We start from the raw sequence: 144,054 nt of genomic DNA, 5'->3' as shown, positions 1-144,054 counted from the left end.
AAATGACAGATGCTGTCATTTTCTGGAGACAGAAAAGTCAAAGCAGGATGTTTCAAGCCAAGACAACAAATGATAAATGCTGCTTTTCTTTGCCGTTGTTTTTCTTGTAAGGTCGGACTGTTTATTGATCCGTTACTCACACTGACGGTGTCAACAAAGGCTCCTTAGCTGCTAAACAGTCATTTAAATTAAATGTTAAAACAAATATATATATAACAATATATTTGTCTATTTTTCCAGTTTATGAGTTTACTGAGAACTAGAGCTGAGCGGATTAGTCAAATAATCAATTAGTCGATCAGAATAATAATAATAATTTTTATGTAGTAGCTGTTTTCTCCGAACTTTCCTGGTAAAAATCCACACACAGGACTGGATGTGTGACTTGTTGAAGTGATTAATGGTCTTATAGCTTGATATTGTTTCCTCATTTGTCTGCAGTTCACCACTCGCTCCTGAACCAGGTGGGAGTCAGATGTCTTGCATTTTATGTTGCATATAATTACTATCCTGCCTGTTATGGCCTTTTTACGAGCTTCTGGCAAAAGTCCTGAGGATAATTTTGGCAAAATTAGGCAGTCAGAGTTTTTTAGTGCCTCTGCTGCTTCACTCGGGTGTTGAGCTTCAGATGATTGTAGAGAAAAAAAAGAAAAAAGAACCCCTCCATACAACTGTTCTTGCAAGTGTTCTCCATTTGTATTCATTAGCCTGGTTTTCAGATTGCAAACAGGTGACTACAGGTTGAATATTCATTTTTTTTCCACCGTCAAACAAAAGTTAGAATTTCTAATAAAATGAAAAGTGACGGCTCTGTGAGACGAGACGGAGAATCAAACACAAACAGACCTGCTGCTTCAAGAAACCACAGCAGCCATCTGACTGGTCGACTCCAAGAAGCGTTTCCATGGCGATCCCTCTGCCTCCTTCTGTCATGACTAAGCACCACAAGAGACATGTGTATGTGTGTGTGTGTATGTGTGTGTGTGTATGTGTGTGTGTGTGTGTGAATGCAGAGAAAACAGCACTAGCCACTTTTATAAGACGTATCGTTTTGTTTTGACTTACACACACACACACACACACACACAATTGAATGTGCTAAGCATTTCAAGGTGCGACTGCAATCCCAGGCATCGTAACTTCATCTAACACACACACACACACACACACACACACACACACACAAAGAGAGAGAGAGAGAAACTACACATTCTGCCGCCTCACGTAGATGTGATAATAGCTCAATTTATCACTGTTTAGGAAAATTCCCTCTGTGTGTGTGTGTGTGTGTGTGTGTGTGTGTGTGTGTGTGTGTGTGTGTACATCTCACTCCCTTAATGCCAGGTCCAACGATGCAGATCAGGGCACTGATTAGAGAAACTCACACACACAACACGCACGTACGAACACACACTTACCGATACTGGTGCAGTAGTCTTTTAACCTCACATCTGCATGCAGAGCCACATAAACCTACACACACACACACACACACACACACACACACACACACAGAATCATGGAGACCAGGCCAATTAAGAAGACTGATGTAGCGCAACAAATTCAATTATAGCTCATCGTATAATTACGTATGACTAAATTAAAGGCAGGAAGGACAGAGGAAAGGAAAAAAGGTAAGAAGGAAAAGTGTACTTGGTGGCACAATGAGTCTCTTTTGTATACTGTGAGTTTGTTGTTCTGTCCTCTTAGTGGTTTTTAGTGGTGTTACTCTGTGGTACAAACAGCATCTGCTGAATGTCTGTCTTCAGGGTGAGGGGTGATGGAACATGGATCCTTATTCTGCTGCCTTTCTCTGGTTTCTCTCGTTAATTTTCTTGTAAATTTTCTTGGCTTTTTCAGGAGTTTCCATGGTTTTATTAGATGCAGGGCCCATATTAACCTTTTATACAACCACAATTTCATGTCGGGACGTCATGTAAGTTTCAATTATCGGATTATTGATTATAAAATTAACTTTTTTAAAATAAATGATTTATCAGTCACACTAATTGTTGAAGTTTTGAAAGTGTCTCAATGTCTCTAGTCAAAAAACTTCAGGTGCTCAACAGTTCGGGGTCTCTGTTGCTGTATTTTGTGCCTCAGGTCTGGACTGCAGGCGGGTCAGTCTAGTTCCTGAACTCTTTTACTACAAAGCCACGCTGTTGTGACATGTGCAGATTGTCTCTTGGCGTTGTCGTGCTGAAAAAGACATCTGGATCGCAGTCTATTTCGCCCCAAAACCTGGACCTGCCTTTCAGCATAAATGGAGCCCTCACAGAAGTGACAGTTACCCATGATGCTCTGGGCACTAACACACCCCCATACCATCACAGCTGCTTGATTTGAAGTTAGCACTGGTAACAATCTGGATCTCTTTAGCCCGGAGGACATGACATGATTTCCAAAAACGATCTGAAAAATGGACTCGTCAGTCCACAGCACACATCTCGTCTTTGCGTCAGTCCATCTCAGATGACCTCCAGCTTCAGACTTTCGCTTTACATGATAAAGTCTAGTGTTTTGGCGCGTAATAAAATATCTATACGTGCAAAAACATGCAATACATACATGCAGAGATTCCTGCTAGTGGCTCTTTTTGTGTTGTTGAGCAGTGTTGTTATCTATCTTCACTGTTTTGATTGCATGAAAAAGTTTTTTAAACTTTTTAAACTCTGAATTGATGCATATGTTTTCTTTAAATAAGATTTAAAAATAGAAATATATCACTTTGCTCATGATATCTTGTCAGTGTACGGCCCTGCTAGTGTTGTCAAGAAACATATCGATTCATATCAGTGCTGAATATTTAAAAAGCTTTCACTACTCGTTTTCCGGAGTATCGATACTCCGGTACCAGCTGTGCTTTCTTGATCTCTCTTCTCTCTGACAGCTAGTTGACACACATCTCTGCGGTGCCCACATAGTCCCGCCTCCTCTCACTCACTCACGGTGCTGTCCTCTTCTCGTCACTCATCTCATTTACTCCAGCTGAACATCCATTGTCTTTCTCTAAATTCTTTCTTTTAATAAAAATCAGTGCCCTCTGTGTTTTGTCAGGAGTCTTAGATAGACGGAGATTCAGTTGCAGGAGACGGACAAAACGGAGAACTTGACACGTTATCACTGTACTGTCCTGCTACTGTTTTGTCATTGCACATGCTGGAAGATGATTGGTTGGTTTAAGTTAAACTTATCTTGTAAAGACGTCCAGGGACAAAAACATAAACTCTAATTAAATATAACTGGACATCCTGGACAGAGCTTACGTTAGATTTTTCTTTTAAGTATCAGCTACATCCTGATTCTTTCCTTCTGTCTTTTTCTACTCGCGGCAGCTTTAAAAGTGACTCATCTAGAGCTCCACCACCAGCATCCAAAATTAACTTTTTGTCTTTCGTGCCAACTGAAAAAGGATCAACTGCCAAGATTTTTTTTTTTTTTTTGTACTTTCCCAGCCAAAATAATCGAAATATGTCACATCAGGAACTGGCTGAACTGGCACTGAGTAAACAGATGAGTAGTTAGAGTTTAATTAGAACTTACTCACTCGGTACGACGGACAACGTTTCTCCAGCGGAAAGATTTTATTGTTCGTTGTTCAGTCTGAGGTGTTTATTAAAGGGAGACCTCTGGGTAAATGCATAAAGAAGGTGAGACGAGGAGAGAGAAGAATAGAGATGGAGGAAGAGGAATGTTAATTAAATCAAACACAGGATGAAAGGAGGAGAGGACAGAGGATGAGTGGATGAATAGAAAAGATCAGGCAGAAAGGGTTGGAGAGGATGAGTTAAGGATTTTGGGGATAAATCATAAAACGGGAAAGACGGAGGAATGAAGGATTTATGAAGGAGGAAGAGGAAGAGAGGTGGATAAATGTCAGAAGGAGGGATGAGGGGATGAAGAGGGGATGGCAGGATGGGTGAGGATGAGGGATGGAGGGAGGGGATGACAGTGGAGATAAATGAGAAGACGGAGAGGTGGAGGAGAAGAGGTGAGGGATATAACAGATGGCGGGACGGATGAAGAGGGGAGAGAGGTGAAGGATGACAGGAGACGAACGGGAGAGGACGAATAAAAGTCTGGTAAAGATGAGAAGAAGAAAGGTTGGGGTTGAAGGAAGAGGAAGGCTGGATGGAGTGAGGGATTATGGGATGTGCGGAAAAGCCGGCAGGAAGGATGGATGATTTGGAAGAGAGGTGGAGAGCTTCTGAAGCACCGGAGAAAAGAGAGAGTACAAAAAAAATGGCGTCAGGGAGGGAAAGGAGAAGAAGAATTAACGAAAAAGCAGAAGTGGGATTAGAAGAGAAAGGGATGAATGAAGGAGAAGTGAAGGAGGGTGAAATTAGTCACGGTGAAATGAAACCAAAAGAGGGATGGATGAAGGAGTAAAGAGGGGGGGATAGAGGGATTAGAGGCGGAGGGAGACACATGCAGAGGCTCCCCCAGGATTGTAGGTAGCGCCGGGGTTGAGATATTTTCAGTTCAGCCGGCGGTCTCCTCGTCTCCCCGAATGCCGAATGCCTTTTGGTTCTATATTTAGAGCGTTACACAACAAAGGGTTGCATCATCTGCCAACATAGTTTTATTTGCCAGAATTCTCTCTGTCGTCTCATTTTCTTCTTCCGCGGCTCCTTCTGCCGAGGTTGTAAATAAAAAAATAAAAAAAAAAGTTTGTTTGTAATTAGCTTGCCCTGTTAAACGAAGGTTAAATGAGGAGAAAAGCTGTTTGCATGTTCTGTGAACGACTTCTCGAGGAGTCCTTGTTCTGTTTTCTCTTCCGCCATGTTGTTTCTGTGTGTCTTTTGTGCATAAACATGTACCTAACCTTAGAGTTTTCACAGTGTTTCTGACTTCTGTTTTCTTTTGGACTTTAGATTTTCTGCCTGCAGCTTTTGGATCAGTTCGGCTAGGACTGTTTTGACCCGCTACTTAAAGCCTTTGTACATTTTTTAAGTTTTTGTGTTAAATCACTTTGACCTGCACCAGTCTGCCTCCTGTCCACATACTGGGTCCGTCCTCTTGACTTTGCTACCCCTGTTTGACACATTATCAGGCAAACTGGCAACAGGAGGGAAACACACAGACTAAATACACAAGGAACTAATCAGGGGCAAGTGAAACTAATCCATAATCAAAAAAGTGGAAAAAAAACACAAAGACAGGAAATATCTAAATCATAACACTAAAATCTTGCAGACATGCAATAGATGTTGCACATGATGCACAGAGAAGACAGATGTAGTAAACAGTGTTATTACTGCGTGTTCTGAACTCAGATGATTCATAATCATGAACAAGTTTGTTGATTTCTGTCTTTTCCCCCAGAAACAATAAACCAACTGACGGTCCTCGCATGGATCTTCCCAATTTCCATTTTAAGGTCTGCGGATGTCACACAGATTGTTGGTTGCTTAAATTAGAAACAGACAGCGTTCTTTGCTGTAACTCACCATTATGAAGTAATTTTTGATTGCAGTGTAATGGCAATAAAATGATGACACCATCCGCATCTAGATTGGTTTTCTATGAGCCTCGCTTTCACTATGCAAATCGGTCTGCCACTGAACGTGATGTTTCCCTGGAAATGATGCCTCCATCATGGTCTACATGAATTCCCCCCAGATGCATGTCTCGGAGCAGTCATGTCCATTTGGTTCGCATAAAATGTTACTTAAGACTTTTTTTTAAAGTAAAAGATCTCGTCTTAACATGCCTGCACTGTAAGAAAACGGGACCCTTGGTATCTCGTCCTGCAAATCACCAAATCCGTGCTTACAAACTGTGAACTGAAGAGGAACATAATGTCAGGATAGAAGCTCATATTCAGCTTTTTCTTCCGACATTGTTAACTGGAAGAGTAAACTGAGTAAATTAAAAGTGCAGACAAGCTACATTTATTTGCAGGGTTACTTAAATTCAGTCTGGATTTCTTGTAAGTATCAAAAGTAAAACTGAAAGAAAGTCTACCTTTTGAGTAAGAGGTTAGATTTCACCCTGACTCTACTGCAATTCACCATGAATAAGAACCTAAAAAAAAGACTAAATGGGAAAATAAGTTCCATTCTTTCTCATCACAGAGAGCACAAACTTTTTGTGTCTTCTGGCCCTGAAGGACGCTCCACTAATCATCTGATCTCACTCAGCCTGTTCGGCGTTAACGGCCTGATTTCCTGTTTGCGTGTTGAATCCCACCCCTGCGCCTGCCAAAACGTCCCTGCTGGCACCGCCCGACGCCTTTTAAACCCCTCCATCGGCCAGAGGAAAACCCTACAGGCTGCGCTCAGAATCCCCCTTCCATCCGTCCTCCGTCCTCCTTCATCCTCCGACGGAGCTGCAGATTCAGGCTCCTCGGGTCAGAATTTCAGGGTTGAACTTGTTTAGGGACTAATTAAGATTCCAATTAAGATCCCCCTCACCCTGCCTTTCACCCCTTTTGCCCTTTTTCATCAAAGCGGCGCCACATAAAGTCCTCGAACGCAACACAACAGAGCAGTTTTTTTTTTTCTTCTGTCTTGGTTATCTCTCCTGAACATGAAGTGAGGACACTCATTAAGATTCACCTCTTCCTCTTCTTCCTCCTCTGTTACTCCTCCTTCTTCGCCTTATCCCAGCTCTATCTCTGCTCCATTTAACCCCACGTTTTATCCTATTGCTCCCCTTTTTTCTTCTGTTTTACATCACGTTTCCTGTATGAAAACTTTCTTCTGCTCCTCTATTTATCCACCAGTCTTCACATTTTATTCTTTATACGAGGGACGCATGATATTAGAAGTTTGCCAGTATTTTCCACCTTATTTTGGCTGTTTGTGAATGTCGATAAAATATATGCATGTAGTTTTTCCACCTAATTGCAAAGTCTATCTTGTAGTGGAATTAATTTATTATTATACCTACTATTATCATGATCATTTCATCATGTCATAGACATAAATAACAGTGTTTTTCAAAATAAAACTCTGTTTTTCAAGATAAAATACGTTTATCATAATCAAAAAAAATTTTTTTTTCAAATAAATATACAACATTTATTATCCTGTCATATCTGTTTCAAAATAAAACAGTGCTTTTCAAAAAAAATATGATGGTTTTCAAATTAAAATACAAATCCAAAATACAATTCTGTCATATTGGCAGAAATATTATGCCAAATTTTATTATAATGGCCCAATAACATAAATTTATCAAAACAAAATGCAATATTTTTCAAAATAAAATACAAAATACAATACTATTTGGCCTGGTGTATCTTCAGAAATGTTTATTTTGGGCCGATACAGATATTTCACTTTAAACAATACAGATGACGTGCCAATATTATTGTGCATTTTTACTATTATACCCTTTTAAATTCTCTTTTTCAGAGCAGAAGCAAACAAGAATAAATGTTTCGGCTGAGTCTGACCACAGAAAATGAATGAAAAAATTGTAAAAACAAAAACTGAACTGAAAGTCATGGGTGACTTCTTCCCATCTTCTTTATTACCTCCCTTTTATCCTCCTCTTCTCTCCTTGTCATCCTGATGATGATCTACGATGCTCCCTTTTTTAAATCCCCTTCTTCTTCCAATTGCTCCCATTAGAGAGGAGAATCCATTCTACCTCTGCCCTGTAGCTGTATCCCTCATTTCATTTCATTACGTCTTATATTAATAGCCTACAGTCGGAGGATGGGTGATGCCCTTGCTGCTGAAGTGGGAAAGACTGTTTGTGACTGACTGTTTCTGCAGGAGGATCAATAACGGGGGGCTTTGCACTGACATCAGGACTGCACAGTTACGTGGGTGTGTAGCTACAGGTGAGGAAGATGAAGCACAAACCAGCAGGACGACTTAAAATGCCAAAAGGTGCTTTGTGTCCTTCTTCTTGAGTGAGTCAGGACTCTGAAAAGTTTTTCACAGCAGCAACATAATATTTTCTCTTTCAGTGTTTGTGAGATAAGTTGTAAATTATGCAACAAGTTATTCAACAAGTATGTAGAACCCAAGAAAGCCCACGTGTTGGAGGCAGCTGTGTTCTACCATCATCAGTCAACACTGTCTGTCGAAATTACTTTGTATATTGCTAATTGTTTTCATAATTACATTGTGGGTACAATCCTGCCTGGAGTATGTTAACAGATAAAGTTTCTTTGAAACAATGGATGTATAAAAGGGTGGTTGACGGCCGTTAAAGTGTAGGACTAATGTAGTGTAGTGTGGATTGCCTGTTGCCACCCTTCCAACAACTATCAGCTCTGGTTTGGTCGAATTAAATCCTTCATTCACCTCTCAGTCCTCACCCAGCTCAGTGCGCTCATGGTCCGGCTGAGCACAGTACCCCGTGGCGTGGAGCAGCCGCCGTCACTCTGCAGACTATTACGTTAGCAAAATAAAATTATCATCGAAATAGTTGGCAGTTGATTTTATTTTATTTTAATCATAGAATCTACTGATCTTTTTGGCTCTAAAAAATTAAAAATAAAACTTTACTATAGCACTCAGAGCACTCTGGGTTATGAGTTAAGGCCACTAAATTTCACCTGCTTGAACAGAAGATACCAAACAGTAAAGCAATTATGAAGGCAGAATAAAACAAAATAGAAAAATACACTTTTCCGCGTTCTGTTCCTTCCTGTTATATATTAAATATAACTCTGCCCATCATGCAAAACATATCGGACTGAGACTGTTAACTCCTGGGTGTTGTTAGCTGCAGAGTGATACCACAGTAGAAGGTGTGTTTGGTTCTCAGTCTGAAAAAAGCATTGTTTGTATTTCCAAAAGAGGATGTTAAGGTCTAATTTATTCATGTTTCACACGTCCTCCTCCTGATTTAACAACGCGTTAATCGAGGTCTGGGTGGAAGCCAGCAGCCCTCCACAGCTCTGCATTGTACCGAATTCGCCGAGCCGCAATCTGAACTGCACCCCATCTAAATATTCTGTTTCATATGGAAATATGTCACATGACTGAAGCCAAAGATGCTCTAACTGCTGTTTCACTGTGGCTTTATATCCTCCAAGGTGGCTTGTTGCAGCAGTTTACAGTTTACTGCTTTGCAACATGCAGAAACTGACCTGAAAATTAATTTTGAGTCCAAAATTTAGCAATAAAGGAGAATAACTCAGTGAGGTTTTGTGATACTTAGTAGAGGATGTGTTGCTTTACAGAAAATCAGCAGGACTTTGATGCAGGATGTACACTCAGAAGCGGTGTGTTGCTTTTTTTTTTTGCTGTGGCTTTGTGACAGGATCCCTCGCTGTGTTGACCCTGTGGTCTGACTCGAATGAATGAGCCGCTGTGTTTTGCTGCAGGCCTTCTGCTGGCGTGAAAAACCCCCTCATTCACAAAATCTGTAATTTGATGTTTTTGCATTCCTGTGGCTGTCACGCAGCGGGGTCTGAAGTCTCAGGTAATGTTCACCTGATTGCAGTCTGGGCGCTCTGTCATTAACATTAACTAATTTTCTTCCTTTTACTCTGATTATGTTTGTGTTTGGGCAGTCTGTCCCGCAGCCACACAGATTACAGTTTTGTTCCAGATTTGGCTCACTTTGTGTCCACGTATTTAATTGTAATTTATTCTGGGAGCTTTTATCGGATGTTATTTTTTTCCAGAGAGCACCTTAGGACAGTTGACAGGACAGTCTTTTTACCAGTAAGCCAAGATTCATCAGCATTATGAACTTAAATTTAACTGTATCGAAATAATAAGTATAAAATATGAATCTTTGAATATTTGACTAAGACTTGCCAACTAGTCTAACAGTAAGAAAACACTCAGAAAGCAGTTAAAATTGAGTACAATTTATTAATTGATAATGTTAAACACTGTCTGAAGCTGAACAGCTGCTCTGTTTGCAGGTTAACATCCGTGTCTGTGGTGAATGTGGTCACATGATGCTCCAGTTGAATGATTATACAACAGTTTATTCTGTCCCTGTCTACATTCAAATTTATATCCATTCTCTAGATTAAAACACGGCCAAACCGTGCTGTTTTTTCGGGCTGATAAGTACCTCATACAACCACACTTCAAATTATCCAAATGATCCCCTTAAACACGTAATTTTAACAATGCATCATAGTATATTTTGTTGTGGGTGTGTTTGCTTTCTTTCTGTCTTTTATGCAAACACATCTCTTTATAGACAAGAGGAAAAGGGCAAGATGGAGGGAGGGGAGGGAGGAAGACAGGAGGTCCTCTGGGACTGGAGAAAGAGAGGAAGAGGCTGTGAGATGAATGCAAGATCAGACAGTCTATGGAGTAACAAGAGGAGAGAAACATGGAGATAAATAGGAACATAAATGACAAGAGGAGCCACAAAAGTTTTAAAGTGAAATGGAGAAATTTATAGAAAAAATAGATTAGAATAAAAGGAGACAATGGATAAGCAAACTATAACCTGATAACAAAGTAGACTCCAGCAAGGCAGCGAGCGATTCCGAGGGAGAGAAAGTGGGAATAAAAGATGGAGGGAGAAGAGTGTGATGAAGTAGAGGAAAGATGGGGGGAGACAGTTGGAGAGAGAAACTACCAGAGGGCACCAGGAGTGATGGAGTGGAGTTATAGAGGGCGAGATAAATGGCTAAAGTAATGGGGGAATATTGCAGGGGTGAATGAAGAGATAGTGAAAGTGTGGTGGAGGAAGAGGAGATCGAAGACGAGAGGAGAGAGGAATGGAGGTGAAAACAGGAGTAAGGATTAGAAAACGATGAAGTGGCTGATAGTTGAAATTTGGGGTGACAAGAGAGACAAAGATAAAGGTGAAATGAATGGAGTGAGGGGTGTCAGACAAGATGTAGAGGGATGAATGAGGGATGACTGAAGAAGAAAAAAAGACAAGAGCCATGCCACATATAACAGGATTTATAGGCGAAGATAGTCTGAAACATCTGTCGCTGTATATGTTTAAATTGAAAGGAAAATGTTACAGATCAATTTCATGGAGACTTTCCATTTAACTCTTAATGTCACAATTAGATTTAGAATTGAGTCTTGATTCAGTAAATAGAAAAAACAACACTTTTCAGGCTCTTATCTGGACTGTGGCTGCACAGAGCAGACAGGCGTTGGCAATCCGAGCAGAGGGATTTTAGCAAGTTTAGCAGTGAAGTTGTCTTGTGGCAGTAAATGTACAGTTTGCCCATGAAACCGCAAGAGAAAAAGTTCAAGAAATTCATGTTTCTTGCTTCCCAGCTGCTGGGTGAAGTGAAGGAAAAGTCTGTGGGATTACAGACCACAGCAGAGTGAGCTGCTCTCAGGCTCTGGAGCACTGTGTTAGGTTAAAACTGTGGGTAAAATATGTTTTATAGACGTATTTTAGATATTTTACATCAACTCATAAAAAATGAGAGGGAAAACAAAAGTGTTGCATTTCTATTTTTGCTGTACAATATGTGTGCTGCACTGTTATAAGTGATATTTAATTGTACTTTTATCTACTTTGCACTGCGTCTGCTGCACAACAATTTCCCACATGCACCCTTACTGAGCACAAGAGGTTTCACCATGTCATTGGCACTTGAGGAGCCTCATTATTTATACATTTATGGATACGTTAAAATTCAGTTCCTGCAGAAGCAGTTGCACAATGTTGATGTGAAATCAGAGAGGTGGAAGTACATGGAGGAAGTGAACGGAGAGAGAGAGAGAGAAGGGTCTGAGTGGTCAGAGATGGAGGGAAAAGAGTTGTGAAGAAAGAGGGAAGGAGTGACAGAGTGTGGAGGAGACGTGTGAAGGAGGAGAGAGTGTTTAGACTGGAGGGAAACATTAGAGAGAAGCAGAGAGGTTGCCCACAGAAGAAGAGAGAGAGATGGGAGGAAGAATGAAAGGGAGAGAGCCACCCACATGTAATAAAAGCAGTAAACGCTTGGCTCTTAAGTTCTGCTCGCAGCACTTTCTCTCATTAGACCTCCAGCTTTATTGCTGAGTGGCTGAAGACGACGGGACACTTTCTGCTTATTCCACTGTTTTCTGCTGCTGTTTGGCCCTCTGACGTGCACTATATCTACCATCTACTGCTGCTGATACATGTGTTTAATTAAAGAGGTGATGGGATTAAAGTTTACCTCTTTTAAGGTGCATATGTGATCCAAAGTGTAGTATCACAGTCTGTAAAGGCTGTAAGTAGTCTGGTTTAGGCAATAAAATGTTAGAAATGAGAGAAAAATGAAAAATATACGGAGTCAAAAGCAACACATCTGAACACAAATCAGAAAAGGAATGAAAAACAAAAGAGCAGTATGCAAGAAAATGATAAAATACATAAAGAAGATTGAGGCTAACAAGCGTCGTCTTGAGGTTGTGTTTTCTGCCGCTGACAGATCTGAAGCGAAGCTCCTTGTTGGAAGTTAGTCCTGGATTGTTTGGGCTTAAAGAGTCGGAGGATCTGAGGGGAGTTTGGCAGGAAGTCAGAGCAGCAGGCAGGTCATTAATTTACTCAGAGCCAAGTCTTTAACAGCTACTACAAGTATCATAAGAATCTCTTCCATGATTAACCGTCAATCAATACAAACACTTTAAACAGGAGCCGTGTTTCTCTACCTACAGCTGCTTCAGGAATCGTTTGGATTACCAAACTGATCAGGATTCAGAATCATCAATCAGTTTGATTGATTAGTTTTTAATCATTATAAAGAATATTATTCACATCTTGAACTATATGTGAATTCAATATAATGACATTTGAAGTTTAGGGGATGTTCAAACATCCCAGACAGTGTCAGCAGATGATTTAAGGTCAACAAGCATTTTACATAAATGTTGTTCCACTGAGACCTGAGGAGTTGGGTTTAGGTCTCATTGGAGGTGAAAACAAGATATTACACATTTATTATACAGTATACTCAGAATCTATATCTGTGTATGTTTGCTTCCTTCCCACCTATGGGCTTACAGGCTTGCAAGAGAGGATAATCTGTTGATTGTTTGGTCCTTAAAATCATGAATATTACGAAAAATACTGATAATTGTTTCGCTAAGCGCAAGTTGACGCCCTTAATGTTTTGTTTTGACCCAAAGATATTCAGTTTACTGTCACAGTGGAGCGAAGAAAACAGAAAATATCCACATTTGAGAAGCTGAAATCAAACAATTTGGACATATTCTTCTTAAAAAAAAAATCAAAATGATTAATTGATTATCAAAATAGTTGGCTGTTAATTTGATAGTTGACTAATTGATGAATCCACAAATAGTTGCAGCTGTAATTGAGATGCTCAGCTCTGATTTGATTGTTATTTTCCTCCATTGGTGCACAACAAACTAGTTCATTTCCAAACCGACATGTTTTGGCACATTGTTTCAGATCCCAGTACCTTGTAAACATGATATCATATTGAATGCACTGATTGTCTTTTCTCATGTAGTTGAGTTTAAACTAATAGCTTGTCACAGCTGTGCTTCCACATGATTGGTCGTCTGTGTGTTGTTGCTCCCATGTGCCACAGGAAATTTGTACAAAGTTGACCCTTTCTCAACTTCTCAGGCGTGCCGCTGGGAGGCTTTAATCACTATTCGGGGGTTTATTTCACAGTGAACGGCAGCCTGTCGTGCCATTATTGTTCGAGTCTGTTTGTGGGACACGCTGCTGGCAGTGAGCAGCATTACTGCAGATTGATGCTGCATCAGTTTACATCCCTGTCCTACTTACTCCAACAATCCAGAAAGGCAGCAGCAATTGTCGTACTATTATCAGCCAATCTGTACCCTGACTTCTTCTTCATCTTTGTGTTTGGTTAAGCAGGATTTGATATTTGCAAGAAGATCCTAATGAGGATTTGTGCAAAAAGGGGACAACTCAGCATAACGATGTGTTTTTGATACTCTAAACGGACTGCAAACAACCACCACAGTTTAAAAAATGCAGGAGGAGAAGAGAGTGGCACAGATGTGGAGAGTCGGTGAGAATTGTTTCTACTGCAGCCGAGGGAGGAAACAAGACAGGGAACAGCAAGAGAAAGCAATGAGACAGAAAGAGAGGAAGGATGAGAATTATAAGGAGAACAGAGTTCAAGATGGAGCGTTTCTTTTTGTCCCAGGGATGGAGACAAGAGACGGAAAATAGAGCAGAAAATTTGAAGAGTGAGAGATGAGGATGTTCAGGCTGGAGAGAGATTTCTGAAGGAGAAGGAGAAAAAGAAAAGAGGAAGTTACAAATAGCTCCGTGCACAAAATGCAGGTGTAAAAGCAGACAGGAGGGAGCAGGTGAGGGTAGATGGGGTAAGTTAAAAAGGGACACAATGTTCAGGCTGGAGGGAAATGAAAGAGGGAGCTGCAAAGGAATGACGGGATAGACAGGAAATTACTGATGGATGTGGGAAAAAAGAAAAGAATGTGAAATTTCTGTGGGTAATGAGTTCTGTCTGGTGAAAAACTTGTGGAAAGAGGAAAGAGGAGGAGGAAGAGGGAGCGATGGAGCGAGATAGGAGCCGAGCAGGGAGTTTATCTGCATTGCCGTACCACAGTCACTGGAGCATTGTAAAGCCGTCAGCATAAATTCCCCCTCGCTATGCAGATCTTAAACGCATCTGCATTCCAGCAACTGCACACAGCCGACCGCTGCCACTGCAGGATTAATCTCATCCACATAATTTAATCTCGTCCACGTAATTTAGGCGTCGACAGACCCTCCGCGGTGTAACCTGCAGGCGTGAGCAGATCTGTATCACTTCCACTCTGCAGAGTCCCCCACACAGTGTGTTGATTTTAATTTTACACACAATTTAAAACTGCTCTGCCCATAAAACTTTTCATTTTAATACCCTTCAGCTTTTTCAATAAGGAAACTGAATATAATGAAATGATGCAAGATGATTAAAAAAAACAGCTCCTTGGTGCACAGGTGAAATAGGGTTCCCAAAACTTTACCCTCAAATAAATAAGTGTGAGGTGATATCATTCGGATCATTTTGACGATGGGAAATGTGGTCATGTGGTCTGATGAGTCCAGATTTACCCTGTTCCAGAGTGATGGGGGCATCAGGGTAAGAAGAGAGGCAGTTGAAGTGATGTTCCCATCATGCCTAGCGCCTACAGTACAAGCCTGTGGGGGCAGTGTTATGATCTGGGGTTGCTTCAGTTGCTCAGGTTGAGGTTCAGCAGCGTTATGAGCCCATGTGCTGGAGAAGACTTTACGCAGCGGTCCGACTCTCCCATCATCAATACAAGATCTTGGTGAAAAATTAATGCAGCTCTGAACAGAAATAAATGTTGTGACGTTGCATGAGCTTATTGAAACGATGCTATGATGAATGCATGCCATAATCAAAGATGAAGGCGGTCCAATGAAATATTAGAGTGTGACTTTTTTTTCTTTTTTTTTTGACCAGGCAGTGTATCTTTCCTGCCCTAAAAGGCTGTTGGACGGCAAGATAAAGCAGTGAAAATATTCTAAATGTAGTATACATTTAAACTGATACTGTTTTCTTTGTGATAGTCTTGTTTCACAGCAGTGTTTCATCCCCTTGCAAACCAGTCTTTAAAAATATATATATATCTATATGAATATATTCATGACCAAATAGTTTTTCCAAATAGGTCTGGGAAGGAGCACAGTTGCTGTCTCAGCAAAGTAAGTAAGATGCAATGCGCATTTTCTATAAATCAACACATTCTCACACCCACCCACAGCAGCTTGATCTGTAGCGTTATGCTTCAAACTATGTGTCAAGAATCTGAGAGGACTCACAGAAACATGAGGCAGAGGCAGAAGTAAGTCACAACCGTAGATTTTACTGAAGTCATCAGGCAGAGCAAAGTGCAGTCTGATCCAGGGGTCGAAACCAAGAATCAGGGCAGTCAGGCAGAGGTTCAGACCAGGTACGCAGGTGCAGGTCAAACAGTCAGGAGGAGCACAAACTGCTATCTGAGAAACTGACCGGTATAAATACTGAAGAGTATGTAAGCAGACAAGCAACAGGTGTGTGGTAGACTGAGCAGGCTGGCCACTGATAGGCTGACAGTCAATATAAGGGGAGTGCCAGTGGGCGTGGACGGTGTGCTGGCGGGAAAACCGGCAAGTGCTGCTCTAGTGTTGGTTTTGGAGTTTCGTCAGTGCAGAGCTCTGTTAGTAGGTTAGCATTAATACATTTGCTGTGATGGGCAGACTTTCAAATAAAGGCACAAAATGCCTCAAAGCATGGGGAACTGCTGCTGTGTCTCTAGGGTTAAAATGGGCTGTTTAAGTATATATGAATTAAAGTCATGAGCTAAAAAGGACAATTATTTGTCTTGGATGACAATGACAGGAATTTTCCATGACACATTACATCTAAAACATTTCATTGTTTCTTTCTTCGTTTGATTTTTTTCAGTTTTTCATTTAAAATTTTCCACAGGACGTACTTGAAATTATCCTCAAACAATTTGCACCACAGCAGCCTTGTCTTTGTCCTCACTTGTCCTCCAGCTTATTACTGGAACTCACTTGGCAGCTCCCAGTTTGATTAAATAATTCAGTTAGCAGCAGGTCAAGTAATTCCCAGTTTGTTACCAGTCCGGTCTCATCTCGTCCGGTTCAGTTAAACCAGATCGTTTCACTTCGCTCCAGTCCAGTCCTGCTCTGGTCACTGAAGGTCACCCTGGATGTGAATTAATTTACCGCAGATAAATCAGCCACATTAAAATGGCGAACTGCAGCTCATTACAAAAAGGTCGGACACGTACAAGATGCCGGGGTCACCGTGTTTCCTCCTGCCTCTTCCTCTGTGCCTAATAGAGTCTAATCAGCCTCATTACTGCTGAAATAAATCACCTGCAGCACAATGAAAAAAAATATTCACTTTATGGGAATGACTGTCACTCTCACGCTGACTGTAAATAAGCCCTGATAACATTTAGACTTCAGAGCTCCATGGAAACTGCCTCTGCCAGTTGAGTCAGTATTTTCAGGCCACTTGACAATGTCGGTAACTGGAGGCATTAATTTAACTGTCAGCTGTTGATAAAGAGTCCACTGACAGCGGAGACGTCTCCTTTTTCTTCTTACAAACACTTTTGAGGAGAAAAAAAAAAACACAATGTCACTGGAGCAAAAGTTTAGCATCACTCTCACTTGTGACCACGACAGCCCTCCTCCTCTCTCTGACAGCCGGGCATTCTGGGAGGGGTTTTTTTTTCCCCCCAGCAGCCGACTCAGTGGCTCCATGGTCAGGTCAGATTGAGAGTTCTGTACCTTAATCTGTATCTTCCTGGTAGTGGTTTGTCACTCTTATTCAGATCTAAACTGTGTTTGAACTTGACAAGTTGAGGAGCTGAAAGCGTTCAGCTGCAGTGTTTGTGGACTTTATGGAGTCTTTCCTAGGACCTCAGCTTGGACAGAGTCTGCACAGAAGACATATTTTACTTTTCTGCTTCATTAAAGCTCTTTGAATGCAAGAAAGCAGGAAACTCGCCCTGTTCTTGTGTTTTGTCACGTCCCTCTCAGGCAATTAAAGTATGTAGATGCACAGTTTACGATCAGAAACAAAAATAACATGGACACGTTTGTGATATGAATTGAATTTACATCAATTTTCATACATCTTGTGTTTTTTTAATTGTGCACTGAGGGGAATATCAATTAACCTGGAGTTGGTTTTCAACTGAAAAAACTCATAAAAGGCTTCCATTTTGCTCATCTGCCATAATCCAAGTCTCTAAAGCCCCAGCATGCCGTGCACTTGTGTGCGCACACATCACACCACACACACGCTGTTCAGACGGTGTGCACACACATGTGAACTTGGCTCCAAGCTGAGGATCTACAGTGAAGATTCAGGCTAAAACATGCTGTTGATGACAAGTTTCAAGTCAACTTGGCATGTTGGGGCTTTAGGAGACATGGATTATGTTGTTTGTTTGTTTTTTTATGTCTATTTTTTACGTTAAGAAAACTGGTCACCATTCACTTCCACTGTTTGGGAGATTCTGCAACTCCAGCAGAATTTTGTGGACTAAAAACTAAACCCGACCTCCAATCGGCATGAGGGTGAGCAGATAATGACTGAATGATATAGGTTTTGTTTTGTTTTTGCTTTTTTTAGCTGCTAAAATACATTTTTCTGCAGGCCTGTCCACAGAAGTACATCGCTGAGCTTCTTACACCAGTCATCTCCTGTAGCTAATCCACTGACTATGGTCCTCAAGTACCTCACACAACCCCACTGCAAATAATCCATATTATCCCTTTAACATATGTTAAGCACAAAGTGCTGCACATAAATAAACCGCAAATGAACTGAGGAGAAGGTTCAGTGCATTCATGGCAGCAAAAAGCTGCAAATACAGAAACACTGTAAATCTTACAGAGCCTTCAAAGAGTTCAAACACAACAGTTTCCAGGGACACTTAGAAAGTAATGAGCACACAAATTAGTGAAAGGTTGGCATTAGGTGTATAGTATCTCCAGTAATACAGTAGACAATATCGACTCATTTTCCAACACCACAGAATTCATCTCTGTTCTGTTGTAACTCAGTGCCGTTGTGTTGTGCACGACTTGCACCGTCTGTGTTTTTGCTTGTGCTTCCTGTGCAACATTACCGCATCATTCTGTATCACTGCAGAGTTATATATGTTGGATATTGCTATTGACCAGCTGAGATCTCAGGCCGCGTTGCGTGCGACTGACCGTGGATGTGTATTTTGGTGGTTTTACACTCTCCTCCCTGCCGTATCCCCCTAACAGCCTTGTTGAAATGCAGGTCTGTATCACGGCTGCAATAATAGGTTCAATTTACAGTGTCAGACAGTCCTAACCCACATCTGGGACATTAGCATATCTGTCATCATCATCAGAGATTTTCTCCAGCGCTCTAGTCACAAACAGGAGCATCATGGGAAAGACAGCACAATTAAAGTCTTTAGAAACTGGCTTAAATTCTCAGAATTTCCTGTTGATGAAAATGTTTGGACAGTTAAATTTGTAAACTGTTTTCCATCCTTTATCTATGACTTTGTACAATATTAGATATTTGAAATATCAGGCTGCAGAGGAGACACGTTTGTCTGGTTTCTTTTATGTTGAAAATGTCATTGTTAGATCTTTGTTTGAATTATTTACGTCTGCATTATTTATGTTTATGTCGTTTTCTCTGTTTAAAAAGGTGTTGGTACCCTATGCACTGAGAGTTTTAACATCTCTTTATTGGGTTTCTTGTGAGTCTTTTTCGCTTTTAAATCAAGACCAGAACTGTATTATTTAGCTGAACAATCAAGTACTTGATTGGAATGAAATAAGGTTAAAAAAGTTCATTGTCAATAGTGTTTATAATCAGTTATAAGTTATTTTTCAAGAAAAAATTATCAAACATTATCTAGTTTCAGCTTCTCAGTTATAAGGATCCTCTGCTTTTCTTTCTCCTGTCATAGTTTGTTGGGTGTTGAACTATTTGTTAAACAAAACAAGCAATTTGTAGATCTGACTTTGGGGATATGTAATATGTAGGGCTTTGCAGACTATATATTGCATTAATGTCTAAACTGTTGAACATTAGCTACCCAGCAGCTAGCTAACTTGAGTGGAACCTTTCCTAAGTTCTGCTCATTTTTGCTCTGTGCTCCAAGAACATGTGAGCGAGCTTGATACCCGGCAAAACCTTGGTCAACTTTTTTTCTTTCCTTTTTTCCTGTACTTACATATCCTATGTGCTAGACATTTTAAAGTGCCAAATATACATAGTCACATCTTAGGTTAGCCCATGTTAGCAAAACATAAACAAACAAACATAGCATTTGCTAATATTAGCTAGAGTTTCCTGAGGTTTCGAAGTGGGCGGTATGTTCCAAGTTATGAACATTACAATTTTCTACACTGAAACTTCAAACATATGCTTGAAGGCATTTGCACAAAGATCTTAACCAAGATTACAAAGTTGTATCAGTTCCAAATATTGGAGGCCTTGATTACTAATAATCGGTACTGGTATTGGCCCTGAAAATAAATGGTTGACCCATAATAGGTTATAGAATAAACAAGTCTGAATGTTGACTGTTGCAGTGAAACAACATTTAAACAATTTCCTCAAAGCAATGTAATACTTAAAGACACAAACCTGCCAGAAGCTGTCAGATTTTGTTGTTTTAGTTTTCTGGACTTTGCTGAGGTAAAAACTATAAACTTTAATGTTCAGGTCAGCTCAGGTTCAAGTCAAGCCTCAAGTCTAGAACCAAACTAATCTACAGCTCCTCAGGTGTTTGTATCGGTGAGGAAATGAGCATCTGTGCAGACTGCAGTTTGCTCCCGGCCTCCTGTTTTACTTTCCAAGCACGTGTAACTAATGATATTCAGATGTAAATGTTGGTTTCTGCAGTTTGTTTTATTACATTTTCGCTCCTGGCTCGTCTCCCTGTTCGTTCCTTGGACCAAAACTTTCATTTTTAAAGCCTGCCCAAGCATTAAAGCAATGATGTTCAGTCTTTTCAATTATTGTCTTTTCTACTGCTCAGTATTTACTTGGGAAGAGAAGTGTTATTAACTGTTTCCCTCGCCCCGGTATTCAAACTAACAGCTTCAGTAATTAGCTCTTTCTTACTGACAGACACATGCAGATGGTTATCAGTATTTTTCTTCCACTGGATTCGTTTTGAGGGCTCCCCACTGCTGGAAAATTAATCCCACACTGCGTAGGAAAATGTAAAACAATCAAAATGCATGATCTCTCCACAACGCTCGCTCCCAAAATAAACAAATGTGGGGCAATTACGGTGCAAGAAGTCAGCGTGATAAAACCTACGCAAATAAATGTAAATGTGCAAACAGGCAGAGCTTCTAGACGTTCTCCAGGAGCCAGTGGTTCATGGGGATTACATGCATTAACGAGACTAGAGCTGCTAATGCTGCAGGATGAGGCTTATCCTTGGTCTGAATGCTGTTTATTGTGCTGGATGTATGTAGAGTCACTAATCTGCACTGCTTCAACTGTCTGCCCCTCCATCACTGTCGCTCACTGTGTCACTTCAGTGTCAGGTTGGAGGGTTTTATCTCTACACCCACTGCACTGCTGCTGTCTGCCGCGTCTCTGCAAGGCTTCAAATGTCACGCAGAATTAGATGAAGTTGAGGGTTTTTGCCGGCCTTTAGTCAAGGAAAATATGCGGTTTTGGGACTTTAAAGGTACAATCTGCAACATTGTTTTTAAACGCACCATTCAAAGAGTACGAGTCTGATTTAGGAGGCATAGTTTCACAATGATTATGCTCTCAAGCACCAATAAACCGGCCCACACCTCCGCACAATGCAAGAGTTTGTATGAATACAACTGAAAATCCTCAGTCTGCTCTGCCTGTGTATGTGTGTAAAACTCCCTCTACAGCTCTCAGCAGTGGGAAGAGACGGTAAATGCATTGCAATCATTGGGCTGCACAATTAAGTGACATTTTATTGAAATTGCAATATGGCTTTGTGCAATATTCAAAACTGCAGAAGGTGCAATATTTGTCACTTATTTCCCAGAGTGAGAAAGTTTAAAGGAACAGTTCTTTCAAATAAAAGAAGGAGCTTATTTGCTGCAAGAGCCTGGGTTTGCGTTTGGACAGTGTGGACGTGTCCCTACCATAGTTGAGAAAACTCTAATGAATTATTTTTTGAGCGAAGTCGGTGCTTAGCAGTTGTTTCAGAACCACGGACAGCGCTGAGAGCGAGAGAGAGAGAGAGAGAGCGCTGTCCGTGGTTCTGAAACAACAAGCGCTCACCTGCAGGCTTTAAACAGCTGTTCCCTCTGCTGATTCTGACAGAGAATCTTTCAGAAATTCAAAAACTATTTGTCATCCTGCTGGCACGACGCTTTTATGTTAGTGCACTGATTAATAAATGTAGTGTTTAATTTTGAAACAGCAGCCTGAGGTCCGTGTCGTGTTTTTTCTCTCTCACTGTATAAAAGCTTCAGCTCAGCACCCTGACAAAGCTTTTTCCACCAGAGACAAACGCTGTATGAACTCACACACACCTATATGTTGTAGGTATGTGGCCTTTCTGAGGCTGTTATGTGCTTAAATTAAAAATAAATAATTGCCAACTCTTTTTCTTTCCTTAGAATAAATCACATCAGCTGCTATCTAAGCTATCAAAATGTGTTTGGCTGGATACTGTATCACATTGTGTTAAATGAGAATCTATTTTTATGTTGAACGACCCAAATATTTGAAAAATTAAACGTGTATTTGTGTATAATTTAATACTGAGGTTTTCAGCATCCGACACTGTATACTGTAATGTTCCCATGGAGTCGGTGAGTTAGCAGTGGGCTGCGACTTGAGCCCTGTAATTTTCGCAAATTGGCACTATTAAAAGTACACCAAATTAGCTATTAGCAGTTCATGTTGTGCGGTCTAACCATGGATGTACAGACAACTATTACTGGATTACTTTGGTATTTAAGAAAGCTTAAAAACGTGATAATTCTCATGCAAGTTCTGGAGTTGTAAGGTGCGTTTTTTTTCCTGTGATTTCTAAGCAGAATTAGGGATATTTATTCAAGATGGACATCAGACATAATGATATTCTCTGAATATGTCAGATTTGACTGAGTAATGACTCCAAGAATGACACTGAACATCAAGGCTGTCTCTTTCTGTTTATATTACTCTTCCTGGTCTTCTGTAGTAAGTCTCTCTTCTGTCTTTGTTTCTTCCAGACTGGCCAGATGAATCCAATGACACAGTTGTACTACAAGAAGGTGAGTCAAACTCACATTCGTCTGGCCGATGTCATGACTTGCATTATGTTCCTGCAGGTTTATCCAAATCCTAAAGTCTTAACACTTGAACAGAGGATTTGATAAAATGTCTTAACTCTTTTTTGTCCCCACAAAGATAGATGAAGAGGAAAACACAGAGAGGAAGAAAAAAATAACAGAGGCTCGCACTCTTACACTCACGCTAAGACAAAATCAAGTCTGTCAGTGTATTCATCATCCTCCTGTTTTCACAGTTGATTGTATCACATTCACCACTGATGTTATTCATTGTAACTTCATGGTTACTTCAACACCAAATCCATGTTTTCATCAACAGTCTTGTTCAGCCCTAATGTGACGATGAATGATGAAGACTCTATTTAAAAGGGTCGGTTTATAAAATAGAATATCCACCACCGTGTGAGGAACTTATGACTGATGACTGCAGACATGACAGAGAATAAATAATGCAAATAAACAAGCAGCTGATTTATTTGACTTAGAAGCCTGTTTAAGCCCTAAAACACACAGAGAGTCAAATATTTAACCGTGCTCGCCGTACGACTCTGGGGACTGCAACGTCAGTCTGTGTCTTGAAAGCAGTTTTCCGTCTGATCACAGTTATTGACACAAAGAACACAGAGCCTCCGATTCAAATCCATGTGGTCACTGTGAAGTTTAAGAGGCAAATGTTATGCTTTCCCTTGTTTTCTGTCACGTGTTGCATTTAATGTCAGATGTTCATATGAAACCTGAATGAAGCGGTGCTCACAGGCACTGGGTGCTGCTCAAAAAATAAAACATGGAGCTGAAAATGAGCTAAGAGGTTTTAGGTTATCATATTTTATATTGAAGTCTACATCTGTTCATCATATGTTGCCACCTAATAAGGACTGATCAAGCTGTTTACCTCAACTTGTCACAACCTGTAAAGAATCAGAACATTCTTCCTTTTTTTCATGACACCACTGTCCTGATTAATTACCCTAAAGCAGAAGTAAATTTGATTGATCAATCACTGCCAAGCTGAATCACACAGATCCCGACACATCTCGTCCTGTTATCAGTCGCCTCACTCATTAAAGATGTGGCCATTGAGGGATGATGAAGCACCTCTGCTTATTTTCCCTGAAGCTTGATATAATATTATAACGAAAATGAAATAATAACTTCTGATATGAGCAAAGATGCTAACCTCAAATCCTTAATGCCAACCACATAAGTCACATCAAACTGTATTTTTCAAGACTACAGAATCCAGTAGGAGCTGATTGTCTCAATAAATCACAAAGTCACAAAGAAGTTACAAAGTTACAAAGAAGCCTCTTTTTTGGATTTATTCTAGCAAAATTGTTTTTGTATATTTACAGACTTGATTCTCTGCATTTTAAAATTTTTTGGTGTTGTTGTTTGTGTTGTGTTTTAGGCGACATACTCGCCGTACCGCGACCGCATCCCGCTGCAGATCGTCCGGGCTGAGGTGGAGCTGTCTGCTGAGGAGAGGGCCTACCTCACCGCTGTGGAGAAAGGTCTTTTTTTTTTTTTAATCTTTCTTAGCGATGTAATAGATTCCTCTAGCCTCCTCATTCTGCTGGTCCTCTCACCTCTCAAATGATGCTGAGTCAATAGTTCCTGATGGTTGAACAGGCGGCAGCTGGTCGGTCGGATTGTGCTGCAGCCAACAGCTCACAGGTGTCGTCTCTGCAACAGCTCACATGTGCTCCGGTCCTGTCACAGTGTCCTTGAACAAGATGCTCAACTCCAAACTGTTCACTCAGCATGAGAAGTACACCTTCAGTTCATATCTTATAACATTTAAACCCAGCATAGGTTCATAAGAGTGATCAGAAAGAGCTATCACTCCAGAATAGCACCAAACCTTTAGCATGTGCAAAAAATATCCTGATGTTGTATGAAATTTGGCACCATTTTAACCATTTATAGACCCTGTATGGGCTGACATCATGATTACGTCACGGTGTTAGATGGAGGCAAACAAAACAAGAATGTTTCAAGAGTGCTCACCTCTATCTTTTAAGCGTTGCCATGCTGTCGCCACAGCAACCACTCTGTGCTGCTGTGATGACGTATTATCGGGGATGCATCAGGATGCATTAGTGTTTCCGCTACAAAGGAAAAGTGATCAAATTCGTCAACGCTGTCCACTTGAGATCCAATCGCCCAAGACACAAGGGCCTGAAAAGTGACGCATCCTAGTAGGTTTAGTTTTCTAAAAGAAAATGAAAAATTGCAATAAACAATAATATAAATTCAAAGTACCTGCAGAAAACAGGGATTTTTAGTGAAGCTGCATCTGAAATTCCTCAAGCACATTTTAAAAGTTATGCCCACTTGTAATAATATGATATACAGAGAACTGGGAAGACATCTACAATGTGTTAGCATTAAAAAGAGAGTTAATGGTTATTGGGGGAGTTTACTGAAAGGAGGGGGAAAGAAAACAAAGCTGGGAGTTGTATAACTGTAGATTTAATTTGTATGTGGCTGAAGCTTGCAGCTGAGCAGAGGTTTGTCATGGATTTTATCTTTTAGCCCATAAATCATAAGGAGGAAGAAATCACTACATGCTCTGTCCTGATGTCCCCTTCAGTTCTGGACTTTCAGTCCTCTGGGATACTTTTAGAACATTTGCAGACAAGGTCATGATGAACATGATGAGTCCAAATAAAATTAGACCCAACACACTCCATTAGCCTGTTGGTCTGTAAATCCAAACACAGGAATTCTGAATACACAAGGTCTGAGCATGTTGCCTAAAAACTGGAAGGTTAAAAGATCAGTTCCTGCAGAAGTGGCACCATGAGCTCCAGAGTGTTCTACCCAGAACCTTTTTATATATCGTCATATTGTTGTTTAATGCTGTTACAGGATGTGTGGTCTAGAGTAACAAAGTAAAACTGAAGCTGAAGTGAAACCTTCAACCATCACCTTCCGCCATTTCCTCTCCAGGTGACTATGCGGGCGTCAAACACGCCCTCCGCGAGGCGGAAGTCTACTACAACATGGACGTGAACTGCCTGGACCCGCTGGGCCGCAGCGCGCTCCTCATCGCCATCGAGAACGAGAACCTGGAGATCATGGAGCTCCTGCTCGACCATGGCATCCACACCGGCGACGCCCTGCTCTACGCCATCAGGAAGGAGGTGGTGGGCGCCGTGGAACTGCTGCTGTCGCACAGGAGGCCCAGCGGCGAGAAACAGGTGACTGTGGATATCTGCACGTGTATGTGTGCGTATGTGTGTGTGTGCATTCATGCATGTACACACAAATAAAGGTGCTAAATAGAACCATAAAGGGTTCTTCGGCTTGTCTGCATAGGCAAACTTGTTATAAAGGTTCCACTTGGAACCCCAGAGAGTTCTATGTTGAACCCAACATACAGGGTTACCTTTATGTAGAACACACTCAGGGGTTTCTAATGAGAACACTTTTATATATTCCGAGGTTTGATCTAGAACCCACCATGAACGTTCTACCAGGAACTTTTTTATATTCCAAAAGTTGCATCTGAGACAGACTCGGGGTTCTGCCGAGAACATTTTTATACTTTAAGGGGTATTTCTAGAACCCACCAAAGGGGTTCTACTGAGGACTCTTTTTTTATATTCCAAGGGTTTTATCCAGAACCCACAAAGGGGGTTCTCCCTAGAACCCTCTTATATGATGGTACAAATAACCCTTCACAAAAGAGTTCTTCAAGGACTTCAACAACCTTGGCAAAACTTTTTCCTGCTAAAAAAGTTTTTTTTTTTGTTTTTTTTTTAAGTGTCTTAAAAACCCATCGATTCTTCGGGTTCTTTGGAAGGGTTCTAAGTGATGAACGCTTTTGGAACCCTTATTTCTAAGAGTGTATGCATTTGCTTTTACTCATCAGTGCATCTGTGTGTGTGTGTGTGTGTGTGTGTGTGTGTGTGTGTGTGTGTGTGTGTGTGTGTGTGTGATAATGAGTAGTACATCCATTCATTGTAATGCTCCGTGCTACAGTCTGCTGAGAAGAAGAAAATTAAACAGCTCGTTTATAGACACACTGTGAAATAGGATTTACAGACAGACAGTATTTGTCTGCCTGACGCATTTCTGTGTGTGCGATCATGTTTCTGTGTGTGTGTGTGTGTGTGTGTGTGTGTGTGTGTGTGTGTGTGTGTGTGTGTGTGTGTGTGTGTGTGTGTGTGTGTGTGTGTTTGCATGTGCCTGTGTGAAAAAAGAGACGGAGACAGAGAGTAAAAGAACATGTTGCACAGTCGAGTTAACATGTAGGTGTTTGGGGGGGATTGAGGAGGAGAGATTCAGAGTGAGATTTAAAATCATCAGGGAGTGCAGATGAAGAGGAGGAGGAGGAGGAAGGGGGGATGAAGAGAAGAAGAATAGAGATCAGAGGAGAGGAAGAAGAAGGGAACAAGGGGATATTTTCAAATAAAGACAGAGAAGAAGACAAGAGAGAGAAGAAACAGTCTTCTTCCTCTCCTTCTTCTTGTACATTCATTTCTGGACCGCATGAGGCTGTGAGGTTTCGCGTCACCATGGCAACCCAACCCTTGGCCGAAGCGGAGGATTGTGGGAAGGTTTTTGGTCGCCTCTCAGTTGGACGAGGATGGGAACAAAATCTGCTCTCGCTGTGTTTCTGTTTCTCGTTCCTCTTTTCTCTTTTTGTGTTTGTTGTCCGCTCGTCTCTGATGTATGTCCTCGCTTGTCTTCTCTTTCTTCTTCTCCTGTTTGCTTTCTCACAGCAAGAAATCTCTGCTCATCGACAGTCATTTTGCACATTTGTAAAAACCCCCGTTTACTCAAAGAACTACTTTCTTTCTAGTGGAAATAAAGTAGTTCCAGTAGATTCTACTGCAGAAAGAAAGTAAATGCTAATTTTTAATTTGCTAATTTTGTTAATTTCTGGATGAGCTGCATAAAACATCTTTACAGGCCTTTCAAATTATATTAGTCGACATTAACTTGTAATTGCTGCAAGAAAAGAGTCAAAACTGGACGAGGAAACGGCATAAATGCCACAGACCCACAAATTTTACATTTTACTGATTTTTTTATTGGTTGGAAAAAGTGAAGCTTGCGTTATTGATTGGAGAACTGACTCATCAGAGTTGCTGAACGCATAAGTAAAGTTTTCTATATAAGTTAAAGAAGCCGTGCATGTGTTTGTTTGCATGTGATGCCTATATTAAGATCTGGATGTGTGTTGTGTGTGTGCGTGTGTGTTTTCTAAACTGCTCTTTCTCAGCTGACAGGTAGAGTCGATGCCTTTTATCTTCTCTTGGCGAGCAAAACTGTTGACCTTTCTGCCGTCCCTCTCCATCTGACTCAGTCCGACTCCCCCTCTCTCTTTTATTACCTCTCTCCCTTTCTCTGTTCATCCTCCCCCCCACCTCACTCCCCTTTTCATCCCTCCCTCTCTCCATCTTCTCTCCTACTCCCTGATTAACTGTGACCGAACGCAGTTTTCTACATCACCAGCTCGCCAGAAATGGAGGGAACGTGGCAGAAAGAAGGGAAGGGAGGAGAGGAAAGAGAGGTGGACAGAGGAGGACGTCCAGACGGAGAGAAAGGGAAGGAATAAGAAATGAGGGAGAGAGAAATAGTTCCAGAAACAGAGTGCTATGCAGATGAGGGAAAGGTCTTTCAGGCTCGCTCTCACACTTTCCTTTGATGTGTGAAGTGTGTGAAAAAAAAAAGATTGTGTGTGTGTGTTTGTGTCGCTGGAGTCAAAGATAATTTTTGGTTGTTTTCATCTGCATGTGTGCGTTTGTGTGCGCTTGTGGGTCAGTTAAGATTTTTCTATACATTTGTGTTTACTGTATTTATTTTTTTCTAAAAAAAAAAAAAAAAAACCTGAAGAGTGAAAAAAATCAATAACACAAACACTTGTGTACGACTTCAAGGGTCTGTTTGAGCTGCAGCTACAGTTAATCAATAGTTTCTTTATGGATTTCTTCATTTTTCTCTTGCAAGAGATCAGACGTGGAATGAAAGTACATTTACTCGAGTACTTTACGTCAAAGGATGGTTGGATGAGGTACTTGTCTGCAGTAGATGGCGGCTGACAGTTTGGAGAAGCAGCGAGCACCAATGTAGGAAGCTAAGCAATGTACCGCTGTGGACAGAGTCAGCAACAAACATATTTTAGCCACTTAAAAATCGAAAATCAGTTTAAGTGTACAGTATATTTAGAATATTTCCACTGCTGTCAGACGGGCTTTTCTGACGGGAAACAGCCAGATTTCATTCTCTCCAAACCAACCAAACCCCACTTGCAAAAGCAATAATTTTACCTCAAAGAACGAGAGAGTTTCTGGTTTAATGCTGCCTCAGTCTCTTAGTTTGTTTGTGCTATTATGTGACTTTGTTGTTTTAAAAAGTCAGTTCAGATTCACTGCAGTCATGCAGTAACACAAACAAACTGACAGATTGAGGCAGTGGTAGACCAGCAACTCTTGAGTTCTGTGAGATAAAATGACTGATTTTGCTAATGGAGTCTGGTTGGTTTGAAAACAGCAGAGACAGAAAAGACTGTCTGATGGCAAAGTAAAGCAGTGAAAATATTAAATTGCTATAAATTTTTTCAGGTGACTAAAATACGTTTTGCTGCTGATTAGGGATGTTAATGATAAATCTGTTTGAATGAGAAGTTTATTGTTTAATTATTATGTTTGCTTGAATTGTTTGTGCTTGAATTAACATTTCACATAACAAGCGCCCCTAGAATTGTTTAAATAAAACTTAAAATGAAACAAAAGCATCTTATATCTTTTATAAATTATAAATCAATTGTTAACATTTTCAACTATTTAAGGAAAATACACAGGATTTGCAACCTTACTGCTGACTGCAATGTAACAAGGTGCACCACAAAATGAATAAATGTGTCTGAACAGTCCTCAACACCAGCAGCAGGAAATACAGAAATACTTTAATGCATGAAGAATGAATTAAAACAAACTTTAAGCTAAGAACAAACACTGCTGTTCCAAACTGTTGGAGAGTGTGTTTACCTGAGTGTATGTGTGTGTGTGTGTGTGTGTGTGTGTGTGTGTGTGTGTGTGTGTGTGTGTGTGTGTGTGTGTGCGCGTTCTCTCCTTGTCGCTTTAATCAGTGTGTGATGCCCGGCCCGTGGCAGCTGTTCTCACACTCTTTATCATGCCAGGAAAAAAAAAAAAAAGGGAGAAGAGAGAGGGAGTTAGAAGGAGAGAGATCAGATGAACAGAAAAGGTTTTGGCAGCACAGAGGAGGGACAGAGAGAGGAGATGAAGAGACAGAAGAGGAGGAGAGAGATATGAGGGAGAGGAAGCAGGTAGAGAAGGAGGTCAGATGAGGAGAAAGATGGAGGGAAAATGGGCGCAAAAGCAGAGGAGGGAGAGGCAGTGAGGAGAAGGAGGTGAGAGGAGGAGCAGATAGACTGAGAGAGAGGGAAGATAAGATGAGAAGCACTCTGCTTCGTTCTCCCTCTGAGAGATGAAAGGGAGTCCACACGTGTTTCGCTCCACTCCTCCCTCAGTCCCTCCTCTTCCTCAAGTCTGCTCCTCTCACTCCTTCTGATGTCTCCCTGTGTGTGTGTGTGTGTGTGTGTGTGTGTGTGTGTGTGTGTGTGTGTGTGTGTGTGTGTGTGTGTGTGTGTGTGCCAGTCTCATAGGATTTGGATGCCTTATGTTTTGTGATATATAAGCACATTTTTAGTTTTATTCCTCATTTGGTAACACTTTACTTCAAGTCCTCATATTTAGCGTTTATGTAAGGGATAACATCAGGGTCCTGAATCATCTTATTGATTTAAAAATGATTTTATTGATTTAAAAATGATTTTATTGCTTCTCCAGATCAGAACTGCATCCATAGCAACAGTTTGTTATACAAAATAAAAGACCATAAACTGCCGTAATGGACCAATCAGAATCGAGAATTTAACAGAGCAACTTACAACCACATTACAGTGTGTTTAAAAAATTATATTAAATATATTAAATGTTTGTATAGTAGGTATGAATGTTAAATATAGGAGGTTCAAGTAAACTATTATTCTTGTTTGTTTCATGCCTTGCAATCTTATTTATATCTCCTGTGTAAAAAACAAAAAAAAAAACTAATCAAGTGTAAAAAAAAAAGAGTTGTTCTAGTTTTATTTGTTTTTACTTTTCCTTTTTTTAGTCCTAGTTTTTTCATTGGGCCAAGACAGGGAAATGTGAATTTTAAATAAAAATGTAGAATAAAAATCATAATTTGCTTTTATGCATTCAAGAGAATATCAGTCAAACTGATTAATGACTATATGACTGTTATTTGCATGGCTTTTAACTCGTTCATTTTCTGTATTTTTTTGTTTATTCATTGAGAAATATCAGTTTAATCTCTCACGACCTCTAAAATATTGAAATGACATAAACTGAAAAAGGCGCATAACGTCATCTTCTGTTATATAGATCTGTTATAACTGACTACTGTTTAACTTAAAGACTTAAAGTTTTAAGTCCCTTCTTTTGAAACATTTCTTTGATTCCAGGCAGCCATTAGCTTCCATTCATTTGGACACAAGTTTCAAGAGTACGCTAACAGATTTTCATGTTATAATGGGACCTAATGGAGCTTAAAATGGATCCAGATATGTGAAACACAGACACACAGTTTGGAGAACGGTTCCTCTGCAGGATTTATAATGAATGTGTTCAAACATGTAAAACCACTGGGCCTTTAATCTCACATACTGTAATATATCCATTATCCTCTCTCCCATGTACCTTTAATGACGGACCACCTGGTTTTCACTCGGTAATAAAACGCTCTTTGTTTCTACAGCAGCTGTTCAGAGTCACGTCACTGAGGGATGTAATGAGTTTTGGAGGGGATGTGACATTAAATAACTAAACCTCTGCAGGATACTTCTTCTTGCGTTGGATGTATTACGCTAATTCAATTTGTTTTAACTTGATTCAAGTGAGTTTAATTTGAGTCGTCATTTGGCTAATTTGTCTCTTGCTTTGAGTTGTCCCCCTTTCCGTGGCGCTGCTGAATCACGGCTTTTTAATTATACAACAAAAGCTCATTAGAGGTTTTTATTTTTTTTTATTTTTTTTTTAACTGGCAGTCTATGAAGAGGAATTTAACCTGTCATTTTATTTAAAGAGTTTTTGTTCTTTGTTCCTCTCCAGGTTCCCTCGCTGATGATGGACAGCCAGTTTTCAGAGTTCACTCCAGACATAACTCCCATCATGCTCGCTGCTCACACCAACAACTATGAGATCATCAAGCTCCTCGTCCAGCGGAAGGTGATTACAAAAGTCTGTCTGCAAAAGCCATTTTAAGAGGAGTAATGTTGTTCGAGCTGCTAGATATTGAATTAAAAAGGTATTGATTAGATGTTAGCTGTGATGATTTATCTTTTATTTTCTTCTTCTTGTGTGCAGGTCACCATTCCCAGACCACACCAGATCCGATGTGACTGTGTCGAGTGTGTATCCAGTTCAGAGGTGAGCGATTCTTCCTCTGGTAATGAAAATTCATCTCGGCTTTCAGAAAAATCAATATTTGAATATACAGTAATTACTCCCATTTGTTCATCCGACACAGACATTTATTTTCAGCATGTTTTCCTAAATGATTAGATACCTCTCATTTCTTCTGCATGGATCAACAACCCATCTTTTTATTTTCTGTTGCTCATTAAAACTTAAAAGCAGCCCAAAAACATTTGCAGCAAGACAAACTATAAAACACACTGTGTTTGAAAATCATGCAAATAAAATAAGTCAAAAATTAAGTTAATTCCAAATATTTTATTCGTCGCTCAAGGTGCAGTTTGAGGCAAAGGAGTTTGCAAACAGTACACATGAATTAATTTACACATATAATATCTGAAAATATAATAAAACATTATGTCTGAAAGTGTTAAAGCAATACTTTGGATTATTTGAATTGGTTTGTGTCAGGTCCTTAAGCTATGCAATAAAATGCTATGGACAGGGTCAGCAACAAAACATTATTACAGCCCCTTGAAAAAGTGCACTTAAAAAATATATATATATTAGTTTAGGTTTACACTGTATTTAGAGTGTTTTCAATGCTTTACCTTGCTGACAGACAGCTTTTGACAGTGAGAAACTGCTGTTATATAAACCAAATATCTCTCGCTCTTCAAATCAACCAAACTCCATAGGCAAAATCAGTAATTTAACATCACAGAACACAGGAGATGTTCATCCACCGCTGCCTTGATCTGTTGGTTTGTTTGTGTTATTGTGTGATTTCCGTGTTTTAAAAGGCTAGTTTGGATTCACCAAAGTCACACAGCAACACAAATAAACTAATAAATAGAGGCAGCAGTAGACCGACAGCTCTGAGGTTCTGCGAGTTAAAATTGCTGATTTTGCCTATGGAGTTTGGTTGGTTTGGAGAGAGCAATATTTGGCTCATATTGCAGTGTTTTCCCACCAGAAAAGGCTTTCTGAAGGCAAAGTAAAGTGATATAGTGCACACTTAAACATTTTCTTTTAAAGTGGCTAAAATACCTTTTGTTGCTGATCCTGTCCACAGCTGTTCATTGCTCATCCTTCTGGGTGCCTGTGGACCACCATCTACTGTAGCTGCAGTACTACACTGAGTATCAGTAACTGCCTCATACAACCCCACTTCAAATAATCCAAACTATCCCTCTCCCACATTTCAGTGTGTCAGAAAGTGCAGAGAATGTAAGTACATTAAAAAGCATATCGTACTTGGAATGAAGGACTTTAAAAATAGATGTGGTTGCCAAAGGCATCTATACTGCCTGCAAGAGTGCAGAGTCTCAGACTGAGGAAATAAATGATGAGAAATGTCTGTCAGGGAGTTCATCACTTTATTTTTCACAATATATATATACAGCTCACTTGGCTTCATCTGGGGTTACCCACTTATTTTCCTGGCGGTGCCAACTAATGTAGCCAGCTTACACTCAAGTATTATACTGATAAAGTGGAAATAGATCATGTTTTTGCTTTAATTTATCATTATGAAGTAAATGTTGATTGCCCACTGTAAGGGCTATAAAATAATGACACCATCTGCATTTAGATTGTTTCTCTATAAGTCTTGCTTTCATCTGTCTGCCCCCAAGCACAATATTACCAGAGGAAATGATGTCTCCGTCATAGACTAAATAAACAAGCAAATTCACACGTTTTCTTCCTTTAGTAATAACCATGTTATTACTATACAATGAACATAATTACAATAGCTTAAGGATGTTGACAAGTTCAGTATAATTGTGCCAAAGTGATCATTTGTTCCTCAGCTCTGACTCTGAGGAAACAGAAAGAAAACTGGTGTTGTGTCGAAGTGTGTTCCCCCGTCAGATAGCGTTTCTCGCAGCGGCACAACAATAACTCCCCTCTGAAACACTACAAAAGAACTTTACTTGAGTATTTTCATTTTGTGCTGCTTTATAAATCTCCTCTTCTACAATTCGGAGCAAAAATATAGCGCTGCCTGCTGCACCACATTTATTTGACAGCTTTAACTTTGGTATATTTAAAAAAAACATGAGAAGTTAATAAAATATAGTGGCTTATTAAATATTAAACCAGTGGTTCCCAGCCTTCTTGGCTTGTGACCTCCTATTAAAAAGAAAAACACAGCATGTAATTGTGGCTCCTTCTCATGTTTCAGTCTGATTTGTCAGCAGTTCCACCAAAGAGACATTTAAACTCTTCTCTTGGTTTCATTTATATAACAGTTTGAGAGAATGGAGATTATAGAAATTCCAAAATATCCAAATTTATGCAGCAGAGGTTCCATTAATCATCTCACAACCCCTGAGATTTATCTTGTGACCATTCGGGGGGGTCTGGCCCTGCTGGACAAAACTAACTGTCTATAAAGTCTCTAAAACTTGATCCAAGTCGAGTAGCTGCAACAGAAAACTGCTGCTGACACCGAGATGCATCAGTATTAATAATGTATTTTATTATAATTAAAAATTGTCTGCAAAATGAGTACTTTAACTTTTAAAACTTTGAGTAACTGTAGCTGATTATCAGAATTTTAACTGCAGGACTGCAGGAGTATTTTTACATCATAGTATTCATTCACTCATTCCTTCACTTAATCACCCTTTATTTTAATTCAGAAACACACTGAGATAGACTCCATTTACAATGTCGCTGAAGAAAAAATAAATAAAAACTCCTAGACACAAGGAAATGCCAATAAAAACAGTGATAAAAAGTAAAAACAATAAAATTTAGAATTTGAAGTGAATGATCAACATCTGGAGGTGAAATGTGATTTAATGTTCCTACGGATAAAAACGAGGTAGATTGAAGTTTCAGGTGCACAATGAGAAACTTTAGCACGTTGGCACTTTTACTTAAGGGCATAATAAAAAATGTATAGACTCATATAAACATAATCCCTTTCAGTAGACACTTATGACTCACTAGGAATGTGTGGTGGTGGCTGTATCTGCAGAGATCCTGCCCTTTGCCTGTACTTTCTGTTTTTCTCATTATTTTGCTGTGCTTGAGACGTCCTGGGAATAAGACTCAACAGTCAACTGTCTTTCTGGTGTGTTTATGAAAAAGCTCAGACAAATCCATCTGATTCTGTTCTGTGAAATCTCAAAAACACTCGATCAGGGTCTGTAGACTATTTCTAAGGCCGACTGAGTCATTTGAAATTTGTTGCGCCTCCTAAGAAGATGAAGCAGGTGTGTTATGGGCCGGTTTTACAATTTATAATTTACAAAAGGACACTCGCACACTGTCATGACTTGCAGTATAACATTAATTTGCGACGTTTCCGTCCTTTTAGAACTTTTTTGTGCCACTTGCTCTTCTCATACGCACCTGTCTGATCTGATAGATGTGTGAAGTGTTCCTTTGCTCAAAAACATTTCACAATTCACAATTTAATTTAGCAGCTGCTTTGTTCTAAAGCATCGTACATCTAACACAAGAAAAAAATCTAGTCAGGAGAGAACAACATGACAGAAAGAAAGTCTACAGTCAGTGCATTGAGTGCATAGGATGCATCTGATTTTTATTTATTTACTTTTGCAGTCTATCAAGTGTAAAGGTGTTCACGAAAGAGCTGGGTCTTACGTCTTGTGTTAACCTTTGCAGTGAATAAATCGATCCTTCTTTATCTCTCTGCACCTCCCTCTGCAGGTCGACAGTCTTCGACATTCACGGTCTCGACTCAACATCTACAAGGCTCTGGCCTCGCCGTCCCTCATCGCACTGTCCAGTGAAGATCCCATCCTCACCGCCTTCAGACTCGGCTGGGAACTTAAAGAGCTCAGCAAGGTAGGGCTCTTTTGCAGAAGAATTTGTTTGCAGCAGATCTCGTTCGGCAGAGAAAAAGTTCATTCTTCTGTGCAGTAATATGTCAGTGAAGTATTTGGACCAGGGTTGGATTAGCCTCACGATTTCTGCCCGTTTTTATTTCTGTAATATACAGCTTACTGTCACATTAAATGAGACACCAACTTAAAGTGTCACGATGAAAAGCCGGTCCACCAGGAGCCTCCAGAGCAGCTTTAGTCCTTCTTGGCATCAATTCTCCCAGTACCCAAGTGAACTCTACTGGAGGGATGCCACATGCTGAACTTGATAGGCTGTTAAAACCCCTGTGGAAGCAGAAACATCCAATTTTATTTATGGTCCTCTTTTGCCTCAAGTGTTTCCTTCACTTGTCTTATTATAAGTGACTGTTTACATCTGTTTTATTATGTACTTTTCTTTGCTACAAGTTCTAGCACTGCAATCACAGAAAGCCTCATACTGAGAAAGATTTTAATCTTCGGTAACAAGAGCAGAAATTCTTCACGGTCCAATGCACGATTCATGACCTGCACTATTTCCCTCTCCTCAGGTGGAGAACGAGTTTCGTCAGGAGTACGAGGAGCTGTCGCAGCAGTGCAAGCGGTTCGCCAAAGACCTTCTGGACCAGGCCAGGAGTTCTCGGGAGCTGGAAACCATCCTGAACCACAGAGACAACGACCAGAGCGAGGAGCTGGACCCCAGACAGTGTCACGATCTGGCCAAGCTGAAACTGGCCATCAAATACCACCAAAAAGAGGTAGGGACTCGACCTGCATAGTGACCTCTGTCTCTGGAGAGGAGTGTAATTTTGAAACCTCACGGCCTTTAAAAGTCTCTCAGACCCACTTTAGACACACTGTCATCCAGCCGAAACGATTGTGTTTTTTCTTGGTTACTGAAAAGTTGACATTTTGAAGGAGCAGGCTTGTTCGTCTGACAGCAGAGCTGCTCTGTTTGTGTCTGAAAATACAGAAAATATTGAAAACTGAGGGACGATGGCAGGCTGTGTGTGTGTGTGTGTGTGTGCTTGTGTATGTTTTTTAAATTTAGTATATGTGTGCACCTTCACTGTTGGTTATCAAATACTAACAGAAACACAGTAGATATAGCCAATATATCTGTTAATAGCCACTCTCTCAGCATACCATTGTTTAACTGCCAGTACAACACTTTGGTCCAGATTGAAATATTGCAGCAACTTTTAGACAGCTTGCAATATTGACATTTATAGCTTTCAGAATAAAGACCATACTTTTAGGGGCTTTTCACTGCATATTCTTAGGTCAGGGCTATCGTTAGCTAAGAGTTAACCCCTGGGTTTAGTTGATTGTCAGGGAAATAACTATTATATTATAATTGCACCAATATATTCAATTGAGTAAAGATGCTAGTATGTTGATGCGCTTACATGCTAACATGGGCCACAGTATATTCATATGCCATTATGCTTTAATGTTGCATGCAGAAAAAATAAAATCTTACACATTACTACTACTTATACTAAACATTACCATATTAACTGTATGCATGGTAATATAGTGACCATGTAGCATCTCTAAATCACATGCTAATAAGCTAACATAATACAGATTGCATATTAACTAAAAACAAAATGTTTGCATGTTTTACTAACTGTCATGTTTACATGCTAATATGCGGAACAATACATGCTAACAAGCTAATGCGCAGAACATCAGTTTGCAGACTAACAATTGTGTGCATGCTACTGTGCCAACTGTGTTCCTGCTGATATGCTAAACATGCTTAATATCATATGCTAAATGTATATATTTAGCTTGCTAATGTGCTAAATGTCAATAACATACAACTTTTTTCATGCGAACTGTTGTCTAGCCTACAGTTAGCCAAGTATAGCATATTAGCAACATCACAGTTTACATTGATTGGGATTTGGGTGCATTCAGCTGAATTATACCTACATGAAAATACAGTCATGATGCTTTCATGTACCAAAAGAGATTTTAAAAAATATGTTATTTTGAAAATATGCAGCTATCACCATTATGTGGACATTCAGGGAAAGCACATTAATATTCATACTTAATATTACAAAACAGTTATTGTGTAGTAGGCCTACTTTCATTTGCCATAAAATTTGCATGAGAAACATGCATCCATCATTTTGTTTTTGGAAATATACGTGTTTTCCAGTTTCCACTTATCATAAAAGCCTGTAGCACAATCTCACTGTTGCTGGTAATATTTTTCTGTATGTGGCCATTTGAGGATAACGGATTAGAACCTTCTGCCCTAGTTACATCAGTTAAAACATCTACACTAATACACACATCTCACAGTACAACATTTCTCAGTCTGTGAGGAATTGCGGGACTTTGTTGCTCTCCCTGTGGGACTTGTCAGAGGAGAGTGACAATGCAAGAGGAGACTGTATGCAGTAAAAACAGAAAGAGTGTGGAAAACAGAGGCAGGGCAGGTGATTTCGCAGGGGAAAAGAGCGAGCATGAACGGGGCACGGAGCGAAACCATTGGACTGAGTGAGATAATGAGCCGCAACAACTGTGAGCGGATCTGAAAGAGAGATTTAATGGGACAGAAGAGAGAAGAATAGAGAGCTGGAGGGATGAAGTGAGCGCTGGGCGAGAAAGAGATGGAGATTTGATGGGATAGAGTGAGAGGAAGAAACAGAGTTAGAAAACCCCAAGGCGATCTCTGTCTCTCTCCGTCCGTCTGCCTGTCTGTTCCCCACTGTTTCCAGCTTTCTGAGACGGAGGGATACTGCCAGACGGATGTGAAAGGACACAGCGAGGGGAGGAGAGGAGGGATGACAGCAGCCACGGGATGATATGTGGATGGATTGAGGGAGACAGGGAGATAAGAGCAGAAGGTGAAGTGCTTTCTCTCTCTTGAGGCGGAGAGGTGACACAGGTAAAGATCTGAAGAGGAAGATAGACAGACGGAGTGAAAGACGGACTGGTGACATGTTTTCTCACTCAGAGAAGAGAAGATCACGGGGAATGGTTTTAAGGAGTTTGTACCAAGTCAGAATGTGTTATTTTCACCACAAGCAGAAGTTTTTTACAGTTACGGAAGCAAAAACAACAAAATGAGTGCAGGGTCACGCATGTGCGGTTGAGGCTCGACATTCAGAGCTCATCAAAGTTGAACTGTGCAAAGTGAAGATACAAATTAGTGCACGTGAGATCGTGCCCTGAAATAGACACAAGGCACACACGGCTACACTGCACATCATCTTGGGGCAAAATAATCCTAAAATCCTGAGTTCATATCCAGAGTTCATCTCTCCCTAAGGCCGAATATCTGCTCATAAAAATGTTCTGTGCTGTACTGATAAAGTTTTACTATTTTCAAGGAATAAAAGCCTGTTTTTGTTAGAGACGTGCACAATTAGTAACAATATGCTCAATACATGACAATAAGCTCATCTTTGGATAACCTGTGTGTGCTTCAGAGGCTTTTCAGAGGACGCAGGAACAGGTGGAGGTGTTGATAAATACAGAGAGTTGGAGGAGAGAATTACTTTTTCACCTTGGAAAGTATGGTGATGAGACAAAAGATAAAGCTGCAGAGGGAAGAGAAGTGAAGTGCTTTTTGTTTGTTTCTTGAGTTGTGACACAGGTAAAGATTTAGGAGGAACTTTATGTCCCTTGTATGGTGGACAAAGGTGAAGGAAGGAGTGAAGTGAAGGATAGAGGGAGTAATAAAGGGCGTCTGCGCTGAGTGGTCGTGGTGAAGAACATTGAGGTGAATGGGACGTGTGACAGAGATGGAGCGAAGGATGAAAACTGCTTACTTGCCCTTGTGTAGTAGTGACAGAGGTGATGATTAACTACATAATGCAGGCTTAGTAAAGAGGCAGAGCCAGAGATGACTGAAGAAATTAGCATATAAATTGAGAACTTAAAAAAAAACCGAGCCTCAAATAGATAATTCAGTGTGCAGCTTAAACATCAACTCGTCATTGACCAGAACATTTTCTATTACTGCTCACAGTTAGTGAGCGATGGGCGAGGCTCAAACAATCGCCCCCAATGGCTGAGGCAGATTTTATTTACCTCGTATGTATTTTATATTGAAATACATCGTACTTAGTAGGTAAAATACATTTAGTGAATGTGCAGGCCTGGAATTAAGTCATTTTAGGGGAAGGCAAATTTTGAGGGACTTGATAAATACAAATTTATTGGGGTATTGCAGCTAAAATGTCCAGCAACAGTGGTGCAGTAACAAAAAGTGATGTTTGCATTGTATGAAGACAAAACAGTATTAAAATTAACTGATAATTAGCCTGATGAGCCAGTAAATTATACTAAGGCAGTGGTTTCCTCCTGAAGAATAAGTGATTAATTCACAAGCTTTTCTGTTAAAAAATGTATATCATAATATTCTTTCCATTCTTAGAACCTTTATTTTTTGGAAAATGTCTTAAAGCTTAACATTTTTTCTTTTAAGAGCCCATCAGAGCAGGTTAATACACTTATCCTTACCAAAATCATTGTAATTCATTATCACAGAGAGATGTGGCCTAAGAAGTAGCCTACTATGGTATTTGTGAGTGAGGACAAAACAGTTTTAAGGACAAAGAAGTCTGTATAAATTCTGATTGTAGTTACTGTCTGCAAATCTAATTTTGACAGCCTCAGAGCAGACAAAGCCTCGGGGGCCTGCTGTGATTTTTGCCTTGGTAACCAATGTACGAAGTCACTGTTTCTATGAAGTTTCTCATTATTTTGACTTAACAGCATCTTTATTCATCTGCATCTTTATTTATTTGCTCCATTACAATTATTTGACAGCTTTTGTTACTGGTTGCTTTGCGAATTGTGCATTTTTTTTGCATTAAACAAAGCCTAGCTTCTCAAATGTGAGGATCTGCTGCTTATCCTTTTAATTCCTCTAATGATTTTAATCAAATTGATTGCTTTAGACTTTGCTCATGTGATTAATTATGTCATAGATTAATTGACTCCTGATTGAGTCCTAATGGTGCATTGGAGTCCGGATCCGTGGTGTCAAAATCTTGAGCTTTATAACCTACCACCCACCCCGACCACCTCTCTGCAGATTGCATGCAGTACAAAAATATAGCACTTCCTTGGCAAATTGGCAAAACACATTACAGTATATAAACATCATTTCTAGGAGACAGTTGTGCAGGAAATACAGCTGAAGCGAAACCTTCTGTAAAATTCTTTGATCCATATAATCCTCTGCCAGGCTCATTATTATCCCAACAATCAGTCACAAGTTCATATTTTCTTCACTTTTTTGCACCTAACAGACAGTAATACACTAATTAAATATCTGTCATGCGTTCTTGCGATATGACTCACAGAAAGCGAGAGGAACTCGCCTGCAGTCTGCTTAGGTGGGCTGCCATCTTTACTACACCTTGCTGGGAGGTATAATTGGCTGCAGCTCTGGCGGAGCAGTCGTTTGAGCAAGACTCATACAGAAAGTAGAAAGTCTTATTTTTCAAAACATCCTGCGGAGACTTGCCGGAGTGACTCTCGGTCCTAAAATAAGACTTATTCTCAAATTTAGATCGAGGAGGAGATGAGGAGCGCTATGAGAAGATGTGAGGAGTTATAGAAAGCGGCTGAAAAAGGGAGCGGAGAAGAAGAGGGAGCTGTCAGCGGTTAATAAGATGTCAACATAAGAATAGTTGAGAAGTGAGAGGAGATGGAGGGTTTGCTGAGGAGAGAAGTGGAAGAGGGCTGTTATAGAAAATATCTGCCACTATAAGCAGACAGTTCATGTGTGGGAGAAACCGACAGTGGAGGCTGAGATACTACATGTTCTTTATGCTGGAACTATTATGTGATGTAGGTTATCACAGGATAATCCAGTGATTTAGTTTTGCATAAATGAGGCTGATTATTTACTAAATGTTCTGCTACCACTGCCAACACGTTGAAGTACCAGCACCAGCTTTTGGCAGTACTTACCATACTGTATACTTAATATACTGGGAGTATTCTCTTTTCTAGCAACTTTTTTCATTTTACAAAATAAAGCAGACTAGTCTTTGTTTGATCCTAAATAAAATAGCCAGAGATGGGACAAAGTTGTTTGGCCTCATGCAAGAACATTGTCATATTCTTATCTTTTTCTCATGCAAACTTGCCACGTCAGATTCAGCAAACGCACTAAATTTATTTCAGGTAACTGTGTAAATGATCTGTCTGTGCTAGCTAACTTCCTTGCTAACATGCTCAGGGACTTGTTTAGACCACCTACAAAAAAATGTGATAATATTTACTAAAAGAAAAGGCATCTATAAGCTGCTTATAGTCAGTCAGCTTAAAGTGGCATGTAAGTGAATGTTGCACAAGCTCAAATGATGGCAACACATGAGTCTTGTGCCACAGTTTTTGGGGAAAAGTGTCGTTTTTCAGGCTGTGTGTGCAAGTGCCGCTTGATCTGAAGCACCTGCCTCATGGGAGGAGCTTAAACAGATGGCGTCCAGCATGTGTGGCCTAATGTCTTTTATCACGCTCTTATATTCTGTATCATTGATCTGAGTCTGCAAAGTAAATAATATGTGTAATCAAACTGTCTGTTTGGCCTTTTTGTAGATAAACACATTCAAATCCTAAAAACTCTCACAGAGTCTTAAAGTCTGCAGACTGCAGATGCTCCGACAAATGTGAATCTTGTTTGGCAGAATTGTCTCGCATAAGCCTCCGTGCCAATAAAAGTCACTGAACTGACAGAAACAGACGCTCAGAGGAAATCTGAAAGATGAACAGAACATGGAGGAGGACACAGAAAACGAAGAGAATGAAAGAGAGACAGCTGTCGGAAAAAATCGGCCATATTCTGAATTTTTCGTTAAAGTGAGAGACAGAGAAGCAGAGAGGGAACGATGGGAGGACTAAGACGGAGTGAAAAGAGCACGGGAGGTCATGGATTTTAGAAGACAGACAGATGTCAACAAAAGTAATGGCAGTAGTAATCAGATAAAAGCATGCACTGCACCTGCTGTTTGATATTTCTAAACCATCAGTTGAATTTGAACAATAAAAGCCAGCGCAAGGTGGTCAGTCAACGCACGGACCGTGCATCTTCATGCACACCTTCTTTTTTGGTTCATGCATATGGATCAGCAGGTGTGGTGATTATTAAGCCAGTCACATAATTTATCTAAGAGCTCCAAAAAAGCTGAACTGATCACGGCAAAACATGGCAACGACTCAGCTAATGTGAAAGCTTCACCTCAGGAAATGCGTGGATGTTTCAGAGCATCACGCCATGAACACATCGCCACAAATCTGCACTACGAGGACAGGCGGAGTCTGATCTATCTTCAGTTAGCTATAATGATGCTAGAAATAAAAACATGAAGAAACTGATTTGGTGATAGTTACTTTGGACTGACGCTATTTTAGCAGTAATTCTAATGTTTCCCACGGTGGTTACTTAGTTTAGTAATAGTGTGCTTTCATAATTAATGTGTGTTTGCAGTGCAGTGTGTATGAAACATAAAACATGAGCTACTTTTGCTAAAAACAAAGTTGGGAAAGCAGTCATGGGACGTTTGGGAACATTATCTCGGGCTTTGGGAGACATTTTACAACATTTTCTGGCATTTTGAAGATCAGGCAACAAAAAGATGAATCTAGAAAATGATAAACAGATTAATTAGTTGCAGCCCTAAATGCAGTTAAGCAGTTTTTTTTTCTCTACCAGTTTTGTAAATGTTGTTTGTTTGTGTAACTTTATACATGCAGCTCAGGTTAACCTGTTATGTGGGTGGGAAAAAGGGGAAATGGGTGGAACTTTATAAGATAAAATAAGATAACCTTGTTAATCCTGAGGGAAATACTGCAGATTTATCAACATATCATTGGTGCTGTTGTGACTCAGCAAACTTTCACTGAAAAGGAAGGACAGGCTGTATTCACTTAAGACAACAACTTTCTCCAGATATCTTCCAGCCTTATCTGTTCGTCTTTCTGGCCTGGACCGCTACTAGTGCACCACTAATTTCACCCCAGTCATTTTAGGATCTAGAGGACCTCAGTCTTAAGTTTTTAAATACTCTCGAATCATCATGTGTATAGTGGTGATTTAATCTTTATATTCATACATGAAGCATAAAATAAAGATGGAGGCATCTTCTGCTCTTGCTGGTTTTTTGCGCACCTCATGAGAGATGTGAGGACAGAAAAAGAGAGACACTGAAGACAGAACAGTGCATTGTGGGAGACATGTGGTCATAAAGGATGCAGACAGGAACACTGGCCCCTGGACGCCATGACAACGACAGATGTTGACAAACAAACAGATGCCACATTAGCCTCTGCAGATGCCCTTTGCTAGTGTGTGTGTTTGTGAGTGAGTGTGTGTGTGTGTTTGTCCTTTTCGTCTTCCATTTATGAAATTTTATCTTTTAATTTGTGCGTGTGTGTGTGTGTGTGTGTGTGTGTGTGTGTGTGTGTGCGCGTCAGTCTCAGGAGACGGTTGCTGAACACTGTCAGGACACTTATGTAAGCCCTCCACGTACTGCAACCTCTTTCTTTCCCTCCGTCTTTCTCTTCTACTGTCACATCCTTTACCTTCGCTGTCATCCTCTCTTTCTCTCCCTCCATCGTTCCTTCTCTTTCCCTCCATCTCCACCTTGTGTTCCTTTGTTTTCCCTTTCCTTTCCTTTCCTCTCCTTGCCTTTACTTTCCTTTCCTCACTCACTTCATGTCTCTTCTCTCTTTCCTCTTTTTTGTGCTGACTTGTTTGTTGTGTTTACACCCTCCTCACATCTCTCTCTCTCTCTCTCGTATCTCTGGATAACCTCCTTTTAGCTCTCTCCTTTGTTCCTTCATTTGTCGTCTACAGTGCGTGTTCCTGTTTGATTTGCATGTAAATGTGTTTTTCTTTTTCTTTTTGCATGTAAATGTGTGCATGTTGATGTGTATGTTGTGTATGATGGAGGTCGAGGTGTCGCACACTAAGTCCTGCCACTGTGTTTCACCAACAACAGGCTTTTAGAGCAAATTATATAATGCTGTGACTGAGTGTGTGAGTGTGATGGGAAACTGAGACCTGCATCCTTTGTTGTCTCTTTATTGTTCCTCCTGGAAATCTGTCACACACACACACACACTCGCGCAGCTGTATGCACACATACACATGGTCACATGCGTCCACACGTTCACACATTCATGCATTATTGAGTAATTGTGCAGACTACTGTTGCATATTCATTAAAGGGATAGTTTAGATTTTTTGAAGTGTGGGCTGCATGAGGTACTTATCCACAGTCAGTCAGTGTGTTACCTACAGTAGATGGCGGAGAAGCAGCAGCAGAACTGGTGTAGGAAGCTAAGCAATGTGCTGCTGTGGACAGGGTCAGCAGCAAAACACATTCACTTTGTGTGTTTTTTGTGTATAGTAATTGCCTTAATTCTACCAAAAAATAAACCTAATAACTTTTATTAAATTCTTTTGAAGTCGAACTCAACCTGAGTGGCTGACGGAGGTAAACAACCATGAGGTGCTAATTCTAGTTGCAGTTTGCTCCAGAAATAACATTTCTAACCGTTTTATACTAACACAGAATTAATCAATAGTCAGATGTCAATCAAACTAAAACTGGAACATCACTGCCAGTTAAACTTCAAACTGACACTGAGATGTTTTTTGCTCAGATTTAACACTTCTTTTTAGATTCCAAGATATTTCTGGAGCTGTACCACCACCATCACCACCACCACCCCAAAATTTAATTTAATTGTTTCCAGCTGAGAGCAGCTCCTCCACATCCTTTGTCCATTGCACTGTGGGAGAATAGTGTGCATCAACAGCACACTCAAAAGTCGAGTATATTTAGTAGTCATTCTGTCTAGTTTGAGTATACTTCATTTTGAAGACCTACCTACTCAAAGCCCACTTATAATTAGTGTGTGGTTTGGGTTTGGGACATGCTGTAAGATGGTGAACACAGAAAACTGTACGCCTGATAAACATCAGCATGTTAGCTTGTTGAATTGTGAGTTTGTTAGCATTATAACGTTAGCATTAATGCTGCATTAATCGTCGAGAACTTTTTAGGCATCGTTCTCCCTGTACCACATTAATGCTGGGTAAATTTAAAGCAGCCCTATGCACTGAAAAAATTGAAGTGTTGGACCAACTTTAAAAAATTAATTTAAGTGGGTGGCACAAATGATGAATTTGTTTTTGTTTTTTTACCTGTAGTGTTAATCCCACGTGTTAACTTGATTTGACAGAACTTAACTAAAAAACTTAACTACTTTTCCAATTGAACCCATTTTTAAACTGTGATTGTACACTGAAAAAAGCCATTAACAAGTTATATTAAGGCAATTGCTCTGAAATTTATTTGAAAAAGAAGATAAATTGTGTTTAACTAAATGAATTTTTTTTTTAAGCAGTTCTCTTTTTTCATTGCATGCCAGCAGCCTCACAGAGCTGCTTGGATGCTGGTTGGATCTCAGTCTTGTTCGTTGAAGACTGACCTCTTATTAAACAAAAGGTCACATTTTTGTAATACCCTTACGCTCCTCAGGAATGCATATGCTTTTGCTATTTGCTAATGAGGGCTAAATATATGACAACCAAACCAGACGGACATTTTTACAACGCAATCATCTGCGGTGTTCCCACTTGTTATCGCTCAGGGCCTCCAACATGGCCACCAGAGAGGTGTTATAATACCAGACAACCTTGTATTGAACATGACAAACTGTGTGTACGTGTGCTCAGGTTACATATGAGTGCGTAACGTATATCCGTGCGACAGTGTGTGAGTGTAAGCACATCCTCGTCAGCACTCTCCAACGTGATCAATGCAAATTACATCTCCAATATACTCTCCGTGTCTCCGTGGGATCGATGCATGCTGTCGGACGCACGCGGTCCAACTCGGCATTCCACGCGCTCCTCTCCGGCTCCGTCTTCTCCTTTATCATCCTCTCATTCTTTGACTCCTTCTCTCCATCCCGCCTTTTTAACCTTGTGTCTCTGTCTCCAGGGAAACCTGCTCATCCATTCCAGTTTTTAATTCCTCCTTCTCCTTATTATTTCTTGTCCTCCTCCCTCTGCTTGTGTCCTCTCTTCTTCTCATCTCCTTCCTCCTCTCTTCTGGATTCCTTCCCTCTCTTTTTGTCTCGTCCTCCCTCTCCTCATTTCTTGTTTTTACTCTCCTCGTCGTTGTTCCATCCTCTCCTTTTTGTCTTCTGTTTTTCCCCTCCTCCTCTCTGTACTACTTTTATTTAGGGCTGTCGCAATAATCACAGTTTTGAAACCACGCAATAGTTTTTTCATGAGGCTAGGTCCTTCTTGTTTTACACTTCAGTGCAAGTTAAATAAATGAATCAATGCCGTAAAACATTTGACAATCAATATGAGAGCCAGTAACAGTACAAGCTCAAGGATGGATCGGTATCGGCCGTTTGTGACCTGACTTCAAAGTTGGAAGCTGTATGTTTTGCCATGTTTGAAGTTGTTTTAGTCTTTATTTTGGCCCTGACAGTAGCATGTTGCATGGCTATTCTCACTGGCTGGTGAGGAGGGGCTTACCATGATGTAAAGGTCGGCAATTGCCTGAGGCTGCAAGCCACCAATGGGCCCATAAAACGCTTAAGAATGGATTCTTTTTCCCCTGCTAATTAATACTCAATTATGGCATCAGAATGCTTAATTTAGAGTGTCTCAGAGCCCCACTGCTAACCTGAATTATTCAGTGATCTTACTGTGCATCTGCAGAAATGATTCAGGAAGACATTTGCCAACTTGTGTAAACAAACAGCTCGGTGTGGCGCATATACTCTTGAAAATTTAGGTGAAGCTACCATGGAAAAAAGGAGGAAGCAGACTCTACCCACCCCGACCACTGCCTGTCTGGCAAAAGAAGTATCTGCTGCTGTAGCACCAGATAACAGAACAGCTTCTCTCCTGAGGCTCTGCGCTCCATAAATAAAGTTTTTATGACTTTTTATATGACTTATTATTTATTCAAGGATTGAAAAAAGAAAGAGAACAAGGGATGTGGTGGGACACATGCCTGTCTTTGCCTAAGCCCCCAAAATGAGCTTTTTCAGAATCGGGGTTGATTCACAAATTAAGTAATCTGCAAAAAACAAACAAAAGAATGGTACTAATTCTGCACATCATGCTGTTGAGCTGACCTTTATAACCGTAGGGGAAATTCCATCACCGTGACAGTACTATTCTTATTTCCTCTCCTCTTCTACTGTCCTTCATTTCCTTTCTTCTCCTCTCCTTTCTTGTTATTTCCTCTCGCTTTAATTTCTTTTCCTCTCATCTTGTTTTCTTTCCTCTTGTTTCCATTCTTCCCTTCTCTTTTCTTCTCCTCTCCTGCCCGTCCTCTTCTCCTCTTGTTTGCTCTCCTCTTTTTTCTTGCTTCTCATTTTCTTCCCTCCTCCCTCTCTCCACCTCTCTTGTCTTCTCTCCGCTCCTCTCCCTGTAGACGTGGTCATGATATCGATCCAACTTTCAACCTTTCCTCTGATAATCTGAACAGAAAGAGACAGAAGGAGAGGGAGAAGAAGGGGTGGGGAAAAGGAGGGGGAGAAGAGTGAGCTGAGCTTCTGAAGTGTGAGGAGTTATGTAACGCCAAAGTAACTTTGGGTTTCAACTCAGTGGTTCCAACTTAATGGGTAAATTGCACACGGGTTAGCGGTCATGCCGAGGGCCTTTAAACCCAAAATAAACTCTCTGATTGGCTGTTTGACACACACCAAGTAATGAACTGTGTCCAGCTGGCTGACAGAGAGGTGTGGGAAAGTGGCAGTTACCCTTCACAACACCTCTGCGGTGCATTCTGGGTTGTTCTGATAAATAAGCGTAACGGGAAAAAGTGTGAACGGTTGGAAGAGGGAGCGCAGGAGAGGTGTGGATTGAGAAAAGGCGGGAGGGAGGAGAGGATGTAAAAGCCGAGGAGAGAGAGGGAGAGAAGAAAAGAGCAGAACGAGGAGCGAGGAGATAAAAATGGAACAAAACGGGAAATTAAATGAAGCAGAAAAGGCTGATGAGACTGGATATCAGGTGAAGGAGTAACTGGATTACTGTGATGGATTTGTCCAAATGTCCCAAGCAGCATTTAAACAGTACCTGAGTTCATTTTATGCTGTTCTATGCATTATTTTAACTTGCCATCACTGATCCTACTGTAATATAGCAATTTAATTTTAGAGTTGCATAGAGTCCAAGTCTCTGATGTGATCCCTAATACTAAAGAAATTACCTTGACACTCAATAATGGTAGAATTAAATTAAAGTTAAACTTCCAAGTTTAGCTTGAAAAGAAGTTTTGAATTCACGACCACGCTCGTCTGGAGCATCAAGTCCTCCAAATTAAGTGACAGAACACATTGTTTGCCCTCTACTCACTTTGGAGCAGTGATTCTCAACCTGGGGGTCGTAAACCCCGTTGGGGACAAGGGTTTCTGATTGCATCAGATACTGCAGCTAAAGGGTACCTTACCTTAGGATACTTGGTCATGTTTATTTGGTTTTTTTTTTTAAATAACGTTGGAAACAGGAAACAAACAGCAGTCTCCTCTGTTAGTCTGATCCATTCATCAACCTCGACCTCCTTGTTGCTTTATGTCACCTGACATCCTCTTTTCTTCCCTCATCATTCCTACAGCCGTTAGAGGGTTTTGCCACTTGAACAAAATATGTCAGATGTCATTTCAGGACACTTACTGTTGAGGCTCTGTGGCAACGAACTGAACATTTTAGGCTAACAGAAAAAGGTGATTTTTATAAGACGATGTAGTGCTGGGATCAGGCTTCAATTAATGTTGTTTTTTATTTTGTCATTGTGTTTTTGTACTCATGTGGATTGTTGCCAGATTTGTTATTTTACTACCTGTGTTGAAAGCCTTTCTGTGTGTCCAAAGTAAATATTTCTGTCCCTTTTGAAGAAGGAACAGATGAAGTACAACAGCGAGTCGGGTCAGGTTTGGGACTCGAATTAAAAAGTTAGGTCAGGTTGCATGTTAGTCATCAGCTGCAGTTCCGGTTCATGTCTCGGGTCGCTGTTTGTGCTGGTAGATCCGGTGCAGCCTCTTTTGAAGTGAAGTCCAGTGCCACGTTTAGACCACACATTCATGCTGAGATTATACGTACTGAGCCTTTAACGCCCTGCCATCCCCTTCAAACACCTTTAATAATTAAGGCTGCCATTTAAATGGGAATGCTGTCTACACGGATCATTGGCGTTTATTAGCACTGAGGCAAGAGAGTGCAGTGACAAGATAAACACATGCATGCTTACACACATCATTGCGCGCGTACGCACACACACACAAATGACCAGATAGAGTCTCACACACACACACACACACACACAAACACGGCCAGATACACACATGAAAACACACAGTGAATGCAATCTTATTGAGTGAAACTGAAACTCCTGAGGTAAACGGATGACCTGCTTTTAATTCAACACACACACAAACACAGACGTGCTGCAGTGAAGTCGCCCCAGGGTCTGATGCTCTAATGATCAGCTGTATCCAAACCTGTAGCAAATAACCTCATGAGAGAAAAGGAGATTAAAAGAAAAGAGAGAGAAAAGGTCAGAGGTGAATCGCAGTCAGAAATTCTGCATTGATCAAAGCAGTGTAACGAAAGATGGACGGCTGAAAGAAAAGAGTGGTGAAGGAGAGGGAGAGATGAGAAAAGAGATGTAAGGACAAATGAAGAGTTTAAAGTAAATCTTGTCCTAATCTTGGTGAGATCCTAGGCTGATCCTAGCCCAATCTTGACTGGATTTTATCCTGTCCTAACCTGATCCTAGCCTAATCTTAACCAGATCATAACTTAATCCTAACCCGATCTCCATCCCATCTCAGCCATATTGTGACATGATCCTAGCCTGAACCTGGTCTAGTCTTGATCAGACTCTAATACAATCCTAGCTGGACCGAACCCGATCATCACCCAATCTTGGCCATATCGTAACCTGATCCTACCCAAATCCTAACCTGATCGTTGCCCAGATGTTGGTCCAAAGTTGGACAGATCGTAACCTGATCCTAGCTTGATCTTGGCCCAATCTTGACCAGATCATAACATGATCCTACCCAAATCCTAACCTGATCCTTGCCCAGATTTTGGTCCAAAGTTGGACAGATCGTAACGTGATCTTAGCCCCATCCTAACCTGATCCTGGACCAGACTTGGTCATATCCTAACACCATCCTTGCCTGATCCTAACTCAACCCCGGCCCAATCTCGGGTAGATCATAACATGTTCCTGGCTCAATCTTGGTCAGATCATAATATGATCCTGGCCCAATTCTAACCTGATTTTGGCCCAATCTTGTCCAACTTGTCACCTGATCAACTCTTACCTGATCCTAATCTGATTTTGTCACGACCACCTGAGTGAAACACTGCTTACTGATCACTGTTTACACAGGTAAATATACTGTAAAAGCTCTGGTTCGATCGGCTATATTCACTAATTTATTTTTTGTTACTTTATAATATTACAATGTTTTAATCACAGTTCATAAATACATATTATGGAACTACTTGAGGAGAGTAATGAGGCGAGACATATGCTGAAGAAGACAGATGGGTAAAGGGAGGAAATAAAGGACAGGAAAAGAGTTGGGACAGCAGGAAGAGATCAAGTGATGGAGGCAGATCCACTGAGGGAAGGATGAGGGTATCAAAGCGAGGAAAAGATGGATGGAGAGAGCTAATTGTTGCTAAATAATAAAACATAAATCAATTTTTCCTCCCTGTGATGCTTGGCACAGTTAGGTATTGCTTGTGTGCGTCTGTTAATCCATCCAACACTGCTGACAGAGAGAGAGAGGGAGAGCTTGGAGGCTCTCCAAACCAGCCCAAATTATTCACTTTCTGTTTCTGCTCCTGCAGAGAAACAAGAGGCAGAGAAAGAAGAGAGAGACAGAGCTGGAGATGAGCTTCCATCTATAATGTAGTGAAGAAGAAAGACGTGCACAATCTGGAAAAACGTCCCCAATAGTGAAATAAGTGTCATGCAGTTAAACAAAGCTGTTAGTTCCACTGTGATCGGACAGACGAAACGATTCAGTTTGACCCCAAACACTTAAAAAGTTTGGGCTCCCATGTCAGTGATTTTGCTTATTTTAACTGATTTACCAACAAACATGGTTTTGCAAACCATGCTGTTGTCTTATAGATTTCTTTTTATAGTTTTTTTTTTTGACCTTCCAAGCAACAATTGACTTTTTATTTATGTGCGGTTTGTAAATCACTTAGTGGAGACGTGTAATCCATCATATTGACCGGAAAGTCTGCATTTCTTTTTCTGAAGTTAAACTATCTGTACAAAGTAAAGCAGTGCAGATTTTTCAAATGGCCACTTACGATTTCATCACCTCTCAGTTGTGGTGGTTTTCATGCGTCCACGTCGGCGACGGCTGTGGCCAGAAGCATAATGTTGTTGGGTTGTCTGTCCGTCCCTTTCTCATGAATGCAAATATCTCAGGAATGTTTTTATGGATTTTCTTCAAATTTGGTCCAAACGTCCACCTGGACTCAAAGATGAACTGAATAGATTTTGGTGGTCAAAGGTCAAAGTTAAAGGTCGCTGTTACCTAAAGTCCATCCATCTGGGGGTGGGTGATATGGCCCAAAAATAGTATCACAATAATATAATAATAATGTCATTAATGGAGGTTAGATGTACAGTAAAAGTATTTTATTTGTTATTATATGTCAAGAAATGCATAAATACTGATGCTAAAGTACGATAAAGAACAAGCAGCGTTCCCAACCCTGATCCGGACTTTAAAATACCCTCCGTTTTTCTTGCTGACATTCAGGAAGTGACTCTGTTCACTACAAGCCAAGCTGCCGAAAACTCAGCGAAAACACATTTGTGACATTTTAAATGTTTACACGGTTTCATTTGATGGAGCTTTCAGGAAACGCAGAACCGATGATAAAACCTGTGGGAGAGAGCAGGAGGTGAGGATGAAAGAGGGATGGAGCGATAGACAGACTGGTGGTTATGGAGACTGACATGGCAGGCGGAGGAAAGACAAGAACAGCGAGAGAAGAAACAGAACCAGAGCGAGGTGTAGAGGTGGAACAGAGGAAACCAACTCAGAAATAGAGTCAGCAAAAGAACGAGTGAGTCACACACGGTGGAATAAATCTTTCCTTGTTTGCTCTGTTTTGCTTCCCTCTCGGAGTGTCTCGTTTTTTTTTTTTTTTTTAGGCGACTAACCTGCACAGAGAAGGACGGAGAAGAAAGATAAATAAAGAAGAGCGGATGATGTACCTTTTTACGTGTTTTGTGTAAGAGGCGTAGACAGAATCGCGGTGAGGATGAAAGCGAGAGGAAAAGTATTGTCAGCGAAGGAGTGGGAAGAGAGTTACAGGAGCGCAGACGGAGGAAGAAAGCACCACGCGCAGGAAGTTTGGAGAGGAAGAAGTGTGTGCGACATTTTGATAAATGACAGCAATCAAAGAGAGATGGCGAGGGAGAAGAGAGCGATATTAAAAGAGTGGGAGTACGTGGAGCTATTTTGAGGGACGGCAGACAAGGAATGGGGAAACAAACAACCCAAAAACAAGACCAAGTCACAGCTGCAAGTTAAATAATGACAAAGAAATAAAGAAACAAGAGTCCTGCACAGGTCCACTTCCACATTTTAGGAAATGAAATAGATTGGGTTGTTCTCTACTATTTTGAAGCCTCGAGTTTGGAACTTTGGCTGTTGCCATTTTGTTATTTTGGAGCCAAAAGTGCCCATATTTGGATGAGAGGATGGAGCTGGGGAGGAGTGCTAGCCAGCTCGGTTAGCAAGGTGCATCTGTTATTCATGGTAGGCTAACTGTGACATTAGTTGGAATGCTAATTTTGGTTAGCAGAAAACATGCTTAAAGGCCTCCTGCAGCGAAAATCATGTTTTTAACCTTGTTAACACGTCCATATGGTGTTCAAGACAAATCAAGAGCAAAATAAGCAGAAAACATGTCTGAGCATTTCTTGCTTTGAAACTGCAGCGAGCAAAGGGAGTCTGAAATCGGTGGATTCACACAGGCTGGGTGTAAAACGTAATAAACGCAAGGAACCAATCCCGTTACTCGAGGGGGTGGTGCTACTGCAGGCTCATTGTCTGTACCGCTGCATTTCTAACGTTGTAGAGATGGATGCAATGCAATACATTTACATTCTGATTAGGGATGCACCAGTATTGATACCAAGATCAGGTATCAGTCTGAAAATGTCCTCACATACTCATACTTAGAAAACTAGTCCACACATAGAATTCAAAAAGTTTGCTAATGCATACCCTTTTTCGTGTTGATGTTTTGCACATTTATTCATTAATGTTAACTGGACTTTTAAGACCCTGCAAAGATTTCATACTGATATTTTCACGGGTCTGAGGAGTTGAGTTGAGGTCTGAGATCTTCCCAGACCTTCTGTGTTTCACTCACTTGTCAAGTGTTTTTGCAAAGTTGCACAATTGTAACCATATTGTTTGTCTTTTGCGACGCTTAGAGCAGCGCACATTGAAATCATTCCACCCGCCGTACTGGGATGGAGGCTGATTTCTGAAAATAAAACACACAAACAAAAACAACTGTCTTCTTTATACTTTTCTTTCCTTGAACTCCATTTGTCTCCTGCTTATTTTCTTTCTTTCTTTCATCCGGCCTCTGAAAAAGAAAGACTGAGCATCACAGTGACGTTTATGGTTCATTTTTCTTCTCTTCGGTTTCCTCCTTGTTCAGTCGCTCCCCATCTTTTCTCGTCGCGTTGTTTCGATCCGTCTCTTGTCCCCCGTCGACCTGCAGATTAAAGGGGACGTTTAGCAAGAAGCCCTCACTCGTTTTCACCAGTTAACCTCCGTTTAACCCACAATAAAACCCCCTTAAAAATTAATGTGTGTGCGTGAGAGAAAGAGCTGTGCTTGTATGTGTGTGTGTGTGTGTCTGCACGTGCTGTGTGTTTGTGTGTTTAAATCATTTAAGTTTCTTTTTTTGTCTGCGAGCCTGTGATACCTGCAGTCCTGCTAAATTATACATTAACAGTCGTCTCAATAATAAATGGAGTGTGTGTGTGTGTGTGTTTGTGGGCTGACTTGTGTCTACTCGAGTGTGTCCGTATTTGTTTGCAGTGTGTGTGTGTGAGTATGTGTGTGGTTCAGTAATCCGCAGCAGAGGATAAATAATATATTTACCTTTATTCATGTTTTATTCACCACATCCAAATGAATTATTGCTTTAATTAATCTATCAACTCATGTTCTCAATTAGAGAACACACACACACACACACACACACACACACACACACACACACACACACACAAACTTTACTCCTCTTGTATTGTGTTTTTTGCTATTTTTGAGGAAGAGGTAATGCACTTAATGGGAAATGGAAACACCTTTTTCCGAATAAGTTCTGATGTCGTGAACATTTTACTCAGATGACGGACCGTCTGTTTCTGCTCCGAGAGAAGAAGAAGAAGCTGTTTCTGTTGTCATGAATAGAGCTGACATGAGTAATTACAACTTTTCTAATTGAAAAATAATTCAGAGACTGCCATGGTGACTTTTTTTCGTCTTTGTGGTTCACAACAACCTCTGCTTCTTCTCTTTATTAATGTAGCCTAAAACGCAAACTTCTGGTGAAACTGCGCACATTTTGTTTAAAACCATTAGAAGGAAACACACCTCGTTTTCTTTTTTCTTTTTTGTGACTTTACAAAAGTCTGCTTCAAATTTCCCTTGACAGTTAGATGGAAACTGTAGACATCTGACAAGGAGACCCAACTGTTTTATAAACTTGTCATAGGGTTTTTTTGTACATAAAGTCTTAATCTGTAAAGTAACCAGTCACTAAAGCTGTCAAGTAAATGTAGTATATGTATGTGCATTTATATACATATATATAGTCTGGCAAGGTGATTTTTATTCAATACATGGTGCCAATATATCAGTGTTTAATTGAATTGAATGAGATTAAATTGAAAGGGGAGAGAGAGGGGAGCGGGTGAAGAGGAAAGAGAGACATGGTGGGAAACAGGAAATGTAGAAAAAAGGAATGAAATAAATTGATTGAGACAAAAGAGATGAAGAAGGAGAAAAAAATAAAAAGTGTGACATAGAAACAGCGATAGAGAATCGTGTTTATGAGAGCAACAGATAGAGAGGATTAACAGAGCGAGAGACAGATCAAATATGAAGAGAGTGAATAAGCTCCACAGAGCGCACACATGAGCGTTTTCCATATTTGCATATAAATCACAAGCATGTGCCCAGGCAGATTGAATTAGTGTTAGCATAGCTTTGGGTTAGCATATTGCTTTGTTTAGCGGCGAGGGTAGATTACATCAGACCGCAGAGGAATTGAATTATCCGGCGCTACGTAGCGTAGCCGGGGTTAGCATATTTCTTAGTTTAGTGGTCAAGGCAGATTGCCCAGAAATTGAATTAGCAGGACAGTAGCTCTGAGTATCAGATTGTAGTTTAATGTCTGGGACAGAATGAAGTGTAGCGACCCAGGCGTGTGACACCGAGCTGGTTAACTCAGATTCCTTTGTGTTTCTGCAGCAGAGACGTTTACACCTGCATGTTCCTGTGAGAATCATTACAGGATGTTTTTATCCCAACATGCACCAGGCAGGAAGCTGCAAAAATACCCCGGACAGGTGACCTGACAGGGGCACAATTCACATTCACGCAGACAGCCAACTCACGTGTTATTATGGGACTGTAATATGTACGGCGTGAAGGCTCTGACCTCATCACTCCCCACAAGGAATCACCGAGCTCAGCGCAGCAGGGATGATAATAACTTCACCCCAAAGGGAATGTAGACTCAGCGCTGACAGGTGGACGCTGCGGTGGTGGTGGGTGTGGGGCTTAATATGCTACATGAGAAGGTTTCAGGTGAGCGGTGTAGCAGCAGGCACGACACAAAAGAGCGGTCTCAATACTGAAATAGGTCCTCACAGAGATAGATGTACAAATCCACCCACTCTGAGAACATGCAGCTGTACTGGTATTATACTGGGAAGACACCTTTCCTCTCTTCTCTTTGCCAACAGTCCAACACAGTCGCCTGGCATTTTGTGAAATAGAAATTAAATTTAATCTATTAGATTTGTCTATAGTAACAGTACTTTTTATCATTGTTGTATGCCTTATTTTAGTCTTACATTGTCCAGGAGTTTTCCTCCCAAACTAGCTGTGGACACCAAATCCGAATAAAAGGAAAGTCTGAAAGGAAAATTAAGAATTTAATAGTCGTGGCTCCAGACAGATTTTTTGGTGGGCCAAGATCAGCTCCTTTTGAGGGTTGAAGGTTTGAGGTTTGAAACAGCACAACTTTCAAGCTAATGTGCTGTAAACGTGCAATGTCCGGTTACACTTTTGAATTAAAGTTTGCTGAGGAAGAATTCAAGGTGATGGATGCAGCTTTACTTTCCGTGTCCACAAGAACATGAGAGTCTGCTGGTGACCATGTGAGGTAACGTGAGTTGACTCACACGCCTCCAGGCGGACTCCAGAAAGCAGGATAAACAAAACTAATACTAACTAATGTCTGCAGCTGTCCATGCACACGTCAGTTTGAGTCTAACAGAGCGTTTAGGTACCAAAACTACTTGGTTAGATCAAGAAAAAGATCTTTATACTACACTGTGAGTCGCAAGATGAAAGTCACAAGACGCACGTAACATTATGTACCTTAAAACTTGTAATATCTTGGTTTCACAGGGGACATGACGTCAAAGTTCTAACAATGAGGGCTGAGTTTAGTAGGGACACCAGTGATTTTGATGGTAGTGTGTGTGGTTTTGAGGAGTGTGTTCCTGTTGGCGACGGTGAGCATGTCGAACTAAAATATGAAGCGGTAGAGGAAGATGGGTTCTGTGATGCTTCTGTGCAGAAGGAGCAGAAGGTGGGGTGTGACTGAGAGTGCCCTGAGTTTCCAGATGGCGGAGAGTCGCTGTTGGCAGCGTTTATGGATGTCGTGTAATGATTAAAACTGAGTTCATTGTTAAGGGTGATTCCAAGGCACTTTAGGCTCTTCGCCACCTCAGCTTGCCCACCGTAGATGGAGATGTGGCGGTGAGGGGTACTGGGTTTATTGGGGATTTCAAAGTTCCTTAGTCCTGGCGACATTCAGGAGTAGTTGATTCTCTGTGAGTGACGCTGATGGCCTTAAAAGGAGCTTGGTCTGTCTTGATAATAATCTAAACTTAAAAAATAACAATTTAATTTACTTCTCCTTACAGAAATGAATGAAATGTTGAGATTTGGTGCACTGCATTTGTTTTTTCTTACACCCCTTATAATTAAGAAGGCCTTGCGACCCACCTTGAATCTTTGGCGACCTCTTGTGAGGGCTGGGACCCCCAGGTTGGGAACCAGTGGTGTAAGGCTTTTCAAGTCAAAAGGCTTAAGTCCGAGTGAAGTCACAAGTATTTCAGTATTTTGTCAAGTATTTTAATAGCTGATTAATCTTTTGAGTAATTTCTAAAGAAAAAAAGTCAAAATTCTCTGATTTCAGCTTCTTTAGATGTAGAAATTTTCTGGTTTCTTTATTCCTCCCAGACAATAAACTGAATATATTTGTGTTGTGAGCAAAAGAAGACGTTTGAAGGTGTCATCTTGGACTTTGGGAAACAAAGAGAATCAAGAGAATAACTTCCAGCTTAATCAACTATAAAAATAATGGTTAGTTGCAGCTCTTGTCATTGTCTATGGAGGAGTCTGACTTTGTCTAAAATCAGCAAATTTCAGTCTGACTTTAGTCAAAGTCTTGTGACTCCAGGCCGCATCTTTCTTTATTCCTGAAACAGGTCCTCACATAGAAGGAATAGAGACCTGAGAACAAACTGGGTAGAAAACTTTTGTCTCTTTTCCACAGCCATACAGTACGAATGAAAACTTGCAGTTTTTTAGGAATAATTGCATGATTGTATTCATGAGGTTTTTTTTAAATATGGTGGCTGCTTTCTTGTGCCAAACCCTGCCTGCTTGGGTTATAATAAAACATAGAAGTCAGGTTTTATTCCCCATCCATTGTCGTCATGTCCATCACGTAGAAGCCGCCTGAACAATGCCGCCCAGCATGGAAATGCAAATGTAACGTAAAAGCCTATTCATCCGGCAGCACTCGGGGCTGCAGTTTGATTCAGCAGGTTAACATGAGTCATCAGAACTCGCCTCCATGAAGAGTTTAATAAAAGGGGGTTTGGGGCCTTTTTGGAGAGTCAGGTTTTCCACTCGGCTAATTTCCTTGTCTGTGCCGGCTCCCCAGAGTTCCTGCTGGATGGCTGGGTGCATTTATTAGAGATTAAAAATACTTCACCTCCTTATCGCCGCGGCTCGTACAGCAGCGGAGTGTGAATAAAGACGAAAGAACACGGCTCCAGAATATTTCCAGCGATGCTTATTTAATATGAGTGAGTGAGCCTCGATCAACTGGCATCTTCCCCTCACCTCTAATCCAGGGCTAATACTTGACTCTGATTCATTCCTGTATGTTTGCTGATTGATTTTTAAATGTCACTTGAAACTCAGTGGGCTGCCAGCAGTGCAGATTTCATGGTATATCTTGTTCTAGTTGTTGTTGTTGTGGGTGCATGTGTCGCTGTGTGGGCGTTAAGTTTAGTTTTTTAATACTGTCTGCACTGTTTTGTGAAAGAACGGCAGAGAAAGTGAAATCTTGACAAACAGACTCCCGTGTCTTAAACCTTTGAAGGATGCTGTCAGAGGATGCAGCTGCTGAAGAGCAGGGTGAGATGTGACACTCTGACCTGTGGAGGAAAACTGCAGGATGTGATGTGATGCAAAGAAACATTTCTCTTCAGTCGCTGTATGTGGAGTCTGAAGAGTTACATGTCAGTAATTATAAATTTTTCAGTATTTAATTACAACATAATAATGCATTCATAAATTAAAGCTATACGGTTAATGAAATTTGCTTTTATATTATGCATTTAAAGACACTGAAAAATAGTCTAATTACAGTGCCTGCAAATAGTATTCACTCTCCTTTGTTTTACAGCATTAAATTAAAGGAGAATTGATGTGGCTTTTATATATTTATCAACAGAAATAGACCCTTTTATAGTGCAGTTAAATGCACCATAATAGTTTGGTTTCCTTTATGACTTAAAGTGGCGTTTAACAACACCTTTAGTTATTGGTGATAACAGCAAATGTGGTTAAATACCATCTAATAGGTCCCAGAATTCTGGTGGCGTCAACACAAACTGTTCACTGAGCATTTTTAAACCCAGGTTAAAAACATTACTTCTCAAAACAGCCTATGGCTAAGTTTCTCGTGTGTGTTTTGTTTATCTTTAATGTGTGCATGTAGGTGTGTGTGTGTATATCCATGTGAGCACGTGTTTTGTATGTCGTATACATGTGGTTTATATTTTGCCCTGGCTTTTGTGAAACTGCACACTCTCTGATGTGCATATTTATCTTGTCTTTGCTTCAGTTGTTATGTGCATTGTTGCTTAATAAAAGCACATTGTGTTGCCCTGTGTATGACATGTGCTTTATAAATAAAGTTTGAGTTCAGTTGTAGTTTTAACAAAGAAATAAGATGGGTGGCAACGAGAAAAGCTCTTTAATTTCTTAAAGAAATAGCTCAATATGTTTGGAAAAACCCAGATTTATTTTCCTAGAATAAGACAAGAGGACTGATATGAATTTCATGCCTGTGTATCAGATATGGAGCTGGAATCTGGACATGGTTCTCAGAGTAAGATAAAGGCTGGAAATCGACTCTGATCAAAGTAAAAACAAGGCTGTGTTGTTTACACTTGGTTTGTCTAAAAAGTCCAAAAACCTTCATGACTGACAACAAGTCGCTGTTAGCGTAGCTTAGCATAATAACACAACATTTTGTTCAAAATCCCAAAATATATCAATGATTTTTCTTATTTCGCTCTCAGAAGAAAAGCAAATGTATGCAGAGTTCTCAAAATGTTGAACTGTTCCTTTAATTTATAAGTTAATTTAGGTGTTTAGCTTTTAATCTTGTGAAAGTGTTTTTTTTTTTTCCAAAGGGTGAATTAGTCCTTTTGAAGTGAAGCTCTTCAGATGTTCTCCTGGATCTGAGGTTGTGTTACTTTACAAGAAACATCCTTGTTCTCCCTCCTTCAAGGCATCTTCACACATCTCTTCCTCTCACCCTGACCAATGTGTGTCTGTGTGTGTGTAAGAGTGTGTGTGTGTTATGTAAAGCTGCTATTGGATTAGCATGAAAGTGTGTGGTTGGTTTCTGTGCTGCGGGCACACTGAGATTAAGTTTCAGACTTGATCCTCTGCAGTTTTCACATCACTGACCTGGTCTGTAGGGACACACAGACAGACCGTGCTAATCAATTTGGGACGGACTGCAAATTTATCTCGGTGCTTCAGTGGCTCTTTTCCAGAGTTCGGCGGGGAAACGAGGTGTTTGAAAAGAGAGAGGGGGGTAAAGAGAGAGTTTGAATGGAGGGAGACACACAAACACACGTGTAGTTTTAACAAAGAAAACTGTGGTGTAGATCTGCCGCACCTGGTGGAGTTTACCGATAAGAGTCAACAGCCACTTTAGCAGCTCTGTGAGGCAATGCTTTTTGCTAACGCTAACATCGGTGCTAACATGCCGATGCTTACCATGTTTCCCAAAAATCCCCCAGAAATAGTGAGTTAGGTTGAGACATGGTGACTAAAAAGGCCACGACGTATTACTTACATAATTCTCCGCTCATTTATTCAAGTTTTGTTCTGTTTGTCACTCATCCATCCGTTTGCCGACTTTACCGCAGATAAAATGCAGGTTCAGACAGGACAATGACGTCACTCAGATGAACTGAATACCTGATCGCCCACCACACATTCATTATTATTATTATGATCCAGATAGTCCTGCTGATGCTGGCTGGTATTCACTGATCACCCACCACTCCGGCTCTCACTCATGTCTTATGTAATTTCAGCTGATTCACAGGTTGTTAGTTTAAAAGGTCACTTTAATAATCGATGGATGCTACGCCGAGGATGTCTCACCGCGTCCTATATGACAAAAATGTCTCAGATCGGCTCACTTTGTTCCCACTGGAGGTTTTTGTTTTTTTTTACTTCTTGATCTGATCCTGCGCTCTGATTGGTCAGGAGCTGTTTCGTAACCGCCGCTGCGTCATCGTCGAGCGTCTCCGTCTGAATAGTCGACTATGACCGAGACGACTGAAGCCTTAACCTGAAACAGAAGAGGAGAAGAAAGGAGCAGACTGCTGTAGTTTAGAGGAGCCCGGAGATCAATTCCCTCATTAGCATACTGCTGCCATGGCAACAGGAAACCAAACTGGAGCTGAGCGAGGGATGGAGAAGAGGAAGGAGGGAAAAGACGGAGAGGAGAAGGAGAGAAAGATGAAAACTGGGAAGAAAGCAGACAAACGGAGAAGAAATGCAAGAAAGCAGGAGAATAAAGGGAGGAGAGAGAAAATACTGAAGGAGAGAAAAAGGAGAGTAGTGAAGAAGGAGAAAAAGTAAAGGAAGACGAAAGGAAGGAAGTCTAGGAAAAAAGGTGAAGAAGCAAGGAAGGAAAGAAAAGAGGAGGGAGAAAAGAAGGAAATAAGAAAGGGAGGAATGGAAGAAGGCAGGAATGCAGGAAGGAAATATAGGAAAAAGGAGGGAAAGACGGAAAGAGGTGTGGGAAACGAGAGAAAGAACTAAATAAAAAGAAAGGAAGTGTAAGAAAAAAGAATGAAGGATGGAAGGAAGAAAAGAAAGGAGGAAAAAGAAGGAAGCAGCCACCTTGGTTTGACTTCTAACACTATTCTCCTCCCCTCTTTTTCTCTTTTTTCTGCTTCTATCATTTCATCTATATAATTAAATCCTCTCGTTATCCAATATCCTCTCTCTCTCTCTTACACACACACACACACACACACACACACACACACACACTGATAAACGTGTCATGTCAGCTACAGAGCAAGTTGTTCAGCCTCTTATCTGAAGTTGTGTTGTGTGTAAACGTGTATTTGTGTAGATATATTACTCTGTGTGTGTGTGTGTGTGTGTGTGTGTGTGTGTGTGTGTGTGTGTGTGTGTGTGTGTGTGTGTGTGTGTGTGTGTGTGTGTTTGTTTTAGGGTCATATCTGCTGTTGCTCTCTCAGGTTGTTGGTTATCAGAGGTGTAAGGTGTAGGATTAAACTGAGAGAAACCCTCCCATGCTAAAAAGATAAAAACATTGTACACAGTTCAGCGCTTCTCACAAACACACACACACACACACACACACACACACACACACACAACACACAACACACAACACACACACACACAACACATACCCAAAATATTCGGACTGTCCTAAGTACCATTTTTGGGGGCTTTGAAGCTGCTGTCACAGGAGACCACGAGTGTCGTCTCCGGGTCTCGCCATCGGATGAGCGCCATAGGTATTTCTCATGACATTTAGTGTCCTGCGCAGACGTCGCCACATGATGCTGTGAAGTCAGAAGCTGTGAGATATCAGAGACTCAGGGATCAATTATTTATGAAACACGTGTAAGAAAACAAGGAAGTGTGGAAATGTGCAGCCAGCACCAAATGTTCAGCCGAGCGTCGCTTTTGATTGACGGCTTCAGCTGCCGACCTGAACGTTTGTTTTCTGGCAGTTTGCCTTTTGAAGCTTTTAGCTAAATGTTTGGTTGGTGACAGTTGTGTGTGTGTGTGTGTGTGTGTGTGTGTGTGTGTGTGTGTGTGTGTGTGTGTGTGTGTGTGTGTGTCCTTGTGAGAAGGTGGATGTGCAGAACTGAGCCTGATTTTTATTTAGTCCATTTATTTAATAGGCTGTTTGTTTAAGAGGAAAACAAACTTTTTACATCCTCGCACGCACAGCTGATGTGATAAATAACCTGCTGTCTCCAAAGTTTGTTTAAAGTATGAGACTTTTTTTTTTTTTTTACAAGACAGGACTAATAAACCGAAGGAGGGAAAGAAAAAAGAAAGTAAGGAGAAAAGAGGTGTAGGAGGTAAGGGAGGACAGAAGGAAGGAAAGAACAAAAGAGGGAAAGAAGAGAACATAAAAGGAAGGAAGGGGAAAAAATAAGGAATAAAAGAAGGAAGGAAATAAAAGAACAGGGAAAAAGGACAGAAAGAAGGATAGGAAGAAAAGGAAAAATAGGTGGAAAGTAAAAAGGAGGCAGCAAGAACGAAAGAAAGGAAAAAGAACAGAGAAAGGAAGGAAGATGAAGATATAAGAAGGATGGAAGGAAGGAAGGAAGACAAACAATGAAGGAAGGAAAGAAAGGAGGAAGGAAATAAAGAAGAAAGGAAAGAAAACACAAAAACAAGGAGGGACATAAAGAAGGAAGTATAGGAAGAAAGAAAGACGGAAGGAAAAGGGAAGGGAGGTAAGAAGGAATTAAAGAAAAAGAAGAAAACAAAGAAGGAAGGTCAGAAAAAGAAAGAAGGAATGAAGTAAAGGAGAAGAGAAAAGAAAGGAAAGAAGAAGAAAGATAAAGAAAATGAAGGAAGAGGGAAGGAAGACAGAATGGAGGGAAAATGGAGGAAAGAAAGAAAAAGGACGAAGAACGAAAGGAGGACGGCAAGACAGCACAATGCAAACAGACAAATTTGGCAGGACAGCGAGAGATTAACTGGCTGAGATCAGCAGAGAGAGAAAAGAAAGGAGGGAGCAGAGGAGAAGAAGAAAAGGAGGGACACAATGAGGAGGAGGAGGACGCAGAGAAAACGGAGGGACAGAATGAGAAGGAGGACACAGAGGGGAGGTAAACAGAAAGAAAAGGAGGAGCGAGCTGGTTGTTGTGACTCAGAGGGCAGCTGAAGGGCTGACGGGGACAAACAGTGTTTGGTGTGAAGCCAGAACTGTAATGAGACCTGAACAACAGAACGGTTCTGTCAGGCAGCGGGGAACCTCTGGTTAGTCACTGCACATCACAGAGGAACATTAAACCACACACACACACACACACACACACACACACACACACATCTACCTGTTAGAGGCTTCTTATACACTCTGAGAAATAAAGAACATAAATAGAACCATGAAGAGTTCTTTGCTTGTTCCCATAAGAGAACCCTTTTGGCTTCCTGATAGAATCTTTTGCACTTGGAACCCTTTCAGAGAGTTCTACCTAGAAAGTGTTCTTGAGGAGCGAATGGTCCTGAAGAACCTCAGCCCTTCAGGAAGTACTGTTTTGGAACCGTTAGTTTAGGAGTGTAGTGTGTTTTAATGAGTACAGGTTAAAGAATAATTTCCTTGTTTCACATCATTATGAGCAGAAATAAATAAAGATGTGTCCAGATGTTTATTTACAGCTGTTGATTCTGGTGCAGTGAGGAAGATTTCCTCTCAACAGAAACACAAAAAAAAGACTTTTAATTTTAATTCATTCTCTCTTCATTCGTTAAGGAATACAGAACAGCTGGTAAGGGAGGAACATTATAATGGGATTTATTTCTTGAATAAAAATTATAATATAATAATTATACAGCTAATTACATAATCTTGTATTCAATGCAACAAAACCCATTAAAATTTTTCCATGTTATGTATTCTAGTAGTACGACATTTTGCGTGTCTGAAGAAGTTGACAAAATTCAAGTCCTCAGCTGCAGTAATTTTTGAGTTTAGAGCCCAACTCAAACTCTTAAGTTCTGAAAAAGTTTCACCAATTTCTAATCTCGGGCAAAACTTTTCAAGAGTTTGAATTTGGGCTCAAAGCTCAAAAATCTATTTTACAGTGTAAAGTGATTCTTACTTTTTCCATCTGTCAAATACAAAGCCTATACACCAATTTAAAAAATAAAGTTTTCGTATTTCATCAACTAAAATATGTGTCATAGACCCCTGGTCTGTCCAGTGAGCTACAGTAAGGCTTGCAGGGACTCGCAACCCAGTTTCCCAGAGACAAACGGTAAACTCAGAGTTGATACAGCAACATTTCACTGCTGAAAAGGTGTTGGACAAAATATTAGAGCCTGTGAGGCAAAACAAGATCCATTTACTTCTTTCGCACAAAGTGAAAAAGGAAAATTGAACATCCCAGTCAAGACCGTCGACTCAGATCTTTAGCCGTCAGATGAACACCAAACACCTGTTAGGAGAAGTCAAAAGACCTCCGACATTTTTATGTTGAACCTGAACAAACCTGAAGGTTATGTACAGAAAGTTCAAAAAGAAAAACGAAACAACCCTTTTTATGTGGTTTGAAGGTTACGCGGTTTCTTATCAGCGTATTTATTCCCCCAAACGCTCTGTGAATGATGTATGAGCCACTTTTAGAGCTGCTTTTGTCAAGGCAGAAGATAAACGTTGTGGTTTCAGTTTGTTTTGTTCATTTTTTTCTCTCATTGATAACAATGTGACCCTCATTTATTCCAAGAAAAGGACATTTAAACTGTGCTTCCTAACAGTCTGTCCTCCCTCTCTCTGTCTCTGTCTTCAGTTTGTGGCCCAGCCGAACTGCCAGCAGCTGCTGGCCACGCTGTGGTACGACGGCTTCCCGGGCTGGAGGAGACGACACTGGGCGGTCAAACTGGTCACCTGCTTCATCATCGGACTGCTGTTTCCTGTCTTCTCACTGGTATGGAGGAAAGATGGATAGTAAGGAAGAAAAGGAAAGGGGGGAGGAAGGGATGAAGGACCAAATATATAAAGGGTAAAGGAGAAAAAGGGAACAAGGAGGAAAAATAGTGAACAGAAAAGACTTAAGAAGGAAGCGAAAAAGTGAGCAACAAAGGAAGGGATTGAGGAAAGTTCAAAGGAAGTGAGGCAGGAAAGAAAAGTGGAAACAAGGAAGGAAGTGGAAATGATGACAAGGAAAAAACTGAGATGGAAAAAATAATGGAAACATCAGTTGAGGGGTGGGAAAGAAAGATTAAGTGCAAGAATAAAAGAACGATGGGAAATATAGAAAGAGGAAGGAGGAAAGACAAAGGATAGAAATGCATGAATAACGGAAGAGATAGAAAGCGAGTGACATGAGGCATGAGGGAAGGATGGAGGAAAGAAACTGTCTCTTCCTCAAAGTAAATTTGTTGCTAGGCAGCAATCAAGCAAAACTCTCGGTTTATTGGCTGGAGGAGCTGTTGCCAGGAAACGTGAACATGACAACAACACTCGACCTAAAAACAAACAGTGAGAGGAGGAACTGTTGTTATTATTTTGAAGAGGAGGTTTGAAAGAGGAAACAGAAGTGAGCAGACTTCTCATTAGAAGGACGGGACCAAACGGCAAATGAGGAGAAGACGTATAACTCCTTTACATGTTTAAAACCAGGGCTGTGACGATGACCGCGTTACTGCGACACCGCGGTCATGTGACGCCCCCCGTCGTTACACACTGCCCTATTCCTTAAAAGAACTATGCTGCGCTTATGACAGTATGCTTCAATAAAGTCCAGTAAAATGTAATTATTAAGGCAGTCGTGGTACACCGCCACCCCAGAGGAATATGTTGCAGTGTGGACATTGGAGACACAGATTAATTAGCAGGTGAAGCAGCAACAGAGAAGCACTGGGAAGAAATGGCGTGTAGAGCCAGAATATTTTCACATCTGACTCTGTGAATTAAGGGTTTATTTCTACCTAACCAGAGTTGTTGATTGTTGGAGTGGTGGAAAGATGAACCAAGATGGTTTTGGTGAGTTTTATTCGGTTTCTTTTGAGTTTGAGTAACGTGTGCTTTACGATAAAATTACTGCTTCCGTAAATGGAGTCTGGCGATTTTTGTGGCTTTGCTCTTTAACAAAAAGGTCCATAATGTTGTCAGACACTTAAAATAACAATCTGAGCCTGTCAGTGGCAAAAACAAGAACCTGTAGGGGGCAAAATTCAACAGTGTGCAATTTGCCCCATAAGGATTACACTGCAGCCAGTTTCACAGCTGATGGCTGCAGCTCTCTCCATAAAAAAAATGGTGGTCCCATTAGTCACTTAGACACAAAAGTGTGAAAGAATAGGGTCCAGGTTGAGAAACACCTTATTTTGGTGACCTTTGTGTTGCATTCAAAGACTCAAAATACCAAAATAAACCAGACTAAAGACAGTACATGGCTAAACAAGGTAATCAAATCGTAATTCAGTTGTTTACTCTGGTTTTCATTGTTAATGTGAGTGAGATAATTCACTTAAAGTCTGTCTGAGTGTTGCCTTAATGTGATTAAGTTATTAATATTTTAATAATACACATAAACACACCTCTCTGTCTCTCTCCCTCTCTGTCTTTCTGTGTTGTTCGATTGCTTTTAAAGCCTCACTGGCATGACTCAGAGTAGGATGAGGTTGCCAGGAGCGAGTAGATGAGCAGAACAAGTAAACAAGCATCATAACAGCAATAACACTGGCAGTAATAACAGTAACAGCTCTGATAGACGCAGCTTTCCAACAATAACGCGAGGTGGCGGCTGGCTGAGCATGAACACCATCAGCTTCTGTACAGTCGCTCTCTGTCTTCATGGTTTGAAGACAGGTTTAAAAAGCTGAGGAGACACTGGAGCAACAGTGGTCTTTTTAAGCCTCTATCACTCTTTCTTTCTCTTTTCAATAGAAAAAAACCTTTGCTGTTATATAACAGCACAATTTTGAGGAGTCCTGCCTGTTCTGTTTGTGTTATTTTGTCGTTATGGATCATTTAAGGACAAAGTTGTTAATCTGTCTCCTGATCTTCTGTCCTTAACCTCTCATCTTTTCTGTATCTTCATCCTCAGTCCTCCCTCCTGGAGAATAGAGAGAACTCATAATGTTAAAGCAACTGTCCTCACTAAATTTTTAAGTTTTAAGTCAACTTAAACTCTTATATAAAAAAAAAATAAACTGAAAAGATTTTGGCGATATATAAACTTTGGATGAAATAATTCACTTTTTTCAGGGTCATCTCTTAACTCTTTATTTAACGTCTCCCTCTGTCTCCTCCCCGTCCTCGTCTCTTCTCCTCAGATCTACGTTTTGGCTCCAAAGAGCGCTCTGGGAAACTTCATCAAGAAGCCCTTCATCAAGTTCATCTGTCACACGGCGTCCTACCTGACCTTCCTCTTCCTCCTGCTGCTGGCCTCGCAGCACATCGCCCGGACCAACCTGCACATGCAGGGACCCCCACCCACCATCGTGGAGTGGATGATCCTCCCATGGGTGCTGGGTATGTAAAACCCACGCAGAGGTGGCGAAAGTTCACACATTCTTTACTCAAGTAGAAGTACAGTGTCTTGTTACATCTTTTATGTTGTTCTTCATCTTGTTACGTCTGCTTCATCTTCTATGTCATTTTCAGCTTTTTTTTGTTCATTTTTTTTCTTGTTACATCTGTCATGTGTGTGTGTGTGTGTGTGTGTGTGTGTGTGTGTGTGTGTGTGTGCGTATATATATATATATATATATATACATATGGATCATCTGTTCTATGTTTTATTGTCATGTGATCAGTGACACAAAATAGAAATGAATGCATACAGATATTTTTGTTCAAATGTTGGGAGTTAAAGTAAAATGTTGTCAGAAAAATAAAAAGTCTACTTTTACGCACTACTGTACTTTAAATACTTTAAAACATTTAAGTGTTTTCAAATATTTAAACATTTAAAATCAGTAAAATGAGACACACACTGTGAGTCATTTTGGGATTCACTGACAGTTTAATAATGTATGCCATCGTGTTAAAATTTTATTTCTTTGTTGGTATTTCCTTTCCATTTCTTTTCTTATCTGTTCTTCCCCTTAATAAATAATGTATATCTCATATTTATAGGCATTAAATAATTGATTAAGTCATTGTCCAGTAAACAGTTGTAATCTGATGAAGAAGCATCTTTTCTAGGCAGGAAAAAATAACCAGATTTAACAGTGAAAAAAAAAAAAACTTCTTATCTGTTTCGTTTTTTTCACTTTGATTGCTATTCATCAAGAGGACTCTGAGCGTGTGTGTCTGTGTGTGTGTCTGTGTGTATGCTGAGTTGTGGGTGTGTGTGGTCAGATGCTCGCGAGTGTGTGGAGGAGGTGTGTGTGTGTGTGTGTGTGTGTGTGTGTGTGTGTGTGTGTGTGTGTGAGGGTGGGTGGGTGTGAAAATGAGTGATTACATCTCCATATTCTCTCTCCGAGCTGACACCAATCATTTCCAAATCATAACCATAATCACTTGGAAAAATACAAAACCATCTGTTCTCCTTCATCGTCTCTTCCGCTCTCGTCTTCTGTTCTTCTTCTTCTCTTTGAAACACTCGGCCACAAAACACTCCGGATGAAAAGAAACGACACTGAACATTAGCTGGTTGTAGTTTTTTTTTCATCATATAAAATAAACAGTTCCTTCATTATTCTAGATCAAAGCGCATTTACATAATTATAAGTTTAAGTTTTCCTTTTTATTTCTTCCTTTAGTTCTACTTGTATAAACTTTCTTCTGTAGTGCTGTTTTGTTCTATTCTAATTGGAAATATTTGAATAAATCTTTATTAATTTGTGTAGTGTGGAGGGGGCTACAACTGCATTTCATTGTGCAATCAGCCTTGATAAAACATCGCAAAATCTTTATTTTTTATATACAGTATTGTGCAAAAGCTTTAGGCAGGTGTGAAGAAATGCTGTATGCTTTCAAAAATATAAAATGTAATGGTTTATTTTTTTTTTATTAATTTACAAAATGCAAAATGAGCAAACAGAAGAAAAATGAAAAAAATGAAAGACACATTATGCTTACATCTCTTCAAAATCAGAAGATGTCCAGCAGTGACTAGCAGAAACCAGTGGGACCCAGGTTCACCCATCTACTGTCCACAGAAGTCTTCATGGAAGAGTTGCGGCCAAAAAGCCACACCTCCGACATGGAAACAAGGCCAAGTGACTCAACTATGTATGAAAACAGAGGAAGTGGGGTGCAGAAAAATGGCAGCAGGTGCTCTGGACTGATGAGTCAAACTTTGAGATATTTGTCTGTAGCAGAAGGCAGTTTGTTCACTGAAGGGCTGGAGAGCAGAACAATAAAGAGTGTCTGCAGGCAACAGTGAAGGTTGCAGGTTCCTTGCAAGTTTGGGGCTGCATTTCTGTAAATGGAGTTGGGATTTGGTTACCCATCGTGCAACACCATCAGAGAGGCGTCTGATTGGCCCCTACATTTATTCTGCAGCAGGACAACGACCCCAAACATACAGCCAACGTCATTAAGAACTATCTTCAGCGTAAAGAAGAACAAGGAGTCCTGGAAGTGATGGTTTGACCCCACAGAGCCCTGATCTCAACATCATGGAGTCTGTCTGGGATCACATGAAGAGACAGAAGGATCTGAGGCAGCCGACATCCACACAAGATCTGTGGTCGGTTCTCAAAGATGCTGAGCTCATTTATATCCTTCATACATTTTTTTTTTTTGCCAGTATGGACATGAAGTAGGTCTAAAATAGCATGCAGAGTGGTCTTACAAGAATCGCGAGTTTTTTGGGTTTTTTTGAAAGATTTCCTGATGTTCATCTCATGTTTAGGTTGTTAAAACAATCAGAGAAACTCAGAAAAGTGGATATTTTATATTTTATAACAGCTGAAATACCAAAGGACTTATGAATTATTTAGAACAAAACCTGACTTTTTGTAAAGTCAGTCGTACAGAACAAATGCGTTGGCTCTGTGCTCGCCGCTCCGGAGCTGCTGCCAAAAGAAAATATTCCACAAAAGTTTGGTCACGGAGCAGAAACCAAGCAAACACAAACCACTGATGGATGACATTAATGCGCTCACACATGCATGACTCTGTGTGTGTGTGTGTGTGTGTGTGTGTGTGTGCATGTAAATAACTTTCTGTGTGTGTGTGTGTGTGTGTGTGTGTGTGTGTGTTTCAGGCTTCATCTGGGCAGAGATTAAGGAGATGTGGGACGGGGGGTTCACAGAGTACATCCACGACTGGTGGAACCTGATGGACTTCGCCATGAACTCGCTCTACCTGGCCACCATATCGCTGAAGATCGTGGCCTACGTAAAGGTAAAGATCACGGTCTGTGTGTCTCATTATATTTCCTATATCTGTGTTTCCCAAACTTGTTTTTCCAGGGGACCCACTTTTTAAAAAAGACAAACCGTTGCGACCCAGCTGACAAAAGGCCTGATCAGTAAATTAATAAAAAGTTCCTGACCATTTTTGCTGCAATTTCAGCATCACTTTACGTTGTTTCGACATGTTATTTAAAACATAAACACGTTAAAACTTCAGAAATGAGGAATGAATTCATTTAGGCTGAGTTAACAGGTTATCTCTTTGCTTTAATTTGCTCTAATGAGGAAAACAACAGAGGACATTTTTATTTTTTTTAAATATTGTCCTTGTTATCAGGGTTTTCTGCTTATTTGTTTGTGTGTTTGTTTTGTAGTTTGTATTGTATAAATAAAAAAAATGCAATATTGTTGATGAAAGGCAAGATTAAATGCTATTTTTATTGATAAAGCAGAGGAGACAAAATAAAATACTGGGGCAGAGTCAGAACTTGGAGTAACATCTTAAAGTTAACAATGACGGCAACAAGACTTGGGAAGAAGAAACGAGGTGATGTTTGGCCCCATTTTTCTAACAGTGAGGCTGAGAAAAAGAAAAAATGATTGCATTAGAAAGGAAGCAGCGTGGCCATAAAAAGAAAAACCACAAAGCTAAATAGGCACATTAAGGCCCACCACAAAGAAACTGAGGCGGGGTAACAAGAAAAAGTTGTTGTTTTCTTTAAGCTATATTAAGACGACTAGTAAGGCGGCGGTGTGACATTGTGTGGGTTGTGTTGTGGATCATTTAACCCGTTTTTCATCAGCTAATAAGATAAAATCCTGCATTAAATAGGTGTGACATTATACCGGTATTAACGATAACCATTATTATTTTAAAATAACCACAACCCCTGACAGACATCTTTTTATTATCTGTTAAGTGAAATTCCACTTACTGTACATTTTGTCCAGTTATGGTGAGTGATGAGTATTATTGTTGTTAAAGGTTCTACAAAGAACTTTCATGTTTTGTTGATTTTGGAGCCCCCTGTGGACAAAAGTGGAAGTGTTTCCACTGCTATACACACAAAATATAACTTAAAAAAAATAATAAATCTAAAGAAAAATATCCTCCAGATTCTTTTTAAGTGGCTACTGTACTGCTCACTGTGACTTTTCCTTGGAAAATGTAGACACAGACTTGTTTATCATTAAGAATAACTATATTAAAATCAGCCAATCATCTCGCTGAAGGTCTTCTTTGCTTATGTAGGTCATATAGGCACATCAGTATTTACCTGAATGTAAAAACTCCTTGTAGTAGCGTTAATATGAACTGTAAACCTCAGATATGACCCTCGTCCTTTAAAACAACATACTGAGTCTTTGAGGGTCACATGATTCAACAGCGGGCTCCACTTTAACGCAGTAATTTTCTCACTTTCGCAGCACGGCTTTCAGCTTCAATAATATTTTGTACGGCTGCACACTCCACATGCATTCAAGATTTATCCATTTATTAAGAGCGAATGGTGAAATCATGCACAGACACACACACACATAAACACACACACACCAGACGGCCGGGCCATCTGCAGCAGCTGTGAGTCACTGATGGTGGCGGGTGGCCCTCCTACACAGGTCCCACACACACACACACACACACGCACACGCACACACACACACACACACACACATATACCCAGTTTTATAGGCGGAGACATACATATATATTCAGATATAAAGTGTACACATTCACCCAACTGTATCCTCACATTCATACACAAGTCCACGGCTATGCACACACACACACAGAGAGAGAGAGAGAGAGAGAGAGAGAGAGAGAGAGAGAGAGAGAGAGAGAGAGAAGCAGCTGCAGGCACAATATATTTTACTTTTTTGTCTTTTTCTCTTTTTTCCTTTAAATATTTATCAACATTTAAAATCCTCTGGAGAGCCTTGTGAAATTTCTGCTCTGTCATTGTGTGTGCATATGTGTATAAGTGTGTGTGTCTATGTGTATGTGTGTGTGCGTATGCGAGAGAGAGTGAGACAGTCAGTCAGACAGACAGACAGAGGGAGTGCATCTGAGAGAAGGTGCGAGAGAGTCTATAAATTAATGAGTGTGCATCTGTGTGCATGTGTGCATCTGTTTGTGTGTGTGTGTGTGTGTGTGTGTGTGTGTGTGTGTGTGTGTGTGTGTGTGTGTGTGTGTGTGTGACGATGGTGAATGCTAATAGAGGCAGAGTTAACAAGACAGACGTCCTGTGGAAGTCTAATGGCTGAATTTAGAATGAGGAAGAAGCCAAGCGTGAGACAACCGAGAGAGAAGATGTGGAGAAAGACGGTGGGAACAGAACGGGACGGAGAGCGAAAGAGAGAGACAGAGAGAGAGAGAGACAGATGCATGAATAAAGCAAAAAAAAAAAGAACACAGAAACAGAGAATGCTGGGTAAAAAGAGCTTGGAAGACAGTTGGAGACAAAGACAAAAGACAGAAAAGGAGGGGAAGGTGTGTAATGTGGGATAAAACAGGATTGAGAGGAAAGCTCGTAGGAGAAGCCATGAAGTCAACTGTGAACTGTTGTTGAGTTTCAAAAGATCAGCGGGGAGCTTCAGGGGGATTCAGGGGATTTATGACGCTTGTCTTTCAAGGAATACTCTATAAATAAAACTCTATAAACAATGAATTTTAATGGGAACGACATGTTAGAGATAAGTTAATATTAAAAACGACTGGTTAAAGGAACAGAATGTCGACTGTTGGTAGGAGATAAGAGAGATCTCCGCTTTTAATGTCAGGTGCTTGTTGACCATCCAACCCGAACGTCTACCTGAAGGCCAATCCAAACAAAGCGTTTCTGATGTCTGCACATTATTTTTGTTTTTTTGTAATTATTATATCATTCTGTAGCTTCCCAGGAGTATTTATTATGTATTCAAATTCAAATGTTTTGACATGAAAATGCTGTTTTCCTGAGTCCTTTTAAAAACTTTGTTTATACCACAGGAAGTTGAATCAGGCTCAGCAGCCTCTGAGTGAACTCGGCTGAACCAGGACCAAACACAGTCTCTGAAAACCACATAGGCCACTTTGACAACAAGGAATACTCTACATACATGTAATTGATCAGTGTCATCACATGCTGTCCTTTTATGAATTAAATAAACTAAACTACCAAGCTGGCATACAACGGCTCCGATCAGGACTCTTGATGCATCTTCACCTGTAAGATACAGCAGCACAAGCTTGTACAGAGCTGGTGCAGACAGCTGCATAGTTTAAAATGAGTGAAAAATACAACTAACCTGCTTTCAGCCGAGACGGAGGGCACTGAGACAGATGTGAAACTGCTGACCCTTAACATCCCGTCTTCTCTGAATACAAACCTCTGACGACTCCGTGTGCCAAAGTGCAAACCGCTGGAAGCTATCATTCATCCCAACCTCCGACAAGCTGCTGCACTCTGAAGTTGTGAAAGTGTACAAGCATTGAACACTTTTGCATTTTAATTCTTACAGCTGTTGTGTGGGCTCTTTATCATTTATGATGCCTCGTACGATATGACTGTCCAGCATTGTGCTGAATGCTTCTTATGACTGTGTTCTATTCTAGTCTGATAAAGAGCAGTGTCAGTCAAATTTGTGTTTTTTGGACAATAAATATAATATACTTAAAGTAGGAACTACTTTACAATGTATAAATGTAACAAAATGCGACCATCTTTTTCTTATGTCTTCTCCTTGTGTCCTCTCCTTCCACAATGATCTGATGGCACAGGCTGAAGAATTATTCATTCTTTTGCAGATTGTCTGGAAATTTGTTTAAAATGTGCTTGGAAACTTGGCCTGGGAGTTTTAGGCATTTGAACAAACGACAAATATTGTCATTGCCGCTGAGAAAAGACTTGTTTTATCTCTGCGTGTTCACATTGCACCAGAAGGCGTTTAGCCTAACTTTGCACACAAAGACTGGAAGCAGATGGAAACAGCTTGCTCCATTAAAGGTGCCTTCTAATAGCTCCAAAATTATCTTATTTATAGATTTGGTCTTATCTTAGCTGATCCATTTTTAGTGAAGGAGTTTGCCTCTTGTTTTTATTGTTTGTGCTAAGCTAGGATAAATATTTCCTCTAACCAACTGTGCTGGATGCACAGAGATAAAATTCATATCAGTGTTCTCATCTAAGTCCTAATTAGACAGAAAACGAGCATATTTTCCAGAATATCAGAGTTCTTCCCTCATTATAATTCGGGAAAAGAAGCTGTGTGTTTGTCGGAGTCTTTTTCAATAACACTTCTTTTGTTTCCACACTTTTTTGACTCTCTAAATAGCCGTTTACATTTACTAAACTCTTCATTATTTCCGTATCTCTGTTTTCTTTCTTTTTTTTTCATCCTCCTTACCCTCTCCTGCTTCCCTTGCCCCTCTCCTCCTCTCTTTACCTCTCCTCCCTCCAGTATAACTCCTCTCGTCCCAGGGAGGAGTGGGAGATGTGGCACCCGACGCTGATAGCCGAGGCCCTGTTCGCCATCGCCAACATCTTCAGCTCCCTCAGACTCATCTCCCTCTTCACCGCCAACTCCCACCTCGGGCCACTGCAGATCTCACTGGGGAGGATGCTGCTGGACATCCTCAAGTTTCTCTTCATTTACTGCCTGGTACGACGTTTCGATCCACCTGAGACACAAATCTGGGTGGGGGGGTCGGTCTTTTTTATATGTGTGTCAATCACAACAAGCTGCATGGAGGCAGAATTTGGTTTGGACCTCCCACACAAAATATTCACAATATTAGCATGAACATGAGGTTTTGTGTGTGTGCTTGCATAGCATTTGGTTTAAAGTCAGAAAGTCAGTTATGTTCATTATGTATGTGGAAAACTAAATTGTATGGATTATTCTTAGCACTAGTAAGGAAAATGTAAAGTTTAGTCTGTGTAGTCACAATTTTAGATGCGTGTGGCTCAGTTATAGCATATTAGCAACAACTGCTAATAGTTAACCTAACAGTTAGCTTGTTAAACAACTTGTGGATCTTAAATATGTCCCTATTCTTTCTATTATCTTGCAAACATGTTAGCATTTATAATTATAATGGAAATTTTGATATTTTCTTCTAGCAGGGAAAATGAATATCTGTATCAAATTCTGTGACAATACATCAAGAAACTGTAAAGATATTTCATTCCAGACAAACTAACATTGTGCAAATATTCGCAAGCTAAGAGCTAGCCTGACCTTTCTACATTTAGCATGTTAAACAACTTGTGGGTCTTAAATATGTTCTTAGTTCTTGTAATATATAACATATTCAACAGGATAGTAACATTTTACCATGCTACATGTTAGCATTTCAACGTAATCTGGTGTTTCATCTACACAATCACTCATGTAAACCACAAATCTCTTAATATTTGAGATAAAATAAACCCTGTCGTCGTATTTGTCATTCATAGATAAGTCCTGTGTTGATCACTTACTCTGGAAATTAGAAAACACTGAATAATCATGAACAAAACATGCAATCACAGTTAATTTGAACAGCTGGTAAAATAATAAACAAACTGAAAATGATTGCTGTGGCATTAAAGGACATTTGCAATTGCAATTATAGCATCAGATTAGATGTTATGACAAAGCCTGCAAGATTCTGGGAATCTTTGGTTGAAAGATGATTGCATTTTTAAAACTGTGCATTTAAAAAGCTGTACAAAGTCTGTTTATATGTATTTTCAAACTGCATTGTTGACGATGGCGATGAGAGCGAGACAATCCTCAGCACCCTGTATCCTTCACTGACGATAGAAGGACATTACAGGCCGATTTCATTACATTCAGAACTCATTAACTCCTTTCTCAAGGGAACCCCTAACCTACAACACAATCCACATGAGAACTGTTGAGCTCCCTGAAGTCCTAAAATCAATCCCAGTGAGCCCGAGGCACAGAAGACTCTGTGCTGCATGCTCACGCTGAAGCAGCTTTTACGTAACACGATAGTGCTCGTGTCCTGTTTGAGAAGCAAGCTGTTTTAAAATACCCTGGAGGAGCAGAGGGTCAATCCCTGCAACAAAACATAATGTTCGGTTCAGAATTACTGAACAGCTTCGTTTCAAAAGGCTCATATGAGAAGTTTCCTTAGATGCATGTCGTATTGGGGGTTATCTCTCATTATTCCTATGATATAAGTGAACAATGCCATGTTTAAATGAATGTCCTTCCTGTGTAGGTCCTGCTGGCGTTTGCTAACGGTCTGAACCAGCTGTATTTCTACTACGAGACCAAGGCCTCAGAAGAACTCAACAACTGCAAGGGCATCCGCTGTGAGAGGCAGAACAACGCCTTCTCGACGTGAGTGCTTTCCACAATGATATAATATACACCGTGTGTCCATGTGTGGTGTGTTTAATGGTGTGTACAGGGATGAAACACAGCAACAAAGGTGAACATGCACTGGTTTCATACACAGATATGTGCTGTTTGAGGAAAGTGCACATTTGTGAAGCCTTCATTGGAGATATCAAGGGGAAATAAATGTATTATTTGATTGTGCTCATTAGTGTTCCTCCCTCCGTAGTTACTGTTGCTAAGTCTGCCAAGCTTTCCATTCCTGCACTGCATTCATGCAGTTTACGGTGATAACGGTGGCAGATTTAACCGCAAAATTGGGAGTCAGTGATGAAACGCGAGGTCTGTGATTCCTTAGAGGAGTAAAGTAGAGCAGCTTCTCATTTCTAGCTGATGACCGTTAGTACCGAAGTTAGATGAAAAGTCTCCAGCTGATGTTTTAATGTTTCTATCTGACATGTTTTTGTGTTTATGTAAAGTTACATAGCAGCTGCGTACATGATATAACTTTAATGCTAAAAGAGGCTAAAGCTAGCTTACATCTCAGCACACGTTGGTCGGATGGTGAAATTCGGCAGGTATATCTACATGACAGATGACGGAAATACACTCATTAACGTGGGAGAAGAAAGCGCAGGGACTCGATTAGTGCAGCGGACCTTGAGATGGGTCACTTTGCCGGACCAGCCGGACCACGACCGCAGAAGACAGCCACGATAAAAGCTAAGCTAACTCGGCTTAGACCTGAGACAGCGAGCCAGAGTGAGATGCATCGACGTCGGCCCACATCCTCCTCCTCAAACCCCCACAGAACAAATGCAGATGCTAGTGTTAGTTAGCTGGACACGCTAATGTTTGCAGCTTAGCTTTAGGGCTTAGCTTCCCCTCAGAACCTCCTGCACACCTTCAACATGTAAAGAGATGTCAGCTGTTGTTAAGATTGCTAACCTATGATTGGACAGGTATTGTTAGGGGCGGGGTTTAGTGAAGGGTCAACAAATTTTTCCCAATTTACTAGATTGGTTAAACTTTGCCATATATTTGGATGGAAAAATGACTTGTGTGTTTTATCTCTTGCTCAGGGCAAAAATCTAACAAATTGTGAATTTGCTGAGACAGAAACTTTATGCTTTCTGCTGATTGCTAAACAGTCTCTGAAATAATTAGTTTTTCAGCCCTCTGGTCTAAAAATGCCTTTAAAGTGTTTGAGATGTGATCTGCAATCTGATGCTGGTAAAATTAGCATGTGTGTTTTTGTTCTTAAATCTTAAATCTCTACATATCTTTATTTGTCAGTGAAATAACTGATTGTGTTGTAGCGCTTCACCTGGAGCAGCTGTGATCCTCGCTGTATTCTTGAGAAAGAAGGCAGGGTTTCAGATTTTCCAGCTTCCAACAGTTTTACAATGAAAACTGCATTATTTATGTTTTTAAGCTATGCTAGCGGCATGGCTCTGGGCATTGCAATGTTGGTCTATCAGCCTGTCTGTTGATCCACTTTGGTCCAGACTGAAATATCTCTGCCTCTGCTGCATGGGTTGCCATGAAATTTGGAGCCGACATTCATGAACTGACTTTGGTGATTCGTTGACTTTTCCTGTGGCCTTAATAACTCTGCTGATCCTTAAACTTTTCTTTTCCCACCATGATCAGGTCTCATTTTTAATTTCTCCACTAGTTTGTCTTCTGACAAAAACTGTTTGCTGTTCCTCAAATAGCAACAACAGGTCTTTTATTTGTTCCAAAGAAAAACTTTTGGTCAGTTTTTGTTTGTTTTTGGTGATATGATCATGTTTGCTAATATCAGCTGTGATCATATCAGTCAGCAGTGATCCAAACATCCATCTAAATGTTGTCTGGATCGATGACTGAATATTTTATCACACATCACCTTGACAATCAAATCTTGTCCAACCAGTGTGTGTGTGTGTGTGTGTGTGTGTGTGTGTGTGTGTGTGTGTGTGTGTGTGTGTGTGTTTGGATATGCTGCATGGAGAATAATTTAAACTTTCACACACACACACAAACCTTTTGCTTCTGCGTCATTGCACCAGGTAATGATATGGAAACGATTCTCGGCGTCGAGGAGGAGCTCAGGCTCGTTCAGCAGACGTGAAGAATATTAATGTGCTTTATTTTTCACGTGTGACGGACGGAATTTGCAAACGTGGAGAGCCGGTCGGACATTTAGCTTATTGAGAGGTTTGAATTATGGCTTATATGGCAGCTCTGCAACACACACACACACACACACACACACAAACACACACACACACACACATGGAGCACAGATCCGGTGTGTCTCTGCTGAGGGTGGCAGAGTGCGAGCCAAGTCGAGTCAGTGGGACGAATATTGATGAGGCGTGTGGTTTGTTTTAGATAATAGCTGTATTGATTTGTGATCGATTCCATTTCAGTAAAGCACCGGCGGACAATGATAGGGCAGCGAGAGAACGATGCACGCCCAAACAACAAATCGCACTTTTAACTTTGAACTGAGTCTGTTTTCATTAAAAAGTGCTGAAGTTTTAAGATAAATATAACCATCAGCAGATTGTCATGCAGGTGGAACGTGTCTGCGTGGCTTTAATGCTGAAAAGATGCGAGATAGTTAGAAGTTTTCCCGCTGAACCTGAACCTGAAAGTTGTTTTGACAGGGCAAGTTGTCAGCCGAAGGGATTCTTACTTTTCCTTGGCAAGATATTGCAGAAATCTTATAAAAGAACATTTTAAGTGTGAAGTTTTCAGGTGTCGGTTGAATGAAGTTTTAGATCTTATCAGGAAATGTTTGCTTGTAAAAGTGAAGGGTTTTTCAAGCTGCACTTAGCCCGAGGCTGAGAAAGCTTTCACACTGGTGCAATACTCTAACAGAGGTAGCCCAGAGTTTGCAGGTTTGTCTCCTGAAAATCGACTAAACTCAGGCTAAAATGTGCCGACGTGAAACGGCGATACAGATTGTTAAGAAGTTGTCATTCGTCATTCTAATTAGTAAACATTAGTCAATGAACAACAGTGTAAAATATGTGACAAGACAAAACAGGTGTGCAAGAAGTAACAAGACAAAAACAATGTAACAAGACAAAAACAATGTAACAAGACAAAAGCAACATTAGATTAATTCCATCAAAGATACAACGACAAAAACAACGTAAAAGACCCAATAAGACAAAATGGACAGTTGGAGAGTCGACCGTGGAGAAGAGGTGATGTTCAGGTAGCTTTGCACAGAAATGTTCAGTTTTACTTGAGTAAAGAAGTTGAATGTCTTTTTTTTAGTATCTGTGTTTCTATCTGAGCACAGACGGTGTGTACTTTTGCCTCCTCTTTAAACAGGTAGTCATAAATATATACTGTGAAGGTTTAAACAGTAATTAACCAGAAGCTCAGAACACAGCTGGAACTAATGCAGTAGAATAAACAGTACCAGTAAATGTAGTATTAGTGATGCAGTACAAGAACGACAACACAACCTCAATTTGAATAAACAGAGTAAAAAACATATCGTGTTGATCATGGTAGCGTTTCTCATCTGTACATCAACCTGACATGGTGCTGCTGCTGGATCAGAGCCTGCAGCACAGAAATCAGCCTCATGCTGAAGCTAAATAGCGAGCAGATCGCCGCGGTAACGCCTCACATGATGCATTATGAAAACAGAGCGACCGCAGCCCCGCGGGTACCGCAGGCCGCATCAACATTCATGAGTTTACAATGCAAGGATTATTTCCTCTGCATGTGTGTATGTGTGTGTGTGTGTGTGTGTGTGTGTGTGTGTGTGTGTGTAATTCACACACACTTATCAGCATTTATGAGTTATTTCACGAGATCATTTCCTGGTTGCACTCAGGTGTCTCCCCTCCGCGTCTCCTCGCTCCTCTTCTCACTCATCTGTACTTCACACACACTTATCACCATTAATGTGTTAGATCGTTCTACAGCATGCAGGTCGAGTGTGTGTGTGTGTGTGTGTGTGTGTGTGTTTGTCTCTTTTATACCTTCACACAAACACTGTAAACACTCCTTCACTTTCTTTCACACTCAACACACCACAGTCTATTTTCTCTCTCTCTTCCTCAGCATGGGTGCGATTGATTCAGACGAGGCCTTTTCACCCAAATCTAACTCAGAGACCCTTTCAACCAAACAGTCGCAGGAACTTTAAAGTTGAGATCTAAAAAGTTGGTTCAAAGCTGGCCGGCTGGTTCAAAGCCCGTTGCGGTGCCTAATTTTGAACCAGGTCTTTGCGTTTCGACAACCGAGGAAGTGGCTCTCGGCCGAGAAAACTGGTTCGAGAGCGACGGCGCTCGCACTGTGCTGGTCGGGAATCAAGAACTATTTATGTCAGAGGCTTCTGGCAGGATTATCGTGACAAACAGGACCCACTAAAACTTTTGACAGACATTTATAAAACACAGAGCAAATGCAGCATCGAGTCTGTCTGATTCAAAGAAGAAGAAAAAACAGAGCTTCAGTGTAGACGTGAAATCAAATATTTATTGGATTTCTTTAAATGCAACATGATCGACACCAACGTATTCAGTGTCAGGTGCTCAACAGTCTGAGGTCTCTGTTGTTGTAGACGGTTCTGGACTGCAGGCAGGACATCTGAAATGTGGACTCGTCAGACCACAGCGCACTTTTCCACTTTGCGTCAGTCCGTCTCAGATGAGAGAAGTCTGCAGTGTTTCTGGATGTTGTTGATATATGTCTTTCTCTTTGCATGGTAGAGTCTTAACTTTCATTTGTAGATGCAGAGACAAACTGTATTTGTGTTGTGTTTAGTGTTCCTGAGCCCATGTTTTACACGATGATGTGGGTTTTTAATGCAGTGCTGCCTGAGGGGTCAAAGGTCACAGACATTTAATGTTGGTTGTCAGCCTTGCATGCAGATTTCTCTGGATTCTCTGAATCTTTTGATGTTATTTTGGGTTATAGATGGTAAAATCACTCATTTCCTGTGGTTTCGTGTTGAGAAACAGTCTTAAACTGTTGGACTATTTGTCCCCACAGTTTTTCTCAAAGTGGTGAACGTCACCCCATCCACGCCTGTGAACGACTGAGCCTTTCAAGGATGCCCCTTTAATACCAAATCATGATACGGCCAGCTGTTACTTAAACATTTTTTTTAGCTTTCCACAACGTTCGTTGCTCCTGTTCCAACCTTTTTGAAACAACAGAAGGAAAGGAGAGTTCCTGTGGTTACATCATTTGACAGGTCAGTTACTCTGTATGATCATAATCACAGCAGCCGTGATTCAACTGGACTCTACTGACACACAGAAAATCTGCTATAATCATAAGCATGATAAGCACTATAGGAATGAGTTAATTGCACACTGTCAGGCTGCCATTTCTCTGTTTTCTCACACAGAAACCCTGCAAACAATGTCTCTGTGTCACACACTAACATGCAGGAATACACACCAACACACTCACTCTCTCTGCCGCTGCGCCTCCCACACAGCTGCACAAGTCTAACAGAGAAATGACTGAGTGGCTGTGAGGATCAGCTGTAACAGTTTATAACTCGACTCAGTGGAGAGAGAGATGAAGGGAGGAGAGGAAACGAGGAGAAAAGAACAGGAAAGGAAAGAAAGCAGAGAAACAACGAGATGAAAGAGTAGAGGAGCGTGGACAGTGAAGAGAGAGAGGAAACAACAGGAGGAGAGGAGACGAGGAAAGGTGAGGAGATGATAGAAGAGGCAGGAGAACAGGAGAGGAAAGGAAACAAGCAACAAATGCTTCATGACTATATAAAATTTTGATAGGAACATTTCATCACATTTAAATTTTATTTATTGATTTTATTTATTTTTTATTTAACTTGATGCAGTGGTTATCACTGTCTTTGTGTCAGCCCTGAGATGAATGTATGAATTTATATTGTCCCTTTCCTTTAATTTAATTTAACTCTGGAGCTGCTGCGTGTGTGAAAAATTTGGGTCTGTGGCCGCGCTCCATCTCAGCGCACCACCGCTCTTAACACCTGACGGCGAGGGTTGGGAAAGCAGTTTAAATGGAGTGTAATCTGTCAGCCAGCGGCGGCGACCGCGTAACCGTCAGCTGACAGAACAAACAACAGTGTCGTCCTGCAGGGCAAAAGCCGTGGCAGCTTTCCTGGTCGACAGATATCAGCCCGCGTGGACGGTGATGTTCATGATATGATTTAATGTGAGCCTGAAAGACATTCATCAGTCCTCTGTCTTATCAAGCTCCTCCCACTTGTTTATGTTTGTCAACCATCACTGTAAATCTCTTGAAAGAAACTTTTTTTCTTTAGATAAACATTAGTTGGGTACTTTTTGTTTTTTTGAGAAGTGTAAATCAAGTTTATAATATGGGGAAACTTTTTTGCATTTTTTTTCAAAACGCAAATATTAAGTGAAGACAGCTTCCTAGAAATGAGGTGTTTTGAAATGAAATACATAAATAATATTTTGAATATGAAATCATGTGTTTTCTCTCATCTGACATCGTTTAAATGGTGGCAGTAAAGTTGTTTTTAAAATAAAACAAGGAGAGCATCCAAGAGGAGGTGGTGAAAGAGAGAGAGGAAGAGGAAAGGAAAGGAGACGAGGGAGATGAAGGAAAGGAGCTGAGAGGTGAGAATTTAAGGGAAGGAGACGGGATAGGAGAGGAGAGAAGAACAAACGGGAGGATAAAAGAGGAGGAGGAGAGTAAACAAGTAGACGAGAGGAAAGAACTGAATTTGAGAAGGTCTTTTCATCAAAAACAACAGAAAACAGGTATAAAATGCTAATTTTCTCTTGTTAAGTGAAAATATTTACACGTACCAAAACAACACAGCAGAGAGGAGGAGAGGAGGGAAACATGAGAGGTGAGATAAAAGGAGAGTGGGAATAAAAAAGAATGTGAGGAAAAGAAGTGAGGTAAAGGAAACACAAAAGAATAATTTATTTAAGAATTAATGGATCCTTGAGATTAATTAAATTGTGCTTGATGAGGTTAGAAAAAGTGATTTATTTGTCTTCACTTCTCTCTCCTTTACTTCGCCCTCGTTCTCGTTTCATAACTGCGACACAATATCACGCTCGGCTGCTCCATTCATCGTTGATTAAATTCACTCTCTCTGTCTTCATTTACACACTCACCTCTGGATACACACACTTCACCTCTACACACACACACACACACACATTCACGCTGTGTACGCCGGCTGATATAATGATCATTCACAGCCACACACCTTATAGAAACACACACACACACTCCTACCACCACACACTGACAGTAAATGTTGGGTGTTGAATATTTAATGCAGCACAAATATAAATAACAGCCTGCAGACAAACCCTCCCCTCTCTCTCTCTCTCTCTCTCTCTCTCTCTGTGTGTGTGTGTGTGTGTCTCTCTTCTGTTGCAATGCTGGGTTGTGCCAATTGTTGCTTCATCAAAAATTCAATAACCTCTGCTGTAACTGTGACTGTCACACGAACACAAGACTGATCAGAGCAGAGAGGAGAATAAAATGAGGGGACGGAGATGGAAGGAGAGGGAGGAAGAAGAGAGAAACGAGGTCTTGCGTCACAGGACAAACTTGATGACCGCAAGAGAGAAGTCAGTGGGAGGAGGGGAAGAAGGAAAAAGACAGTCAGGCTTCTCTCTCATCCTTTTTTGTTGAAATCTTGAATAATTTAATAATAAAAGTAAGTATATAACACCTTTCATGCATCACATGCGGCTCAAAGTGCTGCACTGTGCGGCATTACAGTAAAAACAACAGCATAAACTCACAAAAATAGAATGAAAATTAAAACAATGATGGTGTAATTTTAAATCACAGCCATTTTTTTCAGTTCAGCGCCACATTTAACTCCTCTATCAGCCTGCATGAGTGTGTTTTACCAGTAAGACTCACCGTTAATTCCTTTCTCTGTCATCTGTGATGTGAAAACATACTTTCACACCGTCAGACACAAAGTACCAGTCACAAAATTAACATTCTGTCTTCTTCTGTTCATAATTAACGTATAAAATCCCAGCATGCTGCAGAGCGCGCATCACAGTGCGTCACCTGCCCGGTGCGCTCCACGGTGCGCCGAGGTGGCTGACGGCGTGTCACCTGTGCTCCGTTTCCATCCCTCTTCTCCGCCCCCGTCACAGTTAGTTTTGTGGTTTGTGGTGACTTAGAGACTCAGTCTGTAAAGTTTACAGCTTGTCGCGCTGCTGCTTTTCTCTGTGCGCAGCGACGCAGCGTTCTCCCTGTGCAGTTTTGTACACTTCTGTCCGTTACTGTAACTCACCATGACTGGCAAAGGAAAAGCTCCCAAAATGTTCGATTTGAAGAATCTCAGTCGACTACCAATACCTGAATTTTGCTTTTCAATCGATGAGTATTGATTCAATGCCAGTGGGTTAAATATATATATGTGTACTGGTGGATGAACAACGCGCTCCACTGTGTGTTTGTACCTTTCATACAGACAGATGAGGCAGAATAATGGCATAATATTGCTGCTTTACAGAGGTTGTCTAAAAGGGGCTAATTTTGGTAACCTGTCATCCTGTCATTGGATTTTGATGATTGAAGGAGTCTGAACCAATCTTGTAAACAGTCTTGTGATTCAAGCTGAGCGAGAGGCAATTATCTGCTCTGTTTGCTGTCATTTACTGGTGTTTACTGATGTTTATAGCAGTTAGAAAGGCATGAAACGTGAATGTGTTGTGTTTACTTTGAATCACATAGAAACAACATTATATAAACTTAGTCGTCCGTAGCTATTTGACTGTCTATGAACAGGTTAATCAACTTAAAGTTGTTTGTTCATGAAGAAACCCTGAGAAACTCACAGCAAACTTCCAAATAATTCAAACTCAGTGTTACATACATGTCTTTATAGATAAAAGTTACTTTTATGTGTCACTTTAAGTTGTGTTTTCCTCTCGTTCCTCTGATTTATAATTAATGTCTGTCTTTGTTGTTGTTTTTTTAACCAGCTCTTTGTTGTGCTGCTTTGAAGGATCCTTCACAATAAAAGTCTCCTCCTCCTCCTCTTCCTCTCTGTCCTCAGGTTATTTGAGACTCTTCAGTCTCTGTTCTGGTCCATATTCGGCCTGTTGAACCTGTACGTCACCAACGTGAAGGCCCGGCACGAGTTCACGGAGTTCATCGGAGCGACCATGTTCGGGACGTACAACATCATCTCGCTGGTGGTTCTGCTCAACATGCTCATCGCCATGATGAACAACTCCTACCAACTCATCGCTGTAAGTCTCAACACTGAGCAGAGAGTTGATGATTTTTAGGTAGTTGGTTGTTTAGGTTGTTTTCACATATCTTATCTTAAAGCCTTCCATTCTGCACTAGTCCTAAATGAACAGCTACGTAACAGCTATAAAGCATTATGTCTCTTTAATTGTATTCATTTAGAATAAAAAAAAAAAAAAAACACCTCTCAGATGGTTACGTGACCTCGCAGATTGAACAAGCTGTCCTCTGTTTGTCCCGCAGGACCACGCCGACATCGAGTGGAAGTTCGCCCGCACCAAGCTGTGGATGAGCTACTTCGACGAGGGTGGCACGCTGCCGCCCCCGTTCAACATCATCCCGAGCCCCAAGTCCGTCTGGTACCTGCTCATGTGGCTCCACAACAAGCTGTGCGGGAGAGGCCAGCCGCCCGGGGAGGACACGCACAAATGTGAAAACCTCCGAGAGTTCACGGTGAGTGGAGGCACAGCGAGCACTGCTGTTCTCGGTTTTTATTTATTTATTTTGCCAACGTTTTATAAGGTAAAGCTGCTATGTGTGCAGTATTTTTGTGATTACAGGATCTGTCAAATTTAAAACAAAAAAAAGACACTCCTGGTCAAAATGTGTGCAGGTCAGATCTGTGTGTGCTTTTATAACACCGTACTGTGAGTCAGATTTCTTTAAATCCTACACGTAGGATTCACTGAGTATTTTTGCAGAGAACTACACACATCATGCAGATAAAACTGGCGAGACCCTGAATCTCTAGATGAAGCATGGCTGCAGCTGCACATGACAGGCAGTTTCAAACTAGAGACGAGTCAAGTTATCGGTTGTATTTGAAGCAAGACTTTTTACATCCAGTCACAGTAATAATATGAACAAATAAATCAGACAATACTGAGGTAAATTAATGATGTCCCTGCAGCTGTGGTCTTGATCAGTCTTGAAATCAAATCCAGCGTCTTCTTTAGGTCCTCCTTTCGATCCAGTCTTGAGACCAAGCGCTACACTACCTTGTGTACTGATGACGTACATTTAATTAAAAATCAGTATGATGTTGCTGCACACTTGACAGGAGTAATGAAGAAAAATGCGCCACAGACTTTGCCAAGTTCAAGGTAATTCCTGCAAAAACAACCTTTTAAGTTCACTGTTTTTTTCCCCAAGTCTTTTGTTTTCTTTGTGGCTCACTTTCAAATTTTCCAAGCCCGGTCCAGCTCTGCAGCACAGAGGTTGAGAACATCTGCCACAGGATATTTAATATTTATAGTTTTTTTGTCCAGTTTAACTTCCACTTTTCATGAACAGCAGGCTTCTCAGGGACTGGCTGTCTCTGCTTTTCTTTGGGTTTATTGTTTGTGTCATCCATTTTACGCTCTCTGCGCCTCAGCCCCGGAGAGAAATGACATTTCATTCATCTGTATATGGAAAAAGTGGCAATAAAATTGAAGTTGAACTTGAATTCGATTGATTGTGACAAGACAGGACGCAGCTGCCCGGATCAGACCAGCCAGCGCTGCAGTTAAGGGACAGTGGCTCTAACTTACGAGTCTCTCGGCTGCTTTGCTTCAGACAAAACTCCCAAAGTTCAGAAGAATAAAAAAAAAAAAGACGTGAAAATGTTTTATTTATTCATGTGTAGTCTAATACGCTGGCGTGGCCATATGCCTGTCGCTGAAGAGTCATGCAAACAAGCCTCAGCCGGGCTAGAAGGCCATATGCTGATATTCATGTTAACAAGTCACTGGAGGATTTACAGGCTTTACATGCAAACTGAGGGCTGCTGACTGTCAACTGTAGGTTTAAAGCAGCTGCATGCGTTGAAGGGATGTGCTTTATCTGCGAGGAAAATTCAGTTTTCTGAGTTTGAGAGGCACATGAGAAGATCAGATGATAACACAGATGGTAAACAAAACGCTTTACCAGAATGATTTGGAAGAAAAAAGCTCAGTATTGAACCTCACCATTTCTTGAGTACTGACTAAGTACTGTCACTTAGCATAGATTACATATTCTTTAACCAGATAAGCCGGTGCTGCTTCTGTTAAATGCTGCTGTGTTTGACAACTTTGGTTTGTTTTGTTAAATCAGATGAAGAAGATTGAGAATGAAAGATGATAGAAAGACCAGTTGGACCATTTTCCACGACAAGTCCATGTGACAAATCCAGGTTATATGATCAAACGGTCCAGAACAGCCACCTGATAACCGGAGATCTCGTCGGCTACTAATTGTCTTGAGATTTCTAGATGCAGAAATCGCCTACTTGCTTGAATGGCAACGAGAACGGCTGGTTGTCCTTTATGTTTTTTTCAATCTAATCGCACAGTATGCATCGTCATATTCAGCTGTTATCTCGCTGTTATGCCGAGGGTAGCAGTGCCACTTAGTCGGGCGCCACCGCTCTCTCCATAGGAAAACAACGGGGCAGCCAGCGCACAGCATTTTTACCGCTGATCAGGTGTTAGGGCCTTAAGACTTTTTCATGGTAACTCGCTGCCTCCGGTCATTTCAGTGAAGATAATCTTCAAATTAAGACCCCGTGCAGACTCAGGATCATAAAGACAGACAGGAAAGAAACTATTTAACCACGTAGCCTGCTTGTCCATGGTACATGGTAGCCGTGCAGAGGACAGATCAGAACCGTGGCTGCATTTGATCTTTTTTGTAGAAAAAATGACTATTTGTATGGTTTTTGTATGGTGTTCTGTCCGATAAAAATAAATATAGAAAATGTTGGAGGATTATTTCAAGAAAAACTATGAACTCACATGATGAAGCATCAAATGAAGCATGAAGAAAACTTCAGGGTGTCACAGAATCACGCCGTAAACGTAGTGAGAAGCCGGTGAACAGGTGGATGTGGGAGTCAGGTGACTGGGCCAGGTGGGAAAGTGTGAGGACATCTGGTGGACAGGTGGAAAAAAGGCACGTCTGGAGACTTCTGAAGAAATGCATGGTGGGAAGTGAGAAGTGTCTGGAGACGGAGCGAAATAAAAACAACATCTGTCGTGGCAACGCTAGCTTTTAAAGAAATGTAGCGGAGTAGAAGCATGAAGTAAATTCAGAGCCCACAATCAATCAATCAAAGAGAGCAGGAGGACTCATCGACCAATCAGAGGATGAAGAGGCTCCAGCAGCAGCTCAGGGTCGGACATCAGCTGTGTGTCTACGAGCACAGAAGGAACATCAGCGGATAAACACGTCCTGATAAACACATTTAACAGTCCAGTCATCTGGAGAGAGACAAGCAGTGCAGAACACACACACACACAGACACACACACACGCACACACACACACACACACACAGACACACACACTCAGAGTGCAGCTGCCATGTTCACCTCAGCTGAAGTCGGCTGAGTTATATAAGCCCACCAGCCCACATAGGTTCACAGAGCCACACAACACTGCAGAGATCTGATCATTGTGTGTGTGTGTGTGTGTGTGTGTGTGTGTGTGTGTGTGTGTGTGTGTGTGTGTGTGTGTGTGTGTGTGTGTGTGTGCTGACAGTGTAAGCAGATAAACAGTATGAGATATGGACAGCAATGATAGATCTGAAGAGGGGGAGAGTTAGATTGTTAAGGAAGATGCGGGGAGGATGAATGCAGGTTTGTGTGTGTGTGTGCGTGTGTGCGTGCGTGTGTGTAGACAGCAGGGAGAGAGGGTGAAAGACAAATTAGCGGCGTGGTGGAGTTAGACGAGTGTGAAACATGATGAAAGGGAAATGGAGACAGAGAGGTGAAACACTGAATACGGGAGTGAGATGGAGAATAAAATGAAAATATGGAGAGGAGAGGATATGAAACAAAACAACAGAAGAAGAAGATATGAGGATGATGGATGTGTGAATGGATATTGTGCAGAGCGCTACAACATCCAGTATATCTGTGAAAAACACACCTTTGAGTCAGAAAATGGTGGAAATTTAACAGAGTGATTAATCCTCTTAAGAAAGGAGGGAAACACTGAGTCACAGCTGACCTGGGGGGGGAAGTAACTAAGTACATTTACTCAAGTAATATACTGTCCATTTGCTTATACTCAGGTTTGGAGAGTAACAGGATTACATCTAACAGGATTAAGTAATCTGGATGCCAAAAAAGGTATTTCCTTTACAGTTACAGATAAAAAACGTGTAATCAAATTACAGATACATTTAGTAAAAATAGGGATTATTAGCAGGATTACAATTTTAAAATAAAGAATGATATACGACCATGCACAGTAATAACCCAACAACAAACATAAAACACAGCTGCAGTGATTAATGTCGTCCCTGTGCTCCACCTGTTTGGACCTTTTTTTCAACTGACAAGATTGTGACAGGATTATTTAATCAATAAATCATTTTTTAATGGAGAAAAAAGTCCAAAATCTCTGATTTCAGCTTCTTAAATGTGAATACTTTCTGGTTTCTTTTCACAATTTTCTGAAATTTTATGAACCAAATAACCATTTGATTAATAAAAAAAACAGTCGACAGATTAATCGGTGATGAAAAAAATCGTTACAGGAAAGAAAAATAGGTTCCAACATGTGGAGAACTTAGACATGACCTTTTAAAACACAGAAGTCACACAAACTAACAGACTGAGGCAGCAGTAGATCAGAACCTAATCTAACCTAATTAGTCTTTTATTTTCAACACTTAGATTCACCTGTAGCAGCACCTGAACGCAACACGACATCTGATTTTGATGAGCAATGTGGAGTACAGGAGCAGACTGTCGCGTAACCAAAAGTTCATCTGTGTAACTGATGGAGTGTCCTCGAACAGGACAGTTTACCTCCTACCTCTGTCTTAGAAAATCAAACCGGCCAATAAAATACATATTAAAACAGTTTGAGGACTCCTTCAGCCGCACTCGAACGTCTCGGTACTGTGGCCTCAGTTTATCGTTTCATTCTTCGTGCTGATGAGCCTGCGTCAGAGCAACAAAGGAGACTTATCGTCCTTTTATAGAGAAAAAACATCATCCACCTTGTGGGAGGCAGTAACTTCAGTAATACAAACTCTGATAGATACTTTGGTAGAGTGATTCACAGGGTACGTGCACCCCTGGAGGTAAAAAAAATACAATGTGGAGAAGCTCAGTGAATTTGTGATGTGGTAAACATATTTATATCTACACGCCTGCGTTTAGACGGAAAATAAAGACAAAAATTTGATTATAATCGCTGTGAAGCATTTGATGTAAATATCTCAAAACACGTTTTTTGCATTTGTCCTTTAGCTGAAATAATACTCTAATTATCTCATTTGAATGTTTATTTTCTTTTCCTTTTAGTGACAAAAAGCTGCAGAAATACTGCAGCTAACTGCACCATCAGAGTGAAAACAGCAAATCATAAAGGTCTGGTTTGATGCTGCAGCTCTCTAAAAATAACGTGAATTGTTCTCAGTACACTTGATTCAATTGGTTCCGACACTTGATGGGGTTAGAAGAGCTGTAAAGAGAAGAAACTCACATTTCTCGCTCGTATCTGTCACTCAGATGATTGTGATTCTGGATGAACGGCCTTCAAATGTAAATGAAGAGCAGAACTTCTTCCTCCAAAAAAGTCATATATCCATTCTGAGAGGAGGAAAAAAAAAATGATTAACTGGAGTTCATTACTCAGCATCTCTCCAATATGGAGGATCCGGGCTGTAAAAGTGTCATCCTGTCAGCCGGAGGCAGTTTGTTACCTGTTCTTTTTTATTCTAGTGTGGTGCTATTAATCATTTTTCAGAGGAGGGTGTCAAAGTTTTAAAGAAAGAACTGTGGATATGAGGCGTATTTATCAGGATGTCGAGGGTGTAAACAAGGTAAATGAGAACGCGGGAGATGGAAAAATGAGAGGATGCCAGGAAAGAGAGATGGAGTGATGTGTGGATGATTGCAGAAACATTTAACATGATCTGTTTTTGTCTTCGCAGGAACGCCACGCTGACAGTCTGATACAGAACAAGCATTACCAGGTCTGTACACCCGTCAGAGCTACGTGTTTGTTTGTTTACTGTGTGTGGAGGTGTGTTTGTGTGTGTGGTCCTCAGAAGTTTGGTTGCCTGTTAACAGCAGTTAATAGTTATAGTTATGGTTAGCTACTTGAGCAAGAAGGAAAGCTATCTTTATATCAGGAAACTAGAAGGGTTTTAACTTTTAAGAAGGGTTACGTGCTGGACCACTTCTTGGCTGGGTGCAGTTGTCACCATGAGGCAACCAGTGAAAACTGCAGGAAGTAACTTCTGTCAGCGGCCCAAAAATAATCCGACACACAACCGCCCGGAGCTGTTTAATGTGACTTAACCCAGTTTAATTGTAACAGCAGAGACTTTCCAGACACTAGTGAAACCGTTTTCTGCATATTTACACACATTTCCCTTTACTGTCCCTCCCAGCTACACACACACAAACACAAACACACACACACACCGAACAGATTGCATCTCCCCCAGCCATGTTTTTCTGGTAGTGTCCAGGCTGGAACCAGCTCCCCGTGGGGCCACAAACTGCCTCTTTGTGTGTTTGTTATTTGATGTGTGTTTAGCCAGCTGTTCCTCCTAAAAACATCCATATTCATCCAGTCTAATAGTTTTAGGTTGAAAACACTCTCTGGTTTAAAGTATTAAGTTGGGATGTGGTCAGATTTGTGTTTTGTTGTAAGTCCTGGTACACCTGTACATCACTGTATTAAGGTCAAGTGAAAGTCAGCAAAGACACCAACAGGTTCAGATTGTTATTTTGAGTGTCTGACAACATTCTAGAAAGGATTCCTACAGAGATAGACCTTTTTTAATTTTTGTTTATCCAGGAACAGCTGATTTATTGCTCTTGTCAAAGCCACCAGACTCCATTTACAGAAACAACTATTTTATCTTCAAACTCTCCAGAAGCAAAATAAATCCCACCAAAACCATCATAGCTCAGCTTTCCACTGTTTCAACAATCATCAACTCTGGTTTGATCGAAATAAGTAAGTTTTAGTGTTTTTGTTTGTGATATGGTGTCATTTTTTGGTATTTTAAAGGGTTATATATTGATCACGTGAGTGGTAGACAAGGGAGGTAAAATTATTGTTTTTGTCAATGGAATTTGGTTGCTCTGAACAGAGCGATATGATCTGTCTCAATTTGGGACCAATTTCAAAAATTACAAAAACTAGGTTGGAAAAATACCAGAGTTGCCCTCTAAAGGTGCCTTTTGTAGTTTCTATGTTGCTCACCAAAACTCTGTGTGAATCCTTGAGATGAGATGAGAACTAAAGTGTTGAATGTACTTTCTTAAAGCTCTATGTTGCCTTGTTTGCATTAATGTTTACTAGCTTGCAGGCTTTTTTTTCCCGGCTTTTGTTGGCATATTGCTGCGTTTCTTGGTGCACTGCTGCCAAGAGGAACTGTGTGAAACCACTAGTAGGAATGCCAATGTGAAATTGGCTAAAAAGTAGTGCTAATAGAGGTCAACCACTTCTTTAAGTTAAGTTAGGTAAAGTCTTCTGCTTCACTGGCACACTGATACATGTGTGCAGGATACAAACAAAACAGAATAAAGACAGACTACATTTGAACAGTGCAAAAATTAAGCAGGAAAGTACTCAGAGGGGGAAAAAAACAACATCCAAGACAGAAAATTGCAATTGAACAGTCACTGAAGTCGCAATTTTAAGTCGAAAACTCGGGCGGGATCCATCTAGCCTGAGTTCACTTGAGGCAACATAGCAGCGCACACAGCGAACAGCAAACCTTTTAATCAATTTTTATCACATTTGGTGTTTTTTCAGTTTTGAACAATCTCTATTTAGTTGATTAGTGCTTGATAGAAGTTTCTGCCAACATGTGGTACTCGCCTCCTCCTCTCGTCTCTTATTCAGTGTGCTAATCAGCTGCTGTAGTGATGCTTGTGAAGTTCAGAGAGTTGCCATACAAACATCAGTTTGCTGCATGTTTTCCTGAGCAGATACACTGGGATGTATTTGAAATACTGGCTCAGAACTGTCAGTTTCCGATTTGCAATGGATCGCAGCACTAGAGAGGGATGGTTCAGCGTTGAAATTGGACCAGTGTCCCTGCAAAAGTGCCGTATAGTAAATTTGAACTCGTCTGCTGTGATTAAATATCAGTATTTTCAGTCTCCCTCTTGTTAGTCTCATCGCTAACAACTTCATGAAACTCATCACATGATAATTTCAAGAGATTTTTAAGGAAGGTTTTATGTTCTGGTTTTTATCAGCAGAAAGTGAACTCATGTCTTTTACAATCTCAGAATTGAAAGTGACAGCAGAAGCGTGATATCAGGTTTGACTGACCAGGCATAATTTGTATTTTTAGAGTTTTTCCAAAAAAAAAATGCCGTCTATAAGTCGAACTGAGAGCGAGCACCTTTTTTAAACTCTTCACGAACGCAGTGTTTTGTTTTTGGCAGCTACAACTGCAATTCTGATGTCCAGTTTTTTGGGTGATTTTTGTCAGGATTTGTACATCAAATCAAGCGAGACGGAGCTCTTGTATTTTGACACCTCAGCACTGGCAGCGACTGCAAACGCAGGAGCGCCAGTACTTTGTGTTTGGCAGCGCCGATTGTTACTTTGATATCCGTCCATGTTTCTGAGGATTGTTGTAGGAATCTGCCCTTCACTTTAACAGAGTGTGTGGTGTGTTTTGGCAGAGGCGGAGAGAGTGACAGCATGCCAGACCATCCCGTTTGGCAGTCACAGGTGTTGACTGTGGGAGGATGCAGCGTGTTAGTGTGTGTGTGTAGTGTGTCAGGGTTTGAATTGCCACCCACTGAGCACCAAATGCTGGTGAAATTTGTCTGCGCTCTTTAAATCAATAAGGGTCAGCCGCCTCATTGGCTGATTACTTAATGAGACAATAACATTTAAATTCATCAGTTAGCTGGAAATCATCTGCAGTTAGTGACGAACCAGCAAGAGAACAAGTTTAAAATCATTCCACCAGTTTTATTCATGATGACCATTAAAAACACTGACAACCATGAATGGAAATAGTTCCTTTCAGGTTTTTTAAAGCCCAAATAGCTGAGACATAAAATACATTGTGTAGCACTGTACTGTGACACGAATTGTCAAAAATTTACTTAAAAGTTATCTTGAAAGATGAAAGCATGAAGTTTTAAGTGTAGAGAATTAATAAGAAAAACAGAAGAAGTATTGAACACACACATATATGGAAAATGAATAACTGTGCAACCAATGATATTTATCCTTTAGATAAGTGATATTTAAGTTATGATTCAGGGCTAGTGATAGTAGTTTTAGAGATATCGGCTGAAGCAATGTCTGCCTTCTCTCTGATCTAATGGAACAAGATGGTATTAATCCTGTGGTGCTCACAGTGCCAGAATAAATCATTTGATTTTATTTATTTAACTGTCCCTTTGATATTGGCTTTGATAAGACTTTTTTTTTCTTTTAACTTGAATAAAATCTGACTTTTAATGGAGTTAACATTACATTGATTGTAAGGAGGGAAAATAAAAGTAAAGCTAACATGTGGATTAAAACAGCAATTAACCGTGGCAACCCGTCTCCAACAGGAAGTGATCCGAAACCTGGTGAAGAGGTACGTGGCGGCCATGATACGCAGCGCCAAGACGGACGAGGGACTGACAGAGGAGAACTTTAAGGTGGGTACTGTGAGGTGGAGACCTGGGAGAAGCAGCTGTTGTCATGGTGATGACTTACAGAGGTTATATTAAACCTGACATCAGCGTGTCTGAATCCTGTTGTGGTTTAAGGTTGTTTGACTGTTTCTGCTCAAACACTGCAGAGTTTAAACAACAAGTGTAACATAAATCTGTGACACGTTACTTGAAGATTTTTTACTCACGAATCTTTCTGTTGTTTTACAGTAAGTCGTGTTAGTCTGTAGCTGGATGACCTGCAGAGCTCAGTCTGCAGAAACATCAGGTTCACACCGACTGTTTATTTGTGTTTATATTTTAATAAACAGCTCTGGTTTTATTGAAACCAACAGCAGAGCTGCTCCTACAAAGATTTATTAAAAGATTAAAAGATTTTTAATAACTACCACCTGCAGACTCTCCAACACTTCTCCTGTTCATCTGCTGCCTAAAATCCACACCTCTGATCAATACCAACAGTTCCCAGTCGATAAACCTTGAGGAGAGTTCCTTTGCTTTTTCCAAATCTTCTGAGCCGTAATTTATTCTGAGCTGTTTTAGCTCCCCGAGCCTGTTTCCCATGATGCCTCTGGAGCCCAGCCTGGCCTTTGAAGTGGAAAGTTCCTTTGGGCTTTTCAATGCAAAAACAACATCAGGTGCACATCGAGCTGAATCACTTTCACACCCTGAGTGTTTTTCTTTGTGTGTGTGTGTGCATTTATGTGAGAGATGAGTGGTCACAATAGGCAGAGTGTTTGTGTGTTTAAAATGTGTAACTAACATCAGGTGCACGTTGACGTAAATCAGTGTTTTATTCTCTGAGGAGTAAAGCAGCGTGTGCCACATTTGGATCCCATATGGCGGACGAAAAAGAAAAAAGGAAGGAGTAGATGTGATTCTATTTTTAAAAACAAAAGGATTCAAGTTTACGGAGTTATTTGGCTCAACGCTCGTAGTTTTGTGTCTGTGAAAAAAACAAGCAGTTACAGTAGAAGTGAAAAGAGTGAATGGTTCTGTAGGCAATTATGTTAACTTTCTGTAACAGATACAGTTGTTGTTTGTTGTTTGTTTGTTTGTGAAGTGAATCAAAATCTGAACATGCTTCACATTTCCAAAAAAATGACCTTCAGATGCATGTTTTCCTCTTCTGATGTCAGATCACATGAGCACATTGTTTATTGAATTTATTGCTTTAGTTCATATAATGTCAGATAAATGCTCGTCACTATTTCCCAGAGTACAAGATGATGTTAATTAAGGCTGATGTGAATATCTGCTCCACTACTTCGTTACATAAAGGTTGGTTTACTCGTCTTGGGGAATGATGTCCTCTGGGACTCCCAAGGAGCTCTCCAAAGTCTGAGAAAATAACCCTGATGTCTTGTAAACTGCTATAACAATCTGCCTCTGCTGCATCAATTTCAGCAAGTCAGTTTTAAATCTTTTGTGAGATCTCCCAACCTCTAATGTTAACTCATAACATAAAGAAAGGTTTTTGATAAGGACTCCTTACACAGCCAGACCTCTGTCCACAGCGCTCAGCACTGGAGAAAGATCTGGCTCCGTGCGTACGCATTCTGCTGCAGGAGAAAAAACACCGTTCCTTGTTTGCATTTCTTTAAACCAATCACAAAAGTCTTGGGCGTCGCTCAGCCCAATGTAGCGACGGTGCTAATGTCCAGGGTGAACTTGTGGTGGTGGAGCTCTGCTATTGAAATTAAAATCCCCGCAAAAGAAAAGGTAACTGCTGTTAGCTCCAACTAACTAAAATCAGATTGGCCATGCTGATGAATTAAATCGCATGTGTGCACAGACAGCTGTGGAGACTTTCTTTTGCAGTAGATCGGCCATGTGGACAAGTCCGCACAGTCACAACGGAGACGTGCACCGTCTGATGGAGATATTTACAGCACGCTGACCCGCGTTCACTCACAGCAGCAGAAAGTGTGATGCCACCTTCAGTCAGGCTCCACTTCATGTTGCTTGTTTTGTCTGAGCCAGCAGAACAAAACCCAGAGATATTCAATTTACAATTAGGCCGGTAAAATACTGAGAAGGCAGCAAATCCTCACATATGAGAATGTCTGGTGTTGATAAAAGACTAATCAATAAATAGACCAATTGTTTCAGCACTAATCATGAAATTACTGTAAATAAAGACAGTGTGTGTGAAACAACACTCATTTATAATGAATGAATGTCCTAGCATGTTATTTTTAATTAAATGCGGCACCAAATTAGTTCCAGAGTGGATTTTCTTTCATTATTATTTACCTTTTTTGTCATTAAAATAACACTGCACAGTAAAGACTTTAAAATGAGCTAAGTTTAAGTGAATTAAGCAAATTATACAGTTATTTAAAGTGGCGTCTTTTCCCTCAGCAGACCCCTCTCTCGTCAATCCCACATTTTTCTCACTTTCTCCTCTTACCCACTCTCTCTTTCTCTCTTCTGCTTGTCTCTTGACCTCGATCTCCCTCTCTTCACCACCATCCTCCTGAGTCCTTACCCTCCTCTTCACCCTCTACCTGTACAAATTGATGTCTCACCTCCCCTCTCTCACTCCGGCAGCAGTCTCATCTCTTCCACTTCCCCTCCTCACCCTCTTCCTCTACTCGTGTTTTTATCCTGTCCTGTTTTCCCCTGAACATCAGATATTTATTCCATTTTAAAGCTCACGAATAATCTTTGCTGCCTTCCTGATAAAAAATTCAAAGGTTTCATTTCAAAGGGAAATCTGACTTTTAGTTAGAGTCAAACTGTTCTTTTTTTTTTGTTTTTATTTCCGACAGACCAATATTGACTTTTTCTTTTCTTTCTTGGCATTTCTTAACCCTTCTCAACAGTTTTCTCTCTGTCTCTTTTCAGGAGTTGAAGCAGGACATCTCCAGTTTCCGCTACGAAGTCCTGGATCTTCTCGGCAACAGGCGTCCTCCCCGTCGAAATTACTCCTCGTCCAGCGAGACGACGAAAGAGGACGGCGCCATGGCCTCAGAGGATGACAGCGAATCAGGTGACGGCTGTGGAGGTGGAGGCCAGAAGACAAAGGGCGTGACCTTCATGACCCCTCTGGAGGACGACACAAAGCCGACGCCGACGCTTGGCGTGTCCGCCTTGGTTCGCTCCATCTCTGGAATGACCCAGATAGAAAGAGGGGGAGTGGGTGACGAGGGGGAGCTGGAGGAGGGCATTGGATGGGGGGAAGAGGAGGAGGAAGAGGAGGGGAAACCAAAGAGCAACGGGCTGAAGACAACCGTCATCCCTCCGTCCTCCACGACCGTCCTGCCCTCCCCGTCCTCATCATTCACTACATCGTTCTCTTCATCACTCGCTCGCACGAGGAGCCGTCTGCAGCGCCTCTCAACTCCGGGAACAAAGGCGGACTCTTTCAAGCGCCTCTCCTACCTGTTCTCACGCTCCAAACGCAAAGCCCCACCCGTGCCTCTCCCCTTACAGTCCCCGCCTTCCTACACCATCTCCGACGGGTTGCTCCGCCCCCTGGGGACCCACAGCCACTCCGACTTCGGACTCAGTGACGTGACCAGAAGCGAGACTCACCTGAACGAGGTGGGCCGCTCAGTCGACATCAATAATCCCTCGTTCTCGCCACGGAGAACGAACGGGCGGGACTCGCTCCTGACGCTGCCCCTCCCACCCCCGTGCCCCTGCCAATCCCTGCACTGTGCTTCCAACATGTCCGAGTCCAGCTCGCGCCTCCTGGACTCCAGCGAGGACGTTTTCCAGGGCGGAGGCGTGGGAGGAGCGGGCGAGGGCGGCGTGGATGCAGGAGGGGGAAGAGGAGGGATGATGGTGATGGGCGGGTGGGTGGGACCGTGCGAAGATGTCATAGAGGACAGCTGTGAGGTCATAGAGGACTCTGTCACCACACAGCTATAGGAGAGACAGACAACGAAACTGTTTTTCTTTGTTTGTTTGCAAAATGGCTGAACACATTCAGAGGGAGAGAGACAGAGAGAGAGGTGGGTGTGGAGGACGGGAATCCAATGGAATCCATTCCGGAACTCAGCTGGATGGATTCCGGAATTCTGCGGTGGGATTCCAGAATGCGACATTTTCCGAGAGCGGAGCGGGTTCGGTGATGGATCTTGGTAACGGCTGCAAACACTGAAAGGATACTGAAATGGCAGATGTTTATAAAAATGGTTTGACATGATCCGGTTGTCTGGAATTCACTCTTGCCAATTCAAAAAGATTTCCAGAAGCGTATCTATGTTCCCAGGGTTCATTGTTCCTACGCTCAGTGTCTTCTTTGTAGGATACATTAGGGAGACCTTTCAGGGGGTTTTATGTTATCAGCAATGTGTGTTTTTTTTCCATGGGTCAATATGTTGAAATCACCCACCATCGGCTTAAAGCCTACTTATGTTATACTGATTGAAATGTACATCTTGTGTCCTGTCTCCGGATTTTTAACCTTCAAACTGCCCTTCTCTTACAATGTAGGTTTATTTCAAGAGACATAAATTGCTGGGAGTATAGGGCCATAGGAACATAGGGATGATCATGGCCTAGTTAGTTAGCCAGCAAGCTAAATACCTAGCGAGCACTATAGCAATCGAGGTACCAAGCTAACTGGCTATTGGATAGACTAACTTGCTGCAGTGTGAGGAAGCTGCACAGGTAACCTGGTATTGAGCTAACACACCTAACTAGCAAGAAAGTGAGGGAGCCACCAAAGTATCCCACTTGTGAGCAAAGACGACACTGAGTTAGTTTACTAGCTAGAGAGCGAGGGAGCTACCAGTTTAACCTGCCAGTTAGCTAACTAGCTACCAATCCATCTTAAGGTCAGTTTTCAAGTCACTCAGCAAGACTGTCTTTACTTTCACCAAGAATATGAGGTTCGTGACATCCCTAAATTGTATTTTATTGTAAAGGCTAATTATAAGTTGTTCCCACTGCGTGTGCTCATTCCTGTCTCTTTCCTCGGGCCTCTCCTCTCCTCTAGACTTTACATGGCGATAACATCACACACAGAGGCATAGCTTTTCTAGTCTCTGTGAATGTTTTACGCTCATTAAAGCCTCACAGTTTAAAAATTCATAGCACGAACAGTCACAATTGACATGTCAGCAGTTTCATACATGTCTCCTTTTTAATCGTGGTCTGTGGGGAAAAGCTTCAGAGGATTTTTTTTTCTGCTGTGTTTCAGTGGACAAGTGGAACAAGCTGGCCGAGGTAAAACGGCATCTTTTCATGGTCAAACTGTCTTTATAAACATCTGCCTTTTTGTGTTTTTTTAAAGGAGAAGACAAGTGTTTCTTCTTTCCCCCTGGAAGATTCAAAGACGCATAATTATTTTGGAATTACAAGCAGCCACAGTGACTCTGTTTTTCCAAAACAAACTGCTGTATTTCCCTTTAACCAAACTTCAAATCTGGAACGGATCTAAAAAGAAAAGAAAATGGAATTAAAACCCTCTGGAATTTGACCGGGCCTGCCCTTAAACTCACCATCAGCCAAGTGGAATGGACTGAGTCCCGCTTCAAAATGAAACTTAAAATTTTACAGGACAAACGGAATAACCTCCCCTTTAACTGTGGATTTTGATGGATTTAACTCTGACCGAATCACTGGGATGAATTCAAGGGAACGGCGTGATGGAACCATTGCTCTGCTGTCGATAGCCTGCACCCTCTCTCTCTGCATCAACAAGGGCCAAGGAACTTTATTTTATCCTAATAACAGTTATACTAGTAATAATAATAACGATAATAATAATAAGAGACTTCTAATAATAGTAATGAGGACTATTCTGGTTTCTAAAGACTGTCTTTGCTTCTATTTGAGTTGCCGATGATATCCTGGCTTCTCGTTCAGCTCTTCCTTAATAAGTACACTTTAACCTGATGAATAAAAATATACGGTGATATTTATTGTGAGGAGGAGGAGGGATAGTGGACGTGTGACTGGGTGGAGAGGAGGAAGAAGGGAAGGAGAGAGGAAGAGGCAGGGAAAGACGAATGGAAGTGAGCGATTTCTGGATGAAAAAATAAGGTGAGGAAAGGAAAGGAGAAAAGTAAGAGGAAGGTGGAGACGAGTTTGCCTTTCTATCTGGGAAATCTATTTTAAAGGGAAATTTCACCAGAATTTCATCATGATTTTTTTTTTCTTTTTTTTTTTCTTTTTCTTTTTTTCCTAATTTCTTGAAGTCGCTCGGCGCGGTGACTTCAAAAGGTTGGCATGAGCAGAGGCTGTTGAATTTTACTCTGGTTAATATACGACTGTCAGCGATGAAGTAGAGAAATTATGCATGTTTGATCAAAAAAAAACACCATTACCTGCAACACACACACACACACACACACACACACACACGCACGCACACACACTTGAAATATCAGCTTGTGTGATGAGTAGCTGCCGGCCAAATGTTTTGCCCTTTATCAAATCTCTCCAGAGTCCTCCACTGTCTCCGTCCTCAGCAGGATGACATCAGCTGTACATCCTTTCTGTCTCCCTTTCTCTTGATTGGTTTTCTTTCTTTTCCTAACCCTCCACTAGACAAAACACGCACATGCACACGTCCCTGCGGCAGACGCTGTGACCTCACCACCAGCTGTCTTGGCAGAGACGGCGGCTCAAACCCCGTCGATGAATCAACGTCCCACAAATGTCATCGTGTAACCATGGCGACCCGATCACCCGCTCAACATCCTGCAATAATAATGTCACGTCCAAGAGCCAGGAAGATCTGCGCACTGCAGTCAGGTGCTGCAGGGCTTCCTGGCGTTGGTAGCAGTTGTGCAGCTAAATAGTTAGTGATGATGACACCTGTCTTTTTTATATTTAAACACAATTAATGCCATTTAACAAACCACCAACAACACAGTCAGTGTTTAAAAGTAGACATAACTAGCATGACTTGAACTCTTATGACTATGACCTTGTCAGGCATTAAGTTGCCTGACAAGGTTGCAAAAATACAAAATAGATATTTGGTTTTGGTTTATGCAGAATCTTAAGTTTTGTAAAACTTTCCTGATTAATCTGTGAGGGTAAGAAAAACAAATAATATCAAGTTCTTGTGTTTTCTGAGTTTTAAAGCTGCTGAATTTGTAGAGAAACAAATTGAGGGTCATTTTACCGCTTCAACAATGAATCAAATAACTACATTGGATATGAAAGCTCTTGTTTGCAGTGAGAAGCTCTTAAATCTGTGGTTCCCCTGACCTCTACGGAGCCTTCTGAGCTTCTTTTAGCTCTTTGTTTTGTTTTCTTCCAACCTGCATTCTCCACATGCTTCAACCATGTTTGTCTTTATCAAAAAAGCCCCAATAAATTCACTGTACACTTCCCACCCAGCACTGAACAGCAAAGTTAGCAACTAGCTCATAAACAAAGCACTAAAAGAGCAGCACATTTTTCTCTGAAGATCAAAAGAGAGGGAAAAGAAGAGTGAATATTGGATGTTAAGTTGATCTGTGTCTGCTGGATGTAGAAATAGGCAACAGTTTGCTAACCTTTCCCCAAAATAATGTCATAATGTGAGTTCGTATTGTGTTTTCAGCTTGTTGCACTGCCCCCAAGTGGCCAAAAAATTAATTAATCCATCTTTAATCCATTGGGATATTAGAAAAAAATGTGGATTAACATTTAGATTATCCCGTGATCCTCTGCAAGGCTCCAGGCTTTTAATAAATCAATGATTTGATCTGTTGGCTGAGGCTCACACTGAGCAAGCGGGGCTTTGGGAGTTAATTGATTTCTTCACAGATCACATGTAATCAGCATTAATGACAAATTGTAAGTGAAGGAATTAAAGCTCCACAGTGAGAGTTTAGATTTTTAGATCGCAATTAAACTACTAATGTTCATGCAGGAAAGGTTGAAGCCACAGAAGGAACAAAAAGCTGCTGTGTCTGAAAGAGAAGAACTGAAACCAGTTTAACAGAGAAGGTGACCTGTCCTGCTCCCCAAAATGATTTAAAGCCACATTCCAGTGTCTTTTGGAGTTTTTAAGATATTTCTGAGTCATTTCCTGACAACGTTGATTAACCACGCTGTTCGGCAAATATATTCCGACAAATAACTTAATTTTCTGCCCAGGGTTAGAAAATTTAAGCCATGCCTAAAATGGAGCAATGACGTACGACTACAGTAGAAGCTGCAAGTCATGCATCATCTTTCAAGCTTCATAGGCGCACTGGGTGCACTGTCATGACTCTTTGTCACCCTTTACCCTTTGCATGATATTAATCTGAGAGTAAAACACTCTGAGGCAATTTGTGTTTTGTGATTTTGGCCTAATGATCTATAAATTTAAATCTGATATGACTCACCACGCCTGGGCAGTTGGGCTGCCACCACAGACTAGTTGCTCCTGCAGAAATGTAGCGTTAGCTTGTTGGTTGTGCATGAGGTCATTGAACGTGCTCATATTTTTTTTTTGCGATCAGTTTACAATAATGAACGTGAGCGATATTCTCTCCGTTGTGGTTTAAAAACTTAAGTGTATGAACTACACTATGGGATACATCAGATACGTCAGAGAACGAGGACGAAAGTCTGCAAACGTGACGTGAATAAAACTTTAATATATTACTACGTCCAGGAACATGATTTCTGCCTCGTTGTTTCATCAGCTACGACAGTTTAAAAGTGAAGAAAATCAACTCCCATGATCCCACTCTGCTCCATGACATCATCAAACTACATCTTCTGTCATTGTTTAAATGTGACAGAGACCTCTACTGGCAAAACATATATATTGTACAGTTAACATTGGCTGGAATACGGCTTTAAATGTAACTTTGTTGCTATTTCTTAATCATAAGTAAGGAGCAAAATTGCATTTTTGTCGCATTTCTGAACAGAAGGTGGCGCAAAATGAAATGAAAAACTCATGATTGTCCTATTTTCTTTATTTCAGCTCAGTGTTCAGCGTTCACCCGGCCTCTCTCTTGATTGACAGAACTCTGCTAAATTAAACTGTGCTCCATTAAAACTAAAAAATAAATCTCACATTTATCTTAATAAGCTGGAAACAATTCTACTGTTCCTCAGTGTATCCAGTATCCACTTCAACTCAACAAGATACATGGAGACTGCAGATAAACCAGGGAGTGGGGGGGGGGGGGCAAAAAAAAAAGCAGCCTGGATTCTCTCGGTTACCACGGCAACCAGCCTGTGTGTCACCACCCCATAATCAGGGCCATGCAGTGCGACGCATGCATCCAGCCGGAGGGTCTGATAATCAATCACACTTCATCAATTGCCGTGACAACAGTGAGCAGACGCAGCTAGATGATGTTTGATAAGATTTTAAAGGGCGCTTCCACCCAAAATTAAAATAACTTTTTTTTGTTTTCTATTCATTGTTGCATGAAATTGAGTTTTATTTTGAAAGAGAGGAAATGGACACATGGGTGCAGACAGGAGAGTATTGATTTATTAAAAGGATAGTTTGATTGATACCGCAGGCAGGGTCACCGCTTGTTATTAACACCAAACACACACAAAGTAACTTGGGAGTTGAGGGGCCAAACACGCTATTAGACCAAGAAACACACACACACACACACACACACACACACACACACACACAAGACTGATAGTCAATCACTCTGATAGATCAATATTGATAATGCCTGCCTTTTCAACCCACCCAGGGATTATTGATCCAAACAGAATCCATAATTACATTCTGTTGATTGATACGCATTTAATATAAGACTAGTACACAACACAGAGTGTGTGTGTGTGTGTGTGTGTGTGTGTGTGTGTGTGTGTGTGTGTGTGGGTGTGGGTGGGTGTATTAGAAGATTGATAAACTCTAGGATCATTACACACTCCTAGAAATAAAGGTACAAACTACAACCATAAAGAGTACTTTGCCCTGTCCCCATTTGAGAACCCATTTGGTTTTATCAAGGTTCTACTTAGAACCCTTTTATGTTACAAAGGTTTCACCTCAAACCGACCCAGGAGGTTCTACCGAGAAACCCTTCAGTGTTTCAAGGGTTTTATCTAGAACCCACCCAGCAGGATCTATCAAGAACCCTTTCACATTTCACGGGTTTCATCTAGAACCCACCCAGGATGATCTATCAAGAACCCTTTTATATTTCACAGCTTTCAGCTGGAACACATCCAGGGCATTCTACCAAGAACCTTTTTAAATTCCAGGGGTTTCAGTTAGAACTCACCCAGGGAGAGCTGCAAATGGCTCTGCGTGGAACCTCTGCTTTTCAGGAAGAACCCTTTTGGAACCATTATTTCCAAGAGTGTATCTGAGGAAAGAGGGTTGAATGAATGGACAGCAGGGTGTGTGTGTGTGAACCAAACTGAGAATCATTGAAGAAGATATGTTTTATAAAGGGACAGATGGGACAACACACACACACACACACACACACACACACACACACACACACACACTCTCACAGAAGATACACTGTGACAGCAATAGGCATGAGGAAAAGAAAGGCACACACTTCATCTCATGCATTATTCACACACACACACACACACACACACACACACACACACACACACACACACAGACATATGACCAGTGACCAGCTGCAGGTTTGACTGTAAATAGTTTGAGGCGGCTGCAGCCTCCAGTCCACTTTAATAACCCTGTGTGATCTCTGTAATGTGAATCACACACACACACACACACACACACACACACACACACAGCAGCAGCAGCAATAATAGCCCTGTGTGGCTTCACTCTGCCTCCAAGGTAACCGAGGACAACAGCCTTGTCCACTAGTATAGATCTTAGAAGTGTGTGTGTGTGTGTGTGTGTGTGTGTGTGTGTGTGTGTGTGTGTGTGTGTGTGTGTGTCGTTAATGCTGAATCCATCAGACCAGGCTGCCTGCAGAGGTAAAAACACACACACACAAATGTTCTGCACGTTAATAACGCTCAAAGACTTGTTCAAAAATACAGATATAATCCCCGAACATCACTGAAACATTAGTCATGTTTCCATCCAAATGTTTCGCAAATTTTAACCGAATTTCGAGTAAATCGGAAAAAGGAAATACGAGTGAATGTTTGTTTACATACACTGACGTTACACAATTATTAGGAGTTTGCAGTGATCATTTTTCTGTTGAAAAGACATTTAATTTCATAAGCGAAAACCAGCAAAAGAAAATGCGAGTGAATGCTTGTTTCCATCCTTCAACATTATGAAATTACTCAGAGTTCCTAGTGAGCATTTTTCTGTTGAAAAGACATTTTTAAGATGACAAATGAAATGACAGGTGAAAAGACGTTCAGAATTGGTTCAATTTTTTTTTCGCCGATTATTTGAAGATATTGATTGAACTGTTGTTGATTTGCAGCAGTAACATTTTTCATCCTCTTCCACCGCTACAAACTTTTCACTTTGGACCCTCACTAAGAAACTATATCCATATATGCATGTGTATATATGGGTTTTTTGTCTATAATTTATTAAAGATCAAAGGCAGCTTGTTCCAGGGAGAATAAAAACACACTCTGTTCTGAGTGTTCTTTGTAACCTTAACAAAGAGGCTCAGGATTACAACAGTTCTAACAAAATAGGATTTGTTTGTAAACCTGTGGGTGGTTCGGAGCTCAAACTCAAAATATAAAAGTGCACAGAGCCTTGTGTTCTTTTCAGTACCCACGACAAAATAACAAAACATTGAGTTGGTTCATTGAGACGTACACGTATGACGTTCGCGTGGGGGACTGCTGTGATTGGTGGAACTTGTGGGAAGCTACGATGATTGATCAAATTTGCGGAAAGGCGGCGATGATTGGACAAAGCCGCGCAGAATTCACAGACTGATTAAATTTAATTGATACAGTTGCAAATTCCTGGTCAAGAAGCCTGAACAGCTGGTGGAGAAATGTTTCCGTTATTGGTACCAATCAATAACCAAATCATGTGTCATGGTCATTTTGTTTCTAAGGGGTGATAAAAATCTGATTTACAGAATAATTTGGCTCAGCCGCTCATCACACATTCACACATGGACACACACTGACAAACACACACACACATATCCAGTACATATATAAGACATCATTCAGGTTCCCCTCTCACCTTCTAAAGGGATTTTGAGCTTTAAAAATAAAAACCTGTCCTTGTTTTTCTTTGGTTTTTTTTTGGGATTTCCACATGGATGAATGTATGACTGTGTTATTTTTCTAGAACCGGACGGCTAGCGCACGTTGTTGACTCTTTAATAAAGGCATCCTTAGAAAACTGGGCTGTGGTCGGACTCTTTTATTTGACTTCCATCGTTCCTTGTCTCTGGTATAAAAACGTCATGATCTGTAATTTCAGTCTATTATTTTTATTTGTTTTTCATTATTTCAAATTCAGCTTCGACAACCATTGATTTCACGGGTATTTGATTATTGATCCTGTAACAAAACAGATTGGTAGCAGCTGTGTCTCATCTCCACATTCTCTGGGCTTTACACAAACCTTAGAAATATAAAATATAATTTGCCAAATAGAAACTCCAGTTATCTCTTATTGTGCCAGCCAACTTCTTTTTCCTGCTGTCAGTTAAAAGAAGTCTCTCGTTACTTTTCCAGCAGTTTATATCAAAAGTTATTCTTTAATTTACTGCAGACGAGCATATTGTTGTTTATCTGGAAGGGTTGACCACAGAATTAAAAGAAGAGGCCTTCAAAGACCTAAAAAGTTTGCAGGACTGGTCCTAACCAATTTTATTTATTACAGGGCAAGTTTACTCTGGATTGAAAGAGACCTGGCTAGTTTGGAGTGTGAGCCTCAAAGGGTATGAAATCTGTTTCCAATTTATGTGGTTGGCAAGTTTTGGATCGTTTGCACAGCTCTCCCATTTATTTGATTTGCCAAAAAAAAGCTTCCTTAAAGACAAAGTTAATGTAGTCTTAGCATTTACCTCCCTCATTGCTAGACGTCTCCTTCTTCTCTCCTTCGTCTAACTTCATTGCACTTTATTGTAAATATTCCTGCTGCAGTCCTTGCTTAGACGCTTCAAAGGACAGTCGTCCCTGTGAGGATTTGGACCTCACAGATGGACAAAAGGGGACAGCTGAGAGCAAGGAGGGATGTGTTCTTTTTATAATTATAATTATTTGAATAATGCAGCTGTTCTGCGCTTTCCAGAACGACTGAACAAATAAATGGTGGCTTTAATGGGAAACCAGTAAAAATTGTTATGTGCTGTGGCGCTTGTGAAACTGATTTTACACGAGATGAGGAAGAAGTCGTGGTGAGTTCAGGTGGTGTCATTGATCCTGTTGATAGCTTACATATTATTGATATGAAGTCACAGAGATGGACGAAGCTGCTCTGCTGTTTTTCGTTTTGAGTTTTTAAAATGAACCCTTGTTGACCTTCAGAGGTGAACTGTGGCTTGTTGCAGCGCCCTCCGTTGCTCCCATCATTTGAAAGAATCATCCCTGAATTCCCCGACGCGTGTTACAACCCGAACACCTGCTCCGAGTCTTTTAAGAGCGGCTGTAAATTCAAATTTCCGTTGACTCCTAACAGGAGCACTTTGCTTTGTCTGCTCCAGCTCTGCAGCTCCGCGGGTTATTTTTAGACACGTTTTGAGACGAGGACTCACTCTGAGATGCCTGACTGTCTCCTCTGACAGAGCGAGCGAGCGAGCGAGCGAGCGAGCGAGCGCAGCCACTTGTAAGAAACCTGCTCACCATAAAACTGTGAGAATGCGGTTTCTAACGCCAAATATAGTCTGGATCCATGCAAATCAGGTCAAGTGCAGTGAATTTTCTTATGTAAGCAGTGGGAGGTTTGCACATACTGTGCTGTGAAACTGTTTTTTTACTTATGATAATGTATATGTACTAAAGTTACACCACATAGCCTTTTGGTCTGGGGCTGTTTTTCAGGGTAGGGCTCCTAAGTACCAGTTAACAAAAATCTTAATGCTACAGCGTACTGTATTTCCTCAAATAAAAACCAGTGGTCAAATTTGTATAACTGTGTTTATGTGTGTATTTTATTCCTTCTTGTGTGGTCGCAGGGCCTCACTGTTAAAGAAACCTCTGTGTCAGTGGGTCCTTCCTGCTAAAATGAAGGATGAATCAAAATTTAAAAAAAAAATAAAGGCTAGGTCTCAGATAATGGCTGGGGGTGCATGGTTGCAAATTTTTAAAAATGGTGGCTGAAATAAAATGCCACAAGCACTCAGTCCGATTGTAGTTATGTGCAACATGTCTTGCTATTTTTTAATATTTGTATATGTTTGCTTCTGTATTTTTATATTCTTACATTCTATATTTCTATATGTCTATGTTCACATCTTGGACTGTGAGAAACAAAGTTTAGTTCCAGAAAACTCTGTATGTGAAACTGACAAATAACCAACTTGAACTTGAGCTTGAGCCAATCAGAAATGTTCAAAGCTGCACGCTCCATCCTCAAAGCTTCTTTACTTTCAGACAGTTCTACCCACTGAGCAGGAACCTTTTGGAGGGTAATGTTCTCAGAACTTAAATTAGATCCTGGTCCCTGCGGTGGAAACGCACCGAGTTCCTCCAAAGCTTCCTCATTTCTGGGGAGAGTTCCTGTGGTAGAAATGATGGCTAAAGATAAATAATTTCCATGACATTTTCCACATCGATTTCCACAGTTCAAGGTTTGACTGGTGCTTTTTTTTTAATTACGTCACCTGGTTGCACCATCTTCTTATGCAGTGGTTTAATGGCACCCAAATGTAGAATCAGCACCACCAAGTGTTTATCCTAATGCAGTTGGTTTAACTGTAGCTGAGGGAAACACATACTATAAGATTTTAGTTTGCCATTTTTTGGTAAATTCTGTTAAAATTTGCACATTTGGATGGAAAGTTGGCCACTGAAAACGGCAAAACCTGAATGGAAAGTTTGTGTAAAAGTAAGAAAATATGTAATAAATCAGTGATGACCAGACTGATTCAGACTTTTTGGGGGGTTATGTAAAAACCCAATTGTGACCAGAGAAGTGGTGGAGGCAGATTTTCAATACTTTTCAAGTTTTTGTTGAAAAATTGTTTTGTTTGAATACAAAGCCTCTAATCCCACTTCCCTCCATTCTCTCTCTTGTCTGGGATGCTTTTAGTGATAAGGTCGGTTTCAGTGTTTCAGTTTAGTGTTTGTGTACATGCATATTGGTTTAAACTGTTAAAAGCTGCCTCTTTTCATACTGTATGCGTCGAAAAGCGGGAGAGCTTTTCAACGGCCTGCTATATAATCTGAATGTATTATTATTTTATTCAAGGAACAGCTGAAAAGGAGAGCAAGGGAGAGCGAGATATAGAGAGATGAGAGTTTTTTAACAAAGCCCTCGCTTGCCCGTTGTGTGGGCTGCACTGCTGAATAAAAACCGGCTTTCATCTCTCCCTCTCTCTCTACATCAACCTCCCCTCCACCAACTCAGTGTCAAGTTCTGCTATGAGACACACAGTGATCTGCGTGTGTGTGTGTGTGTGTGTGTGTGTGTGTGTGTGTGTGCGCGCTGTGGAATGAGAAGCTGGCTGTCCTTTTGGCAGGCAGCAGTATACTGAAGCACCTCTCAGAAAAACTGGACTATTATTGAACTACTGAGAAACACTCTTATCTTAACTGTGAAACACGTTGCTTTATTCTCTCTCTCTCTCTTTCTCTCTCTCTCTCTCTCTCTCTCTCTCTCTCACACACACATAAATGCAGTCAAAAACATTCGAGCACAAAGACTCACAATTTTAGGATACATGTGCACAAAGGCACATATGTTACTGTTCTACAGAGAATAATCTGTAAAAGTCCTGCAGGAGAGTTGAGGACCATGTGTGACGGAGTTCCTCAGGATCATATCCAGGTCCTCTGTGGTTGACGAAGAACTGCCAAAAATCCTGCAGTACCTTTGACTTTTCCTGGATATTTAATTTAGGGTTGTATGAGTTACTTACGATAGTCAGTATATTACCTACAGTAGATGGCGGTCGGCACACCCCCCAGTTTAGAGAGGCAGCAGGAGTACTGGTATAGGAAGCTAAGCAATGCACTGCTATGGACAGGGTCAGCAAGAAAACATATTTTAGCCACTTAAAAAATGACCACTCATAAAAAGTCAAGATCAGATATGATATAGTGTAAGCTATATAGAGAATATTTTTAGAGCTTTACTTTGCCATCGGACAGCCTTTTCTGATGACAAACCCCCATTTTATGAACCAAAAAGCATTCCCATCAAATCAGCCAAGCTCCACTGGCAAAATCAGTCATTTTGCTTAGCTTCCCATACTGCTGTATACAACTGAGCTTCGAATAATACTCCTTTAACAAGAATGCACATGCTTTATTTGATAAAGAGAGTTTGAAATTGACCCTCTCAATTAGATTGATTTATGGAGTAGAATTCATTAATTAGCAGCCAATCAGAGTTCCCCCCCTGAGGAGCCGTAGGTTCATGACACTGGCAGCGGTGAATGAAGCAGTCAAGGCTGCCACGACAGCAGAGAGACAAAACAGGTAAGGCATCATCTAGGGATGGTTGACCGGGAAATCTGCCAACAAATCCCAAAGAAATCATTAAAAAATAACTGAGAGGTCTGATTAAAAAATTATAATCGCAGTCATGAAGGGCTTGTTCAGGTTGTTGTTTAATTAGAGGTAATTTAGGATCATGTCCTAGACAAAAAGACCATGAAATTTATTTATTGTGTTTATACCATGATCAAAATGGAAACAACAGCAATTAAAGTCATAAATTAATTGTTTTATTGATATTTCAGAGTTAATTTACACATTTCCCATCGTATCATGTGACATCAAGCAGTGGGCTAATGTTAGCTAGGAAGTGGTTGAATGCTAACGTTAGCTGTTGGCAAACAGTAGCTAATGGGTTATTGACTATGTTGTTTTAGCTAAAAATATGGCCCTCCCTTCAGTTATTGATCAATTGGGAGTCGGTGACATGTGAACATGTTATCAGATTTCGTACATTTATACAACTTTCAACCTTGATCACAGAAGTACGATATTATCATTTTGATAACGACACTTGAACTCCCTACACGTCAGAGTGTGATGTCAGAGGAAAATGGCCATCGTATGAATATGGTGAATTAGGTGTCAAAGCATTTGTAGCATTGTTGCTATGGTTACTCGCAGTCTATCCAATTTTACCTGTATACCACTTTAAAAAGACCAGATACTTGAATTGTTTCTGCTTTAATTACTATTTATTGTTTGTTATGGTCTTTTAAGGAATAGAATTATTGCATAATTTCATTGCTTTGTTCAGTGTGTAAGGTGACTAATTTATTAAATAATTAATGATTCATGTCATTGTTGAATGTAACAACTCTCTTGTATTTTACACATCTATGTGGTGTGGCTTCTTTTTCTGTTTTTCACACACATATAAACACTCACACACACACCTCTCTGTTAGTGGTGTGCAGCTGGTCAAAGGCTATTGGCTGAATAATCATGTCCAGTGATCCCAATCCAATCAAATGTCAGCAGCAGCGTCACCGTTGGCAACAAAGCAGCCTTGACATATCACAATTCTGGTAACTGTACGTGTCTCAGCTGAACAGAGGGGTCATGCTGACACAGCAGTACACACACACACACACACACACACACACACAGTTTGTATCAAATCAATGTTGTGTAACCAGTTTTAAGTCACTGTGTGTTAGGTGTGTGCATGGCCCCCTCTGTTGGATGAAACTGAAAATTGCAAAACAATCAGTGACACTGAAGTCGAAGATAGTTTACAGGCGAGATGAATCACTCATTAGCAAAGAGCTTGACACTTCTGGTCTGCTGCAAGTTTCAGGTTGTGGAAAAACTTGCAGACATCAGATTGATGAAAACTCATGTGTGCTGGCCGTGATGATGAATAAATACAGTATAGAACTCTGCAAATTGCATGCATGATTCATGATATATGATTTTTCTCTGTCATACTTAAAAAAAAATCACAGTTTAACATGTTCATAAAATAATGCAATCTTTGTAGATAAAGTCAGATATAAATTCAAAAACATATTTCCATAATTTTACTCATAGGATGGGTTACAGTTTATCAGTGAGTGGCGGGGCAAAGCGGTAAAATGTGAAAGGAAACCTCTCTAATCTTTTTAATAATCAAGTATTTGTGAGGCAATGACCAAACTTTTATCTGAAGAATATTTTTTAGCAAAATTACTCTTGTATGTTTGTAGTAAAAATGAATTAGAAGTTCACTTCCTGTTTGGCTGTATAAAAATATGCACAGAGTGACACCTCTTGATCTTTTTTAATCTCTGTGGCCCTCCTCTGCTTCTGATTGGTCCAGCTGCTGCCACTTCTACCTCTCTGATTGGCCCTCAGCTCAGCGTGCGCCGCGCCCAAAGCGGAAGTGATTACTTTCAGATTTTGCAGCTGTGATGAACCACAGAAGGATGTGGAGACCGATATTTAACGGTCCTCTGCGGGGTTTTTAAGTACAAAACCACTTTTATAAGTAGATAAAGAGTCAGACGGCGCCGACGAGATGATTTTAGCGGGATACTTGTCGTTTTTATGGATAATTTCGTCGGTGGGAGCCGCTAAGAACGGAGGAGACGATGAATGGGTTCATCTTCCTAACAAATGTGAAGGTAACCGAGCCTGACTATTAGCAGCTTTGTGTTCCCAACACGGGGTCCGAGGACCTCCAGAGGCCCACAGCACAATGAGACATGGATAAAAATTAATATCATTTCACTGTCTGGTGGCTAATTATTGAGAAAAAGGCCCGAGGTTTGTTAAAACATAACTGTTTACCACTATAACCATTGTTTACATTCAGCTTTATCATACATGTCAACAACATCCTCTTACTGTCACTCAAGACTTAATGCTATCAATGTAATATTTCTAGAGGTGCAACGATTAATCGATTAAAAAAAAATAGTTGCCAACCATTTTGATTATTGATCAATAGTTTCAGTCATTCACTGTCAAACATTTGCTGTTTCCAGCTTGTTAAATGTGAGCATTTGCTGCTTTTCTTTGTCATTTATGACCATAAATGAAGAGTCTTTAGGTTTTGCACTGCTGGTTTGATTAAAGAAGAAGCATTTTGAAGTTTTGGGTTTTGGGAAATTGTGATAATGAATGTGATTTTCACATTTTTTGACATTTATACACTAAACAATTAATTGCGAAAATAATCAGCAAATTAATTGATTATAAAAAATAGTTTTTAGTTGAAGCCCTCAACACCTAATGATTTTAGCGGAGCTACAATTAACTTTTAAAATCTTTTATTTATATCCTCAGTTTTCCCTGGAAAAACAAAAAATAATGATGAACCAATTTCTATGTCTCAGAAATTTCTAATATTGTTCAACAAGTCAACAGCGAGAAGATTTTTTTTTTAAATTATAATTTTTTTTTAACATAAGCACACATTTTGATAGTAATCCTTAAATTTGGTTAATCAACAATTGTGACCAAGGTATTTCCTGTGTTGGACATTTTATAGCGGAAAAATACATGTTGTTTTTGATTTGATACAGTGACTTAGTTTATGGATTATTTTAAGGATATTTTTTAAATGTCTATACTGTAATTCACTCGTATGTCAACAGATAATAAACACACACACACTCTGTCTCCTTCTCATCCAGTGTGTAAGTTTGTCAGCATCGAGTTGAAGTTGGCGTTCGAGGAGACAGGGAAGACTAAAGAAGTCATCGACAGGAACTACCGCATAGACAGCAAGGGAGCGCCGCCAGTCAAATACATCAACTCGTAAGTGTGTGTGTGTGTGTGTGTGAAGTGGTGATTTTACATCACTTCACAGTAGAAACTAAACCTCTATCCTGCTGTGTGTGGAAGGACAGAGTCTGCTGGGATGATTCTGGATCTTTCTCTGTCTCACAGCGGCAGCAGGGGAAAGGAACTTGGTCAGGCCTCAGTTCCTGTGGAGGAACTTATTATAGAACAGGGAAGCTGCTGAACTGATGTTGGTGGTGGATGTGTGATAACGGAGCTCAGTGTCGTCTTTGAGCCTTAAAAAAGTCTTGAAGGGATAGTTCACCCAAAAATGGAAATTCAGTCATTATCTACTCAGCTTCACGCTGACTGAAGGTCTGGTTTCGTTTTTTTAGTCCACAAAACACTGCTGGAGTTTCACAGGAAAACGGTGCTGCAGAACCTCTCAAACAATATAAGTGAATGGTGGCAAAGTGTTTATTTACTTTTATAGGAGGAAGTATACTTTACTACATTCATTATTATTACTGCAATGGAAATGTTGTCTTTGGTTGAGGTGGAGCTTTTTTGCACTTATTTTGTATAGGACTGCAACTTATGATTCATTTTCATAATGAATTCATCTGCTAATTTTTTTTTACATGAATTTGTTGATCTGAAAATATTAATAAATGTTCTCACAATGACCAGGAGACTAAAGTGACACCACTGTTTTTTTTGTCCCAACATCAGTCCAAAACTTAACATTATTAAGAATAAGTTAAAGTTATTTAAGTCATTTAAAGGAAGTCGTCACAGCAGTTTTCTGGTTGATTGAAAAATGATTTGTCTGGTAAATTTGCAGCCACTGGTAGAAACCAGCGGCTGCACACACACGTTCTCGCTCTTGCCTGTGATGAGAGCTACTTGACAGCAGTCAACCAGAACACTTTCACTGGAGAAACTTTATGAAACTATATTTGCAGTAACTGCTTCTGCCTTTTGAGCAACAGACGGAAACTCAGCTTACCTTTGATAATCCCGGAGCCAAACTGTCGTCATCCCTGAAACACTTGAAGCAATAAGGAGCAGAGGGCTTGAATCAAGTCAGTTTTCTTAATGTAGAACCAAAATCACAAATCACAATGTGTCTCAGGGGGCTTTACAATCTGTGTATGACTCCCTCCGTCCTTAGACCTTTCCCCTGAAAAAAGAGAGGCTGGGGACTTTTTCAGGTTCAGGAATCCTTGAAAACTAAATGAAGGCAAGATGTAGAGCTGTATGTAACATTTTAACAAGGTATTTGAACTTAATTTGCAAAAAGAAGATTATTTCTTGCAGAGTGTTTGTATTGGTTTAAACATGACTGGAGGTGGACTTTAAGGTATTTATTTGTGTGACGTTTTTAGCTCCAGGCTTTTCCTTAGACTGCTTCTCATATGTACAGAGTCGCCATCTTAACTACCCACAATTCATCTCACATCCACCACATGATGCACATCACTTAGGTATAATAAAAAAAAAGCAGAAAAATGTTGAACAACCTCAGGTGCCACCGGTGGCGCCTGAGCCAAACAACCACCTCTCTAACGTGGAGATCTAGAGGAGAACAGGCTACACAAAGAAGGAAAGAGAAACTCACGTAGCTTGGAGGCATGTGGGAACAGAAACAAAGGGTTAGAGACGACGCAGCTGTTATTAGAAAGATTAGAGTTTTATTCTCGCTGGCAGGACAAATATGGAGTCTAAGTACTGGAGTTAAGGTCTGACAAGTTTGAAATGTGAAACCTGCAGATATCCTGATCCCTCTCTCCCTCTTTTCTTTTTCCACAGAGACCTGAGATTCATCGAGGTTGTAGAGAATGTGTGTCAGAGGCTGCTTGAGTACAATCTGCACAAAGAGAGAACTGGTAGTAACCGCTTTGCCAAGGTCAGTCTGTTTCTGTGTGTGTGTGTGTGTTTTAGTCTACAGACATGTGGTGCTGTCATTTTATGTGCCTGTTGTGTAGTTTCTGCAGTGTGAGGTCATGTTTTCAAGTTGCTTTAATAGATGTCAGCACTGTTCAGTTTAAAATGATATGATTTATTCATGATTTTATAAGTCGGAGATAATCAGTGAGTCGGTGTATGTTAAACGGTGTGGAGGCCGAAGAACCACCCAACGCAAAGTGACTTCAAATGTTTACCACACACCAACAAGTTGATGATCCGGTGGTCATTTGCCAACAATATGAAATAAAATCATTCACAGATTATGTTATGAAACAAGAGCTTACTGTTGTCATGACCAGGAATAATTCTAGTCCCTTTTACAACCAAACTCAGCTGGCTCACTGCAGTTGATAAAGAGTAAACACTGCTTCTGAACTAGAAGTGATGCAAACGAACATCTGTCCACAGATACGGGTGATGTTGCAGCAGAGCACTCGAGATTCCTCCCTATGTAGATGAGTCAATTAGGTGTCTGAGTTATTTATTCATAACTATCATGATTCTTAAATCAGCCCTGTTTCTATATAGTTGTAGGACAGTTTAGTCACTTCTAACTCCCAAAAAATTTCCTGTCTGCCAATCAGAAAAGAGTAATCACCCAGACCACGGTATAAAACGCACTTAATCAATAGAATAACTTGGGAACAATGTTAAATCTGTCATTATTATCTTTGAATTAATAATTAATCAAATGACGACCTGTAACAGGGTTGTTTGTAGTGATGAACTCACAGAGATTTGTCCCCAACAGCTTTACAAAGCTTTTGTGTTTTTTATGTCTTTCAGGTTTTTGTGCTGGTTTGGTTCACTCTCACAGCTCTCATCAACTTCATTTGAATTATAATTAAGTACGTTCATCCGCTGTAATGTTCCAGACTGTTTAACTGACAAAATAAGTTTGTGTCCAGATTTAGATTCAGGAGGTGATCATGCAGAGCGACGTCTATAAGAACGTGACATCTTCAAACCACCGTGTCCCATGGTGCAGTGCACCTGCATTTAGCTTTTTTGTCAGCTGTCCAAGGAATAAAAATTATTTCGACATTTTGACTCGTTTTGGCCAGTGTGGCTTTTTGATCCGGACCAGTTTCTGTGTGATCGCTATATTAACAATATATCTATCAAGATGAAAGTTATGTCAACACTTGCACATTTGTCACACACTTGCAGCTGCATTAAAATAAGAGTCTTCCAGTGCTGCCAGGACTCTTACGAAACGCTTCATGGTGCAAGTTTTTGGAAAGTTTGACGGCACTCTTACATCTGTGTGTCTGTCTGTGTGTGTCTGTCTGCAGGGCATGTCGGAGACGTTCTCCACCCTTCATGGTTTGGTGAATAAAGGAGTGAACGTGGTGATGGATATTCCCTACGAGCTCTGGAACGAGACTTCAGCAGAAGTGGCCGACCTGAAAAAACAGGTGCTTTCACGTTCTGTGAATTCACTGAAATGTCAGGAAAATCCCACATTCTGGTGAAATACTGTGGATTGTGCTTATTTATAATATTCATTGACACTGCTAACTTGTGTGTGTGTGTGTGTGTGTGTGTGTGTCAGTGTGATGTGCTGGTGGAGCAGTATGAGGAGGTGATTGAGGACTGGTACAAAGGAGGCCAGGAGGAGGACCTGACCACTTATCTGTGTGAGAAACACGCTCTCAAAGGACAGGACATGGGTAAGACACTCATAAATACAAATAAATAGTCTGTTTTCTCAACATTTCCTCTTAAATCCCCCTCAGTTACTTTATCTTTTCTCGTCTCTGTCTCTCTTTTTTCTGTTTTTCATCGCCTTGCCTCCATTTGTCCTCCTTCCCCGTCTTCTGTTTGTCTTTTATTTTGCACCATTTTGCCTCCGTCCTCCCCGTCTTTCCATTTTTTTCCGTCTCGCCTTTCTCTGTCCAGCCTGCCTGAGCGAGGAGTGGTCAAAGAGCAGTAAGAAGGGGGACCAGGCCGCCATCGCGGAGGACAAGAAGAAGAAGAAAAAGAAGAAGGGAGGGAAGAAGGGAAAAGGGAAGAGCGAGGAGGGAGAGGAGGGAGGAGACGGCAGCTCAGAGGGAGAGAAGACGACCAAGAAGAAGAAGGAGAAGAAGGTGAAGAAGAAGAAAAAGAGCAAAGCTCCGGTGGAGAAGATGGATGGAGGGGTGTCGTCGGACGAGGAGATCCAGCCACAGAGGCCTCTGTCTGGGCAGAAGACGGAGCTGTGAGACCCGCCTCCTGTCCGGACCTGCCTCAACTCTTAGTAAGAGCAAACTGCGGCTTCTTTAAATGTCTCCAGCTGTTGTCAAAACTGAGGTTTAACTCACTGAATTTGCTGAATCTGATCTTGAACTGTTATATATGGTTTTAAAAGTCTTTATTCCAGTTTCTGGAGGTCAGAAACATGTTGCATTTGTCGCAGTTGTTAATAGGTTTTTCCAAATTCAGATAAATCTTGGTGGGACTTGCAGGCACCCTTAAGAACTTTGTTAACCAGTTTATTACAGAAGTTTATTATTTTCATACTCTTGGCAATTGTTTCTATTGGTTATGATAGATTATATCCTCCAATTTAATTGCAAAATACAGTAGAGCCGAAACAACTCATTAATCATTTCATCAACAAAATTAAACTGTTTGTGTACAGATTCAAGTCGAGATTAAATTAAAATGCCTTTTTAACCCTTTTAGATCACATACAAGATCATACTATTTAATAATAACCTACCATAAATAATAGTAGGCGTCACATATATAAATTCCAGTAAAAAAGAAGAAAGTTACTCAAACGTTAACTGATAAATTTATTATGGTTGACTTTAATGGGTGCTGCAGCCCCATCAGCACCCCAACTTCCTGTGTCCACCAACCAATCAAACACTGGATTCCTCCTCTGTTAGACAGCTGCCTGTTGGGTCTTATGAAGCTGTACATCAACATACAGTGTAAATCTGTACCAGTATCAGAGTACTTTTGAATTTGGAGAACTTGACCCTCAGCAGAGCGCCATGTCTACGAGGGACAGTAGTTTTCTTCCTTTCTTTCTTTCTGTCTCATTTGAATGTTTATGTAGATTTGCAGCTTTCATATTGTGTGTCCTCATAATGTGAATTTGTATGTTTGCTTGTTTTTCTGCTGTTTTAAAAGTCTTGTTTACTGAAATATTCATCAATCTGAAAACTGGGACTTTTCAATAATTTGTTTTATTTGTGCTGCCTGAGACGGTTAAGAGTCTACACTCTCTCTTGTCCCCTATGTTTTTTCTTTTTTTTTTTACAGAAGTCTCAGATTCAGTGAATTTCCCCTTTAATGAGTAAATACAACGTGAGGTACTTGGTTTTTTAATGTCAGTGATTTGTGTTTCTGTAATTTGATTTTTTATAATTTTTTCAGTTTAATTTTTTTGTGTTTGTGCTGTACAAAAGCTGCTATTTAAGGCGTGTGTGTTTGTGTGACTCCTGAGCTGATGAAGGTTTGTATGATGTTTTTGGCATCTGTGTGTGTGCGTGTGTGTGTGTTTTTACAGATTTTTATTCGGAAGTAAAATGCTGGCTGTGTTGTCTTGGACTTGCTTTTTGAAACCATGAGCAGAGACACATCAGTGGATCAATAAACAGGTTTGAAAACTCTGGAAACGCATCACAAATGACTCATCATTTCCAGGTTTAAAACGTTTTTAAATGGATATTTTTACATTTATTAAAGATAATACACTACCAATAAATTGTCCTTTGGTGTATTTACAGTAGCTGGCAGTCAAATAAGCAGGTGGCTGAATTGTGCACTTTAAACCACTAGAGGGAGGCAGAGTTGTAAACTAGCAAAAACTTTTTATTATTATTATTATTTTGCAGTGGTGATGGTTGTTCAAAAGAAGATGTCTTAATCATTTCAATCAGGGTGAATTTATGTTTTTAATAACATACTTTTCAAATCTGAAGTAACAGTCAGTAACATCATTATACAGAACTGATCTTTACTCAGAAACATCTATCCACAGCCTGAAGGAGTAACAGAATAAAAAAAAAAACCCAAGCATTTTTTTTGTTTATGAAAATGTAGCTTATTTTGTTTTTGCAGTTTGTACACAGAGCAGAGGATATGCACATAACCACAGGCCAGTTATCCGGGTTTACAACACCAATTCAACAAGTACCCTCATCTTGAGTATTGTAAAAATTAAGATAAAACTGCTTATAATCTCTGTTTGAAATCAAAAATCCATTACATTTAAAAAATGTGTTTTTTGTTTTTATAGTTGTATAGTTTTTATTTTATTTTATTTTTGTGGTGAATCTGTAGGTGTTAAATGCATAATTATTGTTGAACCGCAGGCTCAGCAACCGTAAATAGGGGGCGGGGCTTAACTGGGTCGGAGGTGAGCGGTTATCTGTCAATCACCGCTCAGCAGCGAAGAGAGTTATGGTAAACTAAAGCTATTTTAGCTGCTTCTAATGGAGCTAAAAATTCATGGCAAAGCTTTTGTCAAGATTGTCACGCAATTATGTCGCAAGAAGGAGAAGAAGAGCTCAAATTTTGTGGACGTTTTCAAAGAGACTTGTTCCCGCGCTTCTGTTCCGAAATAGCTCGCTAGCATGGCTACCAGTTTTGCTAACGCTAGCCCGAACAACGTGCGCCATCAGCGTTAGTTCCGAGTTTGTCTGTTTTGTTTTTTTACCCCCTTCATGTCGGTTTATAAACACATCACACAGAAGAGGGACTGAAGTAACTTACGGACCGTCTGCCTCAGTGACATGTTGTTGTTGTTTTTTTCTGAGGTTGAATAATGTTCTGGGTCTCTTCTTAAAACTGGCGTCAGTGCTGGACTGGTGACTGATAGTGAATCAGTGGATTATCGGTGCCATTGAGCTGGATGCCAACTGCCTTAAAACTAAAAGAAGAAGCAGACGTTGACTGTCCGTGCCGTGCAGCCACCAAAGGTAAGCTATTTAGTTAAACTGTTTTGGGGGGCTTATTTCACTTAAACACAATAGGGCGGACACGATTCGTCACTAATGGAAAAAATGTTAAGACATTTACTTTGGCTGAGTAAAAATAGAACTAAAAAATACTGAGGTAAAAACAATGCATTTAAAATCTTTATGTTATCTATGCTTAAGTAGGATCATATGAAATACCAAGGAATCAAAGTTAATAAATGAGCTGCACAATAAAATGCAAGTTGTAAAAGTACTCTTTGTACAAAATAACGTTAGGAAAAAACAGTTATAATATTTGGCTAATTTCAGTTACTATATATACTATATGCTATAACTGTCAGGTAGCTTAATCTATAGCAATATATGTAATAAGTTATTAGACCATGGTATGTATAGTTAAAAATTTCCTTGCAAAATGGTGTGGAGTAACATTAAAAGCATAAAGTACCACAAAATGGAAATCAGGGCCGTACAATATGAAAAAAAAGTCATATAGGATTTTTTTAAGTTGCAAAATGCAGTACTGTTAGTGGGAATGATTATTTGCATTCCTATTCAATTTAAATTTTTACTGGGAAAAAGAAAAATAGGCCAGTCTATGTATGCAGCAGTGCAGTACTTCATAATGTTGTTTTCGCACATATTTTTTGTTTTTCAAAAAAATGTGATTTAGTTCTGGCTCTCACCATATGTTTGTATTAATATATGAAAATCCATTCAGTTTTGATGAATGATATATTAATAATTCTTGCTATAATATTTTGCTCTCCCCTTGTTGGGACTTTGTTGTCTGAGTTTTCGTAACAGTGTTATGAAGGGCAGTTTTCTTTTCTGATGTTGTTTGGTGTCTTGTAAAGCTGCACTGATTCGTTGGTTAATAGATTATTAAATTAACCACCATCTATTTTGAGTAATTTTTTTTAGAAAAAAGTCAAAATTTTCTGATTTTAGCCTCTTAAATGTGAATCTTTCTTTCCTCTGCTGTGACAGTAATTGAATGTCTTAGGTTTTGGGAAACACTGATCACAATTTTTCACCATTTTCTTTTACGCCCAATGACAACGATGATGATGATGATGACAGTGATGATGATGAGGGTGATGGTTAGCCTTGTCAATATGAGCAGACCAGGTAGTTCAGTGCAGTACCTCAACAGACCTGTAGGTGTCAGCCCATCATTGACTGTAACAGCAGTTTCTGGTTCACCTTCCACTGAACTGACCAACAGCCAAATCCACTTAAGCTGAGACAAAATGAAATGGCCTCTCTGTACAGTGTGTGTGCGTGTGTGTGTGTTTCTAAGGTGAATTCAATCCATCAGCCTTTTTCTCCTCTTAACAATCAAATCCACACAGTTTTAGATTTGTGTGTGTGTGTGTGTGTGTACACATGAGTGTCTCATGGTTGAAGTGTAGCACCAGTTATCTCTTGACAGATTTGTGTGTGTGTTCATACAGTAAGTTGAATTTATCCATCTTTAAAATCTGTATTTTGTCTGAATATGTGTGGATGTTGCCTGTGTGTGTGTGCGTGTGAGCACAAACGCAGAGTGTGTGTGTGTGTGAGGTGTTGGATGTGTTTATTTGTTGAATAATTCACAGCTGGGTGTTTATAGAAGACTCTGTGGCCTCAGAGCTCCAATAACACAGGACAAATATTGTGACACACACACAACGCACACACGCACGCACACACATTCTCTCTTTATCAGCCGGTCCAGGGTTGACAGTTTATTTGGACACTGTGGACGGTGGAAATGGAATGTACCAGATGTGGACAAGCACACGCACACGAGCACACACATTTATGTTACCTATGGAGACCCTTCAGTGGCCCCATATGTTGCATATCTTCATCTTTTTTCATCCCTGTGAGGACACTGGGTTCACACACACACCAGTACCCACACATACACACACGGTGACAGTGTTGTGTTTGGTGGTGGGTTGGTGATGGAACAGAGAGAAACAGTCTCCTCTAATCTGGAGAAAATGAAACAGACGTTTGAATGGAAATATTGATTCTTCCTCCCATTTCAATCTTCATCTGGTATTATCTGTCCCACCGCTTGCAGTGTGTGTGTGTGAGTGTGTGTGTAATATACAAGCTCACCTTTCTTTCTGTCTCTCACACGCCCTCTGAAATGATTTTCTGTCCCATGGAACAAGTACACAGTAACTAGTAAATTATATATATGTACAACTATAAAATGCTACAGACCTGCTACAGTATGTGTCTACACAGTGAAGTATATTTAGGGGAGAGGGGGTGAACCGGTCTGAATGAACAACTACATGACTGTTGAAATTATCTGTAAAGCTACTGGATTAAAAACCATTAAAAAAACAAATTCTGCTGCAGAATAAACAAAGCCATCATCATTAAAACAGAGCGTAAACTCTAGGCCAAAAGGCATCATAACATCCAACTAGAGCTGAATGTTAAAATAGTGATTTCCAATGTGTGGGCTGCACCCCACTGGTGGGCTTTGAGAGGTAATTAAATATAAATTTCAATTTCAATTTTGTAAATGTGAAATTACCATAAAATATTGATTTTAAAAAGTAAACAGAACTAATAAAACAAAGCCAAAAATTACGTTATTCTTCATTTTTCTGACCTAGTTTAACACGTATTATGTTTGTTTCATGTCATAATTTGAGAAACATTGCTCTCCCCATCAGATCTTACACTGTTGTAGGCAGCTATTAGCCTACATCTTGCTTCAGTGGATGTTTCCATTGCACTTTGTCACATTTTGTTTTTATCAATTTAAAAAAAAAAACTGAATGCAAGTGCAGAATTTGAGCTGAAGTCGAAAAGTTTGTTTATGTGCAAATGCATATATGCACATACAGAAATATGTGACTGGAAACCCACGTTGTGATAGAAAATGTTACCAATATAGAAGAAGAAGAATTCTTACTAGGGATGCACCAATCAACTGGCCAGAGACTGGAACATCATCAGATCATGTGAAATCATTTCCCGCCAGATGATCTCGCAAGATCACATTCCCTCTATTCATAATCTTAATATAAAACTATAATAAGGCCTGGCTGTAACCTGGAGGAGTTTGGAGAAAATGTAAAATAGTTTTTAATGAATATTTAATAGTCATTATGTTTTTATGAACATCCAGCTTAATTTTTACAAGAAAAGTTGCAAAAATGTTTGTCAAAGCTGTCAGTTATAGTTCTTAGAAAGACTAAAAATTGGAATCGACCAAAATTGGAATCGGCAGGTCAGACCCTTAAAAACATGAGAAATCGGAATTGGCCAAGAAAATTGAAATCTGTGCATCTCTAAATTCTAAAAGTTCTAAATGTTTCACATAGTGTATATACTGTAAGCACTATAAATGGATCCACTTACAGGTGTTTGGCTTTCCAGCAATAGTTATGATCATTATCTGTCCCTTGCTGACTTATAAAACTTTGTTGTGTACTAAAGACAAACCCGACAGTGCATCTGTATTCATCGAGGCGTCATCCTCAACCCAGTCATTTCTTTTCTGCAAGACACGATTGTTTTTTTGCGCTTCAACTCATATGTTGTTTTATAATTTACCGCAGATGTAGTAACGCAGCTTGCAAAGTAATGTCTGGAAAATTATTTAAATGAAATTACTTTTTTTTTTCCCTTCTATTTTTATAAGCACTGACCTGGCTGGTCAACTGGCTTACTGTATTTACTGTCCTGTAGTAACTTTTTACTGGCCATCGGCCATCAGGCAGTCCTTGCTGTTGGGTGATGTAGGTTATGTATAAATTTACTGAAGATTGGAGGGACTTGGAGAAGTGGTGCCAAATCTGCACAGCAAAAAATCCATATCACACAAAAATTGTGGAATTTATTCATCCTTGAAGTAGTATGGTAAAAACAAGTGTTTGGTCCAGTTTTGTATCAGTAACTTTAAAAAACTCCAAATACTGTATAAATCTGTAGAATTTCATGAGATTTTTTGCAATTAAATCCCTGAATTTCCCTTTAAAAGTGTCAATGATTACAGTGAAGATAAATTTTTTGGAATTTATTTCTTTAAGTGACTACTACAGTAGCACCTAGTTAACAAGCAATCCGATTCATAAACATGATAGTTTTAGCTTCATATAGTGCTCAAGTCGGTCGTAATGATTATGTGGGATGTTGATCCACCAACTACTTCAAAGTTGTTCACATCAACACTTTGAAGCTGCAGCAACAAAATGTCATCCTGCTCCCAGCTTCCTCTGATCTGACCCGAACGTGACACTAAGAAACAAGACCGTGAAAAAAAAAGAGGTGATGGAAATTACTAGAGAGCGGGAAAACATTTGAGACCAAGAGAAGAGAGTAAAATGAAGAAGAACGAGATATGTGTGGAGGAAAAAGAGGAGATTTGTAACCCTTGATGACCTGGAAAAACAAACACCATCATGTCTGGAGCTGCAGAGGTTAAGATTAAATCTTTCTCTGGTTGTGCGTTAACTGTAATCCATTTTCCTCTATTTTGTTTGGCGGTGGTGTGTTGTGTTTCCATGTCGGCAGGTTAAACAACAGACAATCTGCACTGCTGTTTGTCCAAAACCTCCCTGTGAACCTTGAGCTGACCTCAAACACTCCATTACTCTGATCCAGAGACAGAGAGGAAGAGATGGACAGAAAAAATGAAATGCAGAGAAACAGGCAAATAGAAGAAGAGAATGAGACAAACATTTAGTATCCATCAGTTAGTCTTCTGTCTTTTCCATGAGTGGACAGCCTCGGTGCTCCAATTCATCTTCGTTCTCCTCACAGCGGTGTGTTCAGGGAAGGTCAAAACCCGGAAAATAGGCTACACACCAGGCATTTTGTCACCAGACACCCTTCACCTGCCTCCCAACACCAAGGAGCCGCACACAACTGGGACACAGCCACAGCCAAAAATACATCAGGTGGAGCGGAGCAGCAACACTGCATGCATTTACACCGCATTCGTTCTGCATTTACGCCGCATTTGTTGTCCTTTTGGAGGAAGCAAAAGACCGGAACAAGGTGACATTTTGTTTGTTGTTGTTGTTGAATGGCACTGAATTGTGTCTGTCCACATGTGTGGCAGAGGTGACAGACACGTCCATCTCATCCTGATTTCCTCCCATTTCATCAGACAGAAAGTCTTGAGCAGATTCATTACCATCCAATATAGCCAATTAGCAAGATTGTTGAGTGGGAAATTGTTTTAAGGGGACAGTAATAATTGATCCGTTGACCTCACATAGTGCTGGGTAGTTTGAATATTTTGTTTATTTTGGACTTACAAAAAGAGTTTTTCTTCTAAACACATTATATATGTTAGAACACAGTTGTTGAAAGCATGAAATCACTGAGAACAGTGTTGTACTGAATGGTGGAGTTGTTGTTGGGTGGACCTGAACGTGATGTGTCAGAGTCATCATCCCCCAACACTATATAAGCCTCACAAACCGACACATGAAAGACACCGCCTCCCCCTCCCCTCACCCTCTCTAATGGTCACTTACAGACGTACCTTCAGTGACTCCCTCAGTCCAAATCAGCCCAGCAGTTCACTTCAGCTCACTTAAATTCCAGCAACCCGTCACAGGAGTGGAAAAAAAGAAATACCATCCTGCCACTGTCCTCTGGCTCTGGTGGCTGCTAGATGGAGCGTCCATGTTTCCGGTTGTTTTCAGTGACACTGAGACAGTGGAGTGAACATGCCCCCAGCGTCACTCATTTTGTCATGATTTTAAGACCTGTTTTTTGCCATTTTTTAATCATTCAGATTTGGCTGGATGATTAATAACATTTCTGTGGTGTGATCAACTCAGAACACACATTTTTTTGTCTCGTACAATATCTTTAAGCTGTGCCTGTCATCTGCAGTTCTTCATCTAACACCTCACTATGGCTGTTGCTCCTGCATCCAGTCTCTCTGCAAGGACTAAAACTGATCCAGTGACAGAACAGTGTTGAATATGTCTACATGTTGTTGTTAAGACCTGTTTCTGTTGAAGAATAGAAAAGATTTAAAAGGATCTATTGGCAGGATATGGCAGAAGTATAATATATTACTCATGTATCTCCTTTTGAGATTTTAAAGTTTTCAAGCTTTGTCTGAAAGTGTTGTGTTCCTGTTAGAAGACAGGTCTAATAGTTTAATTAGTGACCTTTTAGTATTTTGAGGTTTGTAGTCTCATTTTATGACTTATAAAATTGTTATTTATGTGCATATTAATGATTGGTCCTGGGGACACCGAGATGAATCATAATCAGATATACTTTATTGATCCCCAGGGGGAATGAGCCGACTGACAGAAATGTTAAATCTGTATTGAATCTAACTTTGTGTTCTGTTCTGTACTCGTAGCATCTTTTGCATGTCTATCCATCCTGGGTGAGGGAATCCCTCCATCTATGACCCTCCCTGAGGTTTCTTTACATTTTAAATGTTTGTTTTTTTGGGGGAGGAGTTTTTTCTTACTCTTTTGAGGGTCTACTGGACAGGGGGTGTTGCACATGATACAGACTGTAAAGCTCCCTGAGGCAAATTGTGATTTGTGATGTCGAGCTGTGTGAATGAAATTTGAATTGACTTGACTGTGCCAGGCCAGAGAATATACATTAACATGCAAAAACAAGCGCTCTATGTACTGAGGCTATCAGTCCTTTGCAGAGGTCCTGGTTTGATTCAAGCCTGCGGCCCTTTGCTGCCAGTAATCCTCACACTCTCTCCCCACTTTCCTGTCAAGGCTTCAGCTCTCCTATCCAATAAAGGCAAAAATGTCACCAAAATAATAATAAAGTCAATCAGATGGCTGAGAGGACTACTCAGTATTTGGATTGGTCTGTCATGGTTTTAGGTTGTACAGAGTCCTCCCCTCAGTACAATGGCTCCACAAAACTGACAATAGAGAAGGCAGAAAGAGACAAAGAGACTCTATTGATCTCTTATGTTCTTATTTAACGGTTGCTCAGTCATTGGCAAAAGAAATTGGAGGCTTAATCTTAAAACTTCAAAATAGAAACAGATGTCTAGTCTAGAGTTAGCACTTGTGGAATTGGATCACCTAATATCAGTTTAACACACTATGTCCTGACAAATCATAGTTTAAACCTGCATGATCTAACCACTGAGTAGACTGCAGAGGACCTAAAGAAAAACAGACTCACATATTTAGAGACCAATTGCACTGATGTGGTTCTACAATGATTGAAGGTAATTTAAACTTTTCCACTTTAAAGCAAATTTGAAATTGAAGGGTATTTGGGGGTGTAATTGTTAGAACAGTATTTTCGTCTGTCATGAAACATTGACTAAATGGAAATTCAACCATTTAATTCTTCTTTTGGGGCCAAAACTATCTGGAATGTAAATAATATATAATTATGGTGTTTGTTTTATGTTAAAATAGCCATTACTGAAGGAAAGAAGAAATGGTAGGCAAAGTATAACAGGTGGTTCCAAGTTTTATGTACCATCACAGTACTTACAATTATGCAAAAGTTAAGCACGTAATAGCTTTCCAGAAAAAAATTATTACCCTTAACACCTTTGTTGAACTGCCATATTGAAGATAATTTTGATCACAAACCTAAAACATAAAATTTTTTGCTCCGTAGAGTTGATGATAGAAGGCTGTGATCAAAGACGATGTGTATTTAAAAAAAATATCTAATAGAGATGAAATTACACTTTTGTAGAAAAGCAAAACTAAAAGCATTGCATTTCAGATGGAAATCCAATGTGTGTCCGCCTGAGCCGATCTGATCTCAACAACAGAAAAATAAAACTGCTCATGTTGTAGATGGAGGCACTAAAGGGAGCGTCAGGTCAAATTTCCAGACGCACCCTGAGCCTCCAGCCTCGTGGGGATGATACAGCAACGACACTAATGGCAGGCTACATGGCATTTAGAGCAGAAAGGTGTGACATGCAAGCCTTCACACTCACTGTCTGTCCGTCTCACACACATTTGCATACACACACACACTCATACACACACACTCCTCAGGGCCTGCCATTAATAACAGCTGACCTTTGCACGTTTAGGCTGTGAAATGATAGTAAAGCAGACCTGAGGATGGCATATCACACTTTTCCTTCATATCTCATCGCTTCATCCCTCCATCTCTTTCTCTCTCTGGCTCCCTCCATCATTTATCTGTCCGTCCATCATTCCCTCCCTGTGGAGACATTGGTGTCTGCTTGCTATTTTTGCATCACTGTCAATCTGTTGTACAGTTTGTTCATAAGAAAGCACAAGCTTTTAACCTTTTTATAACCTCAGTTATAAAAAGAAAGAAAACTTTCTTTTAACATGTTCTGTATTGTGCGTCACCAGGGGAAACGGAGTCCATTACTTTTTAAACCATTGGCTGATTAATTTATAAGTAAATTAACAGATCACAACTGATCACAAACTCAATAGATGAAGCAAAAATACAAAAATATGGATTGGATATTTGCATATGTCAGCATCAGAAATTGGTCAACATAAGTTGGAAAATATCAGTAAATAGGATACCCGCAAAAATCCAATATAGTGCGTCCTTAGTTGCAGCCCTGTAGTTCATTCTTTCAGTGAAAAGTGGTATACATAATCTCTTAGTAATCAACAATATACCATTACAAATATTTTTTAAAAATATTACTATTTGGCCTCTGTATTTGGAACCTTACTTTATTATTTTAAATTAGAGCTGCATTATATGATAAAAAAAAATCAATTGTGATTATTTTGACAGATATTGCAATTGCATATGATTCGTTCTCAGTGAAAATTTTAATCACAATATTCATTTTTATTGAAAATAACTATTAAAATCATGATGTTGTGACATTTGTTGGGGTTTATACCAAATTACTTTTGTATTTGTAGGCCGGGGTATCTCTGCAGAGTTATAGTAACTAATTGTAATGCTGTTTTGTCATACATTTTAATTTTTTTAAAGAAATAATTGATAATTGAATAATACATAATATTTTGATTAATTGTGCTGCCCTATTCATTCTTCTTTTCCTTTTACATCTGGCAGTGAACTATAGACTGTCTGGCTAAATGAATCTGTGCACTACAAACACTTTTTTATTGTTTCTTGGCTTTGGTACCAGGTCTGCACTGGTCGTGCATCAAGTAATTTTGCCCTCTAGACCAGATTAAATATGTGTGATGTTGCCTTGTACTCTACACCCCTGAACTACAAGGTGATGGCACGTTCCCCCTGATCTGGATAACATCCACCTTCAAGTCTTCTAAAGACAGCGTGTTCAAGCTAAAATGGGTTATTAGTAAGCTGCTATTTAAGGCTGCAGCTTGTGTCCATGACGGTAGCCACTTGATGAGATCTACCCTAAATAATTAGACATGTGCAAGAAGTTTTTTGTCCAAAGTCGAGCAGCTCTAACTTCCTGTGAAAACTCTTCCTTTCAACTAAATTCAAAGTGTTTTTTCTTGGCATGAGCATTGAAAGAAAGCAGCTCAGCCAAACTCACAGTTTACTTTTCTCTTTCTTCCTCAAGCTTTATTTGGATGAAAGACTAACAGAACAAAAAATAAATATTTGCCAAATTCATTTCTCTCAGTTCAGTTGAGCCATTCCGGCCTTTTCTCACCGCTCCTTTTCCTTTCCAGAGAGGTCGATGGACGACAAAATTCTGTCGCAGCTCCTCTCCGTCTCCCTCCCTCCATCTGCTTTTCAGATCGCTGTGGTCGAACCAAAACACAAACCAAACTTAATGCTGTAAGAGGCGACCAGCTGCTATCTTTGTAAAGGTCAACAAGGAATCCAAGGCCGCCCAGCTAAAACAACACACACTCCCGAAGGATCCATTTCTACCACACCAGCTCTCATTCCTTTTTTACAGTTATTTTAATTCCTCCATCCATCCTTTCCCTTTTTCTTTCTCACGTTCCTTCTCTCTCTATATCTCCCTGTCCCCCTCCCTCCATCTCTCTTTGACTCTCGTCAAGTGTTCATCCCGCCTGCCAAGCTCCTCTATGTCTGTTTGGAAAAAAAACAAAACAAAAAAAAAAAAACTGTTTCTAATTTGGTATCAATCTGAAGAGTCCAGTTTTGTCATTACCCTGTGTGAGAGAGTGTGTGTGGCTTTCTCCTTTTATTCCCATGGCACCATATGGGCCACACACACAAACACACAAACACGTTCCCACCCCCAGAATCACAAATGACAGAAATAGTTGTTCCGACGTTTTGGCTGATGATATTCACATCCTGTTGTCCATGTTTACATCAGTGTCAGTGTTTATCTGTCTCTTTCTCTCTGTGATGGTTTTTGAAAATGACCCACTTCATTATGTTTTGGCACTGTCATCATTTATGATGATTTATCCATTCATCACCCAAATAGTTTAATTGCTCTTGAACATTGTAAATTGACAGACAACGGCCTTGATGTTGTATTTCAGGCTGCATTAACAGTTTTGAATCCTCAGCTGTTTTTGCTCCGTTTTAAGTCTGTTTATCAAAATACTCTACTATATGCCACATGTCATTTTCAAGATTTCATAGGCTACTTAGAAATGCTGTTTTGATAGTAGATCATAGCTTTTATCCATGCTAGAATGGTGGATCCTGCCAAACCTTGTTCAGAAATCTCAAGTTCAAGTGTTGCTTGGTAGTCTCTATAAAGCTACTGCCCTAAAACCTACTGACTTTGATACCCCCCTCACTAAACCAGTTGAAAGTCTTCTCTACATAGATTGGACAGACAGATGTAAGCTGTAACCTGACTGGTTAGTGGAGACATACAATAGTTAATAGTAATTCTATCTTTTGACCGCTCCATTTTATGTGACCATTGACAGCTGACTTCTCACTCTTCTTTCAGCTTGGGTATGTGAATTTAATGCTCATGTTGACATAGTCTGACTCACCAGATGCACACTGCTGGTATAAGTGCTGCCATTGGTTGCTTGTTTCCACTATTTGTGTTTTCAAAGTTCCTGTGAAGCAAGAACAATATCTGAGATACAACTTGCACACTGAAAACGGGAATTTAGTACCTGGGATGCTAATGGCGTGAATGCAAACAAGCTGACAGCTGTTACCTTTTCTGTTGCAGTGATATAGCCATTTCAATACCAGAGCTCACCTCTTGATGTGCACATGTTCTGCCAAAACAGTTTCCCCTTCAGCACTATTTTGCAGCAACACCATTGCTGCATCCTGGGCTTAGCTCCATCAAAGATGTTTTTGATTGGTTTAAGGAAATGCAAACAAAGCAGAGTGTTTTTTTTTCCTTGTAGCAAGATGTGTATGCGTGGAGCTGGACCTTTCTCCAGTGCTGACCGCTGTGGAGACAGGTCTGGCTATGTGAGACTAATGTTGGGGGAACTTCACAAATTTTTGCTGGTTTCATCTGGCAGTTTGTGGTGGCATTGCAGTAGGTGCTTTATCTGCTGTCTGACAGGGATCTGTAGTTTTTCAGTATCTAAACAAGCTGGCAGTTTCACAGACATCTAACCCCAAACCCATCACCATATCTTGTTGATAAAGTTGTTATGGCTAACATCTTAGCAAGCAGTTGTTCTGTGTTCAGTCTTTTCGAACTCTCCACCAACTTCTGTGAACAAATATTTTGCTCATTAGCTGATAGAAATCTTGCTCGTGGGTTACTTGGTTGGTAGTAGTAGAGGAGATTGGTGCTCACATTTCCCAGAAGCTCTTGGTGGGATTTGAACCGCAGCCTTTGGGGTCACATCCTCCTCTCTTCCTCATGTTCTCTGTGCTGCTGCTGCTGCTGTCCATTTGTCCTCTATGGAGATAAACTGTTGTTTACACTGCAGGCCACATAGGAAGTCAACCATGGCAGGAGGAATCTGTCTGTGCACCCTCATGGTGTGGACCAACCGCGTGTGTGTGTGTGTGTGTGTGTGTGTGTGTGTGTGTGTGTGTGTGTGTGTGTTTATTCATTTAGTCCTCATAAAAATAGAAAAAAGAAAAAGCTTAGTTGGTTTTGCTACTTGTCATTTTTCCAAGAAATTAGTCGAGGATTAGGTGTTAGGGAATGAGCATTGCTAATATAAACCTGTTTGTGTGTGTGTGTGCGTGCACTTTGTGTCCACGTGTAAAAATGTTTGTATGTATGACCTTAAATGTTGTTGTGTACATGTATTTTTTTTTTTAAATCAAGTATTTGCAGATATGCAGAAATATCATTTATTGTATGTTATTATTTTGTGTGTGTGTGTGTGTGTGTGTGTGTGGCAGGTGTTTTGCGTCACCACCCACCATCCATCAAGTCAAATGGGCGAATGACAGGAAGAACAAAAACAAATCCCTCGCTCCGGCAAGAATAAACGACTGATGCCGACCAATGACAAGTGTTTATTGTGTGTGTGAATGTGTGTGTGTGTGTGTGTGTGATGAAGGTATACATGTGTTAGTGTGTATGTATTTTTGTCTGTGTGTTTGTGAGTGTGTGTGTGTGGGTGAAACTGAAAGAGAGAGAAGGACAAAGCAAATGAATGTGTGAGAGATGAGAGAGATGGAGAATAGGCTGGTGTTTATTGTTTTACCAGTTCAGTAGGCGGACACACACACATACACAGACACAATCTCACACACACACACACACATATTGTCCCGCTCAGTGAGCATACAAAGTAAATATTTCCAAGATGACCAACTCAACCACTCAGTCCCAGTTAAGCTCAGGATAAACTTGCTTTTACCTGCCTGCACCTGGAGGAGTAAAATCCACCAGTCAGCTTCTGATTTTACACAAAATTAAAGGAGAAATATATTAAAAAATGAGTAGTGCAGTCCAAATATTGAATTGGAGCCATAAATGGTACATTAAATAAGTTGAATCCGTTTAATATACGATCCATGGTTGAAGAGAGTTGCTTCCCTGCACTCCTCCTCTTCCCCAGACTGAAGCTCAGGCTGTTTGCCTGCAGGGACACTGAACAGAACAAGATGAGTGCAACATTATATTTTGACAATAACATGCATCAGCGAGTCCTCCACTGTAAGTCGATCAGCTGTTCATAACTGTCAGTTGTCTGTCAATGTAAAGCTAAGCCCATTGTCCTGAAAACAAAAGCCCACTGCTCTGAAAATACACACTCTGGAGTTGGAGTTCAGTTGGAGTTCAGGCAAACGCGTGTGATGAGGGTTTAGTCGCAAAACGTCACAAATATATGTTATATTGCAAGTTGTACAATGTGAGGGAGTTATTTTGCATCTTTGTTATTAAAATAAAAGTTGCCAGCCATGACCTAAACATGTGTCAAAAATTAGCATGAATTGTCTTTAGCAATAAATGTTTGAATTAATGTAATGTAAACTGCAAAAAAAAAAAAACAAACAAACAAACAATGCAGCAGGTAGTAGCAGTCCTTTTCTGAAATGTAATAAAAAATAATAAAATTGGCAATGTAATAAGACAAATATATTACAGATACTATAGATATTGTCACAGCCCAGTTTTAATCTATTAAATATATTGTCAATTTAATTAGGGAACTTTTATACTAAATGTATCTGTAAACAGTTTGGGTTATTTCATGATGGGTTTTATAAGATGAAGAAATTTTGTGAAGGTTTAAACAAGTGAGAACATTTTTTTTCTTGAGGATATTTGTGGAAAAAGTTAGTGATACCAGCTTTGAAAGAAGTGAGAGCATTTGGACATTTTAGGAAGTAAAAGCATTTAGGGAAGGTGAAAATATTTTGTCTAGACTAACAGAAATCTGTTTTTGTGATAAAAGTTATGAAAAGGAAGAAGTGATGACATGTAGTAAAGACTTTTTGAAAGTGCAGACATTTTGGAAAGTGAAGTCCATGAAATGTGAAAACTAAGCATATTTGGGGACTTCTGGTCTTCTAAACTGAGGTGATTTTGGAAAAGTGGAGACTTTGGGAAAGTGGCGATATTTAAACAGTAATTTTTCTGTAAGTGAGGAGTAGAGCTGCAACTATTAGTCAGTTGGGAAAAAAATTGCCATCTTTTTGATAATTAACCATTTCACTCATTTTTCACACATAAATGTCAAACATTTGCTGGTTCCAGCTTGTTAAATGTGAGGATTTGCTGCTGTTCTTTGTCATTTATGATGGTAAATTAATTATCTTTGGACTGTGGGGACATTTGTGAAAAAGTGTGGCAATCTTTTTTTGTCAGTGGACATTCTTTTGTAAGATAATTTTTGAAAATGTGGACAGTTTCGAAAGAAATTAACATGTTTTGGGATGTGAAAACATTTTGGGAAGTGAAGAGATTATGTCATTTATCTCTCTATTCATTCCTCTTTGTAGCTTTGGTATAGCACACAGAGTCTTGTTGTATATGTATGATAGCAAGAAAGGTATTTATATTCATATTAAAGTTAGGGTCAGGGGCTAGAGAATGCCTTATGTCAGTGAGGGTCCTCACAAGTATAGTGTGTGTGTGTGTGTGTGTGTGTGTGTGTGTGTGTGTGACGGGTAGTGATGACCTCCTCCAGCTGTCGGTGGATAATGAGAAGCTGTCAGCAGCAAGAGGTCAGGACACACACACACTCTCTCTTTCACGGTCACAAAAACAAATGCACATTGTATTTGGCCACTAGAAGACACACATACACACCATGTCACTTCTCAGTCTTTATTTTAGGGCAGAAAGGCTGTGGTTGTGTAAAGGTAACTCATTTCAGCTGTGATGTCAAGTTCTGGAGAATCTCAGGATGAAGCTGTTTGTAGAGACCTAGTTTTTTTTAACAGGCTTATGAGGACTGAGAGCCTCCAGTCCTTGGTCCAGTCTGTCAGGAACAGGCTGTGTCAATACTGGATCATCTGATTTACATGACCAGATCATCAGTGTGAGTCCTCGGTTAAACGGACAACATAAGGAGCAGCAGGCAGCAGGATTGTGAAGGACTGTGAGTCCCTGAGAGCAGAGAACAGTCCTCTGTCTCACCGTATGTTCGGTTTGTCCCAAACAATCCGCGTACTTCCATCTCAAACTCCTGCCTCCTCGTAGCTCCATCGGAAGTTGAAATTTAACATACTGAACATTTAGCTCAGAGGCTCATGATAACATTATGCTGGAGTGGTTTGAAAGTCGCCTGTACAGCAGGTGATTTGGCACAATTTTTTAACTCGCCTGGCATTGGGATTCATTGTTACCGCTGTGAAACATGGCTGACTACACCTGATGGCCTACATGAAAGAGCAAACTGTAAACCTTTCATCAGTGGTGGAAGATATATTAAGATCATTTATCTGAGTGAAAAATATGTCCTCTTCTTAAAAGTGCAACTGAAATTATATTTTATCTTGAATAACAAAAAATAAAAATTGGATTTTTAAAACAAATCCCACATCGATATAACTAAATGAATAATAGAATTAAATAAAATCTCTTCAATTTAAGAAACTAAGGCTTGCATGTATTCCTAGTTTGAAAATCTGCTTGTCAGCGTTGATTGTTCTTTTAACAGTTTCTTTGCTCAGGCGGCGTTGACTTGAGCGTCTCACTGTGGTGCCAGGTGACATGCTGCATCATGTTGATTGTGCTACTTGTGTAGGTCATCACCCTCTTGCAGCATTTTGCACGCAGCCTGAGTCTTGTCTGTGATCGTCTCGCCCTCTTCATTTTTGAACACGGGGGGGGGGCTATCTTACGCTGGTCTAAAGCGCAAGCCCATCCTCACTCCTCCGTCCTGCTAACACTACTGTGGGTGTAGGAAACAGAATTTGAAAGTGTTCTGAAGTTTGAAGTGTGAAGTGTGCAAAATTACGCACGGTATGTCCAACTTTTTCTCTCCGGGTAGGGCCGGTCTTGCTCAGTCTTACACGCTCTGCTCTTTAAAAATGGCATCGCGATTCATTTTTCATCTCAACCAATTTCAGTCGTCACACATTTGTATCGATTTTTAACTCTAGCGGTGCATCGTTACATCCCTAATCATTTTCCTCACACTTTTCCAGCCTCTTTCTATCTTCAGATCTTTTATTTGTTGAATGCTCTTCTTTGTCCTCTGAAGAACTCTGCTCAGGAACGGTGAAAGGTTTCAGGAGGAGATCCATGGCTGCTGTCACATGGATGGGTGGGGATATGGAAAAGAGCTTGAACGTGTTGTAGTTTTCTCTCTCTAATCGTCCACTCTTCTCTCCTCATCATTATTGTCTGCCTGTATGTATCAGACTTTTTTTTTTTTTTAGACCACAACTACCCCTCCTCTCCAAAAACTCTCACATCCTTCCTTGAGCTACTGAACCCCATGTAGAAATTAACCACAATTACACACACACACACACACACACACACACACACCAGCAGGTTGGACCCCAGGGCTCAGTTTGGGAGGAAACTCCCTTTCTAATTTTCCTCATAAAGACTCTAATGAAGACTAATGACGGAGCGAGGGGTGTGTGTGTGTCTGTGTGTGTGTGTGTGTTTTAACAGCCTGGCTCTTCTGTCTGGGAATGTCTCTGTTCTCCTCTCGCTCCTTCTTCCTTCCATCCCTCCATCATTTCATTCAGCCCTTTTTATTCTTCTTTCACTCCCCTCTTTTTGTTTCTTCCCTCTTTTATTTCCTCCATTCGTCCTTTCATGTTTACTGTTGTTCCACTTCATCTTTTCAGGCTGTTTGTTCTTTTCTCTCTTTTTTCATCCTTATTGTGTTCTCTCTTTCTTGGTCCTTTTTGTTTCTTTCTGATCTCTATTATTTTATCCCTCTTTCTTTTTTTTTTCTCCTTCCTGTTTTTACATCTTTCTAGTTTCCTTGTTTATATTTCTCTCTTTTCTCCTCTTCTTCTTCTCTGTTTCTACCTCTCAACCCAGTCCCTAATTAATACCAGGGTGCAAAATTAACCGTTTTGTCCACCATCCAGTTGGCTAGTGAATCTTGAAATTTTACCAGCCACTCAATAGATGACCATTGTTTTTTGGCTGCTGAATGAAGCGAGTCTACCAACCTCTTGCATATTTTACCAGCATTTGGCTGGTGGCAGTTTTGTGCCCTGATTTACTATTAACACAGATAGTATTAGTTGTAATGGAAATAATGACAGCTAATGAGAAACCAGAGATATTAGGAGAAATGTTATATTTTGCGTTGGGGCAGTTAGTGTGATATTTGTTGTCAAGCTAAAAAGCAGATATGTCTTCAGTCATTAGTAGGGCAAATTTGGCTGCTGCAGTCCAGTGTTTGGTGACAAATCACAATACTGTTGTCCGTCTTCAAAAAAGTATAGCTGAAGCCCAAAGAGTAGGGTTAGGGTAGGGTCAATTCGTTGACATAATCAATGTCATTGATTACGGACAATTGTCGGTTTGCATAGTGTGTTGCATGTTTCTATGAAAGGCTGTGCTGTGAGCCTCGCTACAGTCATCTGAAGTGTGGGAGTATTTTAGACAGAGACGCTCTCTTTAGCTCCACAAACGTGTTCTCACAGCAGCACAACTGCTCTGCACGAGTGCTGGAAGTGAAGCACTGAGTGCTCTGTCCTCCTCCTGCAGTAGGAGCAGCGAGACAGCAGTGTCATCCTGTTTGCTGTTGGTCAGCACCCAAACATGATATATGAGGACTGATCAACACGTGGAAGTCTTTGTTAGTAGAAGTCACTTAAGATAGAGTTTCAAGATGTTTGCTCATCACCGCCATGTTAAAAGTGATGTCTGCACCACTGCTGCTAACTGTTTTATACTTTTACCAACCACTAAATTCATTTCTTTTACATGGTTTCCTTTGCTTGCCTGACTGATGCAAAAATAGATTGCCAGCGATCATCTTACCTGCATGTAATGGCAGTGATTAAATAAATCCATGTTATAACCAGTTAAAACCCTGAATACAGTAGGTGGCAGTATGCCCCTTTAAAGTTGGTTTGTGACCCGCAAAAAAAAAAAGATAAGACAGTGTGACTACTTAGTCCTCAGTAGGGCTGCAGTGAACGATTATTTCCATAATCAATTCTGTCAAATCAAATCTGTTGATTATTTTCTTAATTAATTGATTAGTTGTTTGGTACATAAAATGTCAGAAAATGGTGAAAAATGTCGATCCCAAAGCCCAAGATGATGTGCTCAAATATCTGCATTTGTGCTTAACCCACAGATAATCAGTTTACTGTCACAGAGAAGTAAAAAATCCAGAAAAATTCACATTGAAATCAGAGAATATGGACGTTTTTTTCATTAAAACAGCCACAAAACAATTAATTGATTGTCAATATAGTTGCCAGTTAACTTAATCATTGATTAATAATCAATTAATCATTGTGGGTCTAGTCTACAGATGAAACTTTTGTCTGCAGACTAAGCCGCCATAGACTTTCAGTTCTATAAAAGCCTTTTGTTTTTTATTTTTGTATTGAGTATTAAATAGCCTACATTGACACGTCTGACTTGACAGATTGTCAAAACATTTAATTTGAATTCTTACCAAAAATGCTCTATAAAAGCCAAAGTATATTGTGAAGTTTTTTTTATGAATTTTACTAAAAAAAAAAAAAAGAACATTTGAAGAGTCAGAACTGCTCTTTGTTTTTGTTGTCATCGGGATGTCAGATTTGGAATATTAAATCATCCATCTTTGCTCGCTACATCTGAGCCTTTTTTACTCTCAGGTGTACATAAACTACAGACTTTTATAAACTTTTAAAATACAAAAATGGGACATTATTGGTATATCAGCTGAAAAAAATCCATATTGTGCGTCTCTAGTATCACTACAAGTTTTTATTTTTTGCTCTCTATATTTACAAGCAAGCTATCATACACTCTTTAATAGTTAAATGAGAATTTGTTTTTTTTTTTTTCTAGATGGAACTCTGTTTTGCTGCGTTTCTACCCTGTAAAAGAAAAACAAATTCCTGTAACACAGAACATGATGCATTTTCTGTTGTGAGTTTGTTTGGAGCAAACAGTAGAAGAAGAAGTGAGTCGTTAGATCGACCAGCTGCAGTGGTTTCAGGTGGATTTCCCCTTTTAAAAATCAATGATAAACCTCTTCATGATGGGTCACTGTTTGTCCCAGACATGTTTCTCACTTTTTATCTTTTCATTACCCATCATCCCCTGCCCCTCTCTCTATCTTCGTTCTTTAAACGGACATCATTTCATCATGTTACACCTCTTTTCTCTCCACCTTTTGCCCCTTTCTTCCCTTCATTTTCTTCAACGTCGCCTCTCAGATCCTTCAATCTCTTTTCCCCGCGCTGTCACCTTTTCATCCTTCCTCGTTGCCTCCTTCGCTTTCTATCCATCCTTCTTCATCTCTGGCTATTTCTCCTCTCCGTCCATCGCTCTGTGTTTCTGCCTCCATTAGGGGGAAATGGAAAAAGTGACATCAGCTATTTGGTAAACGGAGAGAGATGGAGAGACAGAGAGAGAAGGATGAAACAGAGGATAGAAAAATGGAAGGCAAAGATCAAAAGAGTGACATTAGGAGTGATTGTGAGAGAGAGAAAAGGAAAACAAGAGAGGAGAAAAAAGAGTGACAGAGGTGGGAGATTATTAAAGACAGAAGTATGAGGAGGAGAGAGGTAGAGATCCATTAGAGACAGAGAGAGTGAGAAAGAGGGAAAGGCTTCACCTCATTAACCTCGTAATGCAGAGTAAATATACAGTCTAAATGGAACATAGACCGTGTGTGTGTGTGTGTGTGTGCGTTTACTCCCAGGCTTCTGTGTGAGAGTGTGTGTGTGTGTCCCTGAGATACATTACCAGAATACCAGAGTGCCTATCTGTATTTGTACTGTGTGTGTGTGTGAATATTTTCTGAAATACCATAGTGTGTATGTGTGTGAGAGCGTTTAACAATCTCAGATAGATAATTTTACATAATTGAAATGATAATATGTTATCGCCTAGTGCTGCAACTGATCATTTTCATTTTTGATTCATTGGTCAATGATTTTCTCGGTTAATCAATGAATAGTTGATTATTTTATGTCAGAAAATGATTAAAAATGTTGATCAGAGTCCAGGATGATGTCCTCAAAGGTCTTATTTTGTCCTTAACTCAGAGACATTCTGTTTACTGCCAGAGAGGAGTAAAAATAACAGAAAATATTCATATTTAAGGACCTGAAACTAGAGAATTGTGGCTTTTTTTCTTTAAATATATTCAAAGCATTTAATCGATTATCAAAACATTGATGATTAATTCAATAATCGACTAATCGTTGCAGCTCTATCACCTGAATCTTTACATATGAGAAAAAACAATTTTTGCGAGTTTGGCAAAAACTGATGAATTAATGGATAAGGCTGGTATATTGTATGTTTTTCTGAGGTTGTTTGTAATGAAAAGACATTTCTCTGTCCGTCTGTGGCTCTCAGCACTAAGAATATTTGTTCTGGGAATGTATATCTTTAACAATGGCTTAGCAATTTCCTAAAACAGCTGCTCATTGTGGTTTTTTAGCAAAGAAAGAAATAGTGC

The 144,054-nt window shown here is 40.3% G+C and overlaps 2 protein-coding genes and 1 long non-coding RNA gene across 3 annotated transcripts in view; all 3 read left to right on the top strand.

Annotated features, from left to right (window-relative positions):
- The first annotated feature begins 22,602 nt into the window (after nucleotides 1-22,602).
- trpc5a (transient receptor potential cation channel, subfamily C, member 5a) lies at nucleotides 22,603-100,994 on the top strand. Its single transcript, XM_084711737.1, has 17 exons — nucleotides 22,603-22,635; nucleotides 24,062-24,164; nucleotides 25,606-25,856; nucleotides 31,803-31,919; nucleotides 32,058-32,120; nucleotides 35,796-35,933; nucleotides 36,502-36,708; nucleotides 66,400-66,537; nucleotides 68,891-69,089; nucleotides 71,776-71,915; nucleotides 76,367-76,567; nucleotides 78,138-78,259; nucleotides 87,288-87,483; nucleotides 87,728-87,937; nucleotides 93,395-93,436; nucleotides 97,011-97,100; nucleotides 99,966-100,994. Exons 1-17 carry the CDS (start codon nucleotides 22,603-22,605, stop codon nucleotides 100,992-100,994), a joined length of 3,279 nt encoding a protein of 1,092 aa, XP_084567863.1.
- Nucleotides 100,995-115,442: 14,448 nt separating this feature from the next.
- cnpy3 (canopy FGF signaling regulator 3) lies at nucleotides 115,443-122,368 on the top strand. Its single transcript, XM_084712967.1, has 6 exons — nucleotides 115,443-115,684; nucleotides 116,699-116,822; nucleotides 118,599-118,695; nucleotides 120,053-120,175; nucleotides 120,313-120,430; nucleotides 120,660-122,368. The coding sequence occupies exons 1-6, from the start codon at nucleotides 115,579-115,581 to the stop codon at nucleotides 120,959-120,961; spliced, it is 870 nt and encodes a 289-aa protein (XP_084569093.1). The 5' UTR covers nucleotides 115,443-115,578; the 3' UTR covers nucleotides 120,962-122,368.
- Nucleotides 122,369-123,270: 902 nt separating this feature from the next.
- The window catches only part of LOC146305428 (uncharacterized), a 36,887-nt gene continuing 16,103 nt past the window's right edge, over nucleotides 123,271-144,054 (top strand). Inside the window, exons 1-2 of the long non-coding RNA XR_014769041.1 lie at nucleotides 123,271-123,458; nucleotides 123,553-123,673. This is a non-coding gene — a long non-coding RNA (uncharacterized LOC146305428). The remainder of the gene's footprint in view (nucleotides 123,459-123,552; nucleotides 123,674-144,054) is intronic.

The sequence above is a fragment of the Lutjanus erythropterus genome, chromosome 23 (assembly GCF_056507025.1).
Source record: "Lutjanus erythropterus isolate fLutEry1 chromosome 23, fLutEry1.hap2, whole genome shotgun sequence".
Lineage (NCBI taxonomy): Eukaryota > Metazoa > Chordata > Actinopteri > Lutjaniformes > Lutjanidae > Lutjanus > Lutjanus erythropterus.
The sequence above is the reverse complement of the archived record's forward strand: the minus strand, read 5'-3'. Positions and strand labels throughout refer to the sequence as shown.

What these genes read in the sequence shown, in the direction of transcription:
- cnpy3 (XM_084712967.1), top strand. Translation starts at nt 115,579, where the DNA reads ATGATTTTAGCGGGATACTTGTCGTTTTTATGGATAATTTCGTCGGTG. An exon ending in CCAGTCAAATACATCAACTC is followed by an intron (nt 116,823 to 118,598) that starts GTAAGTGTGTGT and finishes CTTTTTCCACAG; the next exon opens with AGACCTGAGATTCATCGAGG. An exon ending in GTAGTAACCGCTTTGCCAAG is followed by an intron (nt 118,696 to 120,052) that starts GTCAGTCTGTTT and finishes GTCTGTCTGCAG; the next exon opens with GGCATGTCGGAGACGTTCTC.
- trpc5a (XM_084711737.1), top strand. Translation starts at nt 22,603, where the DNA reads ATGAATCCAATGACACAGTTGTACTACAAGAAG. An exon ending in AGCTCCTCGTCCAGCGGAAG is followed by an intron (nt 31,920 to 32,057) that starts GTGATTACAAAA and finishes TCTTGTGTGCAG; the next exon opens with GTCACCATTCCCAGACCACA. An exon ending in CAGAACAACGCCTTCTCGAC is followed by an intron (nt 78,260 to 87,287) that starts GTGAGTGCTTTC and finishes CTCTGTCCTCAG; the next exon opens with GTTATTTGAGACTCTTCAGT.